This window comes from Carassius carassius, chromosome 49 (assembly GCF_963082965.1).
Source record: "Carassius carassius chromosome 49, fCarCar2.1, whole genome shotgun sequence".
Classification (NCBI taxonomy): Eukaryota; Metazoa; Chordata; class Actinopteri; order Cypriniformes; family Cyprinidae; genus Carassius; species Carassius carassius.
Window position 1 is genome coordinate 11,318,611 of NC_081803.1, and position 144,179 is coordinate 11,462,789.

At 37.7% G+C, this 144,179-nt stretch overlaps 5 protein-coding genes and 1 long non-coding RNA gene across 12 annotated transcripts in view; 3 read left to right on the forward strand and 3 right to left on the reverse strand.

Moving 5' to 3' along the window:
* The window catches only part of LOC132132691 (protein cornichon homolog 2), a 5,547-nt gene extending 3,516 nt beyond the window's left edge, over nucleotides 1-2,031 (reverse strand). Inside the window, exon 1 of the mRNA XM_059545171.1 lies at nucleotides 1,728-2,031. Within this exon, the coding sequence (XP_059401154.1) occupies nucleotides 1,728-1,808 (81 nt within the window). The 5' untranslated portion in view covers nucleotides 1,809-2,031. The remainder of the gene's footprint in view (nucleotides 1-1,727) is intronic.
* Nucleotides 2,032-2,038: 7 nt separating this feature from the next.
* Nucleotides 2,039-3,908, reverse strand: LOC132132692 (uncharacterized). The gene is made up of 3 exons (XR_009429062.1): nucleotides 3,398-3,908; nucleotides 3,083-3,247; nucleotides 2,039-2,352 (listed from the first exon to the last, which is right to left on the reverse strand). It is a non-coding gene; the product is annotated as an uncharacterized LOC132132692 (long non-coding RNA).
* A 2,648-nt stretch (nucleotides 3,909-6,556) lies between these two features.
* On the forward strand, nucleotides 6,557-10,652 carry LOC132132202 (WD repeat-containing protein 74-like). Its single transcript, XM_059544516.1, has 10 exons — nucleotides 6,557-6,771; nucleotides 6,933-7,039; nucleotides 7,128-7,252; nucleotides 7,357-7,420; nucleotides 8,258-8,401; nucleotides 8,517-8,618; nucleotides 9,357-9,513; nucleotides 9,733-9,875; nucleotides 10,062-10,115; nucleotides 10,266-10,652. Exons 1-10 carry the CDS (start codon nucleotides 6,711-6,713, stop codon nucleotides 10,446-10,448), a joined length of 1,140 nt encoding a protein of 379 aa, XP_059400499.1. The 5' UTR covers nucleotides 6,557-6,710; the 3' UTR covers nucleotides 10,449-10,652.
* Nucleotides 10,653-17,935: 7,283 nt separating this feature from the next.
* Nucleotides 17,936-32,872, forward strand: LOC132132989 (EH domain-containing protein 1-like). The gene is made up of 5 exons (XM_059545641.1): nucleotides 17,936-18,720; nucleotides 22,015-22,112; nucleotides 30,260-30,672; nucleotides 31,244-31,408; nucleotides 31,628-32,872. Exons 1-5 carry the CDS (start codon nucleotides 18,320-18,322, stop codon nucleotides 32,147-32,149), a joined length of 1,599 nt encoding a protein of 532 aa, XP_059401624.1. The 5' UTR covers nucleotides 17,936-18,319; the 3' UTR covers nucleotides 32,150-32,872.
* Nucleotides 32,873-33,628: 756 nt separating this feature from the next.
* LOC132132100 (coxsackievirus and adenovirus receptor homolog) lies at nucleotides 33,629-79,883 on the forward strand. The gene is made up of 7 exons (XM_059544355.1): nucleotides 33,629-33,861; nucleotides 63,130-63,299; nucleotides 69,473-69,677; nucleotides 74,776-74,931; nucleotides 75,052-75,174; nucleotides 75,360-75,498; nucleotides 78,445-79,883. Exons 1-7 carry the CDS (start codon nucleotides 33,699-33,701, stop codon nucleotides 78,716-78,718), a joined length of 1,230 nt encoding a protein of 409 aa, XP_059400338.1. The 5' UTR covers nucleotides 33,629-33,698; the 3' UTR covers nucleotides 78,719-79,883.
* Nucleotides 79,884-94,331: 14,448 nt separating this feature from the next.
* The window catches only part of LOC132132789 (autism susceptibility gene 2 protein homolog), a 361,078-nt gene continuing 311,230 nt past the window's right edge, over nucleotides 94,332-144,179 (reverse strand). For 4 of the 7 annotated variants that reach the window (XM_059545316.1, XM_059545318.1, XM_059545315.1 and 1 more), the window contains 14 exons: nucleotides 137,272-137,320; nucleotides 106,977-107,514; nucleotides 105,922-106,196; nucleotides 105,477-105,709; nucleotides 103,896-103,940; nucleotides 102,912-103,007; nucleotides 102,365-102,436; nucleotides 102,016-102,045; nucleotides 101,574-101,645; nucleotides 101,222-101,363; nucleotides 100,518-100,598; nucleotides 97,899-97,982; nucleotides 96,289-96,544; nucleotides 94,332-96,096 (listed from right to left, as the gene is read on the reverse strand). In XM_059545316.1, coding sequence (XP_059401299.1) covers nucleotides 94,887-96,096; nucleotides 96,289-96,544; nucleotides 97,899-97,982; nucleotides 100,518-100,598; nucleotides 101,222-101,363; nucleotides 101,574-101,645; nucleotides 102,016-102,045; nucleotides 102,365-102,436; nucleotides 102,912-103,007; nucleotides 103,896-103,940; nucleotides 105,477-105,709; nucleotides 105,922-106,196; nucleotides 106,977-107,514; nucleotides 137,272-137,320 — 3,183 coding nt within the window. In that variant the 3' untranslated portion in view covers nucleotides 94,332-94,886. The remainder of the gene's footprint in view (nucleotides 96,097-96,288; nucleotides 96,545-97,898; nucleotides 97,983-100,517; nucleotides 100,599-101,221; nucleotides 101,364-101,573; nucleotides 101,646-102,015; nucleotides 102,046-102,364; nucleotides 102,437-102,911; nucleotides 103,008-103,895; nucleotides 103,941-105,476; nucleotides 105,710-105,921; nucleotides 106,197-106,976; nucleotides 107,515-137,271; nucleotides 137,321-144,179) is intronic. The other 3 variants (XM_059545319.1, XM_059545317.1, XM_059545320.1) reach the window with 3 other exon arrangements.

Here is a 144,179-nt window from a genome sequence, read left to right on the forward strand (position 1 = left end):
AGAGGAAAGGGGGATGGAGTGTCAGAACCAAATTACATATTGATAAGCATTCTCAATAACATGGTTTCTCGCCGGCATGCTCTCATACGCAGACTCTCAGCCTCCCCCACATTCTGTCTCCATACTCTCTCCATCTCTTACATACATTCACACACACACACACACACACACACACACACACACACACACACACACTCACACACTCACACCAAATGACTCATGTTTAGAATCTCTCCCACTCCTGTCATTAGTCAATGCTCAGTCATTTCAAGTCTGTTTCTTAATGGCCTTTTAAACGTCTTACAAGTAATGTCTGCGGTCTAATGCCGATCTGAAAATATCCCTGACTTCTTGTTTGGCATTGTTTGTGTTTTAGGGGTTGAAACCTCTGCTCTCTAGTGTTTTAGTGTTTCAGACAGATTTTAACAGTTCTGGGCCATTGTGCTGGTATGCTGTTGCCTTTTGCGAGAATACAGCCTCTAATATGAAGAATACAGATGATGTTGAAGTCTCTGGCGGCGACTGTGCAAATTTCATTTGTGATTCTACAGACAGTGGGCTGGTACAGAACAACCACTAGAGTTCAAATGAGATGTTGACCTCTTCCTCTTCAGCGCTCTCTCTCTCTCTGTGTTTGTGTGCCTTTGTGAATCTCACTAAAATATATCTAAGACACATTACACCTCAAAATGAAAAGACGAAAAATAAGAAATTATAAATATATTTATAATTATAAAATAATATATTTATTTAAATTATAATTTTTTTAATTAAGATGAATTCATATTTTTGAACCCACAACCCTAGAGAGTGTAAGCAGTTAGGAGAGTAGATGGATGTATACTATTTTGAAATATACATTATTTTTTAATTATATATACTATATTAATATTATGGTAACAATTTTCATGACATTTTCCCCTAATATTTTCCTGGCCGTAAAGCATCTAGACATTGTAGTTTTTTATTCCTATTATTTTCAATGGTGATTCTCATTATATTCTCATTAATTAAATTAAATTAAATTTTATTTAAATTAAAAATTAAATTTTTTTTTGTTTTTTTTACTCAGTTACTGTAATAGAACTTTTTGTAAAATTAAAACTTCCAAAGTTAAATGCAGTACAACAAATACAACCATGATGTATGAATAAATTTTTGAAACACACATTTATTTATATATTATATATAAATTCTTATATATATTTATACAGTTTGGCTAATTAATGTGCTTAATTGCTAAATTAACATAAATATGTGATTTAAAATGAATGTGCTTAATATCTCAAATAATAGTCCTAAAAATATCCAAAATATTTTTTTCCCCAGGTGTAATCATTCTTAAGGTTTTTTGGGATTTACATTTACATTATTAACTGTATATATGTGTGTTTGTGTGCACATAAACACAGGTATGCTCCCATCTCCTTCCTCCGTTTTTTTTCTTCTGTATCTATTTACTTGTTCTTTAAATCATCAATCTATTAATAACTGCCGTGATTTGTATTCACCTCAAAGGATAAGGCCTCTTGTTAGGGCAGGGGAGACAGCTTGGACAGACACACACCAGTCTCTGCGCTCAAAAAACTGGCACGAACACACACACGCAGTCAGACACTAGGCAATGACATGGATGGCAACTGAAATGGAAGTGCGACAGTGTTACAGGTAACAGGAATTCATACAAATTCACATTCACGCAGTAAGGTCTAAAACCACAGACGTACCTGCCAGATGACGAAGAAGATGAGGGCAGCACACAATACGAGTGTTAACATGTAGCAAAAGGCCGCAAAGGTGAAGGCCATGGCTGTGCCAGCCAGCCTGACGGTGATCTGGGTCGAGAGAGGGCGAAGGGGAAATTTCCCCTGCTCTCTCTCTCTGTCTCTCTTTACACTCTCACCCTTTTCAATGAAGTTACAAAGCTCTTCCCTCTTCTTCTGTCTCTCCTCTTAAAGCTTGCGGTCCAGCTTAGGATGAAGTCGGGATAGAATAAGAGAGGAATCCTCTTGGTCTGGAGCTGCAGATATGAGCTGGAGCGTCTTGTAACGTGTGGCTGGACAGTTTGTTTGTGTGTAATTCTTCCTCTCTGTCCACCTAAGATAACAGCTAGAGCTGTTTCCTCTTTTCAGCCTCTCTGCCGTCTCCTCTGTTTCTTCACTTTCTCTCCTTCTCCTTCTCTGTCTTTCTCTCTGATTGGCAGAAGGGGGTTTGTATGTATGTGGAGAATCGTCCCCTCCCCCGTCTCTAAGATTAGTGCTGCACACTGGGTCCACACACCTTATTTACAGTAGAACACCTTAAGAAATATCTTGTGGGCACATGGGAGGATGAATGTCCTCGGTATACATTCTGAAAAACAGACATTGATTCGAGTTACACTCTTAAAACTAAAGCTTCCAAAAGAGAGTTTTTGCAGTCATGCCATTGCAGAACCATTTTTGGTTTCCCTATCAGTGAACAGTTCTTAAATTAGACACATGTTAACTGCCATAGTGTTGTCATTTTATACAATACCTGGACACATATGTCGACAGGTCTTGATCCATATTCTCTCTTAGAATAATTGATCAGTTTCAAGTGCTGATAATTTGACACTATGGATAATAACATGAACCCACTGAACATTAAAAATGACTCCTTTAGACCAGAGCTAAAGCCACACTCATGTGGCTTCAAAATGAGTCATTGAGACTGTAAGAAATTATTTTTACAAAAAAAAAAAAAAGATTTGTTTGAGTAGCTTGTTTAATATGAATTTTACAATTATATATTGAACTTATTATACAGAGTAATCTATTGCAGACATGTGCATTTCCAGCACTATTGCATTTATTTACAATTTTACTGATTTAGGACATAAGATTTGGCTGATGCAACAAACCAAAAAATTAAATTTAAATTAAAATATCATAATTTTTGCATTTGCAGCTGTGTATGAATCCATAACAAAACTGGAATGGTGTTCAATTCTTCTAAACAATGTAAACATGAATGAACAGAGACATTCAAAATGACAGTGCAGAATGGATGAATAAGTTAGCTGTGCTACATGACAGAATGAAAGAACAAGACTATTTACCTGTGTTTTCTGAAGCAGCGGCGCAAGTCTGTCTTTGTCTGTCCTCTCTCCCCTCATTTTTCCTCCAATTAATCTGGGTCGACACCATGTCAGAAATCTCTGGTCTGCTTTGCTCTGGGTGTCAGTGTTGGTCCCATCTCAGTCTCTCATTGGCTGCTGGGTGCTCTGCAACCAGGTATAAAACAGCAGAGAGAAGCAAAATTTGCATGAATGTGCTGGCCATATTTTTCTGTTTTATCTCATGCTTTTGATCCTGCGCAGATTTCTGAAGTCTGATACTTAATTAACCTAATGTTCTTCTTTTTTCCCCCTTACCCATTTATCCTCCGCGTTCTCTCGCTCTCGTTCCTTCTCTGCCTCTCTCAGTTTTTTACGAATTGAAGCATTCTCTGCTGGTATTTGGTCTCAAAAGCAGAACCAATGGAAAAGCCCTTCTCTCACATCCACATCTCTTTGATTAGAATTAAAATGTGATGTTATTACCTCTGATCGCGGTGCTCAACTACATTCAACAGTCTTCCCTCCCTCCATCCCTCTATTTTCTGCCATACTCTCTCATTCCCTGGAGAGATATGAGGGGGCAGAGGAAGCTTTTCTTCTTTGGCTTCCCTTGTTTGTCTCTCACTCTCTCTCTCTCTCTCTCTCCCTCCCTCTCTTTTTTATTTTCTTACTATCTCTCTCTCATACAATGTTATCTTCTTGATGAAAGTGCGTCTCTGTCACTGCAGGAGGGATGAAGTAAGGTTTGATTCTATCTTTTTCTTTTTAGTCAAATCTGCAGTCACGTCTTCAAAGATCATGAGTAGAGAAGAGTCTAAGAGAGTTATTTTTTCATTCACAATCTGTTTTTTTTTTCCCACAGGGTTCTAAAAATTCCATGATTTTATTATAAATAATACTAATATTAATAATAGATAAAAACCTATTAGTGTACAAATATCTTAAGTGAGGCAAAAAAAATAGTATTTAGAGTTTAACATAAATGCTCATTCACATTTCAAAACATAAAAAATTATAAACATTATGTTCCATTATATAATTTTTTATAATTATTATATTGTATTCATAATCAAAGTATGCTTAATTAGAAGCAACTAACCTAATTCTTTTTCCAGTTTTTCCATAACTGTAGAAAACCTGCATACAAAAAATTTTCTATAGTAATATCTCACACCTTTGAATGTGTCTGGGTTCTCTGCCACCTCATTTAGATAGTGTCAAATCCATTTCCAATGAATACTCCCTGGGGAATTTCTCAAATCAGTTTTCAAATCATCCCCACAATGTCTTCATCTTTGTTTATAGTGTTCTTTAAAGCTTGCGAAATACTGAAACTTGATTGACATGCTCCCCAGGGAGAAGAGACTGAATCATTCCGACATTAAGGCTTTATAAAAGATTTGCTTTTATAGCTTACATTACTGCAGCAACATAGGCAGCATTCTCTGTTTTTCAGGAAGACATACAAATATCCTCAAGTCAAGTAAAGTCAAGTTGAGCTTTATTGTCATTCTGCTACATGTGTGGACATACATGGAACAAAATGTCTTGCCTCACACGACTTTGTAAAAAAAAGCACATACAGTACAACACCTTTGACAGACATGTCCATGTTATGTGGGTGCTCTTCTAATGGAGTCCAAGAGTACCATCTGGTGGATTCTCCTATACTCTGAAAGCCTCCTCTCTTCACTGTCCTTCATAAAATGCTATTTAGGGGAACCCCAACTGATTTTAGTTACTTAAAGGTACAATTTGTAAGATATTTTTAGTAAAATATCCAAAAACCACTAGGCTAGTGTTATATATTTTGTCCAGCTGATTACTAACAATATCTCTAATGTTTTCAACTACTTGTAAATCATGAGAAAATTCCCATTCTAAACAGTGACACGGGGCAGTGCAGTTGCCTGTCAATGACGTTTGTTACCCATTGTTACAGCCTTTACTGACGTAAAAAACAACATGACAACAGTGTCGTGGACAAATGCGGACGTAGCTTCACGACAAACTTCAACTAGAAAGAGATGCCGATCTCGCTTGTGTTTTACTTGACAGGTGAGTTGATTCGTATCTTTACAGAAAACGTATGCTATTATAACGATCAACAAGATTAGTATTATGGGGCATACACGCCAAACGTGGGGCATCGTGTCTCTAGACCCGCGCAAGGACGCCTCTGATCCATAGTCAGATCGCGTCTTTGCATTGACTTTGTATGTAATCTACTCGAGCAAATCGTTAGACTCGCGTTAAATCCATGATTTATCTTTCCGTCTGATTGATGGCCGTCAGCGGTTGGGTAGAAGACAACACATCCCATCATTCCACGCTCCTTCTTAGCGTCATCAAACCACGCGATTGTTATTCTTTTGGTAGTGCACCCTCTAATGGCAGGTCCTAAAACCTGTACCTTTAAGTGTTGATATGTTTATTTAGATTAATATATATTTATATATAATCAATCTGTGATTAATTATAATCTATTACAAATAAATAAAGGGGTGTCTGCGGAAACTTTCTGAAATTAATTCTTATTTTTGCAGTTCCATTTGTAGCTGTGGTTCTTAACCAGGGGGCCAGGACCCACTAGGGGACCCCAAAACACTTCCAAGGAGATGACTAAACATTATTCAAATAAACCAAAACAAGGTTTAAAATCATTCTTATTTTAATTTGTTCCCTTAACAACTGACATTTTTATTTAAGAACCAGGGTTCACGTGATTTCGGATGACTTTTAAAAGAGTGATTTCTAGATGTAGAAAAGTCATGTACATGTAAATAATAATAATAATAATAATAATATTTTATTAAGAATATACATATAATAGTTATTGGGTAGAAATTGCTATTGTAGAAAAATAACGTCATTACACAATTTTTTCCTTTAGCTCAATTGGTAGAGCATTCCGTTATCAAGTGCAAGGTTGGGGGTTCGATTCCCCGGGAACACATGACAGGTAAAAATTGATAGCCTGAAGGCACTGTAAGGTAAAAATTGATAGCCTGAAGGCACTGTAAGTCACTTTGGATAAAAGTGTCTGCTAAATGCATACATACATACATTTACATTTCTAAATGCATACAAAGTAGAAATGTCATGTAAATTTATTGGTAATAAAAAGTTTTCAAACAATATAAAAATAATGATTTTATTTTAATTGTTTTAATATATAGTCACACTTATCTGTAAATTAGCTACTATGTCTTTATAGCAGAAATATCTGAAATAAAGGGAGACTTCACAAAAAAGGAAAAAAAGAAAAGGGAAAACGAAGAAAAAGCTACTTCATGTTGTTATAAAACCTGTCTGGCTTACTTTCTTCCAAGGAAGACATCGGTAACATTCTTTGCCTAGAAAGTCCCTTTCCTTGCTTATATCTAATATCTTTTCTTTTCTTTTCTTTTTAAAGAAAATTATAGGATAAACAACTGTAGTACATGTAATCGCATGACAACATGCTGAATCTCGCACTGGTGTTTAGCGTCAGTAAACCGAGTTAGTGGGGAACGGAACCAAATGTCCTTATGTTGCGCGTTACACCCGGACGTAGTTGTGTGCGACAGTAACGTGGAGATCTGTTTTTATTAAGTCAGTAAATCCACTATCTCTCGGTTTCTTTCAAATGGCTGCTAAAAGCCAAATATGCTCAATATGGCTCGGATCTGAAACTGGAATATTAAAAGGTAAATGGATTTCCTGTCTCTTTGTCGACATATTGTACACTTTTTATGATTGGATAGCTAGCCATGTATGGTACACGTGAGTTGGCACCACATATCTGCCTTTTAATTTTCTTGAGGTTCACTGAGCTAATCATTTGTTGTTATCCACATTTCATCTCAAGGGGTAAGTTTAACCAAAAAGCAGGCGTTTAACTTTTGTGAGATGAGCTGCTTGAGTCGAGATCAGGAGGTGTGTGTGATGGCGTGGGGAGACCCTCACGAGTCAGAGGTGAGGAAGAGAGAGATCTGGAGGAACAGACTTCATCAGCATGATCTGGTGACTGACAGACACTGTCTATGTGTGTGTATCTTTGCAGGTGTTAGTGGGCAGTTTGAATGGCACTGTGAAGACTTTCAGCACAGACAAGGGAATCTTCACAGCGAGCAGAGAGTGTGGAGATCCTTCACAGGGCAGATTCACAGGACTGGCTGTCACTGACAGGTGGTTATTCTCCTCTCTGCAGGGGTTGATGAAGTACTGGAAGTTTTGTTGGTTTGCTTTGATGTACTGTAGGAATGAATTACTTTCTTAACCTTCTTTTACAGTTCTATGATTACATGTGTGGAGTCAGGACTGCTGAAGGTGTGGAAGGAAGGAAGTACAGAAACCGTAAGGCAGTGTGATTTCAGTTTCCTAAAGTGTGTTGTGCTATATTTAGATATTTTTATTTTTTTTATACATGCACTTGTATGGTCTTATATTATTAAAAGAAATGCTACTTGAAATATTTGTGCTTTTAAAAATGTATCTGTCACACTGCAGGTCTATTTACTAAATCTAAAATGTAAAAAATCCAGAAAAAAATGAAAACAACATTAATCTATCTGCATCTAGAAATGAATCCCTGCAGATTCAGCATCAAAAAGTTAAAAAATTAACTAAAACAACTTTAGTATTGCGTAATCTGTATATATAGATATTTATATTCATGACTTGATTCATTTGCTTGTTACTGTGATAAAGCAGATAGAGTAGACATTAGGTTCCCTGTCAGTACAGTACATGAAAAGGGATTTTGTCCCCATAATATAAACCCACAAACAGCTCAATATCACATAAAAGCCAAATAATATAACATTTAAACTGTCATTTATCACTTTATTGTAATTCATATATATATATATATATATATATATATATATATATATATATATATATATATATATATATATATAATTTTTTTTTATTTTATTTTTTACCTATTGTAGGTTAGAAGAGGTGTCTCACTGTTTAAAAGATAAGGGAGGAGATGTTTTATTGTGCTCGCATAAACACATAAAGTGACCCAACATTGATTATTTTACTTGTTTATTATATAGCTAGTAGCATAGTAGCACTGCTTCTACTATTTTAATTGTAGATTAGGATCTTTATGATATATTTTTTTGTCTCTTAAGATAAATGTGTACTTAAATCTCAACCAACCTTATCTGTCTTTGTTCTTAGGTTGAGGTAAATGTTGGAAATGGAGTATGCAGAATGCAACAGAACCAATCACAGCGCCATCATGTGGCTACAGGGGGTAAAGAGAACCTGCTGAAAGTCTGGGATCTAGAGAGACCAGATAAGCCAATATTCACAGCCAAAAATGTAAGGCATAAGGAAAAAGGGGGAAAAAAATACCTTACCCTTTCAACCCCGGTAGTTTATTATTTCTGTGTTTCAAGCTTCTTCTTTTTTCTTTCTTTCTTCTTTGATCTATCAGGTCGCTCATGACTGGTTGGATATGCGAGTGCCCGTGTGGGTGAGAGACATTGGCTTCATCCCAGATTCAGATAAAATAGTCACATGCACTGGACACCATCAGGTTTGTCTTTACTCTGGCTTTTTCCGTTTGTGCTTGTCTACAGTAATTTAGCACATTATCTATACTGGACACATTTATTCTATCTGCAATAAAATTATTTACTTTACAAATATCATATATCTGAATTTTTTGTTTACAGTGAGCTCCTGAGTTTATGGACAGTATCATTCAAAAGTTTGTTGACAGTAAGATTTTTATTTTTTTTGCATTTTCTTGAAAGTCTCAAGACTGCATTTATTTGAAGAAAAAAAATAGTTTAAACAGTAATATTGTGAAATATTTCAATTTAAAATAACATCTTGCATACATTTTAAAATACAATGTATTTCTTTGTAAGAATTCTTATTATTAATTTTGAAAGCAGTTGTGCTGCTTAATGTTTTTGTGGAAACAATAATTTTTTTTCAGGATTTTTTGATGAATAGAAAGTTCAAAGGAACATCATTTATTTGAAACTGTCTTTGCTGTCACTTTTTTTTAAGGTAGTAATTTCTTAAAAAAATCTTACTCCAAACTTTTGAAAGGTAGTGTATTTAACTGAATTCTGCATGTACTGGCTTAGATTTAATAGTAACGAAAGATTCTGAAATATTGTGAGCTAATCAGCTTTTTCAGCTTGTCCCTAACCCTTTGCTATTGTATTTATTCACGTCTTTCCTTTGTGTTTTAAGGTAAACACCTGTGATCAAACATGACTCAAAATATATTGCCCTCTCTGTTCTGCTCCTCCTCTGTCAGGTGCGTGTGTATGACCCCTCGACGCCTCAGAGAAGGCCAGTGTTGGAGGCTCAGTTCGGAGAGTACCCGCTGACAGCACTCTCTCTTCCTGCCAGCCAGGGCACAGTGGTCGTGGGCAACACTCACGGGGAGCTTGCCATCCTTGACCTCCGGAAAGGTAAGCAGTAGGTGGAAGCTCCATTTATTTTATTCTCTTAGGCAGGCTTGGATCTGAACTGAAGCTCCATCGCTTAGGGTTTTTTGTCCAGGATCTGTGTGTGTTCCAAGTATAAAGGATGTATTTGGCCAGCCGTTCTCCATATATGCGCTGTAATATTATTGAACTCCTGAGAGTTTTGTTTTGTCTGACCCTATTTTCTTCTCTCTCTGCCTGCAGGGCTTGTGTGTGGGTGTCTTAAGGGTCTGGCAGGGGCAGTGCGGGGGCTGCAGTGCCATCCTTCCCTCCCATTGGTGGCCTCTTGTGGTTTAGATCGTTTTCTGAGAGTACACAGCCTGGAGGACCGGTCCTTACAGCACAAGGTATGAATGCACAAGAAATCAGGTTTCTTTCTCTATTCTCCCTGCACTTCATCTATTTTATTCTCTCTGCAGATTTATGCATAGCACCCCTCCTCTTATATTTCCAGCTGATTGCATGTACCATATAATCAGAAGTGCCTCCCACTTACTGTCGTGTTTGTATAAATGCACATTTTCTCTGTGCAGGTATATCTGAAGTCACGACTCAATTGCGTGCTGCTGTCTAGCAGAGAACTGGAGGTAAGCAGTGGTTCAGTGTCAGAAAGAGCATAATTTTAATGATTCGCTTTTATGTAACTGCCTATCAACGGTAACGACAATGGAAGTTGCTTTCTCGCTGAAGACTTTATACTGCATCCTAATGACTATTTATGTGCCTTTCTCTTATAGTCATCAAATGCTGATGTTAGTGGAGATGTAGAAGAGGTGAAAGCAGAGGAAGATGAGGTTTGGGATACCATGGAAACAGTGATGGAGAAGGCAAAAAAGAGGGCCGCCCAGAAAGACGAAGCAACTGTTACTGGAGTAGATGGAAAAAAGAAAAGAAAACTAGTAAAAAAAAAAGTGATGTAAAGTGATTTCTAATGGACATTTTTATAATTTTATACACAGTTTATCATGTCATCAGCAGTGGCCAAGAAGAAACTTAAACCTGAGAGACTGTATAATATGGATATATATTAATAGGTGCAGATCATTATTTTGTCCCATAAAGTGAATTTACAAATGAGATGATCTAAAATGTGATATTGAAATTACATTTTAAATGTGTAAAAAAAACTCTGCTTGAACAAGTGAACAAGTTTCGTTGTGAAAACGATCACTGTATTAAACAGAATTTAATGAAGAGTCTGCATATCGTTTTCTGGCAATCAACTGACTCGACTAAACATTCACTAAACTGTCACATATTATTACTGTGCACTTCAGAAAATATTTCCTACAGAAATCTAAAAAAAAAAGTTTGTCCTGTTATATGTTAAAAGCTCTACAATACTACTTACTACTAGTTAAAATTCTATTTATAGTATCCTTTTCATAATTAATTAATTTTTATTTTACTGAGACAAGAATAGAAACTTGAATCTGTGCTACTCTGGTCCTTGACTTGACCGTGAATGACTTGTGCTTGTGTGGGTGTGTGAATTACACATTGCGTTATGCACACTTAAACACACCCTATTCTAGCATCTGATAAGATAAGGTACATCTTGGTTAGCACAGAATCTGTCGACTTTGTAAATGAGAATGTTAATAGCTGTACATCTAAAAAAACGTAACATTTGCCAGCACAGTTCTGTTATAACTACTGTAAAAATTCTGTCCAAGCTTCTTGTAGGGTAAAATTTATTTATTAATCTGATTATAGACAGTGATGAAGGGAGGGATGAAATGTGGTTTCCATATGTATTTTTGTGGTGTTTAGAGTATCTAATAAGTGACACCTTCAACATGATGGATACTTTACCACGGAAACATTTTAAAGGAGCTGAAGAGCAAAGGGCATAAAATATAGAGGGAGTGATGAAGTATGACAACATGAACTGAACTCTGAGACCTATCAGGGTGGAGGGACAGTATTCCTGACTGCTGACTTGCGATTAAAGAACCAAAAGTGTGGCTTTATATGCAGGACAACAGTCTCAACATTTCCTGTATAGTTCCTGTAAATTTTTGAAAACCATAAAACATTGCATGCTTGTGGTTTGACCCTGTGTGTTATTACAAGGTCGTAACCACTGGAAATATTTAATTTCCTCTTGATTTCCTCCTACAAAGTGAGGGAAATAGCTGCAGATAACCCCAGAAACACATCCATTACATTACATATCCTCAAATGTATTTATCGTACAGGCCTCTAATTATTTAAGCATTTTCCAACAGTTTGGGTAAAATGTTAGATTGTGTGTCTGGATTTTTTTTTTTTTTTTAACTTGAAGTCCGATCCCAAAACTCTTATCATAAAGAAATGCAAGCAGATTTTGACCCTTTACACCAAGACTTCCACCTGCCTGAGGTACTAAATTATGTGCTTAGATGGAGTATTTTGTCATGGTACATTAATTGACACACCATTCTGTGTTTGACAATCAGAATTCCTTCACATAGTGTGCACTTCTGTGCTCTTTAACCTAACAAAGCCAATAATTAACCCTCTCTCATGAGCATTTTATTATCCTGTTATAAAGCCTTCTTGTTTTTCATTCTTTGATCAATGTTTAGAGTCCATAGTCTATTTTATCTATTCTAATCATGAAGCATTACCTCATGCTGTGCCATTACCAGTAATTAAGACATTGACCTACATCAAATCTGATTTATGCCACAGCTATATGATTCCAAAATCAAGACTTTAAAGTAGTTTTCGTGATATTCAACAAGCAATTTTCTGATTCTTTACATAGTAAATAATAAATCTAAGTTAAACCATTGTGTCCCCCAGTGGTTCATTGTATTTAGATTAATCTAAACTGACAAGACTTAAGAATTGAATGCTTATTTGGCTCACAACATTTGCATGATCACATTTAATGAAATGTGATACTTTGAAAAAAAATTATAAATGTACCTAAGAGCATACTTGAGATAGTCTGTGTGTAAGCCCATAGGAGTCCAGGATGTTGGATGTGAGGGGCAGGGCCAAAAAGATGTTAAATATTGACGGGGAGTGTAATTATTAACTAAGCTTCAACTCCAAATCACTTTTAAACTGGCCTCTCTCGGCCTGACATAGCAGTGCTGACGAACCTCCCCTCTCAACTGCTCGCTCTCTCGTCAGGCTGTCACTAACTTTGCTTTTTGCAGTGCCTTTTTAAATTTATATAGTCATATTTTGCTTTGCTTCTGTTAATTCTTTAATCTCAATATTTAGAAAAAGGTTTCTTTAGTTTGCATACATTCTCTCGCTCTCTCTCTCTCTTTTTTTTTTTTTTTTTGATACATCTAGCTCCAAAAAAACCTGGACTCCCACAAGGAAGAACCGTTAATGTAAGTAACTCTTAAAGTACTGGGTTCATATGTGAAGAACAATGAGTGTGTAGTTTTTAAGAAAAATCATGGAGGTTCACATCTTTGCCTCGCCTCTCCGCAGTTACGCTGATTCATGCAGGTGTTTGCAACGTTAACATCTGCCTGTTTGTTGTGAAAGGCTAGATTAATATTTTAATGTAAATATACCTGCATTGTCTGAGAAAGTCAAGCTAATGCTTTTAAAAAGGATAAGAAAAGAATGCAAAAGGCTTGTGCTGACATTTGAAAAATTGCTTTCCAAGAACAGGATCTTGCAAATGAATTACAAGGGGCGTAGAGTTTGTTTAAGAAGGATATTCAAACTTTTGTTAATGAAATGAAGTTAATTGCAGAAAACTATAGTTCAAATGCAAATAAATGGCAGTCTTAGGCTGACTCAATCAGTGTTTATACAACAATCGCAGACTACTATGTCATGTCAAATTTTTAGCAATTGTTTTCTTTCTACAAAGTAGATTTGATAAAATACATGTGAGTGTTATTCCGATATCAAGTTCAGCAATTGGGATTTCTCATAAAAATGAACTACATACATGAGTTCACGCCATTGATTTTCTCTCACCCTAAAAAATGCTACGGCGCAGGGATGAGAAAGATAATGGTGGATTTAAAAGATGATAACAGGAGCAGATAACACAGACTGACTCATGTGCTATGTGCCCCATTTTAATTGCTTTATTATGCTGTTTTGCCAAAGGTAGCAAGGAGCAGGTTTACGGCGAGGGAAAGTCTAAAATATGATATAAACTAAGAAAAGAAGAGAGAAAGAACATGATAGAGCATGTGGGATGAGTAACTCTTGACTAAATGGAAGTGATATCTACAAAATTATAACTTAGGGACATAAAGGCACAGAAATTATTGAGTGACATCCTTTTTTCTATCAGTCCATACACAAATTCTACCGTGCACCCTCATGTTGACTGCCGTCATAAAATTGCTGTTATCAAGATCAGTCTTAGCACTTTGGACGTGCTGTAGGCCAATAATGGAGTCTATGGCATGTCATAAAGATGAGAAAGAAACAAGAGGTCAAAGTCATGAATCAACAGAGAAACTCTCACATGTCCTTAATGGCAGTCAGTAGGCATTGTCTGAATCCTGATTTAACCCTCTAACTTGGTTTTCTATGCTTTTATTACAGGTGGCACCACTTCCTCCTCCCCCTTTTTTTGGCATCTACTTAAATTTGAAGAACTACACTGTATAATGAGAATGGGACATGTAACATCGGCGATGGAATATGTGCACTTCCTTCCGCTGTCCAAAGGGAGCGCTTTCCAAAGATTTGGTGCTGACTGGGTGTAACAGCAACTCCATGTGGAAGGTTTCCTATGTCTTCCAGTGGAGCTGCTGTTGCGTGCAGATAGTCACCTTTATCTCTTTTGGTTCTGCGTTAAAATACAGTCCTAATGAATGATCTGCAATTATTAATTACGTGGCTGTACATTTATTTGCATGTTGTTAGAAAGCATGTTTAAACATGTTTAAGTGTCCGGGACACAGGGTGATGACCTATGAATTGACAGCCAGTGTTTGCAGTCCAGCTGCCTGTCAGTTCTGTAGGCCACTGTCCTGTTTATCCTACTAAACACACACTGATTTGCACAGAGAATGCAGGGCGTTGTATAAATGTTGGACTAGAATTTTTTTGGGAACATTTAAGTCAAGGCTATAATACGTACAACATGATTTATTTGATATTATGTTTATTTGTTTTATTTTCACTGCATTTAATTTAATTTGAACATTAAATTATTTCAAAATCAAGTTCTTATTTTTGTATATTTTATTTCAAGTTTAAAGTTATGTTAACAAAGACACACACAAAAAAAGTAACTAAAATAGAATAAAAAAATACACAATTACACAAAAAGAAATGAAAGGAGACAAAACAGGGCTGCCTCGATTAACAGATATTTACAACATAATTTGAAATTATAAACATAAATGACAATATTCACAATTTTCATATAAATCAGATAATTCACTACAGGAGGAAAAGAAAACAGAACTATCAAAAGAATAGAAGGGAAGGTTTACAGAATGTTTCATAGTAAAAATTTCCAAGAGTCTCAAGAAGGGTCACCTTGTGGCTTCAATTCTTTTTTTGTGAGCAGAGCTCACCAAAACGTAACTGTTTAATTTGGATAATACAGAGCATCTTGTTTAACCATCTTTGAAAACAAGGGGCTCATGGAGATTTCAAACTGAGGAGTATAACTTTTTTGGCAGCGATTAAAATCAAGTTCTTCTTTAATATTAAATGAATGAGAAATATATATTTGTGTTGTGCCTCTGCTCTTGCCCTTTTCATAATTTATCAAGTTTATTTATTTTTTGTCACATTCTTTGCATACATTTCACATATACATTATTAACACCATTTTTCAAGATTAACGTTGCAATGACTTAAGACCCATTCACACCAAGAATGGTAACGATAATGATAACTATATTAGTGTCCACACTAACATTTGATAAAGTTCTGTTTTTATAGGACACCTGCACACCTGCTGCTTCAAATGCTGAATGATTGTCAAAAATTTGTTCTGAAAGCTATTCCAACAATATTGTTCCCTCTGTTAGTCACAGTTTCAATGAGCCACTGAAAAGAAAGTATGATCACTGACAATATGCCACTTCAACCACAAACAATATGATTTCTTGTAAATGTCAGGCTGCTTTTACTTCAGTTTCGTTTTGCACAGAGTTTTCCCCCTGAAATGTCGGTGGAGTCATGGACAGGAATATTTCTAAGTCAGAAAGCTTACAGCTTACCAACATGTAGAGACAGCTCAATGCAAATGCAGATTAAAAAATAAATAAAAATATTGTGTTAAAAAATTAATCAATTGCACATTTTTCTGAAATTAGTCACGATTAATCACATTTTTATACAATCTTCAAATTAATGTAGAAACAACATAAAGACATAATATTTACTATATTTAATATTTGTTTAATTATTTTTTTTTATGACTGAACTAAAAAAATCTATTAAATTATATATATACGTATATATATATATATATATATATATATATATATATAGTGTTTGTCTGCATCCCTTTCTGACTCTCTAAGAACACAGTTAAAGCATTGGGAACTTTCTGCAAACCACAGAGAATTCTGAAAGACTTTCATTTTCACTATCTGATTAGATTAGGTTATATTAGTTTCAACTTTATTGTCATTGCACAGGTAAGGTAAAGGGCAATGAAATGCAGTTAGCATCTAACCAGAAGTGCAATAAGCAGTAAGTACAGAATATACAATATCTACAATATGTTACAAATGTACAATAAATATACAAATAAGGCAGTATTATGGACATAATTTACAGATTTTAAATACTATCAGCATGATGTACAGATAGGTGTACTATGAACATACTGTACAGATGGATTATGTAAAAGTGTATGTACACTATAGGCAGAAACTATGAATAAACATCATTTACACTAGTGCAATGGACAGTACATAGTGCATAGAGAATATTTCAGTGTGCAAATGGATTACTCAGTGTTTCTGGATGAACAGAAAGTAGTGCAAGTAATAACAAGTTTACTGCTTTTTTGCTTGTTTGTAAATAAATAAATAAATCAGATGTAGTGATGAGGAGGGATGAGGAGTCTGTGTGTGTGGTGTGTGTGTATGAGGTGGGGGGTGTTGGTGGGTATCAGAGGGGAGAGTTCAGTGAGGAGACAGCTGTAGGGAAATGAGCTGTTCCTGAATCTGCTGGTCCTTGTCTGGAGGCTCCTGAAGCGCCTCCCGGAGGGCAGGACGTTAAACAGTCTTTGGTCAGGATGAGAGGAGTCCTTAAGAATGCTCAACATAGACAGCATTTCCTCTGGATGGCCTCAATAGCAGGAAGTGGTGTCCCTGTGATGCCTTGGGCAGTTTTCACCACCCTCTGCAGTGCCTTGCGGTCAGCCACTGAGCAGTTCCCATACCAGTCTGTAATGCAACTGGTCAGGATGCTCTCGATCGCAAAACGGTAAAAGTTCACCAGGATGGCTGAAGACAGCTGGTTCTTCTTCAGTGTCCTGAGGAAGAAGAGGCGATGGTGAGCCTTCTTGACCAGGCTGGAGGTGTTTGTGGTCCAGGACAGGTCCTCTGAGTCCTACTGTGATATAAAATATAAAGAGACCTCTTGTGTTCTTTCTTGGGTGATTTACTTTTGTTGATTGCAAGTCCCAAACTACGGATTTCTAAATAATTCATATTTTTCTTTTCATATCTAAAGTTTCAGATTAAAAGAACATTATAGAGTCTTCATTGAGCGTAGTGGGTGATGAGTGTCATTTCCTATGACCCCCTTATGACAGTGTCAAACACGGCACAGACTCAGACCAGCAACTGCCACTCTCCTGAAAGTCCAAGACAAATATAGCAGTCTGCCAGTTACATGCTCAATAGAAACCCTCCAACCCCATCCCCCAAAACAGGAATACTGTACTTACTGTACTGTAAGTTTGTCATGTGAAATTCATGCTATACTGGAATGAAGAGTTGGCAATGATTTAACTAAAGGGTTATATAATATAATATAATATAATATAATATAATATAATATAATATAATATAATATAATATAATATAATATAATATAATAAAGTCATATATGTGGTATGGAATTAGGTAAATGTCTATGCACTAGTATGCAGTAATTTATGGCCTCTGGTTCATTCCTCCATCCATTCATTCATTCATGCATTCATTCATTCTAGTTGTTTGAATGCCAGTATTTTGTCAATTCAACATTAAAGAATATGTTGCAAGTTATAAAGCAGCACACATATTAATAGTTATTATTTATTTGTTAATTCTTTGCTGGAAAAAATGTTTCTTTGTTAGAAAGAAAAAAAAACGAAAAAAAAAAAAAAAGTTTCGCTACTATATATATCCAGACCCTTCTGTTGAATAATGAACGTCAGCTGTGCTTCACACACAAAACAATTTGGGGAGGGTGGCGCCTTTTATTTTGGAAGTTACCTAGGAGTTCCGGTCTACACAGTAATGTATTAAAAATGTAGTGGGGCGCGAGCTCGTACTGTCACGCGCAGAGTGCTCGCTTCGGGCTGTGGGAGTCTAGAGAGCAACTGTGTGTTGGCTCTCCAGCGGATAGAAAAGACAACAGTCTTCTGCAGGGGCTCAAATAACTTCAGTCTGATTTATAAAAAGGGGCAAAGTCAGAAGAAATTAAACGAGAAAATAAAAAGACAGCAGTTAGTTGAACAGCTGACGGGACCCTCCACGCTGGCAGTCCGCTGTAAATTAACGTTACTTGAAACCGGACCGTTGATTCATCCGAACCGCTGGATTACACTGCCTAAAACCAGCAAACTTTTAGACCACCCTTAAAGTGTTTTTTCTTTGAGTCAGAAGGTTATTTAACATATTTTTGCAAGATGTTCAGCTGGGCGAACAAAGACGGAAAGAAAAAGGATCCCGAACTGTTTCAGACGGTTTCTGACGGGCTGAAGCGACTCTATCGGAACAAATTATTTCCACTGGAAGACACGTACCGCTTCCACGACTTCCACTCTCCGGCTCTGGAGGATGCCGATTTCGACAACAAGCCCATGGTACTTTTAGTGGGCCAGTACTCCACAGGGAAAACCACTTTTATTAGGCATCTCATGGAGCAGGATTTCCCCGGGATGCGCATAGGCCCCGAGCCGACCACCGATTCATTCATAGCGGTGATGCACGGGGACCAGGAGGGTCTCATTCCTGGCAATGCTTTAGTGGTTGACCCCAAGAAACCCTTCAGAAAACTCAATGCCTTTGGAAACGCCTTTCTGAACAGGTGAGGTCTTCATTCATTTCTAATGAAAAATTTTCTCCCTTCGTTTTAAAAATAAACAAAACAATGTTTCATTAATGATCTTTCTTTGTAGTTCTTATCTCAGGCTTTCTTGTTGAGGGTCTCAGTTGTTACCGTGTTGTTTTCCGGATCTGTCAAGAAGTTGTCAAGTTTTGTGTTCATATGAGCACAGGATTAGTTTTATAATAATGGAAACGTCTAAAACTAGTCATTAGACCGGGTGAATATGGTGTTCATGTGTACTGAAAATTTAATTTCTTGGACTTTTTAGCCTTAGTTCTGCATGCAGGAGTTACCAGTGAGTAAAAAGGGTGCAAGGGTGGAGCTTTGACAGTACTAAAACTGAATTCCTAACAAGTTCACCCCCAGTTTTTATGATAGACGTTTTGATTAAGTATATTACATACATTTTTGGAAGACTACAGCAAATCACATGTTCTCTGACCTGCAATCATGTATGTGTGTAAGTTTTTGAAGACTATTATTTGCTTTATTATAATCCTCACAAACCTTCATTAGCATTCTAAATATAGTTGTTGTCACACCCAAAAAACAGCCTGAATCAGAATCTGAGATCTAAGGTTTGAACCTTTACTGCATATCAGCAAAACATTTGTTCATTTTATTCCAAATATTGAAGATATTAATGCCATATTTTGTGTGCATTAAACTTGCTCATTAGTCTTTGGTTCCCCCTTCTAAAAGGAATGTCAGCTGACATTGGTTTTGACAGCTGCTGAGGCCTTTAGGGGTCTTTTTAACAATCTCTTGGGGAATGTCATGAAGAGAGATGAGCTGGCTTTTACAGTGGTGTAACAGTTCAGCTCACACTTGTTTTTTCAACATGACACGTATGTCCACTGTGGTACATTTCAGGCTGATTTAGTTTGAGCAGATGTGGGTGTGTCTTCCAAGCACTAGTGCAACACTTTTTCTTATTTTTCTGTAAAGCCCTTGAAGTCCTCATATCTACAACAAGCACAGTGTTAACTAAAACCTCATGCTGGTCAATGCTTGAACAAGAGGGATCATATGCACAAATCATATTTATGCCCCAACAAGTCTGGACTGGAAGAATGAAGCGTTTATTCTGCAAAAATTTCCTTTTAAAGAAAATCTGGGAATGCTTTTAGGTTGACTAGTCACTCATGAATGGAAGGAGAGTAGTTAAAGATTTAATTCCTTCTCCCTCCTTAAACTCACCTTGACGGTGGGTGTCATCTTAAGGTCAAATCAGGGTTTCTTGAGAAGCGCCGTGTTTTCTCATTGCAGCGTGAAGTGATCTGAGACATTTCTGTAGGTGCTGCCCTACTCCTTAAACACAGGGTTTTAGAGTTTTGGCAGTCCAAGTTTGTCTGTGTGACTTTTTGTATAGGTCAGCAAGAGGTTAAAATAATGGCTGACTATGCTAAGTTACTGGACAGATAATCTAAGGAACTGACTCAGCAATTTTAGAACATTCACTCTCAAAAGTGTCCCCATTTTGCAAATCTCTGACCCCAGCTTCCTTTATATTATGCTGTTTATTGCTTATTAAGCATGATTTTTCCCTCCCAGTGTTTTCACTCTGACCTTGTGGGAAAGGTTCAAAGTTACATTGAAGGTCAATAGCGAGGTATCAAGTAGGGTGTGTGAGTACACCTTGTGACCAATGTAGAATTTTAGTAGGCTAGATATTAACCCTGTTACAGGAGTTAAATATTACATGGGTGCCCTGCCTTTGTGCAATCGTCCCCATTCTCCCTGTTACTCCTGACTGTGTAACTTGAGTATGCACTTTCTCCAATGCAGCTGCTTTCATCATTTTCCATAGGCTCTGGCCTGTAGTTAACTGTATTGCTGATTGTAGATTCTCACCACTGTAGTATTTGTCAGTAACCGTTTTCCGGAGAGAAAAATTCTAATGTATGCACATATGTAAGCCTTAAATGGTGTTTTAACCTCTACTAGGCTGAAGATCAGTTTACGGTTATTGCTGTGGTTGTGGTGTTATGCAACGAACCATACTCCGTTACTGCTGACTATCTTGCTAAACCTGTTTCTTCTGACATGTATCCATTTGGATCTATGTGCTTGTCAGCTTGGTATCTGAATTTTCTGTACACAAAAGAGTCACTGAATTAAAAATGGCGTTAACATGATGTACTTAAATTAAATTAAATTAAATTTATGCATTTAGCAGACGCTTTTATCCAAAGCGACTTACAGTGCATTCAGGCTATCAATTTTTACATATCATGTGTTCCCGGGCAATCGATCCCCCAAGCTTGCGCTTGATAGCGCAGTGCTCTACCAATTGAGCTACAGGAACACACTTTACTTGGGACATAAAGTCCTGGAAGGATCTGGAATTTCAAATATTTATTGAATAAACGACATACAGGGAAAATGAGGTTGAGCAATTACTTTTCCTGAATATATATATGTATATATATGTAATATGTAGTCCAGCTTTACCTGAATAGAAGTGGACAGAGTTTTACCCTAAAAAATGAGAAATCAGACTTTTAAAAGGTGGTGTATAAATTTGAATTGCGCAGGAAGTTTACCTTTTGTAGGATATTTGCAGAACATCTGAAGCCTGAATTCAAAAGGTGAAGTGGTTGAAAATAGTATTAACTTTAGACATCAGTCAAGCTTTAAATGTTCTTTTATGGTTCAGTTTTTGAAAATAAAATTTGATTTGTTCATTTGGATTTCTGGATACATGCAAGAAGCTTGTATCTGTTTTGGCCCTGAATACTAGGCTTTACACTTAAAAACATCAGCCAAAATGAAACAAACTGTCTTTGTCAACTGACAGCAGGTTTAATAATGATGGGAATGCAAGGAGAAAGAAAATGTGGGATACCATTGGCAGTAGTAAATGTAGCAGCATGGAAGGAATAAATGATGGCACACTTTCTGGAAAAATTAAAGGGAGGGAGTAAGTAAAATACGCAAGAGGGAACACAATGGTAGGGGGTTTGAGGCTGAGGATTGTTTTTGTATGACTAAAATGTGCTGGTAATTTAAAGACATGAAAATGAAAGCATACGGGTTTGCACATAAACAAAGAACACACGGAAAGATAAGCTGCAAGCATTTGGTAATGGAAAAGCTGAGGTAAGAGCTGGAATGATAAGATTTGGCAAGTGAGAAGGGAATTCTTTCCAATCAATCATGTTGCAACTTGCAATAAAAACATTACTGCAAGATCACTAGGCCTAGTGGTGAAATGACTAATTGTTTCAAATGTTTGTAATTTTTTTTAAATGTGTGATCCTCTTTTCATAGGTTTATATGTGCTCAGATGCCAAATCCAGTGTTGGACAGCATCAGCATCATAGACACTCCTGGTATCCTGTCTGGAGAGAAACAGCGGATCAGTAGAGGTCAGTGTTTTTTTATTTTTATTTTTTTTTATTAATTTCCTCTTTCTATAATTGCCATCTGTACTTCTTTTACTATCCCCTGACTTTCCTTACCGGAGTTCCCACAACTATTAAGCTCCATTTACATAGACAGCTTTGAGTGTAGTACCTGTCCCAGTCAAAGGAAAAGAGGTTAATTCAGTTAGCTTTTGCATTATAGGGAGTCTTAAGAGGGAAGTATTTTTAGTTCTCTTGTTTACATTAGAGCAAAACAAAACCCATGCTCCTTCCATACTAGCCATTTTTCCTGTAGGAAGGAAGGGAAGTTGAAAACCTAATTAACCTATAGTAACTTTGTGGACTGTCCATTCCCATCAAATACTATAATTTGGCCAGAATGATGGATTATCTGAGCACTCACTGGAAACAAAGATGACTCAAAAATGTCCAAAATGGTCAGTTAATCCTACAGGCAGTGTATTTAATGGTTAATCGAACACTACAAGAGATAAAGGTTCAGGATTTTTTTTTTTTTTTTTTGCTTCCCTAGAAGTATACTTGACTAGTCTGGACCTGTTACATGCCCAGAAATTACAATGGAGCATGTTGGTATGTTGTTTATTCAAGAAAACTCTAAGAGAGCATTGTGTATGGAGGTAACCGGTGTCCCGCTATGGACTTTTCCTGTGCTTGTCTATCTGCCATGGCGTGTGTGTGCGTGCGGGCCTGTCCTTGCCTTTCCCTGAAGACCATGTTAATGCGATCAGAGGGTGAGTGGCATCTACAGATAACAGTCTGACAAAGAGGGGGGACAGCTCAGGCCAGGAAACAGACCGAACAGAGAGGGTGCGGTAATGATGGCTGTGAGAATGCTTCCATGTTCAAAGGTTCAATTGTGTGTTATTGAGCATGTTTTGTCAGTGTATGTGAGTGAGTAGACGTATGTCGGCAAACTTTATCTTTCTTGGATTGGCTGAAACCACCGTAACATCATGTAGCATCTTAATTATGCTTTAAAAAAAAAAAAAAAAAATCCTAAAAATCATATTTTAGTGTGAAACTATTGTTGTTTCATGTTTCATACCATCCTATTCTTTGAGGACGTTGGTGTAATTTATAAATACCATGTACAAGATTATGATAATCATTAAATACCACAATATGCATCACCGTAATATGGCACCAACATACTGTATAGTTTTTTGTATGAGGGAGTGATCTGGTAAAAGTATACATATAGGAGATCTGCCTGTGAACTCCATGAGGGAGTGCAGACGTGAGTATATGACACTAACCAGGTGTTCTAGAGCACTGTTGCATTCCATACTGCACAGCTTTATCTCAAATGGTCATTATATAGGTTTGCTTTCAAATGGACCGCACCCTATGGTCTCTGATAAGCAATTCTTCCCCCCCAGAGCTTGGCAGTGCCTCGGGCCGGTGTAAAAACATCATTAGTGTATGGTGAAAGTATTACAAGGCTGATACATGACCATGTAAGATTGTGTGAGGTAGGGCTGGGCGATATATATATAAAAAAAAATCTCCATAGTAAATTTTTACGATTTTCGATATATATCTCGATATGGAAAAAAAAACCCACGATTTTCTTTTGCCCATTTTTTTTTTATATATATATATATATATAGATTAAACGGCTAATTTTACTTGATTTAACACGTTCCTTTTTTGTTCGGCGTGTTCTTTTGGGAAAGTATGCTTGAATTTGAAATATTCGATATTCCCAATATTTTTGAGTTTTACATCGTCATCAAAATTATTCCGATATTATCGCTAATATTCAATATATCGCCCAGCCCTAGTTTGAGGTCATAGTATCCAAGATGCAACCCATGTACTGTACAGTGAACTTTCCTCAGTGATCTGCAGTTTTACACACGTGTGTGTGAGAGTCATAATGACTTGGACTCATTAAAAAGAGCAACAGAGGAAACAGTCTTCCATCAGTGGCCGTGCTTTACTATCTTCTTGCTGCCCTTTGTACTCTTCACTTTAGTCATAAAGATTGATAATGTTGAAAGAGATGGTTTAAGGCGAGGTGGCTGAGAGAATTCAGAATTAAGACTCAGCAAAGGGTCTCCTGATAGTCACCACAAAGATTCTATTGTATTAGATGCACATAAAATGTTTGTCTTAAAAATGTAAAGTCTCCTGTGAAACACTTTATCAAATAAAATTATTTATCATCAATGACTCTCAGTGTCATTTACCCACTAGTTGATTTAATCTGTTCATCCCACTCTCTGAAACTAATTTTGAAAACAAAATATGCTTTTACTAGGAATGCACACAATAGTATGGGAAAATTATCGGAATCAGCTGATAAAGGCATAAAATATAAAAATCATTTTTTTTAGGAAAATGGAAATGGAAATAATGGATTTCAGTGGGAACCAATAGGCTGAAGGTCAAAATTGCAGTTCCAGTGCAGCTTCAAAGTGCACTACACAATCCCAGACAAGGAATAAGGGTCTTATCTAGTCATTTTCTAAAAAAAACTAAAACAAATAAGGAATAGTCCGGACTGCTGAGTGAATCATTGGTACAACCCTCCCTTCTATTCAAGAACTGTACTCATCCAGAGTGAGCAAAAGTGGCTGGCAAAATCACTCTGGACCCCTCACATCCAGCACATTCTCTCTTTAAACTGTTGCCATCTGGTCAACGCTACAGAGCTCTGAGCACCAGAACGACCAGACACAGGTCACAGGAACGGTTTCTTCCCCCAGACAATCCATCTAATGAACACTTGATAATAACTGTGGAACACACAACACTACTTATACACACATGCACTTATTTATCTAACACACACATACTTAGTCTACACTTCAAATTAGCACATAATATACCTGTACATACAATTGTCAATTTGTAAATCTTTATTCCTTACCTACTTATTTGTATTTTTTAATTCTCTTATTATGTGTAATATAATATTTGATATTATTCACTGACTTCAAATGATCTTTTTTTTTCTTTTTTTTTTTCAAATGCACCAGAGATTGTTAGTGCAAAAGTACATCAGTTTTAGTACAAATTTTAAATTTTTTTTAAATAAAGTTATGATTGAACTATAGAAATATTCAAACAAGGATTAGTCATGCATAACATCATTCTGTGTGTATTTCATAATCATAATTAAAAGCATAATTTTTCCATTGTTTGTTTGGGTTATTTCCCATTGTAACAATTGCTTCTTCATCCATAATGGCTTTTCAAAAAGCTTGTGGTACGTATGGAAAGTTTGTTTCTTCACAAGATGCATTTATTTAAAGATTCCGCCTCTATTGTGTTCAAAGCTTCCCCTTTAACAGTGTTACAGTAATTGATTGCTGTTGGAGGGAAATGTGAGCCCTGCTACTGTCATTATCTAAACATGGAAAATGTGAGTATTTGACTCTCATGTCAAGTACATAGGAAGAAAAAACATTGAAATGGCAAGAAAACACACACATACAATCATTCACACAACCGGTTCATGGATTGTAGTGTGGCGTGTAACCAGGGGCAATTGGATGGCGTGTGTATAAAACCCCAACAGGAACAAGTTTAGAAGGAAATCTGGGCCGGTCTGAGAATGATGGGAATGATTGGTTATGTAACTGATTTGAACAACATGGGTTTTAAACTGGGAATGACAGTTTTGCTTGCTATTTTAATTCCGTTCTTTTCTCTCTCTGTATTTGATCTTCTACACTTTGTACTCTTTCTTATGTTATCTCCTCCTACTTCATTCTTCACAGCAATGTGGTTTCCATATTGTGGTTCTGGACTGTTGCTCTGACTTTAGAACAGATCAGTGAATCACAGAGGACTGCTTCCAAGTCAAATACTGTAAAATAAAATATCGTGTGTGTGTGTGTGTGCGCGTGTTTTTGTGACATATCAGGACACAACTTTGTATAATGACATGGGTATGACACAGGTATTACAAGGAGAAGGTGACTTATAAGGACATAACCCACGTCCCCATTTTTCAAAATGCTTATAAACCACACAGAATGATTTTTTTTTTGAGAAAGTAAAAATGCACAACGTTTCCTGTGATGGTTAGGTGTAGGGTTGTTGTAGGGCCATAGAATATACATTTTCTGCAGTATAAAAACCATTACGCCTATGGGATGTCTCCACTTTTCACAAAAACAAACACGTGTGTGTGTGTGTGTATGTTTTTAACTTGCAGTATTTCAGGTTCTGTCATGGTCCCTCTAAACATGTCCTGCTCATTCGTAAAATTGTGAGGTCAGTAAATAATCTTCTAAAGTCTGCTGACTTCACATCCATTCTACTTCCTCCTGACCTCAGTTAGGCTTTACAAGCAGTTAACAATAAGGCTCTTCATACCTGTATGTGCTTTAAATCAGGTTGCTTGATACTGGTCTATTCCCAAACCACTTTTGTGTTTCTTTTTTTCATGCTTATATTACATTTTCTTTTCTTTTTATCAGTTTCATTTGATTGAAAGATAGCTTTCTTATTCTTGTAACTGATAACAATTATGACCATCAAAATGAACAATAATCTTTCAAAAAATTTTTTTAATCTAAATTCACAAATTCCTTTGTGTATGCACAATGTTGTTCTGTGTCCTTTTCTTAAACTGGGAGGTGTTCCACAGGGCTCTATTCTAGTACCTCTCCGGTTTACTGTACACTGTGTCTGCATTAATTCTTCAAAGCTGAGTAGCCTTGGCTGGGTGTTGAATTTCCTCACGGATGGTATCCCATAATGCTTTACTGTATAGACTTAGGTTACTTATTATAGCACTCTCTTTTTCCTTCTTAAATCACATCTGTTGTGACTGATGAACCTTGTGTCAGTGGGCTAGATTAGGTCGCTGTGTAGTTTTCAGGGCATGCATTATGTCTTTTGTCACAATTACATGCTATAATCTTCTATGTAAAGCAAAGGTTATTTTTATGAAGAATTCCTAAATTATCTTTGTAATGACTTAATTTCAGTGTGATATATAAACTGATCTCTTGAGTATATGCTATTGTTTATGTAGATCATTATAGCGGATTTCAGATTTCTACATCCTTCCTCTCCTTGGGCTTTCCAGTAATTTGTGGAGGTGCCACATTTACATGTGCTGGTGTTGGAAAAGGATTATTTTCTTCCAAGCACAAATGAATGCATACAACTCAGGCCTCCTCCCATATTCTTCATATTCATGCTGTTGGTATAAAATTATAGCAAGTTACTATGAAAAGTATGTTTAATTTAGTTTTCAAATGTGTAAAAAAAGTAAAGAATGGCATGTGACATGGAGATCAGTGGGTTTAAAGACTTTGTCAAATTCAGGTAATCATATCTATGCTGGATCAAGATTGAGGAAGAAAAAAAAAAAACTAAGATCAGTTATCACAAAGACGGTTGTTGGGTTAATAGTTAACTGAAATTATGGCACCAGCAGTGCAGTGGTCCTAAGTCTGGAGTCTGTACTGTCAAATTTATTGTGTAATGTATTGCAAAGACACTTTTGAGGGGTATTTAAATGTTGTTGTTGTTGTTGTTAAATGTTAAGATGAAACTACAAGAAATGTCCATGTCAGAGGCTCAGAGCTAGAAGGAAATTTTAGTTTATAGTAACTAATCTGGTGTGAAACAGCTGTACAGTTGATGTCTGCTAAGCAACTTTCACAACTGTTTCACAAACAGCTGCTGCTTATTAATGAATGTTATGAGCAAACCTTTTTGCAGAGATGCTACAGAACAGGGACTCTCATTAGTAAACACTTAACCTCATTGGCATTATTTTATAAGTTGATTTTAGGGTCTCGAGGTACAGATTCCACTGTTAACCTTTACTGAAACCTTGTTAAATGATCTATGGATGCTTCAATATTTCATAATGTGTTTGTGTAATGTGTGAGGAATTGTGGGTCAATATCTAGATTTGATTTTAGCAGGATGGCAGCAATACTAAAGATTAACCTTTGTTATAAATGAGAGCTCTCCATATTGAGACAGGTTTTTTTTTTTTTTTTTTGTGACATTTGGTCCAACCTTTAAACCAGAATGAACCCAAATATATATATCTATGGCAGTTGGTACAATCTTTGTGTTGGCTGTAAACTTTAAGTCCCAGCCTTGTTTTAACCATACATAATATGAACACAACCGACATGTTTGTAGATAGCTGGTGTGATTTCTGTTTTTCAAACAGTTATCTGAACAGTTTCTTACATGGACGGTTAGTCATTTAGTCTGTCTTCATTCATTCATTCATCTGTGATTTGTTGTCTGTTCATTAATTTGCTTTAGTTTGCTTGTTCATGAATTGAATAAATGAATGATGCAACTTTGTAACCGTATGTGCATCATCAAAGGAGGAATTAAATTAGTTTTGATAAAATTGTCCTGATATTAGCAATGTTGTGATTTAATATTCTTTTATTAATTGCAGCATTTGTGTGCCGACTTGCACAGATTTTAGTGCTGGAAAAAATACAATTACTGTGGCATGCTTAGGCAAACAAGGATATCCCATAGTTTACACAAGGATATGTTTTTTGGAAAGTATTTGAAGGAAAACAAGCATAGAATTGGAAAAGCCATATCCCATTTGTATGAGCTACCTCCACTCTCACAGTCTTTACCAACCATATTTATACCTGTGTGTGTGTGTGTGTATTTATATATGATATAAACACACACACACACACACACACACACACACACAATTATTATTTCTGTCTGCTCGGAGTATAGTTAAGACAACTTTATCACTTAGAAACTCCTAGAGAAAATAGATCCAGTTGTGAAGAATACTGATTTATATGCATAAATAAGCTTTAAAATAAACATTCTTTTGTTTTTATGCCCACACAGCAAATTCATAACTGCTGGGGAAAAGAAAAGTGCATTTTTAGGAAGATACACCAAATAAGTTCAGGTCTTGTAATAATAAGTACAGTGTATTTGCTTTTCTTTCATTTTGTTAAATAATTTTTTTTCCTGTTAAATTATTTAAAGGCAGATTAAATATTATATTATGGATTATATCATCATGTATTATAATTCAGTTGGCCTGCTTCATCAGTATTGCCATCAGTGTTGTGATGGATAACAGTCAATAAAGGACAGCACTGAATCTGTGAAGTCATGCCCATGTTGGATTCAGATCCAGATTTCACATCCTGCTGACGTTGACACAACTGTTGTGAGCTGGGATTCAGCCTTTCCTGCCTTCCACACACGCTCTACACAATCCAAACATAAATTGGTCACTTCTGTCTAGGTAAGCAAGAGAGTTGGGCCGGAAATCCTGTCTTTATAATATGTATTATTGCAAATAGAGAAATCTCTGAAGATGAAACCTTTGCCCTCAAGATCTCATAAGCAGTTTTTTGGCAAGTGAGCTGTATTTGTGGAGTCTAGCAATATAATGCCCTTGTTGTAAAATGTGCATGCAGCTTGTGCGTTTGGCGGCTTGAAGACGTCAAAATACCTAAGAGAAAATACAGCATTTTTGGAGTACACACACTTTCCATTACCACATGAATTTCCTATTCCAGCATCTTAAAATGTATTTTTGACACATCGTCATCTCCTTAACTACTGTCAAAACATTCGATGCAGATTTCCATTGTTCCCTGTGATCCTTTTAACCATTATGCAAGAAAATATCCAAACATGGGGAGAGGAAGGAGTGTCTGTGGGACAAATTATTCTCTTTCCTGTTTGTCAGCGTGAGTAGATATGATGTCAGTTTAGCTGCTGTGATCTAAACGGTACCTCACGGGAAATCTTTTTTTCTGTTTTTTTTTTTTTTTCTCATGTGAAAGGCCAGCTGCGCTCCCCTCATGAGCCAGTTGCCTTGTCATGCAAGAGGACTGAAGAGAAGGAGATAGGTTCTGTTACGTGAAGGGTTTCCTTTGACAGGAAAACCAAATTTTATGTTGTATTGTGTGAGTTTATTTGTTTGTGTCAAGTTGGTGTGAAGTGTTGTGGGCCAAATCAGGGAGTTCTAAGGTTACATATCTGTTGACTGATGTACTGCCCTAGAAAGAGAACTGTTGGGATGGGCTTTATCAGAGAGGCTCACATACACAAACAAGTTCCTTTTGCTGTAAATAAACTGAAAACCATTTGATAAGTGCATTAATGTGGAAAAAACCCCCCATTTATCTCTGTTTCAGGTTATGACTTTGCTGCTGTGCTCGAGTGGTTTGCTGAACGCGTGGACCGCATCATTCTTCTCTTTGACGCACACAAGTTGGACATCTCGGATGAGTTCTCCGAGGTGATCCGAGCTCTGAAAAACCATGAGGACAAGATGCGGGTGGTGCTCAACAAAGCCGATCAGATCGGTACCCAACAGCTCATGAGGGTTTATGGTGCCCTCATGTGGTCACTTGGTAAAATTGTCAATACCCCAGAGGTCATCAGAGTCTACATTGGCTCTTTCTGGGCTCAGCCTCTCCTGGTTCCAGATAACAGGAAACTGTTTGAGGCAGAGGAACAAGACCTTTTCCGTGACATCCAGGGACTTCCACGAAATGCAGCGCTGCGCAAGCTGAATGACCTTATCAAACGAGCCCGTCTAGCCAAAGTAAGAAAGGAAACCTTTTTATACTTAGTTTAACAGTAATGATGTAGGTAGGGGGTGTTGTCTGGACACATACTTAACATTTTTGATTCGATAAGTAATCTGGTGTATGCTGCCCTCATGTGATCTATAAAATTGTATTTATAAAATTGTAATCACCCCAGACATTATCCAAGTTTATTGACTCTCCTTCCAGCTCAGCCTCTTCCTTTTTAAATTAAAATTTTATAGATTTATATAGATTTTTTTTTTTAGGTTTTTACAATTTAAAATCTTTTTTTTTTTTTTTTTTTTTTAGATCTTTTTAACCTTTTTAAAATGTAATTTATTCCTGTGATGACAAAAGTCTTCATTGTCACATGATCCTTTAGAAATCATTCTTATATGCTGATTTGCTCAAGAAAAAATTCTTATTATTATGAATGTTACCATTGTTTTTTCTGCGTAATAACTTATTATCATTCAAGTCCCTGCAATTGTACAGATTGCTAAATTGCTCATATACAGTATCCATATGGTGCAGATTTATTTTAAATAATATATGTTATGACAAAGCAGTTTTCTCTAACTCTAGGTTCATGCCTACATCATCAGTGCTTTGAAGAAAGAAATGCCAAATGTTTTTGGGAAAGAGAATAAGAAAAAGGAGCTCATTGCTAACCTGGGTGACATTTATACAAGGATTGAAAAAGAACATCAGATCTCCCCTGGTGATTTCCCTAAACTCAGTAAAATGCAGGTATGGAAATAGTCCCATCTCTCCCAGAAAATGATTTTAATATATAATTATTGTATAATACCATAATAGAATATAATCTTAAAGTTTAAGAGTGGTAAATATTTTATAGCAACATAGCCCCTCATTTTATGTGGTGATTTTAGTTTGATTTAAGTTATTAAATAAATAAAGTTTGTTTAAAAAAATATTATTATAACTTTTTTTTGTCCTCATTATTAGGAAATCCTCGCTGGTCAAGATTTCACTAAGTTTCAGGGACTGAAGCCCAAGCTCCTGGAAACAGTGGAGGATATGCTGGCCAATGATATTGCCAAACTCATGACCCTTGTTCGGCAGGAGGAGGCTGCCATGCCCAGCCAGGCTGTCCACGGTGGTGCTTTTGAAGGCACCATGAATGGACCCTTTGGGCATGGCTATGGAGAGGGTGCTAGTGAAGGCATTGATGAGCTGGAGTGGATCGTGGCGAAAGACAAGCCAACTTACGATGAGATCTTCTACACCTTGTCACCTGTCAATGGGAAGGTCTCTGGTGCCATGGCCAAGAAGGAGATGGTCAAATCCAAGCTGCCCAACAATGTTCTAGGAAAGATCTGGAAGCTTGCTGACGTAGATAAGGATGGGTACCTGGACGACGAAGAGTTCGCCCTTGCTAACCACCTCATCAAGGTCAAACTGGAAGGTCATGAGTTACCTACTGATCTTCCTGATCACCTTGTGCCTCCTTCTAAACGAGGACAGTAAACAATTTGGGAAAATAAATATGATCATCGAGCCATTCTTTGTAGAGGTTATGGATATGGGAGAATGGGGGGGGGGGGGGGGGGTCTGGAAGTATAAAAATATATAAACAGAATTTATGATATAATTAAACAATATACATTAGCTGTGGGAATAGAGCCAAGTAATATTAAATGTATCCATCACTACAGTTTGTCAATCTCACTAATATTATTTTCTTTGTTCCTCTTAGACCAGTATTTAGCAACCTAATCAAAACAAAAAATATTAATAAATTAGACCGCATCCTGTTATCGTATTTTTCAAATGCTTGATGTAGCCAAATTCTGAATAAGCAAGTATGATGGCATGCTTGCAGGGAGATTAATTCATTATGATCAAACTATAGGCTGTATTAGAAAGAGGTATTTAATTGTTCCATATCTTGCACTGATGCTGCTTCATACTTAAAGTCATGCAACGAAAAATGGTTCTGCTCGATTTTTAAACTACATCAGCTTTGCCGATGGATCCATTTTATCTGGATTCTGGGCACGCCAGAGCTTTGAAACTCTGTTAAATTATGTTGTAGTTCACGATCTGTCCAATTTTGGTTTTACCATTTGGACTTGTCAATTTGATCTTCCATCTTTTTTTATCACTATAAACGCAAAACAGTGCTGCATTCTTGTATTGTTTGTTCACTGATGTTGTGTTGTCAACTGTGATGGTTCAGAAGTTTATGAATTATAACTTCAAAAGGAAGTGTCTATGACAAGATATTCAACAGACAGAGACTCCAGTTGTATGATAGGAGTCAGTTGGTTTCTGTATGTTCTTGAGTGCCTCTCTTTGCTACAGTGTCAAAAGCTTCTCTATAAATACTGTTCATATGTATTTTTTTTTTGGTCTAGTTTGCAATAAATAAATAAAAAATACCGCTAGCTGCATTTCCCTCATTTTTCTATGTGGAGTATTTTAGTAAGAGTTATTAATAGCTATTGATTACTTTTTAAAATGAATAATAATAATCATAAAATCATTTTAAATGGAAATGAATCCTAAAACTATGTGGAAATGTCTGTCCTGAGTACGTGTGCGCACTATGTCTTATGTCATATCCTCATGTGGTTATGCTGAGTGTGTGCATGATGCCTGATTTCTGCCCTTATTAAAAGCTAAGCAGGGGATTTGCCAGATCTGGGCTTATGAAGGTGGAAAAGCATCAAAATAATTACTCCAAAGTCAATTAAAAAAGGTGCATTTGAGATTCTCAAATGACTGTTTAAAGATGAATGCTAGAATAAATGGTGTTAAGGACTCTCTAGCTTTAGCGTGGAAAAATCAGAGGTCAAGATTAGATTTTGCTTTAAAGTGATCATTGCTTCTAAATTATTATATAAGCGTCGATGGGAGGTCAAACTCAAAGAAACTCTGCCGCCTTTGGAGCATGTGTACGCAAGAGGGCGTGAAAACCCCTCAAAAGTTCACCGGCTGATACCTCCGGAAATCACGTGTGCAGATTCCAGCCACAATCCACCTGCGCGAGCGAGCTAACGTTAGTGGACTTCTGATGCTACGGGAGACTGGCGAAAGAAGAGTGACCGTTAAACATTACAAGTCGGGGGAAAAAGTTGTTTTTATGCCCACACGTGTAACTAGATTGTGGCTAAAAAGCAGATCAATGGATTTCAGTACGTTCTGCCTGTGTTTAATCAATGTTATTCTCCTCGCAGGTAAGTTTGAATTTGCCTTTTTTTCCTCTGGAGGGCTGCGGGCTAAGTTACGTTTGCTCGCGCGCTACCTTCCCTCAGAAGTTTATTTTAGTTTTTAATTACTTTTGTTTGTTTGTTTGTTTTGTTTTCATTCACTTTAGATTTGTGTTATATTAGAATTTCATTATATTGCCATTTCATAGTTTCAATTGTACACCAAATTGGCGAGAGTAGAGTACGTTAACGTTACGTTAGTTTTGGTCAGTAAAAACGGTCACTAATTTCAAAATGTAAGTTAACGTTACGTTAGATTATAAAATCTTACTACGGCGATATTTATAAGAAACAACTAAATTATATTACCAGTTGATAGAACAAAAAAAGTTAATAAATACCTTAATTGTAAATAGATTAATTTACTTTTAATTTATTTAGGATTATTTATAAAATAACGACATATAACGTAATATATATCAAGCGGAGTAGGAACACACTAAGTTTCATTTAACATTACACAATAAATATGATTCTAGTGTAACGGTACTTTATACACGACTCAAATAACGTTGCTTGTGTTATAACGTACACGTTTGGAGAGTTAAATTTGTATTTTTATTTTAATCCGTGTCTTTGCTAACAGTCCGCGAAGCGCAGTTTGAATAGCGGTTTATTTTCATGATGTTTGTAAAGTCTTGTTTTATGCTGCTGTTGAACCAGATGTGTTGTTTGAACATGTTTAAAGGTCACATTATTAATTTTCTAGAATACGTTTCTTGAATATTGTTGTTAGTTGGCAGTGCACAAAAGCTTAACCGTCTTAAAGCCATCAAGAGGGGCTTCTTACATGCTGCCATCTGGCAATGCAACACCACTTGCACCCCCCTTCTCATGAAGACTCCTCTAGATGTCTGAAACTGAGGTTGCTGCTTATAAAGTCTACATATAAGACCTGATATTGACTGATCCCTTGGTTGAGAAGACAAACAAAAGCACACTAGGTTTAGCAGTCTTACTAGTTATCATTGATTTTCTATGAGAGGCACATGATGTTTAGTAGTTTGGCACTTCTGGTTGTTGACCAACACTGTTGGTTCGGGAGAGGAAGGGAATGAGGATAATGATAACGCAAGAAACTGTTAACACAGACACCACCTATTCCCCCTGTTTATTTTTTATTTTTGAGTAAGAACTGATACTGTTTGTGCAGTTTTGGTCGAAGGTTACTGGTGTTGTTTAGAGATTCAGATTACGTAGCATACAGACCAGCACAAGGAAAAAATAGAAGTGAGAAAGTGGCATGGATAGGTCAATGACTTTCCGTGCCACTGGTTACTGATTAACTGGAGTTTAACGATAACACGCTGTGTACACACACACTGCTTTTGTTTTTAATACAAATATAGAATGTTTTTAAGATTGGTTGTGGTGTTTAATCTGAGCTATAAAACATAATGCATTTTCCCATTTCCATGGAAGATATTCAGGTATGTGACATTTATTCCTCCATGGTGTTAACCTGTCAGACTCATTGCCATCACAACAGAATGTCAAGTTTGACATTTGTGTGCTCCATGTCCTTCTCCGTAGACAGGGATATTGTTTTTGGTGCCAGCAATAAGTATATTTCTCATCCATGGTGTCATTCTGTCACAACACCGATTATTTATAAAGGGAAATGGGGGATGTGAAGACGTGTAATATTACAGATGTCATTTGTTATAGTATATCATTTGATATCATATTCTATCTATGGCTTATAAGTAATTTTAGTAACTGCCTGGAACCTTATTAGTGTCCAAAAACTTGAATAGTTCTCTGTATCCACCTTATTTTACCTGTAAGAGTAGGTATATAATTATACATAATTCAAATGTACAGTATTTTTCTTCTGTGATGATGGATTAAAATATTGATGATTCATCCTGCACAGGATTTTTGTCCAATGAGACGTTGTCTAGAATGAGAATGTCCCTCCCCTAATACCAAATCACGGTTAGTGGCTGTTCTGTCCTGTAGTCCCTAGTGTCCATTAAAGTGTCCATTATTTCCAATAATACCGTCCACAGGCTCTGACAGGCTTGTCCCTTCACTTAGACATTAGCCAGATGCCGTCAGACACCCCTGGTCAGTCAGCACTTTTATTTTGCTCCTGTGCTTGTGTATGTGCGCAAGCTCACTCATTCATGTCTGGCCCATGTTGTTATATGCACTCAACTCAATGTTATCTGGCTCTCCATTCTAAATTTTGACTCCCACTTGTCTTCAAAAGCCATTGAGAACCCTACAGGACCTTCCCATTCACAAGCGACCAAGTGTAGTGTCTTGTTTTAACCCCGTTTAAGGTCAGTGTACTGCTCTGAAAATCTCTTTAACCTTGAGTAGACCTGTGCTGTAGTTATCTGAGAAACCAAACTACTCTGGAGACCCTGCCTGGAGACCGTTGCTAGGAGCCCTGTAGCACACATGAATCCTTGGAATGTGATTGTAGTAGAGAATCACTACTTGTGTTTTTTTCTAAATTCATATTTAAATTTATAATTTTTTATATAATTTTTTCAATTACTGAATGTCACATTTTTTGGAAATAGTGCTCTGAGATCTCAGAAAGCAGGGTAGATGTTTCTGTAAGGCAGGTTTAAGCAGAGCATTGTTCATTTTACACATGGTTTATTAATAAATGAACATTTACAGTTAATAAATTAAACTGTTTCTTACCATCCACTGAGATATCTCACTTCTAATTTTTTAATTATTGTTTTTCAGTGGATTTGACCGAAATAAGACAAATAAACTCACACATTTATACGGGAATTTCTATTTTCTTTTAACTGTACTATTTTATTATTGTGCTTGCTAATGTGCTTGTTACTATAATTAATTATTCAAAAAAATAGTATTATACTATGATAATTATTTTCCTATTAATATAAAAAGGTACTCTTTTTATAATACTATTGTATTTACTGCTCTCAATAAATAATTTCTTCCTAATTAGTATTCTTTTAGATTGAACGGAAACTGTTTGATGTGTTTAGTGAGAGTGGGCACCCACAGAGAGGAAACGATGTTGAGCAGGTATGGCTTGAAGGCATGCCATGAGGCAGTGAGATATTTATTTGAGATACCCTGAGATTCGTCTTTGTAATCTAAGGGGAGACAAGCTGCTGAGTTATGGCCTCAGGCCACCCTCTCTACTCTGCTCTTCAGCTGAGCTGTCTAATCCAACCAGCAGAGCCTCTCAAAATGAAACTCTGATATTGACTGCAGCCTCACCTGCGACTCAAAGCCCTGCGTTTTGTAGTGTGTTTCTCCTTCTCTCAACACAACATTCCCCCTGGTGCTGTCCTTCTGAATAAGACACTGAGCTTCAGAGTAAAATCACACTCAAAGCACCCGTGTTGGCGTGTGGACGCTGTATGGCCTCCATCTAACAGAAAGGACACGCTACCCATATGAATATTCAGGCCTCTGCTTCATAAATATTTTAGGATGCAAGACTTGTATCTGAGACGCCAGGCGACACCTACTCCTGTTGCGTTTCAACACTCTGATCCCATGTGCCAAGCCCTTGCTCACTCTCTCTTACCTGATTTCATTGCCTTCTTTTTCAACTTGGAGAGTAAGTGGGCCATTACAGCGGGCCGATCACTTTCCATTACACCTGGTGGTAATGATAAATAACCAAAATTGTAAGTTTTTTTTTTGGGTCACTAGTTTCATTTGTAGTCTTGTTATGCATGCATGGATCATCACGTACACATACTGACACGAACGAGACTGTAGGAGAGAGATTCAAACAGAAAGGAGATGCGGGAGCAGAGGTTAAATTCACGGATGAGCGTATGATTTTGAGAATGGAGGGAAGAAAGGGTGATAATTGTAAGTATATTATGCGAGACGAAGAGACGCGTGAAACAAGGAATCAAAAGGGATAATGGAAGAGAATGGAATCGTATTTCAGAGGGATTTGGCAAGGTTGAGGGTCAAGTATGTAATGGATGGCATTTATTTTTTATTTTTTTAGGGATGTGTGAATCACTGTTAAGCTCAGATCATAGGGAGGCAGTCGTGGCCTGGAATTTACACTTCTCTCTTTCCACTGTTCTAATAAAGCTTCCATAAACACAAGGTCACGAAACCTCTCCTTCTGCGTCTCTCCATCCATCACTTGGGATGGGTACCGAAACCTGGTATTAAAGTGGCCCTGGGGCTAAATTATGAAAGACCGTAGTATCAGTAAGATCTGACGGTATCGGTTCTGCTTTTGGTACTGGAGGGGAAAAAATGTATGTACTATGTATTTTTGCTTAATAATGTTATCGTGCACATTTTATCTTACCAAACATTTCTAATGTGTGATCATATTAAGACGTTTGTCTGTGAGATCTCTCATGCACGCCGCGGAGGCTGTCTGTCAGTCACACACACACACAACAAGAACGAGCGCGGCGCACACACGCATAAGTGGCCGTTCACATATGGCGTTTTTTGCGCGCTCAAGTTCGTTATTTCAAATGTAGGCGCGCGGTATGCGCGCTCATAGTGGAAGCGACGTGGTCACGACGCGCACGCGGTGCGACGAGCTCGTTTTTTCCAGGCGCGTCCGCACCGCATCGAGTTAAAAACATCTCAACTTTTCAGAATGCTGCAAGCGCACAGCAGGTCATGTAACTTCCTCACCTTTTCCATAACAACGTTGAAAGTTGAAAGCTCTGCCAAGATGAAGGAACAGCTGATAGCTGTATGTGGATTTTTCAATTAATTTAGTAGCAGAGCTACTGCAAGCAGTTTTTAGTGCTGCAAATCCATTTATCCATTGCTGAAATTTCCGCGTCTTCATGGAGAGAGCAGGTCATGGTTGCTTAGCAACGCAAGTGCCCGAAGGCTTTGGGGAAAAAAAATCAGAAATCGGTGTGCCTAGAGTTTTCCACGCGTTTTTAGACGCGATATGTGAACGGCCCCTTACAGTACGAAAACTCCTGCTTAATACAAAGAGTGACGATGGCGGAGACAGCAAAACGTTCCAAAGTGTGGTTATACTTCACTAGAGTTGATGCAGACAACGTTGGTTGTCATAAGTGCAACAAGATTTTTGCATGTAAGGGCGGAAACACAAGCAATCTGTCAAAGCATCTTTCAAAAGTGCATTATGTACAGACAGAGAAATGCAAAGTTTTCGACTGCCTAACACAAGACAAAGTAACACAACACAAAGTACCGATAAGAATACCGTTAAAGTACCGGACCGTTAAGCAGTATCGTTAAGAGTAGTAATACAGTTAAAACCTTAACGATACCCATCCCTATCCATTACACATCAGCTCCTCCTTGTTTTTGCAGCAGTGATAAGGAGGACCTGTGGTGCATCCATCATTGTATACCTCGACTCATCCCTCAGTAATATCCCACAGTATATCCCATAATGAGTCTTAATACAGACACAGAACTAATAAACTCCCATCTGTGATTCAGACAGAAATGTCTCATCTCAATTAGACCTTTTGATACTATGATTGATGAAATCTTGTGGTACGTTCCAATCTCCTAATATCGCACTGTGAAGTGGACTTCAAAGGATATACAGCAAAAAGTGAGATTGTTCACCCCCCCCCCCCCCCCAAAAAAAAATTGTATGTTGACCACAAAATTAGAGATTTTTGAATAATATTTAAATCGTTTTCATCCATTCACTGAAAGGTAGTCAGCAAAACAACATAGGACCTAACTGACAGTATGGAGAAAAAAAGAAAAGAAAAAAAACATTTTTTGTGCATCTTGTAACACCATATGGATGAGTAAATGAGGACAGAGTCTTAATTTTTGACTGTAAACAGCAGAAAGTGTTTATTTTTTAATGATGTCCCTATTGGTATAAAATAGAACAATATTTTGCATTAATAACATAGCTGACATATTGGAACAGAGAAATTAGTTTGATCCATCTGTAATGATGTTGACCAATAATGAGTACTCCAAAATTTAGATAAATTTATGATACTTTGTTACTTTTCTTCAACTAGGATGCATTAATTTCATCTTAAGTAAATTTTCTTTACTATTTCAAATAAATGCTGTTCTTTTGAACTTTCTATTAAAATAATGCCTAAAAAAACTTTTTGAATAGTAATTTAAACTCAATGGGTCACCTGACATAATTTAATCTAAGCCAAGCAATGGTAGAATTACTAGTAATGTGTACCAGTTATCTGACTCCACTGTGTCCTGTCATAAACACACTGATGACATCTGTCAGAATTGCTGGGAATTTAAATCCTGTACTTCCTGTTTAGGTACTGCTAGACTGGGTTAACATGATCCTTGCCGTCTTCCGAGGACACAGTTTGTGTGCGGTGCACTTAGCTGTTGTATTTTATCTGAGATAATCAGCATGTTTCAGTATTTATTCACTTGAAAAAGTAGACCGTCATGCAGCAGTTTATCTTAATCCAAAAACACAGTTGTTCTTTAATCTAAATTGGTAGGAGAAAACATATTCTCTGAAAGTATGCAGCTATTAATGCATGGTGTATAGGCTTATGTGTTTGTGTTTTGTGTGGGAGAGAGTGGTCAGGCTCCAGTGTGAGATTATTTTTGCCTTAAAGACAGAGTGTGTAGGTGTGTGTGTATGCCTGCAAGCTTGACATTGGAATGTCTGTGTGGTGTATGCAGTCTTGGTGCAGTCACAGAGTGTTTGTCAGTGTGTGTGTGTGAGAGAGACTTCACTATGCAGGAATCATGTCTACTGGGATTTACTGTAGCAGGTCTTATACTCAGAAACGTCATATGTGCCAGTACTGTTGTCTCTTTCTGTCTCTCTCTCTCACGCACTCATGTTAACTGGAAAAATAAAGTTTGTTATCAGTCTCCTTAAGAATCAGCTGGAGCAGAAAATCAAATATTGGCACTTTACTTGTACTACTCAGATTAGCCCATTAAAACGACCTCATCTCTGGTCCAGGATTAGCCGAGCTGAAAGCCATTTAAACATTGCCAAATTCAGAGATGGTTTTAAAGCTTCCAGATAGATGCAAGAAATCCATTCCAGCTCTCTACGATTAGATTATACTCTAAATTGAGGAAATTTATTCATGTATAGTACAAGATCTTTGTCACTCAGTTTTATGTTGTCAAAGAGATTTAGTTCCTCCAGAAATAAGGAAAGCAAGAAGTAAAGCAGCTGTGTAGGAACCAAATTTAGGCACTTTATCTCATTGAGAAACATTATGCATTATCGACTGCCAGCGCACGAGAGAAAAAGCAAATTTGAACAGACTGGAAATGTAAAAAAATGGAATATCCTTGTCTCATTTGACACACACACGCACACTTCCTCTGGCATTAGCATTCAAGTCAACCCCTCTTTAACGTTAAGGCAAATTGTAATCTGTTCCTACATATGTAAATGACCCTTGTGTGCAGGAAAGTGATTTGTTTTCCCTAGATAATCATTAGTATGCACAATTAATTTTTTTGTGTGCCATTTTCTCGGCATGAGGGAGGATTCTTGTTGCAATCTTAACATTTAGCCTGTGGTGCAATGTATTTTGTAATTCAAATAACTTTTTGGACTTTGGTAGTTCTGATAATCAACCGTCTAGTGCTCATCTTTACCCAAACAAATTGTTTCATTACAGCCTTAATGTTAATCTTCTACGTTCTACTTCTGGGGCTATGATTAGACACAGTGAGTGTGCATGAATATGAAATGAGTTTATATGCTTTAAAAGGAAGTCTACAGTCTGTTTCAGTGCAATATACCTGCTGTGTATAACCAATAGCTTGCGTTTTGTGCATGTACTGCATGACCTTGTCATTGCATTGGGTTTTGGATTTAGGTATTAAAATCTTCAGGGTTGTGATGATCTAATCACCAGTATCTTGAGCAGTCTCACATTAGCCCCTTTCACACTGCCATTCCAGAAAATACACGGGTAATGTGTCCCGGCAGTTGTTCCCTGATCGCTATATTTTGCCCCTTTCACACTGCCAGTGATTACCCGGATATCTGCATGCGTTCACACACAACCCGTAAAGGTCCCGTAAAGACACGTGACACCAGGATGTGACGTGTGATGTACAAGTCGAAAATGCTAGGCACGTTAACTTTCACTTAAGCTGGTGAACGATCTCAGCTTCAGCGCGGAAAGTGTGGAACTAACTGATCTCTGCTTCGTTACAGTTTGCACATATATTTTTGTCGCGAATGCTGATCTGCCTTCAAAACACCTGGTAAAAGATTCACGCGATAAGGTGCGTCATCACTACGACACAGCCTTCACGGCATTTGTTCTGTGGTTTTTTTCACACAGCGCTCATTCCGGAACTGAACCCGGCAATGCTACTAGGTCCCCGACCCGGGACCAATCCTGGTGTTTGCGTTCACACAGAAGGCGACCCGGGAATGTTGTAAACGGATGTTACAGGTGTAAACGGGATCTAAAACATTGAGCTTGTCCACTTTCAAGAACTTGCATGTGGTCGAACTACCACAGAAAACTGTCTACTTGCCACCCACTGACCTGACATGTGATCGTTATGGGATGTTTTTTGAGAGAAACCACTAAAACAATTTATTCAAACTTCTTTGTGTTGTGGAAAAACACAGGTTAAAGTGGGCTCTAATGCCATTTCATGCATTCTAAATTATGTCCCTTTTAAGATTCAATCCGTGTAACCATTCTTATCGTTTTCTTTCGCTTTCTTTCTTGCTTGATCGTAAGTAGAGTATTGCCTTCATTAAGCTGTATTCATGTGCTGCACTCTGCACTCCCACAAAAGTGATGTAGAGTGTGACAAATTAAGAGGGGGGTCTAGATAAAAAGGGAGAAACCTTAAAAATGCATGCTATAAAATAAGGTTTAAGGTGTAATGTGCCTCAGATGACCACTTGGGTTCGGATGACTTGACAGTGGCAGCACATTTGAATACCATCTTTCTTTGTTTCTTCTTCTTTCTTTTTTGTTCTTTTCTTTAATTTTGTTCAACAAAAATCTTTTTCTTTGCTTTTTTTTTACTTGAATTGTAAGAACTAACTGTAACTAAGACGTTTTGTACAATAGGTCTGGGTATTGAGTTCTATACTTTTTAGTAGAGATCGACCGATATGGGTTTTTCTATAGCCGATGCCGATGTTTAGAGGTCAGGGTCAGCCGATGGCCGATATGTGCTGCCGATTTTTAGAGCCGATATCTTGAAGTTTTCCCCTTCATTTGCATGTTAAAATGTCACACTAATAATAAGTGGATGCACAACATTTCTAAACTTATCATCATTTATTGAGCACTGACTTGAACCATCTCTCGAATCTTAATTTTGTACACTGCACGGTATTAAAATAAAAAATTTATTAAATATATAAAACGGGTTTTATATATATATATATATATATATATATATATATATATATATATATATATATATATATATATATATATATATATATATATATATATATATATATATATATATATATATATATATATGTATGTATATGTGTCAATCATTTACATAAATGTTTTAGAGCATTTATCAAGTAGAATTTTTCAAGTTTGTTTGAATATAAATGTAAACTTAAATATACATTTAAATAAATACAATTTTAGAAATAAAAATCAATTAAACTGAAAAATATAAATTAAATATATAAAAAATAAATAACAGTAGTGCTGCAAACACACTAGCAACCAGCAACATTTGTGTTTGGTATAAATGACACAGAACATCTAAAGTGCATTCTAATTTCAAACTTACATCGCAGTCTGTTCATTATTAAAATAAAGTACAGTCAACCAAACATTTAAAAGGTTACACTGGTCTGTTTAATTAGACCATAGTATACCGAATCAAAACATTTGGATATGTGCAGAACGAGACGTGAGCAGTAACCTCCAAATACATCTAGTCAAACCCGCGCTCGCTCGTCCTCGTATGGGATCGGATCATTTTTCGGATCACCCAAAAAAAAAAGGCCAAGACAAATAAGCATACATTTTGTCTTTTTTTTATTAACATTAAATTATTAAATTAAAATATATGAAATCAACTTAAAGTGCACATGGCATAATATCATCTTTTTAACATTTTCGTCACATAGCTCTCCGTCCCCCTGGACGTCCACCCGTCTGTCGTGAGCGCAACAGAGGATGCTCGGGATAGTTCATCCACAACTTTTTTCTTCTCCTGTTCATAAAGATCTGGCACAATCTTTTCGCTGAAGTGGGTGCGCAACGGGATGTCGTAACGTGGCTCTACGCACCGTCACGGTTTTACACTCTAACCTCTTTCCTTCATCATTATATCTGACAGGGAAGCCAAAATGCGCGGGCCGTTCAAGCTCCTCCGTTCCTCCGCTCGCCATGACCACTGAGTGTGGACTGAACATGCGCAATTTTCTTTTTTTCATAAATCAATCAGCGGGTCACGTGTGTGCCGAACCGAAAATATTGATCCGAACGGATCACGGATCAATGATGATCCGTTGCACCACTACTATAGTGTCATTTAAAAACATTGCAGTTGCGTTTTAAAATACAACAACGAGCACCACGAAACCATTTAAAGATGTGCATTCAGCGGTCTCCTTGACGAGAAACAATCAACAAAGTAAAATGATCTCCAACGTATGGTGCGCTCTCTTCATTTTTTCAAATGATCATAATCACATCTATTAATTTTACAGTACTGCTACTAGCATTTTATTCATACTAAAACACCTTTAATTCCGGTGAGAAAGCTTTTTTTTTCCAAGTGGCTTTTGCACATAATAATACCGCTGCAGACGCATTTTGCAGCATTAAGGTTATTAATTGATCGTTAATTTAAACAACGATCGATCATGGAAATTATCGAATCTTGACATCCCTAAATACAAATGAGTTGGATGGAAACCTGGTTATTGTCTGCATCAAACCATGCTTCCGAACAAATGCGGTCTCTCAGAGCACGCTATTGCCTGTGAGCGGGGCGGAGTAACGGAGCCCTCAATAACGCTGCAGTGTTTGTAAGAGCCGACAACTTCTCCAACCCATTTACAGAGTGAGATTCTCTGACTTTATCTCCCAGGACTGTTGTTGAATCTTCCAAAAGTTTTGGCTCGGGGTCCTTCACATGCGCAGCAGCACTTTCCACTGCAACAATAACACGGGGCTGCCCGCCGACGTGCCTGACTTTAAATCGGCGCTACTAAACACGGATATCGGCTGATGCCGATATATAAAAAAATGACAAATATCGGCCCGATATATCGGTCGACCTCTACTTTTTAGGCACTGACCAAATTGCCTCTACAATTAAGTATCGGAAAATGTCTAGTCGTTCAGTATCAAATTTCGATCCCTAAGGGGTTAATCTCGTCATGTCAGTAAGCCAATAAGCATGCAGCATGCCTAAATCAAGTACTAGTGATTGGCTCTGTTGAGATATCAAAGAAAAATGCTAGTTCATCCCGGTTACGCCCAGAGATGTGGCTCACACGTGAGGCATTTGCAGTTTATTGCATCTTTTTTCACTCCAAAAAATCCCCAAAAGAGCTAAACAAAACAGCATGAAATGTGCACATTAAACGCTCTCTCTCCATTGCATTATCAACATACAGCGAACTACACAAAACAGTTTTTACAGCTAACAGTAAATAAAAATATACAGATCTCATGCCTTTTCGGGGGGTACTTTATATACTAACAAACTTTAAATCTTAAGAACTTTGTGCTTTCATTATCCATATAACTGTAGACTCATCAGAATAAGGGTCTTGCCTTAGTAAAGGTGTTTTTGAACTTTGCTGATTTCAATTCAAAATACAATCTTTTTTGATTCCAAAATTTAAAATAAGCTATGAACAAATAATATGACTGAATATGTTTTTAGCACAATTTTAAGAATAAAGATCAATTAAGAAATGTTTTGGACACATTCTGGAAAATAATTGATAACTTTAGAAGTTAGAACATAAGAAGAAAATGGCAACTATGCAAATATTGATGCATTTATTTGTGCTTGACAATAAGTAAGGGCTGTATATGCAACAACATTTTGCTCAAAGCCAGTGTACATTAAAAAGAGCTTTAATTAAGGAGACATCGAGATGCAGAGGAAAAAAACATCTGTAATTGACTGCAAAGCACATCGTTTCCCTGGAGACTGCCTCTTGATATAATAAGCTGTTTTTTTTTTTGGTACTTGGCAAACAGTAACAATTGAAGTGTAGTTTGTTCTGTTGTGAAAAATATTTTACCCCTGCAGTGGTAGTTATGAAGTTTAACCTAGTTTTTATTTCCTTTATGCTGAAATCTGCTTCTCAGGTTTTCCTGTTTTAAGCCTTTTGCATATACGGTAAAGTCTGTGTGATGCCAGTATAAAGCTGCTGTGTATGATTTCTGCTACTGTAGATGTTCCTCTGAAAAAATGCTTTATGGCAGCCAGCTGTTAAGTGTCTTAATGGATTATTGTTTTCTTCATGGCCACATCACAAGGCCATCATTTCTCAGTGTTGTTCTCTCATCCCTTTTTCATTCCGTGTTCTATTATCAGAAAGGAACAGTTTTTTGATGTTTTTTTTTTGCTATCTCAGTACTTTTATAGCCCTCTCTTTTTCTCTCTCTTCCCCTCCTTTTTCATTTTGTATAAAGTAATGCATTTAGGCAGCGCTAGGTGTTCTGTAATCCTCAGATTTACTGTTCTTCTCTGGTGTACTCATCTGACACAAATACAAACACATTTTTGAGATGTCCTTTGTTCATCCACACAGACACATGTTCCCCCTTTTTAAAATCAGAACTTTGACATTTCACTTATTTCGTTATAGTGTTTACAATGATTTGACATTTACCTTAGCATAAGAGGAGATACTCTAGAGCCTCTTGGCACATTGGAAATCTTAAGATGAACTGTATGTTGGTTTAGGAGGGTAAAGGTAATATTTCTTCTTGTGCATCCTGAATAAACAAAGTTTCCCTCAGAATGTTAGTTTGTCACCTGTGCATATTCTAGCCTTACACATCTGTCTCAGTTTCTTTACTGGTGAGAATATGAATTCCATCAGCATTGTAGAAATCCACCCAAGCTGAAGCCTCCAAGTTTCCAGGCCTGCAAAATAAAATAACTGCTTTTTAGGGCTCTTGGCTACAGTTGTTGAATATTTCAGATGAAATGTCAGGTTTGATTTCTGTGAAATTGAATTAATCAGATATGTTGCACCGTTGTGTTCTGAAATGTAATTTTTGAAAAGCCATGCTGTCATTCTGCTTGACTTTTTTTTTCAATATGTTTTGCAGGACGATTTAAATTAAGATTAATAATGGGTCTGTTTCTGTCACACGTTCTACCTATTGTGTTTTAAAAAGATTCCATGTTGATTGAGATTTGAGTATTAAAAACGTTTTTCATCATTTGATGTATTTTAGGTTTTTATTTTAGCCTTGGTCAAATAAGAAGTTGGTATATGACCACTTAGGCATTTTGGCTCCGAATACAAACTCTTTCTGATTCTTTGATTAAGGTTCCTGCTGAGAGTGAAAGCCTGTTAGCTGAGATCAGACACTTTCATTGGGATTACTGCCTGTCTGACCCTGACTGATCTTTAAGCTGAGAGACAGCTGTCTGTCTGTTTGACCACTTTTGATTTAACCTCTTTAGATGCAAGGCGGAGAAGCTTCTAGTGTGTTTGTTTCATTGTGTGTGAGTGCAAATGGGCGTGTATGTTGTGTGGGCTTAATGGCTTTCAAAGCACTTTGGTACTTGAGGTAGAGAAGCAAGTTGCTTTTCCAAGTATATTTCTACATTCTGTGACTTTTTTTAGATTAATGTATGTTCAGAAATGGTCATCTGCAGGTTTGATTTCCTAGTTTTCTAAAGAGTGTACACCTATTTGTAGAATTTTTAGTGTATAAAATTTGCCTGTGAAAAAGGTCATCTGTGTGTTTTCTGGTCTGGTGAATGTGGCTTTGTTAAATAAGCATGTCTAGGTGTGAGCTAGTACTGATGTCTTTCCAGAATCTTTCCAGAAGGCTTCCATCAATACACTGTCCTCTTTTATTGTCCTCCAAACATCAAGAAAATCAAATGCAGTGTTTTATGTAATGACAAAATAGATTTATTTTTCTTTTACAAAGCATTAAAACAATATGGATCACAATGAGTATGTTAGATCTGAAGGTTGTTAATGTATTTGGAAATTGTTTACCCACAAAAGCTGAGAGGCATTCTTAAAGAAGTAATTTTATAAGTGCAGACATTTAGTGACTGCCTGGAATGGCACTGCTTTTAATTGATACAATTAAAGGAAGTTTGATGGAGGATGGCAAGCTCTTAACAAACAACTGGAAAATGGTAAAAGAAAAACAGGCACACATAAATCGCTGCATTTGCAGTAGCTGGAATTTTCCCCTGTAATACTTACTCTTTGATTGGGTAAGAGAAACCTTTTAATTCAAAGCAAAGGCAAAGTGAACTTCATGCACTGTGATCCATTTGCAACTTCATTGGTCCATTGCCTGTTGGATGTTGAGAGAAACACACATTGCATTATGAATGTGTCTATGGTTCCACACAATGTGTTGCCCTACAGCAGGCTTGTATTATGCATATTCAGTGCTTTTTAAAGCAGACCTTGCTTGCTGCTATATCACATTCATACACTCATACACATAGGGGCACTGTAAGTGCAGTCTTACACTATTTATCTCTATACAGTCCAGATGCTCCACTCCTCTAATTCTCTTGACATTGGGTGATTTTTATAATTGAAACAACCCAAAGAGTGTCCATCTTTTTTTTTTATCACCAGGTGAACAATTCTGTAAACAATTGTGTGGATTGATCATTAAATATTTTATTTGCTGTGTGGAAATGGCATCGTGTTTAATGCTTGACATTCAGAGCCTCTATCATCTTCTTTCTGAGCCTGAGGGAGCAAAGCAAACTGAGGTGCTCAACACATCTGCTGGTTAGTTTTTATGCTGGTGTGTAATGCTTGAGATTGCTGTCATCATATTGAGACTGTGTTCACTACTGGGATGAAGTCTATACAGATTGTCCTGTGTGTAGTCAACATGGTGTGTGTTATCAGGAGGGCTGGGAGTGATCTGATAGTGCTCTCACCTAGTGACTAAAGTCCTATCTTTACTGTCCTGTTGTCTCTTTCATAAAGAACACCAGGAACAGCTGAAGCCTCTGTTTTGTAAGAATTTGGTATTCATAGAAACTTGGTATGAATTCTAGAATTTTGAGATCTGTCAGATTCAGTGTAGTGCTGTGCTGGTACTGGCATTGTGCCCTTACATATAATGTCACAAATCTATTGTCAAGTGCTATTGATTTACATAGGCACACAGTTTGTCAAATTCACAGTTTGCCAAGCTCTCAGTGGAACCATTATTAGAAATACAATATTTTGTAGATGAAAATAAAACACTGTTGCAGCCTGGGGGTGTCTGAAAAACACCCACATTTTTAATCTTAAACTAAACTCTTTGTCCATGGAATAATTGCTTTCACATTTTCCCACCATCTGTAAAGCAAATCTTTCCCTACTAATTCTTGTTAAATGTTTTGGGCGAGTGTGTGAACTAGATGCCTTGGTCCTGAGGACTACCGGCTGGTTCTACAGGAGAAACTATGTAATGTACTGCACATAAGACAGACTCATCTGTCTCAGTCTGACCTACCTCATGACCCTACCACATGCGGTCTGAACTAGGAATGAGCTATGATATACAGGTGTTGGTCATATAATTAGAATATCATCAAAAAGTTTATTTCACTAATTCCATTCAAAAAGTGAAACTTGTATATTATATGCATTCATTACACACCGACTGATATATTTCAAATGTTTATTTCTTTTAATTTTGATTATTGATTATTATAACTGACAACTAAGGGAAATCCCAAATTCAGTATCTCAGAAAGTTTGAATATTACTTAAGACCAATAAAAAGAAAGGATTTTTAGAAATCTTGGCCAACTAAAAAGTATAAAAATGAGAAGTATGAGCATGTACAGCACTCAATACTTAGTTGGGGCTCCTTTTGCCTGAATTACTGCAGCAATGCGGTGTGGCATGGAGTCGATCAGTCTGTGGCACTGCTCAGGTGTTATGAGAGCACCCAAGACCATCACTGACTGAGGAAACTTTACACTGGATCTTTCATCAGAGAACATAACATTGGACTACCCAGCAGCAGTCCAGTCCTTTTTGAAGCGAGACGCTTCTGACTAGAGGTCGACCGATATATCGCTCGGCCGATATATTGGGCTGATATTTGTCATTTTTTTTAAATATATATATCGGCATCGGCCAATATCCGTGTTTAGTAGTGCCGATTTAAAGTCAGGCACGACGGCGGGCAGTCCCGTGTTATTGTTGCAGTGGAAAGTGCTGCTGCGCATGTGAAGGACCCCAAGCCAAAACTTTTGAAAGCTTCAACAACAGTCCTTGGGAGATAAAGATAGTCAGAGAATCTCACTCTGTAAATGGGTTGGAGAAGTTGTCAGCTCTTACAAACACTGCAGCTTGATTGAGGGCTCCATTACTCTGCCCCGCTCACAGACAATAGCGTGCTCGGAGAGACCGCTGTTCTGGAGCTGCCCAGAACCGTGAATCACATTTGTTCGGAAGCATGGTTTGATGCAGACAATAGCCAGGTTTCCATCCAACTCATTTGTATTTAGGGATGTCAATATTCGATCATTTCCATGATCGATCGACGTTTAAATTAACGATCAATTAATAACCTTAATGCTGCATAATGCCGCTACAGCGGTATTATTATTATTATTATTATCATGTGCAAAGCCACTTGGAAAAAAAGCTTTCTTACCCGAATTAAAGGGTTTTAGTCTGAATAAAATGCTAGTAGCAGGACTGTAAAATGAATAGATGTGATTATGATCATTTGATAAATTGAAGAGAGTGCGCCACACATTTTAGATCATGTTACTTTGTTGACTGACTTGTTCCCGTCAAGGAGACTGCTGAATGCGCCTCTTTAAATGGTTTCGTGGTGCTCGTTGTTGTATTTTAAAACGCAATTGCAATGTTTTCAAATGACACTATAGTATTAAAAATAAAATGATCCCAAATGTAACTGTGGCACTTGTGGCTGTGCTGCGCAGTCAGTGAACCGCTTTGTAACATCAAAGATTTTATGCAAGTATTATGACCAGTACTTTTTTTTGTTTGATCCTGTTCTGCAAAATATTCGATTTAGAATTGTGTTCCGCTAGGCCTATTTGTTTTAAAAAATCTTGCATTTACAGAGCATTAGATCGAGACGCATGAGTGCATGCATGCGTGCGTGCATTCGAGGACGAGGGAGCGTGGGTTTGACTAGATGTATTTGGAGGTTATTGCTCAGGTCTCGTTCTGCGCATATCCAAATGTTTCCACATTCGCAATGTATCTGAATGTTAAACTATAATATTTTTTTATGTAAACTAGACGGAAAAGATCATCCTCTTCAAGTGAGCAAAAACGTCCTTGGCATAACAGGAGAGAGGACCGGTATACTACGGTCTATTTAAACTGACCAGTGTAACCTTTTATATGTTTGGTTGACTGTACTTTATTTTAAAAATGAACAGCCTGTGATGTAAGTTTGAAATTAGAATGCACTTTAGAGGTTCTGTGTCATTTATACTAGGGGTGTGAACGGATAGTCGAACATTCGAATATTTGTTCTGCTGTAATTATTCGATAAATAAAAATGATATTCGAATTTCGCTATATTTTTGCTTTCTGTAAAAAAAAACTTTTGGATGATATTCTAATGATATGACCAGCACCTGTATACTCCTATTCATAAGTTTGTAGTTGTTTTGTTTTTTTTCCCCACCCGAAGACAGAAGTCTCTTTTGCTCACCAGCGCATTTATTTGATCAGAAATACTATAAAAACAGTAATATTGTGAAAAATGTAACAAATTTTTCCTGATTTTTCAGCAGCCATTATCCCGTTCTTCAGAGTCACATGATTCTTCAGAAAGCCTGTGCTGATTTGCTGTTTAAGAAACCTCTCTTATTATCATTATCAGTGTTGAAAACTGCTGTGCTGCTTAATACTTTTGTGGAAGCTTTAATCGATTTTGTATTTAGTTTTTTATTATAGAAAGTGATAAATTGAAATGAAAAGCATTGAAATAAAAATCCTAGTAGTAACTGTCACTGTTTTTTTTTTTTTTTTTTTTTTTTTTTTAGAAATTAAAATCTTAAGGATCCCAAACTTATAAACAGTAGTGTATAAGATGTAGGTTAGAATTCTGAATAAAGGTGATGTTGAATTAAATTTAGTCTCTTAAAAAGGTTTAATGTTTTTCATGCTGATCACATTGCAGCCGACTGACCCGTATGGTGTGACCTGAGAGGTTAGAGCGATACCCCTCCCATACATTAGGGAGGATTTTAGTAAAAGATTAAACAATACTTGTATTTCTATGAGCGTGCCTGCTGGCTTATCTGCAATTTGTTAATATTATAGTCCAGTTGTCTGAATTTCAGGCTATTAGCAAGCTGTGTATATGCATACCTGCAGTGTTGGGAAGGTTACTTTGGAAATGTAATAGGTTACAGATTACAAGTTACCCTGTTTAAAATGTAATAGTAGTGTAACGTTTTCAATTACTTTATTAAAGTAATGTAACTAATTACTTTTGAGTACTTTTTGATTACTTTTCTAAATTTGTGAAAATTAAAGAATAATAAATAAAAGCATACACATCAACATAAATACAGTTATCTAATAAGCATGTGACGTATTCTGTGTAATAAACTCCTGAAACATTGGTGTTTTTTTTAAACTGCGGTCTCTTTGTATATGATGATAGTTTTCTCAAAATAAGTAAAATGCACATGAAGTGACACAGAGCAGTTCTAGAAATTATGTTTATGTGCTTGTGTACTCCTATATTGAGGCGGCAGAGGTTGAAAACGCTGCGAGCTTCAGTAGGCCTATGTGTAGTAAATGAAACTGCATGTCTTTGCCATTAATTTACAGGAGGGACGGACTAGGAAACAAATTCAGACTGGACAATTCAAACTCATACAAACAAATTCATGGACAAAACTATTTTTTTATCTATTTTAAATCTTTAATTTGGGGACATGCAAAATAATCAAAAGTTCTCTCCTGAACTGCACCTTCACTTCCACTCTTCTCTTCAGTCTCTTTATTTATCTCTCTCCTGACTTTAATACTCAAGATTGAACAAAACTATACTTTACAATACAATACTCTACAATACTACAATATCTTTATAGAAAAATCCTAATACTGTACACGAGTCATGTTTTTCCCTTACAAAAATTAACCATGCTTTTATTAGCCTGTATAAAAGTAAAATAACCTTGTTTAATTTTTTTTTTGCAAATGGATTTGTATTTATTTTTAAATAAATACATTTGTAAAATAATTTTACATTTTCGTTTATCACAGTTAAACAATATTAACCATTTTCTCTGGATTTATAGTTAAATATTAAAATGTTAATTTTCGTAAGGGTTGTGTTGTTGTCTGTCGTAGCTCCCCCTAAACCTATAAAAAAAAATCGGAATTTTTTTCAGCTAAATTACTACTGTAACATTACAAAAGATAATAATTATGTCCTTTATATAGTATTTTGAGTGATGACTGATGAGCAACGTGCTGCTGCTTGATTAAATAAATAAAAAAACAAAGACAAAAAAGCATCTTTACAGATGAAACTGACCTGAAACCCTGAACAGTAGTTCTGCTTCTCTGCTCCAGCTGTGCGCTTCCACAGTCCACTCTTTTCTCTCTCTCTCTCTCGCATTGATTACTCTGAGTCTGATCCAAACCATTTGGCGGAGGCGCGGAGAGCGCGCGAGTCATGACTAACAATTCATGATTTATTAGAGATCAAATGGCGGATTCGCAAATGATCGCTTTAGTACATTCGGCAGGCAATTATACAATAATGATATTAAATAGTGGGGCAAAATCGGCTGCCAGGACACCGGGAATTGTCCCGGTTCTCCCGGTGTCCAGTCCGTGCCTGATTTCCACAGACACGCAGAATGTGCAAGTCATATATTGCATTTTTGGGGCTTAATATTCACAGACACTAGTCCATGTCATGTTTTGATTCAAGTGTACTGACCTACTTTTGATTTAGTCATCCAAAATATGGCATATTCCGTCCGCGTTAGGCATTCCGTTTTTATGACTGGATTCTACGAACCAGACTGTGTTTCCGCATCCCGGAAATTATTAGGGCGGTATGTCTTAGAATAGTCAGTGAAATTTGGGAAATAAATCAGTTAAATCTGAATGTGGATGTGTGTAAATATTCAAATGTAATCCCCTTTGTAATCGTTAAAAATTTCATAAGTAACTAATTTAATTACTCATTTTTTCGTAGTAACTGTAACTAATTACAGTTACAATAATTTTGTAATTAAATTACGTAACGCCGTTACATGTAACTAGTTACTCCCCAACACTGCATACCTGTATATTTGAAGCTGCCAATTAGTTATCCAGTAATTGTGGTGTCTGTGTTTAATGTGCATGCTTGGCTGATTTCATTGAACAGTTCAAATTTAACCTAGTATTTTGTCAAATTAATTTAAGTGCACCTACAGATGGATGTTAATTTAATAGATTTGTTTCTGAGTAGTTGCAAATGAGAGATAATGAGTGTTGGGATATGCCTCTAACTTTTCTAGGAAACAAAACTTTCTAGGATTTCTGGGAATGGTGACAAGGTAACTACACAAGGGATTTGTGAGCTTGCGTTGTCAGAATAAATTGGTGTGACATCTTGCTTTGAAACAGCACTCTGTTTTTCCATCTCTTATATACTCTTGTGGAATTCTTGCTATGTTTAAAATTTGACCGGTGTTCTATACATTAAGCTGTAGAGAAATCGGCTGCAATGACGGTTTTAGGCCAGCCCTCTCTTTCATAAGCAGCCTTTGCTAATAACTCTGAGAAAAGAGGCCTCATTATTGTCAAACGAGTTGGGGGCTTTAATCCTTAATTGAGCACTGCAGTTCAGGAGAGAATGTTCTAGAATGATATTCACGCTCTGTCAGTCTGAGCCCTCTGCTCTCTTGGCCCTTCCAAAATCATTAAAGACCTACGTGAGAACTTCAGGCCGTTGTGTGTACATGTGAGTGTGGGATTATGTGTGTCAGATTTACATTTGATTCGTGTTGTAGCTCTCAATTAAACAGTTAATTTAATGTGTGCTCAAGATTTTATGTGTAGTGTGTCAGCCTCTCTCTGTTCTGCTTTGTGAACATCATCTGAGTTACTTGTCAAAGACTGTTAGTAGTCTGGTTTTGTCAAATTAGAAGTAGACAAAAATTAGATGTAATCACTTTTCAACTACCTTTAGAGTAATCTAGAAGAGCAAATTTATCCTTTTACATCTTCATTTAGTATTTTTCCCTCCCGTCTCATTTATACTGCAAGCTTTATACCAGTAGGGCTGTCTCGGTTAAGAAATTTCCCCTGGGGTTATTATGGGTGGCTCAATAGTGCGATATGCGTTTTTTTTATCCTGATTTTGCTGCATACAAAGCTCTATCGTTGAGTTATGTAGCATATATTGTTGCTTTTTTTAACTGACAGAGACGTTTTAAAACATTTATTTATTGTTAAATGCCAAACAGCAACAAGAACATGCGGTTTCCAATATTTTTTTTTTTTTTTTTAAGAAATGAAGTTCTAACATGTATTACATGTATGTGCGAGCGACTTTGGACAGCAGCGGAAATCTAGACTGATTATCGCGTCACCACTGGCCCACCAGGACAGTGGATTCGCGCTGGAGTTGATGCACTCCTCAAGCAGATAGCGTGTGAGCTCGTTATCTGCTCACGCTCTCTTGGGTATGGGCACTGACGCGGAGGTTGTCCGTGACTTCAGCATGTATGCCTGTTACTTTCACGGCTGTATTTTACAGATTTCGCAAAGGCTTCAGCTACTCCTAACTGTCGGCCGGTCTCAGCTGTTCTTTTTGATGTTGCTGCGCGATCTGATGCTTGAGGGGGCAGCTGCGCTGGATGACAGGGGACACTCGAAAACGCTTAACATGGCTTAATGTACTAAGACAGTGATATTAACAGACCAAACTCACTAAAAATCATACTAATAAAGTATACTATCTATAAAAAATCAGATGAGCCCTGAATATGAATGCAACTCGTTTAATAACAAGTTAAGCCTTTTCCTCCCATAGAAAACCGTTATAAGAAAACGCTTAATGTGGCTTAATGTACTAAGACAGTGATTTTTAAAAACCAAACTCACTAAACATTATACTAATAAAGTAGTATACAATGTACAAAAAACAAAACAAAAAAAACCAGATGATCCCTGAATATGAATGCAAGTCGTTTAATAACACGTTAAGCCTTATGATGGTTTTCTATGAGAGGAAAAGGCTTAACGTGTTATTAAACGCGCTGAATTCATATTCAGGGATCATCTGATTTTTTGTAGATAATATACTTTATTAATATGATGTTTAGTGAGTTTGGTCTGTTAATATCACTGTATTGGTACATTAAACCACATTAAGCGTTTTTCCCGTTAAGCGTTTTAGAATGTCCTGATGACCTCAAATTAGATGTATTGCAGTGTCACAGGAACCTTTTTTGCAGCACATTTTGCATATCGGCTCATCTATATTCGCTGGCTCGTCCTTTTCATTGGGTTGAAAGCCAAAATGTTCCCAAACTGGCAACGTGACATAAGGTTTTGGGACGAGATCGAGCGCCTCCCATCGTTTCAGCCGGCCTATTCAAAACTAACGAAGCACCATAAAGCTACAACGGCTCACGAGAAAATTACAGTCGTGACCATATTGTATCATTAATATAATTTATTTAACATTGAATGCACAGTGACAAATTGAAAGAAAAACAATAAGGCCACAGCCTCATAAAAAAAAAAAAAAAAAAAAAAAAAAAAAAAAAAAAACCTGAACACTGCGGTTGCCGCGGTTTCTGCGGTTGCTATCTTTCCTCTGCGGTTTGCTTGTCAATAGCGCGGTATTACAATTTTGCGGTTATCGCGACAGCCCTATATACCAGGATTCACAGTTTTCTTCCTGAAACTTCAGTGTTTACTTTTGTATTACAGTTTTACAATTTAATCACGCTCCAAATTTGCTGCTTGTCTTAAACAAGACCAAAGCACAGCAGAAAATGATACAGAGATGGAGCAGTGTTCATTTTTTTTTGTTTTTAAGCTGATTTATTTAGTTGTTGTGGAAATAGTTTTGATGTAAATGCAGATGGAAGAGGTCAGTGAACTAGTGGATTTAGTTCAGATTGGGTGTGTCGTTTGATCGCTCAGGTTGTGTATTAGAAACGAAAGGAGTTTATTTGACACTGATTGAAAGAGAGAGACAGACTGTGTGGAAATATACATGTGTCTAGATTAGTGTAGGTCCCAGTAGACAGGAGATATTTATGGTATCAGCAGTCTGTCCCTTCACCCAGGGTCTGTCTCCTTGACCAGCCTCTCAGCAAGCACTGACCAGGCACATGACTTGTCTTGTGTTTACATGAATTATAAAGGGTTTGCTCCTGCTAGTACACTTGCTTGGTTTCTGCTTGTGTTTGAGACCATGATCATATCTTAAAAGAACAGTTAATCTAAAAATCATTATTTATTCCCTCATGTGTCATTCCAGACATGCATGACTTGCTTGCTTGTGCATATCCTTCAGAAATTTGCAGGAATTGATGCAAAATTAACTAGTTGCCACAGTATTTGTGACCGCTTTTGGTTTTGTTTCTGCAAAAAAAAGGGGGGGTTATTAGCCAGACCCTGCCCCCCCCAATTTTTTGACAATTAATAATTTAAGAATAATTCAAAGCATTTAAAAGACAGAATGGAAGTCATTATGGGCTGCAAAAATCAGTCCCACTAAGATTACGTGGCACTTTCTGTAGCTTACTAATTTGTCTTTATCTTTAACTAACTATATTAGCCATATACAAATGGGATTCCAACTATGGGAAAGTGGTGGGGGAGGGATATGTGTGGGTGACCTGAGGGTGGGCAAGGAAAAATGTAAATTGTTCTGCATTCATCACTACGTCTGTCTCAGGGTTAGAGAGCAGAAGAGAGGAGAGAGGAAAGGTCACTTGTCTGAAGGACAGAGAAAGGAGAAGAGGATGGAGTTGATGATGAGCAGATGCTAACAGATATGAAAGTAATGGCCCATTGGCTCAGTCACCTTATAAGATGATAAATAAACTGCCTCTCATTCCTTCAGAATGTTAGAGAAAGTGTTAGAGGGGCCCTGATTTAAAAAAAAATGTTGTGCTTAAACAACTCTCTCATAATTTTTGTTAGTTTACTGTAAAAGTCAAAAGTTTGACTCAATCCAGATGATAGCTGTAGGAAGGTGTTTTTTATTTTATTTAATTTTTTAAGAAAAGGGTATTAATTCTAACAAATTACTTCAGAGAAAGTGTGATGCTATGAAGAGGATTTAATTTATTTATTTTTAACTAGCTGTCATCTGCAGTTTTTAAATGAGAAATATCAGCCTTTTTTAATCCTTCCACCCATTCTGGAAAATATGGCACATATGCCATGATTCTCTATAAAGCCGTCACAGTTTTTTTTTTTTTTTACTGTCACAACCCCAAAATAACTCCTACTTTACTGCTGCATCTGAAATGAGAGTTTATGTGAGTGAGAGCGCGAGTGCAATTTAACAGTGTACTCCAGCTTCCTCGAATGACAACCTAATTATAATTCAAGCTCTGCTGTACTGCATGCACAACAGCTTCACATGCTGATAGGAAGAACAATCTTATTAGCTTTTTAAATGCATGAACTGTTTTTGTTTTTTTGGTTTGTCTGTACACCAGAGGGATTGACTCTGTGGAAAGATCCTTCCAAATCTTCCTCCTGTTGCATGTTATATATACGGGAGTGAGCTTTCCTTTTTCCTTTCCTGTGTGTGGCTCTGATATCCCTGTATTGACTTGGGAAATGGAAATGTGACGCATGATTTTAACACTTTTATAATTGATAAATGTCCTTCACTTACCATCAATCCTATTGACACATTCACTGTGCCTTCTTAAACATTGACATGCCTGCACACATAGTTTGTTTTTATTAGGCCAGTACAGTATTTGATATTGCAATGTTTTTTTCTGCAATACAAATGAAACAATACAAAAGATTCACAAGAGGATTTGAATATCTGTATTTGGAATTAATAATTCTTGGATGATATATATATATATATATATATAATATTATTATTATTATTATTATTATTTTTATTTTTATTTTTTATTATTATTATTTTTTTTATAATCACTCTATTTCTGTCCACAACAAGACATTACTCTCCTCTCACTCAGCCTCCCCCACTTTTTTGTTTTGTTGTATCGCTCACTCCTTATCTGCATTACCTTCCCCCTTTTCGTTCATCCCCTCCCTGGCATTCTCAGAAGCATGTGTTGCCAGGAGACAGGATTCTTTACCTATTGTGAGCACACAAAGGGGGTCTACAGTCAGCAGGGCTTGGGCTCACGGGACCAACGTGAGAGGGAGAGTTAGGAGGGGAATGAGAGCGGGAGATAAATGGGGGACTCAGAGAAGAGTGTGTTGTGGTGGTCTTGTGGCCTCATTCTAGTAGTTCAGATTGCTTTCTTTTTAACATCATATGTTTTATTGTGTCATGCTCAACTGGTGGAGGTCAAGACCAGCAAGGCAGAGATGGATATTCCTAGAAGTTAGATTCCTAGAAGCTCTAGTGTTGGGCAGCACCTGCTCATGTGACTAGAAGTGTATTTTGAACTTCAAATTGAATTGTTCCACTGTTGAGGTTTCATGAGATTCCAACAACATGTCTGTTGTTTGTGGAGTAGTATTACATATGTTTTTGCCAAGGCAGCAGATCCTAAGTCTTTTCTTGATTAATATCTCCTCTTGTTTCCTTGATCTTCAGATATTTTAATGCAGACTTGTAGTGTGTATTTTACCATTTTATGTGACTACGTAAGCTCCGCAGGTTAGCATGTCTTGAATTAAGAAATGGGAGCAGTTTTTCCTGCTTTGGATTGGTCTCCGATACATGTTTAAATGTCAGCGTTATTCTAATTTAAAATTTTTTTCAATATTTATTTAGGGGTATATTGATAGGCTGCTATGACATGACCGTCAAAATGGTGACCAATCATGTGGTAATAAAAAATGAATTGTGGCATGTGTATTTTAGTCAGATATGAGTATACTGATCTTGGTAAACCTTCAACTTGCATTTTAAGTGTTTTGGTTTCACTCACTCTTTTACCCAGTTGAGATGCAAGTTGAGATGTTTAGCTGCACACTGCAAAATTAAAAGAAACATTTGTGAAATGCCACTGCAGATGCTCTACTGTATTTTAAAAAGACCATTACTTGGTCATTGTTGGTGTCTTATTTAGTATGTGTGATCTTTGTTTCACGAGTGCATCTGTACATCTGTTGGCCTTGCTGAACATATTGAACATGCAATGGAAATCATATTTTTGTGTACAGCCATGCTTAGTTTATATTCAATTCGGGTCTCTTGTTCTGTATTCATGCATGGCCAGTATTGATTACTGATGTCCAAAAGATATGCAAGCTGTTACTTACTATTTCATTTGCATGATTATAGTTGAGAGAGAAAGGGTGGGGCAGTAAATGGTGACACTGATTTGTAGCAAAGCCGGTTTGACTGGTTTATAATTTTTTGGTAAGAAAGACATATGTTCTTTAGTCATATCATAGTAAAAAAAAATAATGATAAAAAAAAAAAATTGTAGAAGAGTTGTGCTCTAGCATGGTAGTGGGGCACAGCACTACATGTTTTAGAACCAGATTTATGGCTGTAGATGTAGAGAATAGACCTAGGTGATTGAATGAAGTCATGTCCTCGACGTTGCCCTGATCTCTGCTAGAGAGCTGGCTATATTAATTAAAATGAAATGAAATGCAGCCTTCAGCCAGGGTCACCAAAGGACCCATTAGTTTAAAGAATTACTTTGATCACGGGTAAATGAGCATATATTACTGTTAATGGGGGGATTTTGAATGGCCCATGCCAGCAATATTCATTTGTTGACTGGAGCGCCGCCTTTCATTTTAATCAGTATTCCTTGTGCGATACACATTCTTAATATTTTTTGACCCCACAAATTAAATCACCGGTGATACCCAAGGTAAATTCACACACTGCCATAAGAATGACATTTAAACAATTCTCTTTTATATAATGTAATGCAACACACCCTGCAGCTTCATTCAACGGTTTGTGTTGTGTGTAAAGCTGACCTACAACCAGTCCCTTGATTGTGATGAAAGATCAGAACCTCATGGGACTGAACTCTGATTAGTAGCCAGAGGCCTCTACAATATTCTGATCTCTACGGTAATGGCACTCCACCTGTTTCTAATGGTTAAAAAAAAAAAAGTCTTGTTCTGAAGTTTCAGCTGTGCATTACTATGAATGTCTATGAGCTGAGTCAACTCAATGAAACTGGTTTAGAAACATCTTACATGTACTCAATACTTGGTTACAATAGGGCTGGGCGATATACAAAAAAAATTGATATCTCGATATTGTCAATTTTTACGATATTCGATATATATCTCGATATGTTTGCATTTGCATTTAAATCATGAAAAATAAAACATGATTTTCTTTTGCCCATTAAAAAAAACAAAAAAACATTTAGATTAAACAGCTAATTTAAGCAGTTAAAAAAATCTAGACCAAGAGATCACTTACCGCTTTTTATTAAACGAATACATGTAGGCCTATATGTAACTGAAGCAGTGCAAATTAAGTAACAGTTACAGAAAGTGCATTCTGTCAACTTTTTAGTGCATGCAATTAACAATTTAAACTATGCAACTGGGATAAGTATTTTATTGTAATTTTTTTAACAAGTTTTTAAGCTAAGAACACAAGTCTGTCAACTGTCTGTGGTTTTAAGAGAAGATCTGTGGCATGAAACTGTTCCTACTGACACTAAAAACCCTCTTAGATGGGGAGCTAGTTGTTGAAGCACATAGCTATTTCTTATATATAAATATATATAAATGAATACCAAAGACTTTTGCATTTTCCCTGTCTATATTATGGAAACTGGTAAACATATCAGTGAAATTCCCCAATAGTAAATCCAAATGGCCTTAGCCTATGTTTCTCTATTCAAACATCAGCGGTCGAGTAAGTGCATTTATTTTGCGATCACAAATGCAAACAATACAGTTGAGATCTCACGACAGAACACAGACCGGCTGAACGACGCTTTCATTAGATCACTCAATTCCAGCTTGTTATTGTTTTCAGATTATCGTCGGCGGCTCTTCCGCAATGAGGAGTGAGCACGTGCGCATGGTTGCCAGATTGCTTTAAATAAGCAAACACCGGGGAGAAAATGTATCCTTGTAACAGTGGAGCTCTGATTCGGAGATTTAAACTCTTGTTATCTGGCAACCGCTATCATTACAGCTCTCGTAGTAGAGGGGCGTAGAGCAGTCAGCAGTTACAGGTTCCTTTTTGGACATTCGGCGCGTTATTTTGGGAAAGTATGCTTGAATTTGAAATATTCGATATTCCCGATATATTCAAATTGTACATCGTCGTCAAAATTATTCCGATATATTCGCTAATATTCGATATATCGCCCAGCCCTAGGTTACAATGACTTTAAACTTTTATTATGCGTGCATGTATCCAGTGTAAAAATCCAGTGCTGAAGATAGACAGGCATACATCCATATCACTTGCATATTGCTCGTCGTTCCTGACCAGTAAGGAAATAGATTTTACCATGTATCATCAATAAATAGGAGCTTAAAAACTGTGTCTCTGCCTGTCTGGATTCTGTTAGAAAATGATAGCATATGATGATGATGGATGCTTTTTTTTTTAGCTTTATCTTATATCTATACTTATTCTTGATCTCTGCTGTACAGAGCCCCACTGCTGTGTGCGCAGTTAGTCGTCATTTACTAAATTAAATGCATTCCAAGAATAGATGATATTGGATGTATTTATCTTCAGCTCTACTGAGGCTATGCACCATGCATATCTTCTCAGACCACAGAATTCGGTCATTCTCTCAAGGATGCTGCATTTCACAGGCTTTGAGTTATAACCCCTGTATAGATATCAGATCCAAACCGTGCAGTGATGTGAAAACAACATCCTTCCATGCATTTACAAAAGAAGCTGATTGCACAAAATATTAGTTTTGTAATTAATATGTGGCATGTTCATTACTGTTTGAAAGCATTATCTTTTCTGTTCCTTTCAGGCTCAGCCTGTGGACTACAGATCACCTCCACTGGCCCCACATCCATTGAGAAAGCCAGTGGAGAGACCGTGAAGCTGGACTGTCAGTTCACTCTTTCTGCTGAGGATTCTGGGCCTCTGGACATTGAGTGGAGCCTGCAGCCCTCTGACAACCAGAAAGAAGAGAAAGTGGTGAGTAAATAAAGTGTATTGTGTATCAATGAGATAAGGTTAGTGTCTATGTGAAAGAAATTTGATGTCTGCATTATTCACAAGCCTCTGGGAGGTTTAGTTTGACTTTGTCCCTGTGTTTTGTTGCCTCTCTTCCTGTCACAAGTTCTTGTTATCAGCCAAAACAAGCTCTCAGAACTAGTTTGACTGCCTCTATTGTGCAAAGCAGAAGAGTGACATTTTTACTACACAGTCGTCAACATCCACACTCATACACCGTGTGCTAGCCTAAAGGCTACACTACATACATAAGGCTAAATACACTACACGATTTTTGCCCCAATTTTCAGTCTGGAGAAGTTGATGTTAGCTGCCAAAAGTCAGAGCCAGTTTTCAGATTTGAGTTGACAAATTGAATAGAACATCGCTTGGTGTATGGTGGTCACAGACTCTGTGGTCCACAGATTTTTTTTTAAGCTTCAGCCTTTGATTCCATCCAATCGGAGGAGATCAAATGTTTAATATGTTTAGCTGATTTTGGAACGCTCATTGTTTTCATTTGTTAGGTGCACATTTCTGTGTGAGAAATGTCTGTCTGTCTTTGAGTTTGGGTCACTTGAAACATGCATTTGTGAAAAATGCAATATTTGCCAATCATTTTCACAAACTTTTTATTAGAAGTGCTTCTAAAGTAGCGGTAGTCAACTAAAGAGAAGCTTTAATAGTTCCTAATTGTTTTTGTTATTTTCTATTCATATTAATATATAATCACAAAAATTTTGTTTTGCTAAATTTTGCTAAATGGGTCACAATTTTAATCAGAAAACCACACTTTGAATCCCAAACAATAAAACAACAATACTTAGTCGGCATACTAATTAAGATCCATTTATATATCAAGTATTTGCAGTTTTGGTGGGGTGATCGCCCTTGAAGGCTGACCTTTGGTTATACGTTTTACCTGGTTTGATCTGCAGCGAGCAGGTGCTGGTTTGTGAGTGCCATATTGCTGTTGTTTTAGTGCACTGTAAATTTGCTCCCTGGATGGATATGTGTGTGGGTCTACATAAAGGATCATATAATCACTATGGTTTTACTCACATTGCTGTGCATTTGAGTTTTATTGGTTTTGGAAGCTGTTAACTGATGTTATGTATTGATGTTGTGTGTGTTTAAGTGTTTACACTTCTCTATGAATTGTGGTCTGCAGAGGCACCCCCTGCATCCATACAATTGCCATCTCTGTAATATAAACCATAATTAATCCATCTCTCATTTCCTTACAAAAGACTTATTTTAGCCCTAGCACTGGACTTGCAGGTAGAGTAAGCGGCCAGATATGTGTGTGCTTGTCTGCTGCAGCCCCTGCAGAGATTACCTCGTACGCTTTCTCTCCAGAGAATTATGCATTAAGCTGGGGACAGAATTGGGTCGGAAGGCCTCAGTAGTCGATCTCAATGGTATACTTGCACCTTTCTTGCTATCTCACTCTCTCGCACACATACTCTCTCTCTACTCCATCTTTTTTTTTTCTTCTCAAAGCTCCTTCATTTCTTCTGTCGTTCTACACCTAATTTTTCATTCTATTTTTATCGTTCTCCCTTTCTTCTCTCATTTCTGTTCCCCTCAGTTGCCCAGTTTGGTGTATGCTGGGTCGTCCTCATGGGCATAGACCTGCACTCTCCCCCCTATGTTCTGCCAGGCTTTGCCCCAGGACTTGAAATTTGTCTTTGACCCATTTCATTGTTTTTAATGGTTTATAAGAAGTTGAAGGTTGTATGTACATGGACTACTTGTATTTTGGGAGAAATTTCTAACGGTCATCGTTCCCCAGTTCTTTGCAATGTTTTACTCTTGCTTTGGCAAATTATTACAGTATCTACTAGGGCTGGGTATTGACACAAATTTCACGGATCTATTCTATTTTGATTTACAATAGGGCTGCATGATATATAATTTCAGCATCGATATCAGGATGTGCACATCTGCGAAAATCACATCGCAGGATATGCAATGTTTAGAATACTGTTCATTATATTTATACTGATAGTTTTCTTTGCTAACACACAGACGTTGTGTCTATACCGAAAAAAACAGATGTACAGAGATACCCATATTTTTGTAATGTGTATATTTGTTCTTATTTTTTAATAAAAGAGGAAATAATGACAAAGATTTTAATCTTTGTCCACTTTGGCCTAAATGTTTGCCTTTCTTTTTTTATTTTATATTTTGTTACCAAGGCCTTGTTTTTAAAATAGGGAAAGTAGTTTGGCTGTACTGATCAGAATGGTTAAACCAACAAGAATAGTGAGAGAATCGTTATTTTCCAGAAAAAAGAATTGCATATTTGCCATGCCTACATTGACTTAAAGTGACAGTAAATACATTCTATAATGGTACATTTTATAATTTTATATTAAATAAATGTTATATTTATCAAAAATATTAAGCACTGCAACTGTTTTCAACATGAAAAAAAAACAATAATTATTTCCTTGGCACCCATTTAACATTATTAGAAAACTGTTATATTAAGTTGTAATGTTTTATAAAGTTGTAATAATATTTCACAGTATCTCTTTTTTTTGTTTGTTTTTTTGCATTTATTTGATCAAAAATACAGAAAAAACAGCAATATTGTGAAACATTATTACAACTCAAAACAACAGTTTTCTATTTGAATATACTTAAAAAAAAAAAATCTATTCCTGTGATGCAAAGCTGAATTTTTAGCATCATTACTCCAGCCTTCAGTGTCACATGTAACATCCAGTCTATCACATGATCATCCAGAAACCACCCCAACATTCAGATCCATCATGAGTGTTGGAAACAGTTCTGCTGTCCAATATCTTTGATGAATAAAAGGTTAAAAAGAACTGCATTTATAAAAAAAAAAAAAAAATCTAATAATATATATTCTAATAATATATTTTCTTTACCATCACTTTTTATCAATTTAACACATCCTTGCTGAATAAAAGTTGATTTTATTTAAAAAGAAAAAAAAAATACTGACCCCAAACTACTGACCAGTAGTGTATATTGTTTTTACAAAATATTTATATTTTTAAAACATAGCCTTTTTTTTTTTTTTTTACTTTATTCATCAAAGTATCCTAAAAAAGTATCACATGTTCTGAAAAAATATTAAGCAGCAGAACTGTTTCCAACTTTGACAATGAATCATCATATTAGAAAGATTTCCAAAGGACCATGCGATAATGACCCTAAAAATTCAGCTCTGCACCACAGGAACAAATGATAATCTTAAGTATAATAAATTTAAAAACAACTATTCTAAATTGTAATAATACATCACAACACCACATCTTTTCTCTGCATCTTTTTTAATTTTTTATTTATAGTTTTAATTTTTTACAAAACCCAAAGACAAAAAAAGAAAACAACGAAATAAAACAGCAAAAACAAAACAAAAAAACCCCTCTCTCCACAAGGCAAGATATTAAATAATCATAAAGATAAACAGTAATAAACATAAATTTACATCTAGTCTGTGGTCATGTCAAGTTGGGTCAGGATGTTCAGAAAAGGAGTCCAAATCAGTTCAAAGTAATCTAGTTTTCCTCGGATAGAATGTAGAATTTTTTCTGGTCTGCACTGATTGGCCTAAATGAAGCTTTATTGAAAAGCTACCAAATGAGTCAATATATGATAGAGGAGTTCTAAACAGAGCAAACTGACTTATCAGTGTTTGGTCTATCTTGGGCACTTTCCTTCTTTTTCATCTCTCACTTTTGATCAGGTTTCCTTTTTAGTTTCCTCAGGTTTTTTTTTAGTACAAGAACTGAAACAATGAATCAATCTTGAATGCAGAACCCAATTTCCAATGATTGTATTCATTGTGAAAGGTCTTTGGGACACAGTGAAGCGTGAAATGATTCTCTTGTTTGTGGGACACTGTTGATGAATTACATACAAAACTGCATTGGCCATTAGTGCTAGCATTATATTCAAGAATGGATGGGAATTTGGGGTGACACTCACTGTATGCACTCTGGCTCCATAATCTCTTAAGCGGCAACTGCAATTGCACAATAGCCCTGCTGTGATTGAGAGTGACAATAGGAAACGCAAAACAAAAGGATTATTTAGAAAATAGAAATCAACATGCAGTGATTTTTATAATTGCATTTTTACATATAGAAAATTAGATAAGATTGTGTTGCAGTATCCCAGTTGCTGTTTTTTTTTTGCCTAGATTTGGAAAATTTGTGTTGTCATATCTGTATTTGTGAGTCAGAGAATAGCTGTCTAGTTAATTTGAACAGTTTAAATCAACATTAAATGCCATTTGTTACTAAATTTGAGTAATGTGAAAAATTATGAAATGATATACACTGCTATTTAAAAGTTTGAGTTCATATAAAAATGTACTGGTAATTTTCTGCTAGGAAATTATCCACTAATTTTAAAGACAGATGCATTGACCATAATTTATTTTGCGGTGAAGCTGAATTTTCAACATAATTTCTCCAGTCTTTAGTGTCAAATTATCCTTCAGATATCATTTTAAAATGCTGATTTGAGACATTTCTTATTAACGATGTTTAAAAAAGTTCTGCTGCTTAATGTTTTTGTTGAAACTGTGATGTTTTATTTTCTGAATTTGTTTGAAATGGAAAAATTTTGTAAGAAGACAAATGAATTTTCTTTTGATCAATTAAATACAAAAGCATTAAATTCTTTAAAATGCATTTGGACTAAAGTGTTTTCGGAGTAATTTACAATATAAAAGGTTGAGGACTTTATTTTATCCATCTGGAATTGTGAAAAAATGTGTTTGCTAAAGTAATGCCTAAATAACCTTTTAACGAACGAGTGTCTATGTGTTAACATTTAAAATTGTTTCAGGAAAACGGCAAGTCACTACTTTTGTAAATACAGATCAAGCTAATTTTCTTTGGGCCAGGAATGTGCATTTAAGGAAGTTAAATACAGTACTTTATAGTAGTATATGGTTACCTGTGTAAAAGCTCTGGTAGTTGGCATGTACTGATTCCCAGTAGCAGATACTATGGGTCAGGGCAGCATGGTTGAGCAGTGAGGGTAGACACTGATGTAAACAGGCAGGCCTACAGAAATTGCCTGGGCTGTAAAGCAGACTGATCTCACAGGTGAGTCAGTGCTGCTTTGCATTTCAAACAAGCCTGATGTGGCCCTGGAGGAAGTGCACTTACCTACAGGCATACACACATACACAGGTGTAAACAAGACTCACAAGACAAGACTCATGTACACTTTGATTTTAACAAGTCACACTGTGTCCTTGAAGACTTGACTTCTAGATGGCAGTGAAACTGCACACTGACCCTAGAGTGAAGACTTACTATTGTTAAAGTCATGATGAAAAGAAAATAGCAACACATTAATTTCTTCTGTGTTGTGTTGTGTCATACATCTGAGTGTAACAGATTATTGAGAAAGATGTACAAATTTAGGGTGGGGACTTGGTTCTATCCATCAGTTTTCTTGGATTTCACTTTTGTATCTTTTGTTCTCTGCCTTGAGCAGACTTTTTGACTTTCTAAATTGAAGTATGTTATAGTGCCTGTATGTTGCTTTAGGCAGTTGTCCCTATCCCTTTATTTATTTATTTATTTTTCCAAGATGCCACGGGAGGCCGTCGGCTCTCCATCATCATAGAAAAATGATGCGGTGGTGATGGGGTCTGTTGAATGGATCCCATATTTTCCCTCCATGGGTGACAAGACTCTGTGCATGTCTTTTTATCTGTGTTTGTACTAAGCACGTATGTTTTTTTTTTTTAGCAAAAACAGACCTGTACTGTCCCTTACGATGTAGCATTGTGAGAGAGAAGCATATATTGATGGTACTCATTTAAAATATAACTTCTGGTGACCGGTGTTAAATTAGCCTAACAAGAATAGTTTGTTCAGGTTGTACATAGAAAGGGCAAATGATTTACTCGTGCTGAAAGAGATTTTTAAGATAAGAGGGAGCACTGTGTTTGTCTTTGTCAACTAACTTTCATAAGAAGAAAAATTAGGCTTTTGTCTGAATGTGATCATTAGTTTGACCATTCACTGATGCATATACACTGCACTTTTTCCCACTCACAGTTGTTAAGCTAAAATATTGAGTAACATTTTACCAATACATGAGTTACACTTACTGAAACATGATTCTCTTTTGTCATCTTCCCACAGTTGATTGTGTACTCAGGTGACCGAGCCTTTGAACACTATTACGAACCTCTTAAAGGAAGAGTTCACTTCAACTCCCCTGACCCTAAAAACGGTGATGCCTCCATGAACATCATGGGTCTGAAAGCCACAGACACGGGGACCTATCAGTGCAAGGTGAAGAAGGTTCCTGGCATCGGCAGCAGGAAGTTCCTCCTTACCATCATGGGTGAGTTTAAAATATTTAGCTAAAGTGGCATTTACAAGCTAATAAGTCATCTCGACAACCAATCTCTAACCCTGCTTATACAAAAATGTTTGCCTCATTTGGTGTTATTTTGAGAAACACTCTCTATTTTTTATTATATTTTCTTCTGGAAGGTGAGTTATATTACTTAATTATATAGGAAAAGTCCTGAGTGACGATGTATTGATCTGCACCATAAATACGCTATAAAGTTTGATTTCACAGGCCCTCTGACATGCCTTTCAAGGTATGCATGAATCGCTGTCAACAGCAAGTGCTGCATTGTGTGTGAAATATCACCTGTTTCTTGTTGTGATGACTAGTGCCAACACAGAAACACCCTAGGCAAACAAGGCCATCAGAAGCAACTCCACAAATATTGTGATGACAGTGATACTTCCTGAAACTCAATAACGAAACAACAGAGAGGTATATTTGCATTGCAGATGCATGATTTAAAAATAGAAATGAATCGGGAAAAAGAAGAAAAAAGGAACAGGGAAAAAGTTTTTAATAGAGGTGAAATCCCAGTATTAAATTGACAATCCAGCAAGTGATCTGTGTGGTGTGCTTATATTTTTCAGTGTAGCCAGAAAGATTATTTATTTATTATGAATAGGATTGTCAAAATTATAGGTCAATTAATACAAAAAAGTTACATGAAAACAATAAATTACATTTAAAAAATAAATAAAAATAGAAAGGTTATTTTAAATTGTATATATTGTTTTAACAATATTTATTGTTTTTACTGTATTTTTGATCAAATAAATGCAGTCTTCGTGAGTATAAGACCCCAATCTTTTAAACATGTATTTTATATATTATTTTATATTATTTAACTTATTAGTAAATAATGTGTTTAGTTATATTTAGTTTTTACTATGGTATCCAGAATCGAAAGATGAAGTAAAAAAGTGAAGTGGTTGACTGACATCAGTGTCAATTCTTGAACCAGTGATTGGTTAGGCAAAAGCCTTTATTGGACTTAAAGTCCACTAATTTATTAAAGTGAAGGACTGTTTGGCAAGAGCTGACCCGGTGATTGGAGGTGGGCCACAGTAAGACAGATGGAAGGACACAGATTGGTTGTGCTCCCAGCAGTTGATGAATGCAGCTGTTCTGTTCACCTGTTCCCTTCATAGTCCACCCTCATCCTATCGCTGATGACCGCGGGGACTCTGTACCTGCATTCAGAGCAGATGCTCCCTGGCTGTGTGCGTGTGTTCCTTACTAAACGCGTCTCCATCAGAGATAGCAGTCCAAGGGCATTCACTTAAAGGGGCTGTATATGTGGTACATTGTCACCTCAGAGAGACACGGCCCTGCTCTAGGGATGCAAAAACAGAGTAACACAACACTTTAAGTAGGCGCAAGCAACTTTCAGCTCTTTATCTTCATATTTGTTCTCCACCAGGCAACTTTATAGGTTTAGGCATGTAGTTTAAAGGGTTTGCAGACATCTGCTCTAAAATTTGGTATTTATATACTATTATAGTATTAGAGTATTTGTTAATATTTTGAATTAACTTTTATTATATAATATATATATATATATATATATATATTACAGACCAAAAGTTTGGAAACATTACTATTATTAATGTTTTTGAAAGAAGTTTCTTCTGCTCATCAAGCCTGCATTTATTTGATCAAAAATACAGAAAAAAACAGTAATATTGTGAAATATTATTACTACTTAAAATAATAGTTTTCTATTTGAATATACTTTACATAATTTATTCCTGTGATGCAAAGCTGAATTTTCAGCAACATTACTCCAGCCTTCAGTGTCACATGTAACATCCAGTCTATCACATGATCATTTAGAAATCATTCTAATATTCTGATTTATTTAGTCTAATATATTTGATGAATAAAAGGTTAAAAAGAACTGCATTTATTCAAAAAAAAAAAAAAAATTCTAATATATATTCTAATAATATATTTTCTTTATCACTTTTTATCAATTTAACACATTCTTGCTGAATAAAAGTATTGATTTTATTTAAAAAAAAAGAAAGAAAAAAAAAAATTACTGACCCCAAATTACTAACCAGTAGTGTATATTGTTATTACAAAAAAAATTATATTTTTAAAAACATAGCTTCTTTTTTTTTTTTTTTTTTTTTACTTTTTATTCATCAAAGTATCCTAAAAAAGTATCACATGTTCTGAAAAAATATTAAGCAGCAGAACTGTTTCCAACTTTGATAATGAATCATCATATTAGAATGATTTCTAAAGGATCATGTGATAATGATCCTAAAAATTCAACTTTGCATCACAGAAATAAATGATAATTTAAAGTATAATAAATTTAAAAACAATTATTTTAAATTGTAATAATATATCACAATATTTCATTTTTTTCTGTATTTTTGATCAAATAAATGCAGGCTTGATGAGCAGAAGAAACTTCTTTCAAAAACATTAAAAATAGTAATGTTTCCAAACTTTTGTACTGTATATAAACGCAACCGTTTACTTTCACTTAAGAAATAACTGACAGTTTTTTCGAGCATTATTTCCAAGGTGGATATTTTGACATATTTTGTATGTATTTGTCGGCACAAGAGCAAAAATAAACAAATTCGATGTTCAAGTGTTTTGAGACGCCTTTCTCTCCGTGAGCCCTGAACACCAGAACACCGCGAGTACTGAATTGGGCTCTTTCACATCTTTTTGTTTGTTCAAACTGTGATTTGTATTTGTTCGTTTAGGTGCAGGAGGGACTTCGAGGAGAACTCAGAAGAGAGCTCGGTTCAGTGTCGCTGTCTGTGATACGCGGCTCTCAATCTCTCTCGTGCGCACCGAACACAGCGCGCGAGTAACCAGCTACTCTGTTCAGCTTTTCCGCGTCTTGTTTTTGGATGCTTTAATGTTTAAATCGACAAGCGGTAAGGCTTAAAAACACGTGAAAAAGATAAGCTTTCGTGACGATGCGCAGCAGTGGCCGATCAACTGTCCTGAGCATCTTTTTAGGCTGGCCTCAGCCAGTTGGTTATATGAAATATCAAGGTGAAGGTCATCATAGCTTGCTTAAAGTAGACCCAGCTCCCAACCCAACTTTGAGAATAGATTAACAGCGATATTTTTTTTTATCGCCCGATAAGAGTCTCACGTTAATGCAGCACGTTAACGCATATATATATATATATATATAAAAACATTTTTTTTTTTCAATAATTTCTAGTGCAAAAAATAATTAAATGGTTGTTTTACAAAATTGCAAGTTCGTTTTAAGTCTGGCGTGTTTTGTTGGTAGTTGAGCAAAGATGCCAATGTGCGAACCGTTGTCCCATTAATTTGTACAGTAAATTGGTTTTCATTGGAATGTTTTACAATTTTAAATTAAACGTGTCTCATCAGAACTTATTTCCCAGATTGAATGAACAGAGAAGCTCTTTACAACATTTTGTTGATGCCGTCAATATTTACAAATTACATGATTCTTCAAGATTGTTAATTTGGGGTGAACTATCTAGCATTCAAGGTGGAAAAAGTAAATTCATCTTTTCTCAGACAGCAGAAAATAAGTGCTTGAACTTTTTCTTTTCACGCCTTTATGCCTCTGGAGTTGCATCAGGCAGTTTGACTTTTTCATTCTTGTTTTTCTTCTCGCCTTTGTTATGACCAGTCAAGTGTGATCTCCTCAGAATACCGACATGCTTGCCGTGGTCACTGCTCAGCTGTAAAACAACTTCAACTTATATAAAGTAATGTCAAATAGTAAAAAAAGTGTCTTTCTCAAAATAACATATAGGGATTTTAGTGCAGATGTGTGCGTTGGTTTAATCACGTGCATTAGTCTGTCTACATCTTTATTTCTCCCGCCCACCTGTCCATCACCACGCATTTAATTTCTCTGTTAGAGGAAGCTGCAGGGCTCTGACCCCTCATCCTATTAAATTGCTGTTCAGTCCTGCCTGCTGTTAATCCTCAGGTCTCTAAGCCTCTGTTCCAGCAGCCCCAGAGATCTGTTTTTAAAGCTTCAATTATCAAACGGGGATGTCGATAGAGACTTGAATGCCAACACCCTGCCCAATGTTGGGAGGAATCACAGAGAGCGACCATTGACATTCCTGTGTCTGTTTTGCCCCCTGTCTCTTTATTTGTGTGGACTCTGTCTCCCTTTAGTTCTTTATTTTCAGCATCCCCATGTGGGGCTCTGTATCTGTCTCCTCCTCTTGGTTTTAATTTGGAGTTTTGTTTGCCTTTGAATTCTCATGTCATCTCCTGCCAAGCAAGGAAGGGGTCTGTTTGTGCAGGCTTTGGTTTCTACACTGAGCTCCCTATCTTCTCCACCCTTCCCCCACCCAATCTTTAACGCATCTTTCCACATCTCCCTCCCGCCTTATATGCATAGATTTCACCCACTTCCCCTGCTGTTTTTAATGCATATATCTTTATAAAAAACATGCCTTCTCTCTTACAAATATCCAGCCACTTTCCCACCCTCTTTTGTTCGCTCTTTTATCTCAAAAAATGTTGACATCTGTGCTCTGATTTTAATTAAACTGATTGACAGCACCTGTAATAGCAGCAGCAGTAACCATTACCATGATCATGGCTTCCTATGCTGTGATTAGTTATAATGCAGCAGCGAGAATGAATATGGGTGGAGTGTGAAAGAAGGGCCTCGAGGAAGCCATGATACACCATATGTGAGATGGGATATTTGAGCTTTTAGTGGGTCAGAAAGGGAAATTATGATATTTTCTACTTGAGATATTTGCCTAAACTTATGGTCTCATGCATAAAACATTGCTATACTAATAGCTCATTCATACTGCATAGTCCTTTATACATAAGTTAGTATATACTTTGTACATATGTTTGCATGATATCTTGTAACTATAAATGATTATTCAATATCAACTTTTGATATACTTGTGCTTCATAATAATAATAATAATAATAATAATAATAATAATAATAAAATCTTTCATGGACAGTTTCACCATGCGATTGGAGCGATTTATAGTGCTGCCTGATAAGTCCGCAAATTGTCATGTGGAATAGCTCCAACCAAACTGCTGGTCCTTTTAGTCTCATCTTCCTGTTTCCTTTCCCACAGTGCGCCCCTCTAAACCCAGATGTTATGCAGAGGGTCAGACTTATGCGGGGAAAGATATGGTGTTGAGGTGTAGCTCTGTGGAGGGCACACAACCACTGCAGTACATTTGGGAAAGAACCACAGGCAATAAACTACTGCCGCCCCTGGCAGTCCCGGGTAAGTTCCTTAGACTCCTGTACCTTGAAAGATTTTTTTTATTTTTTATTTTTTTGATAAGCTATCATAGCTGTCAGATGCCTCAGTTAAAATGAAGAATCTGTCTGCTGCTGTGCACAGATCCAGTCGGGGGCACCATGAGTCTGAGAAACGCAACCGAGGCAGCTTCAGGGACGTACAAATGTATTGCTAAAAACCGTGTTGGAACAGAAGAGTGTTTGGTGGAGGTCAATATCACACAACGTGAGTCTTCATAAGCCTGCCTGATTCCTCTTTAAATATTAAAATAGCAAAGTCTGAGTTTCAGTCTGCATCCAAGGTGGTGTATCCCTCATTATCTTATTACAGTGATGTGGTGAAAGGGCTTATGGGTAATGTCTTTGACTCTAAACTTGTTCATCTCAAAGTCTCTCTCTGTCCCTTTGCAGCTCCTAACAATGCCGGCACCATCGCAGCTGTAGTAATCTGCATTTTACTGTTTCTCATTCTCCTCGCACTCCTCCTCTTCTGCTTCTGCCGTGCCCGCAACAAGAAGAAGTACGAGAAGGAGATTGCCTATGAGATCAGGTACTACACTCACACTAATACTTTTAGGCATGTGTATATGAACCTTTTCCAACAAGACCCTAATTAATTGTATAAATGAGAAGTTCTTTAGAAAAACACCTGTTAGTGTAATTCACCCTGACACACACTAAATTATTAGAACACTTGCTTCTCCCAACTGACATACTGTCTGGAGACAACGGTCTTCAGCCTAATAACGAAAGGAACAAGAATGAAGGAGAGAGGGAGCTCTTGACCCAGATCCCATTTGGTACATCACTGTCCCTTTGTCTGTGTGATTCAGTCAGTTTCTTCATCCAATCACATGCCTCCTGTATGCTCACTGATGACAAAACAAAGCTGATGGCCAGTGAAACTGACTAGTGATGCTGTCACTCTTCCCCCTTTTCCCTTCAAATGAAAGGCTGGTGTAATCAGTTCTGTGTGTTTGTTTTTTCAGTTGATTCCTGCTCTGTCAGTGTCTCCCCCCTCTGTCCCTCTCTCGCTTCCCCGACCTATTGAAATGGCATTCCTCTCTGTGAAGGGGGTCAGGCCCTGTATTAGGCCCCCCTTGGACCCCAGAGCTGGACACTCTGTCTGGGAGTCATGCGCTGCCTCACATAGGCCATGACAAAAGAGGATTATCCAAATAAGCCAGCTTCTCTTAGAGGAGACCCCGCTGTCTCGCTCTTGTTTGCTGTGTTCTGTGTTATAATGGATTATTGCTGCTGAATGCATGTTAATTTGGAGGATGGGTGATGACCAGGGCCAATGGGCTACACTGGAAATCCATAGTCTTATTCAGCCAATCTGAGACCTGAGTTGCAAAGCACCAAAACAGACCAAATAAATCTTGACTCAGCTGCAATTCTAGCCTTATTGAGCCCATTCCTGCCTGTCAGAGTTTTATTGTGGTGAAGAGTGAGATGATTTTTTTTATTTATTTATTTTATTATTATTATTTTTTTATTGACCTGTCATTATACAGTCTGAAGTTTGAATCGACTTCATGAACCATGCTTTCAAACGTTTTTCAGTGATATTTAGCTTGTTTTTTGGTTTGGAAATGGCCTAGTTATGTTGCTTTATTTACTTGCTTGGCAGTCTTTTTTTTTTTTTTTTTAAATATTTAAGTTTGTTTTTTGGGGTTAGTATTTTTTAGGGGTGTCCCCGATTTTCATAGTCGAACCGGAATTTTGGAATCTTGCTGATATTTCCCTGATAGTCAAAGCATATGTTTGGGGGCGGGGCAAAATACATTACCAAGAGTCAAGTCAGACATTCGACTAACATAATTACTAATGTTAACACAGAGGGAAAATGTGTAATGAACACCTTGCAGATATAAACGGGGTAAATAATGTTTTATGTTTTGATTAACAGATAGCTAAGACTTAACGTCGGCGAAACCATAACAATTAACTTTATAATGAGAGCACTATTGTAAAAATAAAAAAATAATAAAAATAAAAATAATGTTAGCCTAAAACGTTAGCAGTTAATGTTCTGCATTTCTGCTTTGAGCTGCGTGAACTGAAGATGACCAGTAGCCTAGAGTGACTCATTTGATAGCAAGTTTTTAATCAATGGGATTCAACTCATAATTTCATGTAGAACACGCTTCGTTATTTATACAACATAACGTTAAAATTAAGACTTAAAGGCTATTTGCAAAAAGGGCCCGAATGTACATGAATGTATCTGCGGGGCTCTGAATGCGAACTCCTTTTGTGGACGCGTTCTTCACGAAACAGTGTGCAGAAACACGGCAGCTAAACTCTAAAAATCCACAGCGTTTTGGTATAATGGTCTTCTCATAATAGTATGTATATAACAAGTCCCAGTCATAGTTATTAATATTCTGCATTGTAGTTTGCAGCGCTGTGCGCTGAAGAGATATCACGTAATACTACAATGAAGTGCTAGACTCAAAACCAAATGCATCTTGTATCAGGTAAATAATATTTCCACGACCCTGTCTTGACCTGGTCACACTTGTAAAAGAGGTTTTAACCTCAATGTGACTTTCCTGTTTAAAAAAAAGGTTAAGATATATACAGTGGCTGAAATGTTTTGAAATCACTTGTACCCTACCTGTTCGAAAAAATCCAGTCTCTGCCTGTGTCAGTTTGAGTCTTGGTAAAGTTTGAAATCCCTGCCGCCAAGATGCTCCTCTGTCGGTCATGGATTATGGAAAGTGAAACATAAATCTATATGGGTGGTTGGATTTATTCACGCACTTTGAAATATTAATTTGAAGCTTCTTTCTTTTCAGATTCTTACAGCTTTATCATAATAGACTGTATATTAACTTATTGGGATAAAACCAGTAGTTCTATGTGAAATCAGACATTTGAGCTCCCCCATATAGTCAAAAGGGCATAATCAATAACACCCCATGAATATTCGACTGTTAGATTGGTAGTCGAATTAGGCTCCTCGAATCAAAGCATCGATTCGATGACTATTCAGGTTTTTTTTTTTAACACTTTTATTCAGCAAGGATGCATTAAATTAATAAAAAATTTATTTTGATACTGTTCTTTAAACTCTTCATCCAAAAAAAGAATATTTTTTTCATTTTTAAAATAATGAAATGCAACCTTGGTGAACATAAGCGATTTTTAAAAAAAATAAAATAAACTTTTGAACAGTAGTGTATTAAAAAAAACTTCATAAATCAAAGTAATTTGGAGCACCAACAAAGTTATGTGATGTGTTTACAGTTTTCTTTTTTGGTTGTTTCTGCATGTTAGTTAATGTAATAGAATATATTATATAACCTATGTAGATATGATGTAATTTGAACTTTTTAGGTACATTAAAGACATTAAAATGTCAAAAATCTTTCAACCTTTCTTTAATAAATGTAATTTTTAATAAATGCAGAAGTAAATCTTATGGACTCCCCTCATAGGTTTTGATTGAACACTTTTTTTTCTTCTTCTTTTCCCCTTCCTCCTACAGAGAGGATGTCCCTCCTCCAAAGAGTCGTGTTTCTACCGCACGCAGTTTCACCAGCGTGGGCAGCCAGCGCTCCTCTCTGGGCTCCATGTCTCCTTCTAACCTGCACGAGTACACCAAGACCCAGTATGACAAGATACCCTCTGATGAGTACGAGAAGCCCCCTAGTCAAGCCCCTATTCCCACACCCAGCAGAATGGCCGGCCCCAACCTGAGCCGCATGGGGGCCATCGCTGTCATGGTCCCTGCCCAGAACAGGGATGGTTCCATTGTGTAAAGCTGAACTGGGATCATTCTCCACACATTTTGACTGTCACTATTTTATTCATTGTTCTAGTGGGATTTGTGAAGGAGCAAATAAAGGTCTCTGCAGAGATCGCAGTGAGTTGAACTCAGCTTGTACCATCTCTGATAATACAATTTGACTTACAAACCTTCAACAGATGTTAACAAAAACTTTATTCAATGGGATGTGGAAAGGTGACTTATTCGCCTGCTATTGTTTTGTTTTTTTTTAAATAGAGGGCCCTATAGAATATAAGACACTTGAATTGTTTTCCTATTAAGTGTTCTCCAGAGATTAAATTAAACCCATTGAACTAATTGAATTGCATGTAGTACTACCTATAGCTCTTGGTTTTAGATGAGAACCCTCAAGCTATTTGTGATTCTTTTTGCTGATTTTATCAATTTGCATCATTTTAACATTTTTAGGCACCTTTAAACCACTTATCTATGACAGTTATTATCTCTTTATGCTACAAAAGCCTGGAAACATTTACTCAAAGGTCTGTGGAAAATATGTGGGTTGGTTTTGGTTTCTGGATGATATTGTTTTTAAAAAAGATAAGAGTTTGTTTAGATTTAAAATGTACATGTGATGTGTATATATGAACATGAGATTGTTTTATCTGAAAATGAACTAATACTGGAACTCGTAACCTGCTTTGAATTTATTATTTTTTTGGACCATTTGGCAGTTGTAAACCCCCATCAATACGTGTCGGAGTGATTCGTGTTCAAGTCTCTGATTTGTTGTCTGCTTATAGATTTTTAAAAGTCTTTTGAATGTTTATGAATATTGTATTGATTAGGATTAGTCTTAACACTCTCAAGTCACCATATCAACCACCGTGAGTGTCATCATTCTTGAGGAAATAGTGTTTCTTGTCATTTGGGTTACTGTGTGTCATCCCGCAGGGTCACCCTAATGTTCACACTGTGCCTTTTTTAACTTTGGGTGTAATGAGTTGGTGTCGCTGGTGGGTCCATGTCAGCAGTAAATAACACATGAATGATTACAAAACAATCATAATTTGCATAATACATTTTGATTGATATGCTGCGTGTCTGTTGTACACAAATAGCAGCCTTTTCATGATCTGCTTGTCTTTTGACCAGGGTTCCAATTGAATGTGTAAATATATTTACTGTAATGTTGGGTGTGATTGATTGCATTTGTCTTTACGGCTGTTGGCACTCAAGCTATGAATATGATCAAGGACAAGAGGATGATCAGGCTAATCATACACAGTCTGGCTAAGGTATTATTAACATTTATTATACATATGTTGTCATTACCCAAAAGCACGTGCACTTGTAATTTCCCTGGCTTTTATTTATTAAGCTTGTAAGGTGCAGTTACAGGATCAGTTTATCTTGTTTAAACATGGAGGCTTATGCCAGTGTAAACAAGGAAAGCTGATCTTTGATCAGCAAACCTAAACTGCTGTGTGATTCGACTTTCTTGAACAAAATCATCTGTTTTCTTTTTGGAAGCTGATCTTTGATCAGCAAACCTTAACTGCTGTGTGATTCGACTTTCTTGAACCAAATCATCTGTTTTCTTTTTGGCTGGAGCCCAGTTGGTATTTCATTACAGTAGAGGTTAGGCCGGTTCTCTGTACAGTGCCATTTAAAGAGATGGATAAAAAAGTTTTCTTTAAAAAAACTGTGTACTAATATTACATTAACTTTTTTCTTCCTGTATTTTTGGTTTGCACATCATGTATAAACCTCATTTTATTTTTGTTTGCTTTTTGTGATGTATTTTTGAATAAAAATGAAACAATTGTTCTATACACTTTCACTGAGATATTCACTCATTCCCTCCTCTTCCCTCCCCTCCTCTGCTCTCCGCTGGCTACAGTCAGTACTGTCACTTTTCAGAGTGATTAATTTTAATCTCCCATTGGTTTCCACCTCTAACTCTAGGTGAGGCCATTCTCTCACCGTCTAATGACCACAATTAATCAATGACGCGCAAAAGCACCGGCGGCTTTGCTGACCAAAAACAACGGATCCTGAAGCGATGGTGGTTTGTGTGCGAGTGAAACACTCGTATGGATTTATGGATTTGTGCCCTTGAGGGTGCTTCATAAAACATGCTCCCAAAAGCAGTCAGCCGAGTCATTGCAAATGAAAAAAAAAAAATTACTTGCTTCCCTTAGATTAGACTAGGGTCAAATAATGGGCATTTAAATGACTTGTGTGTGTTTAAAAGAAACAGCTAGTAATACATTTATGGTTGCAAAAAATTATTTGCAGTGCATAACTGAGTGTAACTCTTAAAGGTCTCGTTCTTCGTGATCCCATGTTTTAAACTTTAGTTAGTGTGTAATGTTGTTAGAGTATACATAATATCTGTAAAATTATAAAGCTCAAAGTTCAATGCCAAGCGAGACATTTTATTTAACAGAATTCGCCTACAACGAACGACCAGTTTGGACTACATCCCTCTAGTTCCTGCAGTAATGACGTCACTAAAACAGTTTTTTGACTAACCTCCGCCCACAGGAATACACAAAAAGGGGGCGTGGTCTTGTTGCGCTCTCACGGAGAAGAAGAAAAAGCTGCGTTTGAAGAGTGTGTTTGTCGCCATGTCGTTGAAACGCTGTTATTTTCATCTCTGAGTCCAATCATCTTTGTTTGGCGTTCCCAGGGACGCTTTACGTAGAGATCAATGGTTACAATTTATGTTTAACTCGGTTCCCGAAAATTATATTCCACATGTAAAACTATGTGCAGCACATTTTGCTGAGGACAGCGATCTTCCTCAGTCTCAATCAGTTTAATGTCGGATTCGCACAAAGATTATTCTTGAAAGATGGAGCAGTTCCCTCTTTGTCTGGAGAAGGCGTTGTTTATGGACCACAACCAGTAAGTGTATTTTATTATTTAAGTTTGTGCATTTAACAGTTTCTGTAACTTATTACACAAATGGCAACGCTGTTTAGCTTTGTTAACTAGATGTAAGGGCTGTGCAAAAAGTCGAACGCGATTTTCATGCGCATCTCGTCAGTAAAGGCGTTCTGTGATTAGAAGTATCTCCAGCACGTGCGTTCAGATCAGGGTTGCCAGGTTTTCAAAACAAATCCTGCCCACTCAAAACTCGTTTCCATGAGGGCCGCGTGCGCTAATCTGCTGTCGAATCGAGAAGGGTCTGGCTGCAGACTTGAAGAGTTGTGACGTTCGCGAACGAACCGATTCTTTTGAACGGCTCATAAACATGAACGATGGGAGCCGAGTCGCGGATGGAGGGGAGCCGTTCTTTCTGTCGTTCTTTTTTCCTATGCGTGTTTCACACAGATGCACACAAATGAGCTCCTCCGCGAGACAGAACAGTTATAGGGGGAGGGGCGCACCCAGCGCAGGCCAACCCTTTATAGCGTTATGTTATTAGTTGTGCATGTTCATTGCAGCCCACTTTGTTATTGTTCATTGACTTGAAGGGACTGATGTCCTATTTGCAAAGTTTACAGTAGTAATAGTATGTAGTATGTAGACATTTCCATTTTATTTATTCAAATTTTATCTACTTTAAATATATTTTGTTTTCTATCAAAATGTTCTTGTGTGATAACAATGTTCTTGTGTAAAAGTGTTTGTAGTAAAAGCTGTTTTGCACAGAAATTCATTGCAGCCGGCTTTGTTTTTGATGTTTATTTGAGTAGGTATTGTATGAATAACATAAGTCAACGTAGCTTTACACACACACACACACTTTGTACTAAAGGTAAATCCAAAATAGTGATGTCACTGTCTAAGCAGAGGGATTTGTGCAACCCTATGGAATATAGTCCACACATGACAAACGAGGTAATAATCAATATTTCAGAATAATTCAAACTCAGATATTGGTGTGTGATATCTGAGTTTTAATTATTTGACTACAAATCTCACCTCATTTTTCCTCCCAGTAATTATTTCCAGGATAAACTGAGATGCCCCCAAGCTGGCTTCTTAAAACTGACTAAATATTTAAAAAGAGCCAAAAGAGCCGTTCTTTTGAACGGCTCTTTGAAAGGAACGGATCGCGAAGATCCGGATCCCCTCAAAGAGCCATAAATCCCATCACTACAGACTTGCACTTGCACTCTCAGACTTGCATTCTCAGACTTGCACTCTCAGACTTGCACTCTCAGACTTGCATTCTCAGACTTGCACTCTCAGACTTGCACTCTCAGACTTGCATTCTCAGATTTGCTTTCTCAGACTTGCATTCTCAGACTTGCACTCTCAGACACTTGTGCTTCCGCTAGCCACGTCACTTGCAGTCTTTATTTTCTATTTTGTTGAATTTTTTTTATTACTTTTTGTTTGAATCTCTCAACATTTTACAACAGTAGCCAGGTGGCGAAGACAAGAAAAAGCCCTAACCTCTTGTTGTTGACTCAACGTATATACAGACCAGAACATATGAACGTGCATTATGAAATGCATTAAGTGATTTTAAAAGGATCAGCTCCGTACAGACAAGCAGACGAGTACAGAACGCAGTGCGTTAAATTGTACATTAAACGTTTTCCTCCTATAGAAAATCATTATAAATAAAACACATAATGTAGGTTAATGGACAAAGACAGTGATATAAACGAGTTGTAGACAGTTTATTCTACATTAATTATATTAATGAACTGTATATTTAATTTGATAATATTTTAAACCATGTTAAGAGTTTTTTTCTTTTTGAAATGAGCAGAGGCACAAATGAGATTTGAGAACTTATGGTGAAGATGAAGATTTTAAACGTGCAGTATGGAATTTTTGGCCACCAGGGGTCACTCAATCAAAATAATAACATAAGACGTACTTTGATGACGTCGGGAAAGAGCGTAGGCTCATGGGAGTTGTTGTTCATTGGAACACGCGCTCTGTCGCTCCCCACATTCCACTCATTTTAACTGAGGCCGGCGACACACTGGATGCGTGGCGCAAGCGTCTCAGCTGCGTGGCGTGTCAGTTTTCGGCTCCCATGTTAATAGGTTAGAGCTTGCAGACTGCCTGTGTGAGCTGCGCGTCTCAGGCAAATACAAATAGAAATAGAACTACAAATAGAACCGACGCCTATTTTTCACGCGACGCGCAAGCGTGTTGGAAGCGTTTCCAGGCAAAATATAATAGGAAAATGTTTATATGTAATTTTGTACACAAATACATATTAATTCATGACATTTTGATGTTTGAAAGTCTATAGGTTGACATAAATTCAGATATAAATGTAAATTAAAAAATAAATAAATAATTATCGATTTTCAAATATTGCACCTGTCAAACATAGTCTATTTTGCCGTCAATACTGTTGACGGTGTCCTTTATCAGTAGGCTTTATATTTATGTTCAACATGAAGTATAGATATTGTTGTCATGAAGACAAGAGCCTGGTCTGTCAGCGGTCTCCCTTCACCTACAGTAGCAGCAGCCTAGTATTTTGACAATCACGTCTTTTCGAACGGAGAGATATATGAATTATCAGACCCCTATCAAATCAATATTCCATCTAGCTAGTAGTAATATATGTAAAAAAAAAACTCGGTTGCCTTTCGTTAATAATTATAATTACGTTTATACTATGATATCGAACAAGATAGTGAACTGCATTTGAAGCTACTTTATCCAGCTAGATATAGAACACATGTAGATTTACATTATACTCTACATGAGAGCTAGTCCGTCTGCGTTTTACACAATACATCATCGTTTCACAAAATATACGGATAGATATAGTTAGCTGAATGGATGCATACCTGTTTATTAGAATGCAAGCATCTCTCTGTAGTTTCAGCTTGTCACGAAGCTCTCTCTATCTTGGAAATGCAACTCCAATATTTACCCGTGTCTCGTTTCTTCTTCGTCCCAAAACCTTCTCAGGTCATTTATTTCACCCATACGTTTGCGCTTCACAGAACGTGCAGGCAAAGCATAATCATGATCCATAACTAAGTTATTGATTGAGGTATAAATACGAATATAAACAATATAAATATAAAATATAATAGTCTCGATCAAGGCTAGCTACTACTTTTTCTTCTTCTACTTTTTTCTTCTTTTTCTTTTCTTCTTTCTTCTTCGTCTCGTCTTTGCTTCTGTTCACCTTTGTATTTGGCGGCTCCGCCAGGTTCCGCAGGAAGTTAGATAAACTAGAGAGGTCAAAGTTTATATGATGCCATAGACGGGCGACAAAACGGAAATAAAGAAACGTGCCGTGTCTTCTAATTAAACTATAATTTTCTCTGGATTTGAAAGTTTGTGGGAACTTTCGGGATAACGTAAGTACACAACTAAAAAATATATATAACATAGATATAGTGATTTCTGCTATTTCTAAAGCAGAAAAATTACATATTGTGCCTTTAAGCAAATGCTGCTTAAAAAAAATCACATTTATCATATTGCTTTGGAACATTTTTGTTCAAGTTGTATGGACCACTTAACTTTTTCCCCTTCATTTTTAAGCTTAAGACACCCAATAAACTCTTTAGGAAAATATTCAAACAAAATTTGTTCTTTTGTTGGAAGAAAGTAATATGCATCTGTTATATTTAAAAATGATGACAGAATTTTCTGTTGCAGACTGTTGCAGTTTTATTAAAATATACATTTTATGCATTTTATCCAGTGCAAAATTGCGGAGGCTTTATTTTTAGGACAATACAGTTATTATGTATTATGTATGAGAATGAATAACCACAGCCATTTCTCACAGATGCTGTTCAAACATTATGGCACTGTGAACCCTTTGTGTATGTAATTTAATGTTTTAATATTTTTGTTTGGTTTTTACTCTCACACAATGAAGGACTTCCATCCACCTTTAACTAATATCCATTTAATTTCTCCGGCGGCAGTCAATAACATAACTTTAATGGTGGACAGTAACATAATTAGTTGTGATGATGCTGATGTCGTAATAACTAAAAGATCATGTCTTGCAGCCCTATTTATTGATAGATGAGAATTCGTAACCAATCACAAACCCCAGCAAGCCAAAACTTATTTAGTACAGAGCAAGTGATTAACAGATGGATGTCAGTATATATTCTTTTTATCAAGGCAATTCTGGATGGAATATTTGCGCTGTGAATATGTAGTTATTTCAGAAATGCCAAGCAGCGTTTAACAGAGTCAGTGATGTGTGCTGTTAGGTATTTTTTTTAATGCCCATCTCTGCTTTTGTGAGTGGGATTTGACTCTGCACACGGCATTAATCCCACTCAATGGAAAACATTACTCTTATAGACCTCCTGTCCTTGGGCAGAAAACTGCAGACAGTGAGACGAGGACATGGAAACGTCCCATCTCAAATACTCTTATTTTTCCTGCTGAAGGTATTAATTGCTTGCATATCATGAGAGGAGCAGGCTGGAGGGAAGGTGTTGATTGTTGATTGGTTGCATGCTGCATGTTTCCATGGTTACGTTATCTGGTTGTACACAGAGAGTAGAAGCATGGGAGAGGGAAGAATTTATCTCCCAAACGTAATGCTCTGAGCCCTAACAACAGAAGCCTCTCAAAGCAGTGGTGGTCTTATTCTCTTCTTATTCTGGGTGATTTGCTTCACCCATATCATTTTCCCTAGACTTCCAGGAGAAGCAGAACTCTTAATAAATAATTATTTAAAGAAATATCAATTCCAAAGGTTAGAATTGATCATCTGGTCCTGTGGGAAAATGTCAGAATATTGTTGATTTTAAAAGACTTGTCCTTGTTCTTTATAACTAGCACTAAGAGGCCGTGCAGCACAGTCTGGAATGCATTTGGGAACCAGATAACATGCATGCCTTCCGGGGGGTTGTTTGCTTATTCTCCATCTTCACACGAAGGAATGTGGAGCCTGTTGGGCAACCTGTACATATGGTTTTAATCAGATGTGAACACCGCATTCACAGCATCTACTTTGCAGTCAGCTCAAGTCATTTTCTCGAACTATTAACTAATAATAACAGATTGAGATCAATTCTGTAATGTTCTGAGACATTTCTAGAGCTCTTTAGTCTGAACTTCAGGCTGTACCAGAGGGTTAGAAGACTATTTAAATACAGACACACAGGCTCTCGCTGGAAAACCTGTAATAGTTCCACCTGCTTACGTTCTTGAACTCTGACATTATTAAATGTAGATAGTTAAGAAATAAAATGAGCTATTGTAGCCAGCTTAAAAACCTGGTATACACAATGTACTATTATTGATTTTTTTATAAAGTAAAGCTAAGAAAAAGTTTTATATTGTTAGTAATAATGTTTCAAAATGAACACTTGTTTTGAAAAATCATGTTAATATATCAAATACAGGTTTTTGAGGAACATTTATTTGTACATCTCTCACTCATCATTGAATTACATTACCTTATTTGTTTTGACCACTTATTATTATTATTATTATTTAAGTCTAACTACACTGGATTCTTGTGTATTTAAACGCAAAACACGTTCAGTGTGAATGACCCTAACTGTAGGGTGTAGGGATGTGGCAATACGAGAATCGGTCCAGAACGGTTCACAGGGTTTTATTCACTCCCCAGGTGCCAATATTTATTCTCAGCCCTGGGTTCATAGCTTTGGATGCAATGTATTTTGCCGTGTGTCTGAAGCTCCGCAGGATTCCGTCACAGGCAATCAGCACATAGACGTGTAGCGCTGGGGCTTCAACGAGCAGGTGATGTGTTTTGTGGCTGTTAAGAGGGTCGATGCGATGTGTTCGTTTTCCTCTCTTGTGGCCATGTTGGGGTCATCTCCATTACTGCCTTCGTGTCTGCAGTGTATCTGGAATATATGTGTGGTATGAAGTCTCTCAGAGGAGAGCAGAGGTCAGGACCACCGTATTAGCTGTGTAGAGCAATTTCTCAATATCTTGTTTTTTCCCCTCTCCATCTCTCTTTATGTCTCTATCGTTCTCCATTTTCCCTCTGGATATATTTCACACCGGAGGCTAAATCCAGTTAGGCAATCAGTGTCTCTCTGTCTGTTTCTCTAACAGAAACACACATCCCCACACATCATGCCCTGCGTAAGTGAGGCTCCAGGGCTCAAAGTGTGTGTGATGGGTGATAACTGCAATCTGATCGGGCTCGTTTGGCGCTGATAGACCAGTCAGGGGTCAGACACTTCACGAGAAAAGCTGATCATTTGTAGAGCGGATCAGTTGATGCTGGTGTGAGGGTCTTTAGAACTTGACATTATCAAATACCACCGATAGCGTGCTGAAAATATCTGAATAATTGATGTCAAATATTGACTGTTAACTCACAGAAAATAGCAGGAAATTTGACCTGATGATTTGATGAAGGTTCAGGTTGTAAAATCCAATTTTAGTATTATTTTTTCAGTATACTGTCATAGTATTTGATAATATTGCCAAGGCAACATTTTTGACTTCCATTTCTTTGATGTCCAAGTTTTCCATTTTATTTTATTTCAGCTTTATTTCAATCAGGGAAAGTTATGTAATTTTAAATGTATAGTATATATTTTTGGCCTAATGGTTACACCACATGACATTTTTAGAGTAATTCAATTTTTTCTGAACACTTGTTCAATCTAAGCTAGATAAAAATAAATAAATAAATAAAAGATTACAATTTTTTTTAATATTCATGAGTACAAGCACTTTTAAATGTATTATTCCAGTTAAGTTTGACACATACAGCTATTTCAAGCAATTACACCACTGACTGATATAAAAATGGATCAGAAATGGATTTTGTGTAATCTTGACATCACACACTGGTTTTGGTGTGTTATGATAAGATGAGTTTCACTCTGATGAGCTAAACATGCATTAATATTAATGCAGTTCGACGGCGGAGGTCACGCTCTCTTCGATAACAGAATCCACTGCATGAGATTAAAACAGATAAAATGTGGTATTTCAGTGCATGTCATAAATATATTGCACTACGAACATTTGATTTGAATCTGGCTTGTTTGGAGCCAAAGCAGTTTTTGTCTTATCAGTGCTTTATATAGCACAGAGGAATCTCTGGCTTATTTCAGTCTGTTCACAGCAGTCAAGGACATCAGGCTGTCACACTTTGAGAAGCTCTCTCCCATGATAGTTAACTCCAGAATGTTTTTCTATAGGTGATAAATTACATTAATAATTTGAATAGAAATGTTCTTTTAAAAGGGGTTCCCATTTTTAAGATTATATTTCATAATTTCTCTTTAATTTATCCATACACAAATATAGGATTCACTGGAATATTGAACAATGCATAGTATGTGTAACCAGAAAAAGACAAGGATTTGAAGCTGTTTTGGATGTATGTTGTTAATGTTATTGTCATTGTATCTAATCCCCTTGATGGTAATTCAGGCAGACTGAGGAGATTTTTAGCATCTTAACATGGAGGGAAGGAGAAAGACAAGCAAAGTACAGCATGCTGGAGAGGATGGTTGAGATTTGCAGTGCAGCCGGAGGAAATGATGTTATTCACTGCTTGATTGATGGTTCTTTCATGTGTCACTCAGAGCCTAAAATGCAGTTTTATTTGCTGCTGTATCTCGTGGAATAAACTGCTAACCCACTAAACGACTGAAATGCATGCAAATTGGATGATATGCAGTTCATAATGGAACACGGATGTAGCATGTGATCACAGGGTTTGGCCTATAATTTGATCACTTCATATGTGTTTCACAGAATTTGATGTCACAATAGTTCATCCTCTCATTGTCTCTCTTGCTCTCGCTTGTCTGAAACCTTTTCTGCCTTTTGAACTTCAAGGGTTTTTCCTGTTTGACAGAATTCATTGTTTCCATGTCATAAACCAGACGGACCGGTTTATTAGCCTCCTCACATGACCGCTTGAGCACGATCCGGGTCATGTAAGAGCTCTGCAGCACGCCCTCCCTCCCTCCGCTTGCACCTGTTCCTCTTCCATCTACCTGCTCCTGCTGGATATGTTGCTAGAGCTCTCCAGTGACACCTGCTGATTTAATGAAGGAGTTTTGCTTCCATCTAGTGGTGGCCGGTTCACTCTGTCCTAGCCAGGGTGAATAGTGTCATGTCTGCTGGAAATGTTTGTTTACCAGAATTTGTCCGTTTTCAGGCAATAACATTATTTGGCTTTCTGGTGGCCCTCTAGCTAACTTATTTATAATTTTTAATTCCTTCTGATTTTTTTTCAATCAGATGTGATGACTAATGAAAATGATGCATGGTGCAGTGCTGGGCTCATTTGTTTTTGGGAACAGAATCTCATGCACATTGGATTGTTTGGTGCAGATCCATCTCTGGGTAACTATTTTTAATAGTTTTAGTAGTTCGTAGTAAAACACCAGGCAATTTAAAGCTCCACAATGTACCATTTGGCCCTCTAGTGGTCAAAAAACTGCATGCATCTTGCAGAGGAAAATTTTGTTTGTGCCTCAACCTTGTTCCTCTGCATGGTTGATTGTGGTTCGCCCAACAGAGATCAACACACTGAAATATGAAAATGATGCCATCTGAGCAGGTGCTATATCTTCAGATTTGTTTTTATTTTTAATATATGAATGTCAATTATAAAACAATAGTTAACCCAAAACACGATTGCTAGTCTAAGGTTAAATGATATAATTTATTATGAACTTTACTGTTAGTGTAAAGTTCATTAAAATATCTTAGCTGCTTAGAAAAAAGCGATCTGTCTCACTCCCTTGATCATTAATTATGATTATTATAACTATCACTCATTTTTAAAGGTTTATCAAATATATATATATATATATATATATATATATATATATATATATATACACACACACACAAACACACACTATATATTATTATTAAAGGTTTATTAAATTGTATTTTGGTAAAGACAAGACTCAGTTTTAAAGATTAATTCTTTTTGCACTCAATATTTTAATTTTGTTAGTTAAAGTTACATAGTGTAGCTTTAAAATGTATCAGCATGTGTGCTGATGAGTTACAGATACTTTTGTTTTTGTTCCATGTTTCAGATTGAGAATTTATTCTCAAAAACTGTTACTCGATTGATTTTATAAAAATATGCTTTAATAAAGGTTTCTGACATTTTCATGTTTTATGTACACAATAGGGATATGCTGTTATCAAATTTTCATGTTGCGATTAATTGCTAATGCTTTTATCACGCAGGTATATGGTATTATCACAGTATTGAAATTTATTGGCCATAATACAGTTTAATAGATTTAATAACTTTTAATTTATAACAAAAATAACTGAATATTTAGATTCAATAAGGCAATACAGAAAAATATATAGTTAAACGTCTTACATAGATTAAAGTGCAAAAGAACTATAAAGACCAACAGTTACTTTACAATAAGATCACATTAGTTAACCTTAGTTAATGTATTAAAGTTCACAATGAGCAAGACATACATTTGTTACCGAAGTTATTAATCTTTGTTAAAAAATAGTGTTAATCCATGTTAGCTCATTAAATAACACAGCTGCAACTTTAGATTTTAACAACGTGTTAACGTGGCTAAAGTCATACTCGAAGTAAACACAAATCGAATTAAGACATGTGGAGGATTCCTGTTTTAGTCGCATTATCTAAGTGCAGTATAGACATGTACACATCTTAAAGTGCCCCTATTATGGATTTTTGAAAATTACCTTTCATGCAGTGTGTAACACAGCTCTAAGTGAAGAAAAACATCTTGCAAAGTTTTAAGTCTAAAATTGAACTGTGTATAAAGTTATTGTCTTTCAAAGGAAAGAGTCGACTCCAAGTCATGAAAAAGAGTCGTTTTTTTAAACAAAATCTTCAACTCTTTCAAGTTGACGTCAACATGAAACATGGCACATTTATGCCCAACCAGACATGGGGGTGAGTAAATTATCAGGACATTTTTATTTTGCAAGTGGAGTAATTCTTTTAAAAACTGTTGCTGTCATGTACTCTGTACTGTAGCATGCAAAATACGTTTATTTTAAATACTCTCCTCTAAGCTTACGATTAAACTTCATATTTGAAATCACCAAAGAAATCTGACAACTGTGTCATAACCGTTGTATCTCTTGCTCAAATAGCGTTATAAAAAGCTTATTTCTCCTGAGCAAGTTTTTCTATAGGAACCGGGACCTCTGACGGCAGCTGCAGTGACGTGCCGACTTTACCGATTAGATAGCGGCCATATTGAGGGTTGCATTTTTCCCCATTCAAAACTATACGAGTGACATGTCTTGGGTATTCTGTAGTCTTTGGTTGTGTTTGCTCAGCGCAGCATGTAGGTTTCTGTCTAACCGGCTAACAGCAGTATCTGTTCGCTCGCAATTCTCAAATTGGGTGTTTTCACCACCGAGCTGTGGACTGAGTAATGGTGATGGACATTCTGTTACTGACGTTCGCTGCACGCAGTAGACCAATCACAACAGACTGGGTCATCAGACCAGTAACCACAGTTTAGGCGGGGTTTGGTTGAGCGAACCTTGCATGCATGTCAACCTGTTGTTGGGGACTCCCAAAACCAAAATATAGGTCACATGTGACAGGATACACACACGGCAGTGTGTACAGACTTCAAGCAAGAAGGCTCATTTTTAACTTGAAAATTTTAGCTTTCATAAAATTACAAATGGAACACCCAAAACTGTATAGTACCGAAGATGATCTGTATGCTTATACGTGAAATTCTGGTGGGAACGTCGGATGGCATGACATGAGAACGTAATTGTGTGTGCCATTAATCTATGTACTGTAAAAAGGGGAACATGAAAGGAATATTCTAAAAGCAACACAATGTAAACACCTTAATCATAATACTGACTTATTCAGAATAAGGTAAATAATTAATTACTGATGTCCATGTAAACGTACTGTATACTCTATCTCAGGTCTTTCCTTTTAAGTTTGCATGAGTCGAAAGTTGGAATGGAATATTAACTCTTTCCCTGCCAGTCACCGCCAGCGATTTTGATGAATTTCACTCAAATTTGATGGACTCCAGTATATTTTTCTGTATGAATATTTGGATATGCAATACACTAGAATAAAGACCATAGCATCTACTTAAAAAAAAAAAATCTGTTTTATTCTAGCTTAAAGCATTCTTTTTTTTAATCAACACTTCAATAAAGGCAAGTTTCATAAAAATGCTTAATTTTGAGCAAAAAGCTGAGAAAATTACATTTTTGTCAAAAACTACATCTGGATAATACTCGTACGATTATCAAAGCATAAATCCAGTAAATTGCTTCCATCAACACCTCCAAAGCTTGCACAAACATATACCGCTGCTAATGATCGCAACATTTTTATTATGCATCTGTTTACCTAAGAGATCGCTAGTTTTTCCATCCTGTTCACGTGTTTTTCAGAAGATGTGTAATAGCGCCCCCGAGTGTATAACAGTGAAATCATGAAAAGCTGTAAAAACTCGTCAGTGGCGGGGAAAGAGTTAAACAGAAGGTGGGGTTTTATTTTAGTGTACTTCCTCTCTCACTCATAGCAAACTATGATTCGAGTGGTTAAAAATATTCTGCCCATGCTATCAGACTGCATCACACTGACATAATCGGAGAATGAACTTCATTCCAAAGTGGAAGTACATTTTCAGATTTTGATTAAGTAATACAAAGACAATTTTAATTAAATTAAATTGCACGGATTAGTTTTACCACAAGACTAGCAATGTGTGCAAACAAAGTGCATAGCATCAATTCTGATTTCATGTGAACTTTAAAGTCACTCTTTGAGATTTTTTTTTTAACCATTTAATCATTCTCCAGGCAAATTACCACTAATCCTAAACACAAGCAATAATACTACTGCTTGATCTACATGCTGCTAACAGACTTGGCTAATGGGGATTTTTTTTTCTGATGGGAAGTACTGACAAAAACTTTAGGACATGATTAGTTCACATTTTTTAATAACATGGCACAATTTACATAGCACAAGTTTAACTGAGGAGCATGCTGTCGCCTCACCCTTTTTTGTACATGATCTAGAAAGGACTTCATTTTTTACGTACATGATAAACAGCAAAAAAGTTTCTTACAATCTCTTTGCAATACATATTGACTACCCACTACTGCTTCAGTGGACATTTTAATGATTGATAAAAAAAGAGAGTAAATTAAATGAAAAAAATAAAATAACACTGCACAACATCTGATTTTCACAGAGTTTAAAAGCGCACAACTATCCCTCCAATGGACTACTAAAATAGATCTCTGCTCAATAAAAACAAACAGTTCATAGCTTACAACTTACGTTATCATTGTGTAGATACACAATGTGTAGATAACACTTTAATACACAGTTAGACCAATACAGAATTGTCCTGCTTTCGTTTCTCGTGACATGATGGGATGTGTTGTAATTTTGCAATCTTTTTCAAATTGCCAGACTTTTCATTTAGAGGTAATTAATTCAGAGAATTTTGTTTTGTTAGGTTCTTGGAACACTGGTGTATTTGTAAGGATTGTCAACACAGATCTTTATAGCTTGAATAACAAAAGCATGTTTCTGGATTAAAAGTTAGGGAACATGTTTGTCAGATGTGCGAGTAAAACCCTTTGCAGAAAATCCCCATTTAGGAACAATCACAATCTGAGTAATGTGTAAGCATGTACTGTTGAGAATGAGAGGGTTCAGTAGAGACTACCAGTAGCACAACCAGTAGAGGTTGTACTATAGAGGAGAGAAGAAGTGATACAGAGAGAAAACCCACGCATGAGTTGCATAGTTGAAAGAAGGGATGTGGTCTCTTGGACAATTTGATCTTTCCAAACTATTAATATGCAGCATTAAACTAAAACCAGAGACTGTGCACTCGCTTTCCTTTTGATCACTGCCCACTATGTACAGAATTTCAAAGTAAAGCTTTCATAACACCCATTTGCATATTTGTACCTTATTTTTTTTTTCCTCAAGGAGAGAAACACACCGACTTTACACATATCTACATGTTCTGCCTTTTTGCAGTGTATTGAGGTACCTGTACATTCCAAGACCATTTTTCCATGTTGGAGATCTAGCGCTTGTCCAATTGCTCAAGATCAGTGGACTGTACATTTGAGAATAAACAGCAATGAACAGGATAAAAGAGCATGAAAAATCTCAGTCTTTTGTACAAAAGCAAAACGCAAAAAAACAAAAACAATCAGTAATGCACAATCTATATACAGATATGATACAGCCTCAAGTGCTTGCTTTTGAGATCCATTTCAGTCCATCACGGGTCTCACCGTGCCTCTATATCTTTGTGTGTGTGTGAAGGGGGTCTGTCTCTAATGTCAGTGCCGTGTGGGGTAGTCCGTCTGGGAGACGTGGAACGCGCTCCTAGGGTTGGGATAAGAGGGGGTGGGGCACTGAGTGATGCGGTGGGAGGGGTTTTGTTGAGGATTCCGTTCTGGGCAGCTATGGCAGAGGAGGGGCTAACACGGGGGTAGTGCATGCTGGGAAGTCCAGGGGCCATGAGACCCGGGTGAGGGAGGTGTCCGTCTAAAGCAGGGTGATGCATCGGGTGCAGACGCCCCTGCTCGTAGTCTTCTCGGAGCAAGTGCAGACGTTCCCGCTCCTCTATGTGCACCCGCTCTTGTTCCCGTCGCTGTTCCAAGGTCAGTCCGTGAGGGAGGTCTCGGTTAAAGTCATGTGGCTCACGGTCCCGATACAAGCGCTCCGCTTCATAAAGGCGCGGCGCTGTTAACCGGTGCAGGGGGTCATTCCGCAGTAGCAAATCTCGAGCTAACGGATCCCTCCGGTGGATATCGAGTCCCCGGTAAGGGTCCCTCATGGGATCCCAATGAAAGGCGGGATAGGGGATCCTCTCTACCCCTGGGATGGGACTGATACCCATGAAGGGGGCCACCATACGAGTCCTCTCCAGACTACTGATACTGTTTATGGGATGCATACTGGGCATGCCCATGGGTACAGGCATTGAAGATGGAGGGTGGAGAGCAGCAGAAGTTGGTGCTTGTGGTGTGGATCTCTGCTCCGGGGATCTCCCCGTGGGACCATCCTGCTCCTCTTTCCTCTCTTCTTTCACCTTCACTTCACTGTTTTTCTTCTCATAGGTGATATCGCCCTTTTTCTCCAGAACATCTCGAGTCAGCCCGCCGTTCACCCGATCTATAGTGCCTGACCGCGTGTAGGGTGACGCTGTAACCCGATTTGCCAGCTTGTCTTCAGAAACCCGGCCGTCGTGAATGTTGGGAGTGTCTTTGTCACTGTGGTGATTCTCCTTCATCTTGTGCTCATCTGTGTTGGAGTCTTTCAAGTCTGAGTGCTCTCGCGCTCTCTCACGATCTTTGGGCTTTTCTTTATCCCGAGATTCACTAGAGGGGATGTGGTTCCGGGAGGGCTCAGATGATCGGGTGTGACTCATCAGAGTGAGGGGGTTGACAGGAATCGGGGATGGGTGATTCTGGAGTCTCTTTTCTGCAGTTTCCCTAGAGGTGAAACAGATCATTACTATGAGGCAAATTATTTTTTTGCCAGAATAAACCCAGAGAGGGTTTATTTTGCAATGACCAGCCAACAGTACAGTAATAAAACATGCTACCAATACTTATATATATATATATATCACTGACAAATGATAAAATGTGAGTGGTTAGTATCATCCATACAGCTCTACACACCGCTCTTTATCATCTTTGTTGACTGATGAATCCCTCTTGTCCAGGTCACGTTCTCTCTCTCTGTCCCTTTCTCGTTCTCGTTCTCTCTCATGGGAGCTGACCGACACGCTGCGTTCAGTGTCTCCAGGTTTGAGCCAGGGAGGTGGGGTGGGGAAGGATGGCGGAGTGCGGTGGAGTCTGTTCCATGGCTCGTGGGGTCCACTGAAGTGCTGTTGTGCGCTGGGTACATCTTTGTGGCCAAATACAGAGTTGGATGCTGGAAGACGTAAAAAAACTACATGGTGAGATTTTATTTATCTTGATCTTTTCTATTTCATGCATGAGTAGGCTTACTCTTTGATGTCAGACTATTAAATATGTGTTGTAATGACTTTTCAACTATAAGCCTGATAATTAAAATATATGAATGTACTGCATTTCTAAATAATAAAGTGTTGACTGAAGGTGAATTTTCTAATACAAAATCTAGGGTTGGGTGATAATTCGATGAAGCTAATTATCATGATATCATTTTCCTCGATAAAACGATATGAAGAGTTCAATAAATGTTCGATATAATGTTTATGCACCAAAAGCGGAACGAAACAGCGCAACTCTTGTGAATCGCGACACACGTTTATCCGCTCGGATCAAAGTTCAAACTGCTGCACGGCACGAGCTCACTACAGCAGATGCTTTTCCTTGGTCATGCAAGCATTAAGGAGCACTGTGAGATCCAGTGTCAAGTGCTTGTATTCAGCGATGAGTGAATGAACTAGTGAAACTAGTTTAAAGCCGAGCAGGAGAAACACTGTGCAACAAGACAGTCAGTCATCATTTACCATGGATTTACTGTAGTAACACTCACTGCACCATAATATTGTGACAGAAATTTGGAATATTCACCCTGAATTTCATTAAAAAGTAATGGTATATAATTGTAGTATGTGTTTGTAATTAAGCTATAGCATGTTTGCATTTTTTAAATGTTATTAGACTACTGTTTGTCAGACAAACAGACTACCTAAAAACCAAATAGCTATATTTTACCATGGTACTGAGGAGCTATATGTGTGGTTTTAACTGTTTATCATGAATCAACTGTGTTTAAATATATGCTACTATGGGAGACCAATGCTTAATTAATAAATAAATTAATAAAAACTTGATCAGAATAAATTTAACCCACATGATTTAACCATATAAGACTGAGGTTGCTGCAATTTCTTTTTACAGATGTTACTGATCTTGACAATGAACAAAAATGTGCCTCTGCATCCTAACTCAAGCTATTATCAAATGAGCATTTCTAAGAGACAAAAAGCAATATTATTGTTAATATAATCAGGCAACCCAATCCTGTTTTTCTTGATTTGAAACTATTTTACTCATTAGAACATGCAGAAACTAAGAAATTTATTTTTCTATTTAGATATTTATTTTGTTAGGAAAATGAATGGTCTGATTTCTACAACGTTCACTTCGGGGTCAAAAATCTGGCTTTAAAAAAATAAAGATTTGACATTTATTCTGATAACTATCGATATCGACGGATCTAAAGAAAAATTATCATGATTTTTTTTGCCCATATCGTCCAGCCCTAACATAACAATTGACTAACTGGCACTCACCGAGTGCTGGGTTTCCCAGTCCACCAAAGGCTGCAGTGCTTAATGAGGCCAGACCTCCAAATGAAGACGGTCTGTTGAAGGGCTCTGTCAGTCAAAACGGGAACAAAGGATCAGTCAATTAAATGATTGTGTGAATCACCAATGAATTACAGCTTTCTTCATCGCAGAATGGTATGATTTAAAATACCCCACCCCCCACTGAATCCTTAGTTAAAAAATTAACAGATATATAAACGTTTTAGCAATATATATACTAACTAGGGATGCCACAATTTTAAATATAATATTGAACCGTTGATTTCCATGAATTTTATTTATTTTTAGTTTTGACTTGGCCAGTCTCTGACATTGTGCATTGTGATCATTTCCCAAAATGTAATTTGTTTGGAAAATTAAGAGGTCTGTAAATGACTGTTAAAACAGGGCAGAGACGCTGAAGATGGATGCAATGATGAGAAAACTGTAACAGGCAGAGCAAGCTCACTGTGTGTAAAATATTGGAAGAAAATCCTAAATATTGAATTGGAGGTTCACATAAATGTATTTCTGAGGGGAACTTACTGTCTTCATAAAGGTTAGGAGGTATTTTCTTTTTATCTTACCTCCATAAAATGCATTTTAAAGTAGTGCCTCAGCTGCTTTGTAGCAGTAACCAAGGAAACGCTGTTGCATAAGTGCCACCTACTGTTGGAGAGTAAATTTGCATTCTCATTCAGTCTGCTGTTTTTGTTTCGTTCAGTTGTTATTTAGCATAGTTTCACAAAGCTGAAGTCAGACCAATCTGTTTTTGCTTCAAATTTTGAAACTATTTAATCTAATTTAAATAAAAAAAAAAAACTGCTCGTGCTACGTGTTTAGCATCTCTGTTTGGATTGTGATTAAAATGCAATGGTTGCTTATTTTTACAGATAGCTTGTAACAGATCAAATAAGAATCTTGTTCATGTACTCTTATTTTCATTCTTTCTTGTCTCTTGCTTAAAAAAATGAAATCAATAAAAAAAAGGCGAAAAAATAAAAATTTGGAATTGGTAGTGCAATTCTACGTCTAAGTCTATTTATTTTATTATACAGGATTATTATATAGGTTTGTCTGAAAGTAGAATTTTATAAAATAAAGAACGAATATTGCAATAAAAAAAGTTTTTCTCAACCTCTTACTGTCTCCTAAGCCTAGAAAGAAAGAAAAAACCCTGATGTGCCATGCCATCAGAACTGAACTGAACCGAACCAAAAACCTTGGTTAAAGAAACGGAGACGTGTATTGAACTGTTGGCTAATTGTATTGTTGCATCCCTAATATCCACTGACTTTTAAAGAAGTGTTCAGTAACCCTTAATCCAGGGATGTCCAATCCTTCTCCCGGAGGGCCGATATCCAGTAGAGTTTAGCTCCAATCCTAATTAATAGGGGTGCTCCGATTGATCGGCAGTCTGTATAAAGGCTGATCTCAAAAAAACGATCTCAAGCTGATGACGTGCCTGCCATCAGAGGTTTGGCATGACATGCAGCGGCACCGTCTCAGTCTGTCCGGCACAGGTGAAAAACTGTAATGCTGAAGGTGAGGTACAGTTCAGATTTATTCATTAAATAACTTTTAAAGTACCTAATTTGAAAACTTTCTATGAGACATAATTTCACAAATAGCATGATTGAATCACTGCGTGTGCTCTCTTTCAAATCAAATCTGCACTATAAGTGAGCTGCATGCACGATGAACTATTAACACAGGAACTGTCACTTGCACAATCGAGGCAGTGTCGCATCATCACTAAAGTTTATAAATTGCATTTATTTCAAATTCTTGCCAGTGTTTAAGCCATTCAGTTTCTTACCCGCTCTCCATGAGTCCGTGAAAAAGCATTTTAAGTAACAGTGTTTGGATTTGAAATCAAAATAATGAATAAATGTTGTGTTTGTAGTAAACCGCAATGGATGAGTTGCAGACTCCTGTATGAAAAGCACAGTGAGCACCTGCTGCTTCTGCATCACTTACATACCACACATGGACTGCATGCACACTGCAAATGCTAACCCTAACCCATACAGCTCAAAAAATCAGGCTTGGACTGTGTGCAAGCTATTGTGCAACAATGATTGTAAAAACGAAAATGCAGTGCATTATCAAACATTTAGGAGACATAAATATATATTTTTGGAAAATGCCAAAAAAATGCTCCCCCTCCACCTCTCAAATAAAAAATATCCCCTCTCACAAGAGTCACCTTAGAGGGAAATTAATTTTCAAAAATGATTTTCAGGGCCTGAATAAATGTCTAAAATTCCCGAATACTCTTACTAAATAATTCCACATAATAAAAAGAAGTCTTTCAAAATATTGGAATCAGTGACTGTATCGGCAAATACTGCTTTCTGTGATCGGCCTCAAAAATCCTGATCAGAACACCCCTACTAATTAAACACACCTAAACCAGCTAATCAAGGTCTGCAGGATTACTATAGACTTCCAGGCAAGAATATTGGGGCAAATTGGAGCTAAATTCTGCAGGACATTGGCCTTCCACCCTGCCTTAGAATACACACACTTCAGTCAAGAATTAGCAGTTGACACCTAATGGAGGAGTGTGAATGTGCATCTGTAAGTGTCTTGTCAACTTACCGAAGTGGGGTGCTGGGGTAAGAAAGTTGCTAGGATGATGTGGAGGGTGTCCGAAAGGTGCACCTGAGGGATGTGTGGACCCTGAAACCAAGACCGATCATGATTACATTTCTTCCAATCTTATTAAAGCAAGTCTAAGGGTCTAGCTCAAAGGTTCCCAATTCCAGTCCTGGCGCCTCCCCGCTCTGCGCATTTTGTATGCATCTCTTATCTACATGCTCAGCTGAGGGGTGGGCTCCATTTGACTATATGGGAGTGGACTTCAAAGGGTTTTCTGCCTTCTTTAGGGATATTCCAATTCAAAGCAGGTGTGTTTGGTGGGGGGGTGGTTTGGGGTTGGCGTGTTAATGTTTTGGGAACTCCTGGTCTAACTGCAAAAACTGCCTAGACAGTACATAATACAGTACAAACAACATGATTACATTAAAATGTTTCTATCAACAAAGCAGCTTACTTACAGCATAGATTGCTAATTATAAAGGAAGCATTTAAGTTTTGTTACTTCACTCGCTTGCAGGATAGTTGGTGTGTAATGAGTATCAAGAAATGGGGACCAAAATTATTAAAGTAATACAATCTATTATGAAACAGAAAATCACTAATATTAGTGCTGACTAACCCAAAGACAATGGAAGAACTGCTTTTGATCTGAGTAGTGACGGCGATCTCGCTCAACTCTGCTAAGATTTGGGACATCTACTCACCTGCTGCAGAGAAAAGCGATGCAGGTCGTGCCAAGTCATGAGGGTGATGGATAGCTCCAAAAAAGGTAGGACCTGGGGGTCGACTTAGGAACTCCGGTTTGAGGCCAAAGTCCAACTTGTGTGGGTCAACCTGCATCTGCTGCTGGAGAAGACCAGGCACAAGAGAGAATAAATGTGATACCCCTCTAAAAGTACCTCAGAAATTAAAAAAGGCAGTATTCTATTATGAAGATCAGAGTTAACAAAGAGGAGAAAAAAAGAAAGCCACAAAGAGTATTTTTTCCATATATAATGCTGATCCTGATTGGAGGGTGCAGTAAAATTAAAATCTGATAATGTACGCAAATCTCACCTTTACTTTCTGTTGGTGGTGGTAAATTTGCCAGGCTATATGGACATGCATAGCACACCACTTTCCTGGTTTCTGTAGAGACAGACAAGATATGAAAATATTATTTATAATTTAATGTAATATCGTTGAACATTTTAATAAAAATTTAACTTGGAAAGTTAATATGAAGTTTCTTTGCATTTCCCCATGTTTTAGGCACAGTTGCAAATTAATTCAGGAAAATGTCATTACAAAGTGTTTTCATTGATAAAGGATTCTTATAGTGTCTTGTATAGACTCTGAGATGAGACCGTCGAGTCCCAGTGCACAGCTAATTAAAAAGACTGTGGAGCGGAAGGCAGGTGCTTGGTGGAAGGTGGGATTAAACTGTAATGAGCTTTTACTCTATTTCCTGCTGAGTCCTGTGGGGAAACGTACTGAATAACTGATAAAGCAGTCTTACCCTGAGAACCGGCCGGAACGGATCTGTCAACTGGAGAGGAGAGGGGAAAAGAGAGCAAGAGTGAGAGAGATTAGGGACACTAAGCTGTCACTCAGGACTTTTAATTAGCATCCGATCATCACTTCATCACTGACCAAATTAAAATGTTAAAATTTCCCTTTCTAATGAAGCATTTTGTGGAATAATTAGGCCAGAATTCAGAGTATTCCACTTCCTATTACTGCCTGCATACCAATGTGGACACCAGTATAACGTGACTGACAAATGTAACACTTAGTTTGCCCATAGTGTCATTCAATACTAGTTTAAAAATACCACAGGTTTGTTCAAGCATGTTTGTGGTCCGTACCCGAGGGTCTTTCTGAAGGAGTGTGTGTGGGACGGCTCCAGGCCTGGCTGCCACATCTAGAGGGTTTGAGGTCTGTAGTACACAAAGACAGAACATAAGTATTTATTCAGCCTATCACATGATAGCTAAACCATTCAGTATCATCTCTCACTTACTCGGAATTACCGGTAGCTAACTGGGGTACATCACCAGACTACATCCCGAGAAAACATCTGAAATGTATTCTATAGTGTTCCTGTAGCTCAATTGGTAGAGCATTGTTCCCCGGGGGTTTGATTCCCCATTGGGGACAGAACAAATTGATAGCCTGAGTGCACTGTAAGTCGCTTTGGATAAAAGCGTTTGCTAAATGCATAAATGTAATTTTAATTTATTCTCTATTTATACTGTACCTATACATAAAATGAAAGAAGAAAAAGACTCTGAGATCTGTTTATATTTAGCTAGATCTGTTCCATGTGTGCAGGAGTACATTTGGAACAGCAAAGGAGGTTAGTTTTGGGCGTAGTCTTGACATTCCAACATATAGCATTTGGTATTGTGATACCTTGGGCTGGAACGCTCCCTGCAGAGATCCGAAGGGCCCCGTTGGCGGGATGACGGGCGGAATGCCAGACACCGCTGGGGGGTAAGAGTGGAACAGCTGAGAAAAGAAAAAGGATACAAGACAGTGTCATTCGGCGAGGTTCTTATTTGATCGTGTCAACTGTTTACAGTTCTACAGTGAGACCGGAGCATGCAGGTCCTTGTACAAACTACAAAACATCAGCTGCTGACATTTAAATGACATTCTTCATAACATGCTGCATAATATGAAAATAATTCACAACAGTTTATGCTCAGTTTTTCTCTGAAAGAATGAGACTACAAATCATCTATTCTGCTGCATATAATGATACAAGCATCATCTGACCTGCGGTTGTTGTGACATTCAACAAAGATAAACGGTGAGATTAATTTACAATATGGGTCACCCTCTAAACCAACTCTGATAGCAATGACTGTTATTATTACAACGCACTGCATAATACATGTAATTACTGCAGTGTGTGTTCATGGGTGGGTGTCACAAATGAATAATTTGCTAAATGGACTTCATAATTGAAGGGCAGAGATCAAATAAATTAAAGTTGCATTAACCAGTTGGACAGGCAGATAGAATGAAATATTTTATCTCTTAACAAGATCCCCACATTCACCAGTGAGACATTTCAATTAAAAAAGTATTTTGCAGCCAATTTACTTAATAAAATAACGTTTTAATAATAATAAATAAATTGCGCTTAATACCTTTATGTAGTAATGGTTTTTATAAAAATAATAAGGCACTTAAGGCCAATTGTAGATATAATTACAGCTGGATCCTAAAAAAGCTGTGACCAGCATGGCCCCTATTGCTTAAAACACCCACAATGCCAAACATGATGAAATTATATTATGGGAGCAAAAACAAAAAATGACAACACTCACTACACTAAGGACGAAAAAAAAAGCCACCACAGCAAATGCCAAAAACAAGACAGGGACTCACGCTGTGTCTGTAGAAGGGGTCAACTTTAGTGGGGTATTTGTCGAACTGTGGAGGAAAGGAGAAACAGTGCTTAGTACACACAGGAGTTCTTCAGGCCTACAAACAACTTACTCAGGACAGTTATCTTGTGGAGTCTCCACATGTGCTCTACATTAAAGTGTTTGGTTGGCAGTAAAATTGGTCCCTGTACTGATTAATGAATGTTAACACAGAAAATAACCCTGCAGTATTTCTGCTGGCCCCATCCAGGCTGTCTTTTTGCGATTTACAGTGAATTATGACAAGGAATTTCTCTTGTTACTGTGTATTACTCAGCAATTCTGTGAGTGGCCAAATAGAAGCCATTCGGCTGTCTAAAAATAGTATTTTAAACAGCTCATTTAACAGGGTTTGAGTGGTCTAATCTGGATCCAGACAGAATGTTTCCCACTCGCGAGTAAACAATGCGGCTTTCAAACTAGTTTTCAAACTGTGCTGCACATTAGCTAACAGAGCGCCATTCTCAGAGGTCTTTGAATTTGGAATGGTTTAAAAGCATCTTTTAAGCCTCTGTGGGCAGTGTGGTTACTGTTGAGCTGTGTGTGGGAGCGTCTGTATGAAACCTCAACTCTCTAATCAGCTCTGCTGCCTGCCAACCAAAAGCCCTCAGTCAAAACTCCATCAGACCAAAATGATGTCATTAAACTGGGAATGAATAAACTAGTATTAAGTTCTCAATGCTTGGCTGGAACAAAAACTTATCCCCAGTAGCTCTGACTGCCAACTCTAAAATCAGGGCAGAGAACTGAAGAGTGGAGAAGCATGCCAGAGAAAAACAGCAATTTTTCAACAAAGAAAAGCCACATTGTGGCAAGAAAGAAACACATGGTTACAATTGAGAGAGCGAGCTACTGCCCTGACTTTCAATGTTTCTGAATCAGCATACTGTACTGCACACGTTAATAATTCAGCAGTCGTTGCAATACACACACACACACGCACAAATTTAGAAGTTACCTACAGTGTTCCCACAGTTTTTGACCATGGATTTTTTCCAGTTATCTCTGGTGACTCACTAGGGCCTTTTACAAATCATGTTGATGGATTTGATTTTTACAGACTCCCAAATAAATCATAATTTATGGCCTGTATAATTCATTAAATAGACACATTATAGAAATGTCAATGACCATGGGAACCCTGTATCTTATATGCATGCATTTTATTTTAATGTGTATACATCTAATTTATACATACAGTCATCCATCTAACCACTTAAGCATCTCCACCTTATTTTGCAATGCAGAAATAAGCTATGTGCGAGACTTCCGATCCATTAGCTTCTATAGGTAAGTAACTTGAAGAATAATAAAAGCAGTAAACGGTAAAACTTTGCACTATAAACCAGTGTATTTATTATAATAATGAATTAAAACAATATTATCACAAAAAACAGTTTGCTGTATCAAGCAGCATAACAGACTGTTTCTTGTAAAGGTAAATACAGTAGCTAGAAGCAAATGACACCAGAAGCCTCCATCACCACAATGTTTATTATTATATGTATTTTTTTTTTAAGAGGTATGTTCCACTTATCCTCACATTTCTGCCTGGGGTACGCACCATGGGTGGTGCAGGCGTGGGCATGATGGCGTGGGGGAAAGGGGTGAAGGTGTGCTGGTGTGTGTGTTGGTGTGTGTGCTGGTGCTGATGCTGGTGCTGGTGCTGGTGGAACTCAGTCCGCAGGTATGGAGGGGGACCCAGTGATGCCCCGCGATCAGCACTCTGAGATGCCAGGAAACGAGTGTTTAATTCCTGCCGGAGAAGGTCTTGTTCTGGGAGAAGGAAAAGGAAGTGAGATGGAAATAAGAAATTTTAAAAACTTATTTGAATAGGTACTTTACAAGAGCCCCTTTTCAGTAGTGTTTATCTAAATGCATAGAGAACCATATTGGTATTGGTGATAATTGCTTGATTCAACAGCTTGCAATAATGTCTGATCTTATTTATGTTATGCATTAAAGCATGCTGGATGAGAGATTGGTACCTGAGTAGGCACTCCCAGCTTGGTGTCCAGGGACCGGCAGAGTGTTTGAGGTGAGAGGAGGAGGTGGAGGTAGAGCAGCAGGCGATGCAAACATATTGGTGTGATGAGGATGAGTGGAGGGCGGCAGGGAGGTGGGGAAGGTGTGTGGAGCCGTGGGGTTTGCCGACAGGGGCAGGGGGAAGGAGGCTTCTGCCCCAGTGGGGGCAGGTTGGTGAAGGTGCAGATGAGGGGCTGGAGAGGGGCCCGGGAGCTTCCCTGGAGTGCTGCTTCGACTGCTGCTTTGAAGAAAGATAGAAAAAATGATTGTAAAAACATGCCTGTATAAAAGGAAACTTATTTTCCTACCTATAATCATAAAACTCCTTTGTTCACTAAATTGCTTTAAGAGTGAAAGTGCCTTCTATGAATTTAATAAAAGGATCCAGTTTCAGAAACCTGGAAAGTGTGGATACAGTGCTGAAGAATGTGTTATTCCTGGAGGGATTTCCCAGCCGCATGCTTAAGTATCTATCAGAGTCATACGCAATATAACAAAGAGCTGATTTACAGGCTAAGTAATCATTTAAGTGCTAATTATATTTATATTAAAAGCTGCACACATACAGAATAACACAAAGCATAATTATTATCAGCAGTCCAATGGCAAGATACTGCGCAGGGTGGACTACACAACAAATTTAAAGGACGGTGGAGAAGCATGAAAAGAGGGAGGGGAAGATCTGCTTCTCTGTGGGATACTGGGGTATTTGTGTTGAACAGAGGATATGTTATCTACAAGCCGCCGCCAGCTACAAGGCAGCAGCAGCATCGACGTGGGAGGGGAACGAATCAAACCGTCTAATCTCTCAGCTGGGGTTCTCTCTGCGGTGCTGTCAGGCGCACTCACACTCACACACAACAGTTTACTGGAGGATTGATACATTTTAATACAGAAAACACACTGTTATGCTACAGTATTTAAGAGCTGGGGCTCAGAACAGCTGCTCAGTCAGTGTGTATAACACATCTGGAGGTTTTATATTTAACTCCATTACACCCATTTGCTACCCACTCACCTCAGGCCGTTGAGGCTAAGGCTGCTGCTGTAGGCCGAGATTGGGCGCGGATGGCAACGAGAGGCCGGTCTGTGCTGCACAGGTTGGGTGGGGTTCTGCTGGGCTGGTAGCACTGGTGATGGGGGGTGATGATAGATGCCTGGAGTTCGAGGTGGCCTTGGGTGAGGTGGAGGCTCAGATGGGTGATGAGGCTGGGCTGGGGGTGCCTGAGAGGGCTCTTGGCCCTGGGTTTGAGGCAGGGTGGTAGGGGGCGACAGCGGACTAAGAGGATGGTCTGGACAAGGGTGCTGGGTTTGGACTGGGCTTGGGGTTAAGGGTATCCCCCGGTTAGAGGGGGGTGGCTGGATGTGAAGAGGGATGGTGAGGGGAGGTTTGGGATGGGAAGTGGACACCAGTGAGGGGGTGGCCGAGGAGAGTTCACGGGACGACTCCTGGCTCTTCTCTTGACTGCGCTCTAGGCCTGACACCTTGGGAATGCCCAGGCCTTGCAGCTCCTGGCAGGCATTGGTGGAGAGCTTGTCAATGCTAAAATCTGGAACTAAAGAGATGGAAAAATTGTATTTTTTAATTAATGTTTCAGAAAGCAGACATACATATTATGGAGATACAGGTCTTTCAATTGACTTAAACTCTGGCAACAAATTTAAACTCAGGAAACAGCAAGACAGAAAATAAAGCCTTGTGCCACGGAAAACAGATTACTTTATTTCTCAAAGGCAGGTCTTTATTGCTGCTTCAGTGTTTTTAAAATAGCAAAATTAATTCGCAATTCTGTTCTGCCAGGTCAAACGTGTCTTACTGATAACCAGATTCTGAGACCTAACATACAATCATCAAGAAATTAGAGCCTAATAAGCCAACCTTAAAGGAACACTCCGACTTTTTGGGACTTTAGCTTATTCACAGTATCCCCCAGAGTTAGATAAGTCCATACATACCTTTTTTATTTCTGTGCGTTCTGTAAGTGTTATTTGACGCACCCACCGCTAGCCTAGCTTAGCACAAAGACTGGATGTAAATGGATACTGGTAGCATAGTAATCCCAATAAGTGACAAAATAATGCAAACATTTTCCTATTTACATGTTGTGATCTGTATAGTCACAGCGTGTACAAATAACAAGGCTATATGAAACAGAGAGCATTTTTAATCGTATAAATACTGGGAACTATATTCTCACTAGGCGTAGGAGCACAGCTAACGTTACTTGGGCGGAGTGGCTACTTGGGCGGAGTGATTAGCGCAGCACACGAGACCGTAAACAAAACAAACGTGACTAACTAGCTAGACGTGACTCGTGATCATGGCTGACTTTGAGGAATTGTCAGACTCAGAGGAATTTTACTGTGTATCAAACCAAGATCCAGAACCATATAGTTTTGAGCAAGAATACACAGACGAGGAGTTACAAACTTTGGAAGCTGTAAGACGAAGGGAGAATCAGAACGAACACGGACTGGTGGTGTAAATGTGGAACATGCCAACCTATGCCGACAGAAACCGAGAGCCTTTGTTGTAATGAATGGGACCGGGTATTGCCATCAATGTCAAGGCTTGATGACAATCAAAATATTTGCGTCACTACCACGAAAGATTTCTCTGCCCTAATACACCCGGCAGTTGTCTTTTTTTTCCATTGTGACAAGATCAACTGGAAGAAACGTCCCATGCCGAGTGAGCTGTCCACCAAGTAAGTGATTTTGTTATAATGATCATTCATAGTTCAATGAAATTGTAGTATAGCCATTGCATACAGTGTGTCACAATAATAACAATAAAGGGGATACACTGATACACGGAGCCCCTATTCACGTAATAGTGTCACTACTAAGGTTATATTACATTAGCATGGCACTACAGTATGGCTAATGTTAGTCATCTCAAAACATAACGGAACACTTAAGTACCCAAGTAGCCACTCCACCCAAGTAACGTTAGCTGTGCTCCTACGCCTAGTGAGAATATAGTTCCCAGTATTTATACGATTAAAAATAGTCTCTGTCTCATATAGCCTTGTTATTTGTACACGCTGTGACTATACAGATCACAACATGTAAATAGGAAAATGTTTGCATTATTTTGTCACTTATTGGGATTACTATGCTACCAGTATCCATTTACATCCAGTCTTTGTGCTAAGCTAGGCTAGCGGTGGGTGCGTCAAATAACACTTACAGAACGCACAGAAATGAAAAAGGTATGTATGAACTTATCTAACTCTGGGGGATACTGTGAATAAGCTAAAGTCCCAAAAAGTCGGAGTGTTCCTTTAAGTTCTTGTTCTTGTGAATGCCTTAATGTGTTTTTTGTTTTTGTTTTTATTAGGAAAAGATCATAAACTGTCCAAAGGAAAACCTGACTGGCACACCCAAAAGTGGATGTTAGTGTTTTTTATTGTACAAATAAATTCACTCCATGATTGAGAAAGAAAGAGACTATTGACCAAGATTCACTGTATTCTCTGGGACCAAAGGCTCACGGGGGATCACAATGGATACATAACTCCTTTCACTGTCTGCCTCAGTGGGAACCACACTCATCTGTCTTTTCCATCTCTTCACACCCAGCCAGGCCTACCTATCGCCTGCAGCAAGGCATGCTAATTGAGCCTGAATCCCATGGGCTTTGGGGACCCTGCTGAAATAGAACCAACATAGTTGAACCAACATTGTTGATCTTTCCCTCATGGGCCTAGGGACCTAACAATGCAGTAGGCCATGGGGCCTAGTTTAGAGCATAAGGTCCGGGGGTCAAATGCACCAGCTGGATATAAACCTGGTTAGAAGACTAGGCTGGACATAAAATGTGCTTTAAGTAGTGTGTAAAATTAAAACCTGTTGCACCATCTAGGCGTGCTACATCTGAGACTAAATCTTATGCTTAGGCGGGTGTTAAGTGAAGTCACGATTTGCTTGGACATTATTCGTTTTTAAGATTCATGTCTATGAATTAATTATTACTGCAGATGTAAACTGTAATGTTTATGTAAATATTACACATGATCTGGGATCATTAAAATAAACTGTACCATTTGTCATCTTGCTTGAAGGGACAGTATAAATGCTTGGAAATATTTCACGTCTCTAAGTCCATTCATTATTTGCAGCATACCTGCCATTCAATAATCACAATAAGTTTTATGCTTTGTTAATTTTAATCAGAAATAAAGCTTTTAAATTCTATAAATTTTTATCACAAAATAAACAGTAAATAAATAAATAAATAAAATAGTGGCTTTGACACTAATGTGGCGTTCGCTGTTGCACCTCAGTTCAAGGGGCACATAAACTGATTTGTTCCTCTTTGCTACTAGTTATAGGAAAAATAAACATGAATTAACACCAGAAAAGTGTTGAAAGAAGGGGTGGGCAAAAATATTATATCAGGATTTTTTTCCATGAAAATCACAATTCACGACTTTATCATGATTCTTTGTCATGTGTGGTTTACTATTTTGCAAGTTGTTGGAGCAGTACTGCCAAACTAATTTCCCTATTTTAAAGGGGTCATGAATTGAGAAATCAACTATTACTTGAGCTTTTGATATATAAAAGGTCATTGTTCTAAAAGAATATCCTGTAAGTTTCAGAGCTTACAGGAGCTTTCAGAGCCTCCACAGAAGAATATCAATGCCTAATTCTGTAGCCCCACCCACTGATTCGCGCATGACATAGTAGGGAAATGATATAAGTGGCACTAAACCAGATTGAGCAACAAACAATAAACATGCCGTTGAAGATCGCAAAATATTGTGCAGTGCTTGGTTGTGGAAGAACACAGTCGCTGCTAACCTTCCTTCGGATTCGGATATTAGGAATCTGTTTTCAGCTCACATGAGTAAAACATTGAGCGTTTGTAAACAAGATATGTCGACGCCTGATTTGCAGAGAGACAGATTAAAAAGCAATGCTCTACCGTTTTAAATTGGATCCAACAGGAATGGCACACTTATGTGAGTAAAAAATAATTGTACTATGTGTTACTATAGATTTGTTAGAGATCGCTTGATATGTCCTGATTATGTGTTATGTGTCTAACCAAAGACACATAACTATGAAATTAGTTTGGAGGTAGTTTACTATACAAAACTACTATCCAATCATAACAGTGGGCGTTTACTTCCAAGTCTTCAATGTGGCACGCCCAAGTCTATGTCTTTTTATGTCTACCTGGTGCAGTTGAGAGGTAATGTGTGTGATGCAGTCATTAAGGGTCAGTCTGACCTGTAGCACTCTACCAGATGAAGAACAATAATCTGGGAGTACAAGACCCCCCTGGGGAATGTTTTTGTGCCAAACATCTGCCATGTGACATGAGGGAAGGCAATACACACGTATGCACAAACACTCATATGTATGTGAAAGAACAATCTAAATGCGCACAGACAAGACCGATGATGTATGCCCTATGTATGCGTATGCCGTAGGCTGAAAAAATATACCCACTGAAGTGAGAGACATAGGCTACCTCATTTGACCCATGAAAGCTCACAATTTTTACAAACAAGGGTAGTTCAGCCTCCCAGCTCAGAAACAAGCCAGAGGATGAAATAAGTCACCCTTTATCCTGTCTGAATAACTGGATTTATGGCAGAGAGAGCTAACAACACTCAACAAAAAGCCTTTCACACTTGTTTGTGTCAAAATGAGGGCTTTTATAAGTGAGTTCCCTTCAGATTATATAGCTCCAGTAGGCTGTCAACAACTGACATGACATGTAAGGACAAATGTGGTCTCTTTACTAGACACACAAACGCATTGGTGCTCATCTCCCGTGCTCTCTATACTGCTCTGTGGCCTTCCTGTAGAGACTCTTTATAAAAAATATCCAATGCTCTTCTAAAAGCCTGTACCACAGAGAGCTCTGCTGCTCCTCCCTGGAGCAACTCTCTCAATGTACTAACATGCCTAAAAAAACAAGACGGAGAGTGAAAACACCGCTTATTCTTCCCGTAATGAAGACTCCAGGGCCGGCCAGGGAGTGGAGGAGAAGTGTGTTTCTCCTCCCTGGGGAGTTAATTTGTCAAGTCTCCTTGATCCCTGGAAACAAATAAATGCAGCTTTCTCTCGCCTCACCAAAAAAGAGTGAAGAGAGGTGATTTTTATTCCAAATGGCAGCTGTGGAGGAGGATGTTTATTAAGATGGTAGAACTTTGCAAAGTTCTCATCTGATCACACAATGTTTATGTATGTGTGTTTGTTTTTGAGCAGGATTATGATCTACAAGGCTCCTGGAGCAGTCTGCTTGGGTGAAGTCTCGACGGACAGCAAAACACAGCTCATTATCCTGAGGTGAGTCCACTCTGAAAGAACACACCATATTCATCTGCTAAAAACCACAGACAGAGTCCAGAGCTCTCATAAACAGAATAGAACAGATATTATGCACATTTTTCCAGATAAAATCTTATTTAGACACCAAATCTGCATATTATCACTGCTATGGCTTCTAAGGCTTCTGATTTCATTATTCTAAAGCTAGATGAAAGTGACAGCAATAAATAAAATAGAGGGAACAAATATATATTAGACAAATTAAGATGTATCAAGTCAAATCCTGTCTAGAAAGGAGCTAAACATGTCGTTTCGAGGTGAGGCAACAATGTTGACTTAAGTCAAACATATTAATCCTGTTCAATAATATGGCAATTAAGTAAACACACAAATTTTTTATGTCAATTAAAGAAAAAGTGGACAAAAGGTGTCCAAACCAGTTTAAATTTCTTATCCCTCTGCTTTTACACTGTATTACACCTAATCGATAACAGCTACTTACAGATTGTGTTCACAGTATCTAAACTGTACCATGGTTCCCCTTTCATATGGATTGGTGCTAAGTAGAGATGCACCGATCGATTGGCCAGGGATCGGAATAGGCCGATTTTCCTCATCAATCAGACCAATCAGTCTCACTTCTTTTTCCGATTTTGAGCCGATCCGTTTTGTTACCACTGGCACAGGCAATAATGCCAGCCGCACATTGTCTCTCTCAACCCCTTCTCTCTCAAAAACATCTCATTCGCTCCTGTTAAATGGTGCTTGTATTTCGCATTATTTTAGTCATTCATGCAGGTTTCACACTTAGACCTAAAGCGCGTGAACCACTACTGGTCTATATTAGTGGACCGCACAAGCCGTGCTCAGTCCCAAACAGCTTGTGAGCCACAAATACCAAAATGAGTGGCTAACTGCGCTAATACGTTCAAATACATTCAAAATTATGCCAAAATGCCCATCTTAGCGAGTATCCGGTTAAACACACTCAGTTTTGGAACGTTAAATAGTTGAGAAAGAGAAAGTATGTTGTGTAACAGTATATTGGGTCCGTGGATAAACTCTTAAAGGGACCGCAGTCCAATATTCCTGCTGCTGTCTGTCATGTTAATCAAAGAACAAAAAACAAAGAAAACCACTTTCTGCTCTCAATGAATACATTTTATAACTTTAATGGTAAGCATTAATTTGTATATAATTTTTACAATGAAGACTACAGAAATGACCTTTGATAAAAAATACATTTGGGATGTACAAAATGTACAAAAAGTACATTTGATTACTTTAATTTCTGTAGTATTTCTTACCTAAATAAAAACTTACTTAACCGGAAAAACTCTCTTTATGCTATTGCATTTATTTGTGCTTTTGTTTGGAATTTTTTTATTTGTTCTTATTTTATTAGGGCTGTGACGGTGGCTGATTTTTACCACCGCGGTAGTCATGGACCAACAACCGCCGGTGGCGCGGTGTTTGAAAAAAAAAAAAAAAAAAAAAAAAAAAAATTTTATATATATATATATATATATATATATATATATATATATATATATATATATATATATATATATATATATATATATTAGTGTCAAAATTTGCTCATTAACCAAGGCGATAATTTTTTTCCAGTTTAACGTATTCAAATTATTTTACGTAGGGGCGGGGATGGCCACCCACTCACAACTGCTGCTTCTGTCACTTTTTCTCATGACAAGAAGTGAATTTATTCAGTCGCAGACTCGCAGAATGACTGAACAGGAAACGTTTCAGACACGCGCTCCACTTCACTTTATTATCAGGTGCAAGTTAAGCGAGCACGGACGGTCCTGTGCTCAAAGGCGGTGCGTGCTTCCTTTGTGCGTATCCTTTCATATCAAACTGCGAAATAAACTATATTCAAGCAGTGTCGTGGTCAGTTAATTCATGGAATTACCAAAAAATGTGATTAAAGCTGACTTAAACTGTGCATGCATGTAATATATTTTATATATATTATATACAGGATATATTTATATGTATGCACGTCTAGAAATCAGCCCAGCACTGTCTCACTCATCTAACACATCCTATTTCACACGTCAGTTCGTGTTTATTTGAGCACTTCTGTCAGTGAACGCCGCCTGCGAAACACTAAAATAAATATCAAAGAAATAATGTTTATTTAGGCTACAAGAAAGTAGCCTAAATAAGAAAGTTAAATACACCCTGTCTAACGGACGCGAGCAATGCAGCGCAACAAAATACTCATTATAATCAGTGATGCTACACTGGATGTAGCACAACATGACATGATAAATCCCCGTCCGGTCTGTGATGTAGGCTACTGACACAGAGTTCAAATGTCCTGTATAGATACTAGACAGACTAAACCTGTCGCAACGCGGTTGTGTTGCGTCCGGTTAACTTTTCTGCCACCAAGCAAGCTCAGTAACTCCTCATCTGTCCGCGCTCTCTTTGAAATAGGAATCGTTGCCATATTTCTTGTTACCATCTTTTATTTATCGCGGTCTCGTTTGTATTTGGCCAGTTTGGAGAAAGCCTCACCAAACCTTACCAGCCAGCGTTTGCGATCACGAGAACTTGTGCAAACGCTGATGGGTGACATGAATGCAGATGACTCCAGATCGGTGATGTGGTATTTGCTTTCCCAACAAGATCCATCGCCCAACACTAAATTAATTTGCTGAATGTATAAACTGTATTTTCCCGCGCTCAAATCTGCCAATCTAAAGGAAACGTTGTGTTTGAGGTAATTTGTTAATTACCATAGACTTAGAATTTGCAACTATTACAGTTATTACACTTATATGGACGGTTTCATCGGGCGCACGCGCCTGGACCTAAGTTAACTTCCGGTCTGTGTTTTGTATCTCGGTCTGGCTGGGTGCATTCTACAAACGCAGTTAAAGTCAAGGTGATGAGTAGACTGAAGTTGGGGTCAGGTGGTTGTGCTGCGGGATGTGTTTCCCATACATTTATTTATTTTTGGAGACTCACCACCATTTTAAAACGGATCGATTTTCAAAAAGGCTTTGTTGAATAAACATGAGAAACGTTATGTACTGCACGTTTAATAATAATAATTCCTTACATTTATATGTTTAAATATCAAAACGAGGCACAGGTGTTTTTATATCGCTGTATTTCTGAAGGAAGACTTGCATGTTATATGCCTGATAAAGCAGCGTGTGATTGTACCAGCTCTGCTTTGTTTATTGCTGTTACTGGGGAAACCTCTATTTCTCGCGCTTTATGTCTATGCTTTAAAACATCTCCTGCTGGCAAAGAATGAATTTGCATTTTCATTAAGTCCGCCTGATCCATGCAGCAAACATATTTTGTTTGTTATCAAAAAATATCTACTCTAGAGGGACTTGGCTGTTGTTATTGATTCTATTTGGAAGTCTACCGGAACTTAAGTTAGGTCCACAAAAGCGCGCATGCGCAGTAACGTTTGTTTATGTTGTTGCTGTTGAAACCGTCTATACAAAACTTTGTATTATGTTTGTGACGTCACGTGCACTACCGCCGGTGGCAGTAGACAACCGCGGTAGCAACCGACCACAGCGGTGACGCGGTTGTCATGGCAACCGTCACAGCCCTATATTTTATTATTGACTTTTTTTTTTTTTTTTATGAAACGTTGAAAACGTTGAACGTTTTTTTATTTTTATGGAACGTTGAAAAAAAGAAGCTTTTTTGTATGCTGTCAATTAAATTTCTTAGGAAAAAAATTCGGAATCTGCAAAAATCGGTATCCGCAGATCAACAAAAAATCGGAAATTGGAATCGGCCAAGAAGATTGCAATCTGTGCATCTCTAGCGCTAAGTTCTAAAGTCATCTTTCAACTATCCAAAAGAATGACTGTACCAGAGAGCAAGCTGATCAACCTCTTGTCTGTTTGTAGACTCCTCACCGTCCCGGATGAAGCTGATGAAGAGGATGTCATTATGCAATAAGAAGCTGCTGAACTCAACAGCTGAATAACTTATACTACAGCAACGGTGCACCTGTGCTAGGTGTTCAGAACAGGTGTTTGGAAAAAAGCAAAGCTGCTAATAAGACCATTTAAAAGAACATCACTTGTTGTAATCAACGGTAAAAGTGATTTGAGAGCACGGCTGCTGGTGATGTAATAAAAAGAAAGCGCCAACTCGCACAGAAACACACTTTAACATATTTTCAGCAGAAGAAAATCTGATATACTATGGCTTTAAATATGAACTGAGAGTAGGGAGAGAGAATGCTTACACCCGTGATCGAGGTATTGACAGACTAATCCCAGCTGACAGTGGACACATCTGTGGTGTACACATGCAAGATCATACACAAACAAAGGCAAGCTGTCATATTATCCCTATACCAATTACATACACAATTTAGAGAACCGCTGATATTTGCACAACTAGGCCTGGGTAAGAGAAAGAGAAAAAATAATGTCAAACACAGAACAAAAATACAGAAAAATGTGTTAATTTGTCAAAATTAGATTTTGGCCCTTGTGTCTGTCTCACCTTCTTATGATGTTGATTGTGGTTAACAGTATAACAGCAACTACATCTCCCAAATATTGCAGAGGCGATATTTATTTACACTTTAGTGGAAGGAGATCACTCCTGATCCCTAATCGAGCCAAACTCACAGCCATAATCAATCACTTTAATGACAGAGGCCAATCCACCTCTTAACCTTTGGGCTGAAATAAAACACTCAGACAGGCTGCTGACCCAGGAGTCTTCATTACGCATTCAATATCAGAGTGAGCTAATGCTACAAATGCCATCCTAACAGCATTAAACTGGGTTGTCAATGGTTATTTTGTCCGAAAAACCTTTTTAAATCAGCAACCGGCATAGCCAGACAATGGTCGTATAGTGACAGGTACATGCCCGAGTAATGGACCAATCAGAGCATGTTAATAAATTGGAGAGTCTCGTATTTATCATGTAAGATTATGAATATTTCATCATGTCAGCGATAATTTAAAAGAGGAAATCAACTGACAAGAGACAAACAAACTAAACCCAACATGCCATTCTGAGCATACATTTTTGAGGAGACTGTGCAAACACTGCAGCAGATGTCTGGGTGTTTATATTGGCCGCCCATTTAGTGTCACATTTCACTCTTTTCTCAACACCTTGTGCTGTGTTTGTTTCTTTTATGGATGTGTGTAAATCTGTGTGATTGTTCAGTTCAGTGAATGTGTGAGGGTTCATATCCCACAGGCTACGGTGGTAAATGCTGCTGCCGCTGTTTAAAGCTGGTCAATCTGCTGTAATTACTGTAATTAACACAGAGATGTTTTTCTAAGCACTTGTGACAGACCCACTGCTCCCCGGGGGCCCTCAGAACACACACACACACACACAACTACTACCCATCCCACCCTCACAAACACATTACTGTCAGCTCATTCTCACACATACCTCATTCATTCTGTCACATGTCGCTTTTCACTCTCTCTGCTCCAAGCTGTTAAGCCTATGCTGTTGTTCCCACATTTGCTTTCTGTCTCTTTTGAACACTTGCTTTTTAGCATCCCTGTGAATGTTTGTGAGATATCACATCTCAATGTATCAGATTTGAATCTAGTCAGTCTGAACATGCCTATGATGCCCAAAAGTCTAGGCAATCATGTCAACAGGATTTGAAACACATCCTCTGTGTCTTTCTCAAATTTTCTCTCTGATCATGAGGCAAATGGCAGATCTACATTTCAGAGTGTTAAGGAGTCTATGTTTGTGTATGCGTGTAAGAGAGAGACTGGGTAAGCTCTGGCAGAATGATAGATTTCTTCCATGGTGAGGACAGTGTTGATCCCTCTGAGAACAAAACTGTATATATCCCTGAGAACTGAGATCATGTGCACACCAGAGAATGCTCTGACAGCAACTATGAATGTGTTACACACAAGCACGCACACACTAGGGATGTTCATTTTAACCGGTTAACCGACCATTGGAGCATTGTTAAAATAGGCTATGCTACACGTATAATTTTTTTGTGTTTTTATAGAGAGAAAGCCTAAGTCGCATTTTATTATTTCATTCGGAAATAGGCCTAATGCCGACGCAAAATGTTTATGCTATTTTAGTTCCCCTCACTCCACAACAAATCATTTCAATTAACAGTAGCCTATTTAAAAAAAGAAAAAGAATAAAAATGTCCTATAAGAAGTTATAGCAACATCAAATGTTTCCATATTCACAATTTATTTATATGTCAAATTATTATTTATTATAGCCTACATCACTTGCATTCCAATATCCACATAAAACAAAATGTTTTGCATAAAATCATGGTGGTTTGGTGATAGCACTTAACAGCACAGATTTTATTACAAATTTAAACTGAGCAGTGTTTTATTTTTCATATGTATGACTGAGGAATCTGACTGGGAATTGTTAGATTTTTTATAATCCAATCTATTCCTGATGGATATTTTGTTGTTTAATAGGCTATCCTGTGTCACTTAGATATACATCACATTATGGAAGTAAAATGGGTTGCAAATGGCAGTTTACATTCACTCCAAAGTAATATGTAATTTCCACAATGTTTTCCAGTCCTTTTTTTCCCCATTTTAAAATTTGTAGAAAGACTCATTTTCAGAGTAGAACCAATTATACACAGGTACATAAGAGAATACGTCTGTCCATTATAAACTCTTTAATTTAAATCAACCATTTACTCTGACAAGTCTAAGACAACAAGCATAGTCTATAAATGAGAGTTTACAAAATTATAGCTGTAATTTTTTAATGAAGGGAAATTGTTACATCTGACTTTGAAATGGAGATGATTCAGCTGTTCAAAAAGCAGCTGCAGTGATAGTGAATACTGATGTAAACATGCCTGAACATAGACAAAACACCAGCAGCAGTGAGCCTCTGAGAAGACTTAGGGTAAGTGTACCCATTAAGCCCATGTACCCTTTAAGCCCACCATCAACTCTGAAGTCAAATAAAAAAAAGACAAAATCATATTTTTTGCCGCTCATTATTTTAACCAATCCAGTCATTTGTTACTTCTCTGACATTTTTTATTGCATACCAATCACATTTGTCAATGTTGAGTTAGCCCCTACCATGTGCAAGTTCTCTCAGGTTACCTCACACAAAGTCACCCCAAAACTTTGGTGTTTTGGCACTCTTCAGAAATCAAGACATTTCTTCAATTTTCAGCCATTTCTTCGGTAAGTACATTGATATTGTGTCAAATAAGAGATAAATGTATTGTTTTTTGTGTATGAACAAATAGTACTTTATCATTTTATATCATTTTCCTTTAAATGGAAAGATGAGTTTTATTAGCTTGTGTTCAAAGCTAATCTCTAGGTCAAATCATTAGCCTTACAGAAAGATAGACTGCCAAAGAATTAAGCATGTGAACTACAAACATTAAATGTCTTGTGACTTTTAAACTATAGCCAACACAAGCTAACCTTAAATGTAAAAAACTTAATATTTCTCAATGTGAGCTCAATAAAAATAACTCTTATGCTTAGTCCACATTATATTTAAGCTCCATACATGTCTTTTTAAACAAATCTTAGATTTTTAAAGGAAAACAATGTCTTTTTTCACCATTACTGACAGTGGTACCATTTAAGCTCACCTTATGTGTTTCAATGAGGAATTCCTCAAATTACAAACTTTGATCAATTTTCTGTGTGAAAGTGTTAGGCTAAATGATAACATTTCTTTGTCTGCTTTTATCTTCCATACTACCTTAATTTACAACTATATTTTGATAAAAATTAAACACTGTGTAGCCCCCTTATATAGGCCTAATAGATGTCTGCTAATGTGTATCATTTGTTTTCAGTGAGAAAATGCCAAAAAGGAAAAACTACAGCACCTGTTCAAAAATCGTAGAGGCATGTCGCCTTTACCATGAGGGCACAGTTAAAAACTTGTCTTTGCTAGCAAAACAGTTTGGAGTGAACAGAATATTTTAAATACAGTCACTGAAAAAATTATATTGTTGTTTTACTTCTTTAAAATCAATAAACTTTTAAATCATTCATGATGTGGGCTTATTTGGAACACATGCGGGCTTAAATGGTGCCAAAGTACCAATTAAGCCCATGCCAGACTTCTGACTTTATTCCTAAATTATCTTAATTTTATATTCTAAAATGTAAATTGACTAATTAATACAATTTCAAATGAGAGATTAATCTTTCATTTTAACAAATTATTTTTCTTATAAACTATGTCAATATCTATGAAAAAAACCTAAACTTAGATTTTGGTGGGCTTAATGGGTACACTTACCTTACACACACAGAGGACAAAAAGAGACAAAGAGGTGATGAGGGAGTCAAAGTGCTGTCTATCAACACTACACCTTCCTGTTTTAGCTGCATGTCTTCTGTCAGTGAGCACAACATTTATATTTTAATATCTAGACCAAGGATAGGAAATGCCCGGTTTTGCCAGACACAAAATAATTTCCATTTCAAATATTTGTCAAACTATTCATCCTTTAAAATAATAAGGAAGTTCACACTATCTTTGACCTTGAAGGTGCATCTAAAGGCGGTCACACATCGGATGAGAAGCTATATATATATACATACATACATACATACATAGTACTTGATTACACCTTGCAGTGCAACCTGGACACATTGTCAGTGATTCTCCCGGGATCATAGGGTGTTTCGGGTCTCATATCAGACACCCTCACCCAGGCGACCCAGCCGGGGGTGATCAGGCCCCGACTTGTGTCCAGGTAGCGCCCTACGCCAAGCGTCCCCCCTCCTTAACCAGAGCCACCGTGCCTTCTCAGCAGCTGCCAGGATGTTCTTGATGGCTCTTTGCCTATGCAGTCCGCAAATCCCTAAGAGTCTCAGGACCCGATGTAGAGACTGGCCTGCGAAGCCCCTACAGCCCACTTCGACAGGCTCACATCGAAGGCTCAGCATACTTGGCCCTCTTTCTTTCCTGGGCTTCCTACATCCTATCTTCCCAGGGGACCGTAAGTTCAAGTAACACAACCTGTTAACTCGCTGGGGACATCAAGACCATGTCTGGTCGGAGTGATGTGACTGCAATGGTGTCTGGGAACCTCAATTGCCTCCCCAGATCCACAAGGAGGTGCCAGTCTCTTGCTGTTGCGAGCAAGTCCCCTTGGGTCCTTCTAGGGGGCTGCGGCTTCTCGCCTGCTCGAACAAAGGCAATTACAGACTTGGTTGGAAGATGCTGTATGCTGATGTTAATGACAGTGCAGATGGCGTCTGCTACTGCCTTCAGGATCTGGTCATGGTGCCAACGATACCGTCCATCTCCTAAGGCTTTTGAGCAGTAGCTGAGGATATGCTCTTATGATCCTCTTTTCTGGCAGAGTTGGCAAGCAGGTGAACAGGTTGGCAGGACTAGGGAGGACATCATACACTGACTGGACCAAGAACTTAAAATGGTGTGGTTCCGCCTTCCAGAGTTCTGCCCAAGTGATCTTGCGGCCAACTGTTTTCTCCCACCTTGTCCAGGCCCCCTGCTTGGACATGCCCACCACTCTGCTGAAGCGAGCTTCCTCCACCTCGGCTCGTACCTCCTCCTGGATAAGCTTCCGCTTCTCATTCCCTCAGGCCTTGATGTAGCACGGCTTGGGATTGCTACCAAGCCCGGCCCGCCCAGTAGCCACCGTACCCACCAGGGTGCTATGCCGCAGCCTTGCCTCTGCCCGTTCCACTGCCTCCTGGGCATATATGTATGTTAATAATGACCTCTATCAGTAACTGGTTTAAAGTGTGTATTTGTGTGCATATTCATAAGTGAGTGGCTGCAGTCTCTACAATATTAATCCTTGACACCAGCTGAATTCTGTTTCAGTTTTTAATCCATTCAAACAGGGCAGAAATTGCACTCAATGCCTCTCTATCTCTGAATGTGTGACACAGGGGACATAATGCTGCCCTTCACCGAGATTTCTGGAAACATAAGCCCTCCAACAGCCCACCAGAACTGGCACTTACCAACTCATACAGCCTGTGTGTGTATAAAGCTCTCTCATTACCCAAGGCTCATGTTTCAGTAAGTTGAGGATTATAGACACACATGCTGTTTGTGTGTGTATGTAAAGGGGTGTTAGGACTGAGCCACCTGGAAATTCAGTCTTCCTAGGGCATGGCTGTAAACCAATCCTTTGGCTCAACTTGTTGCCAAAGAAAGAGTCTCTTCCTTTTCCTTCATTCCAATGTCTCCCTCCCATCCTGCTATAATTTAACAAGTACATTATTTAAAATCAAACTAAATTGGTCATTCTCGTGTTGACCAGAGGAAACCGGGGCTGAAGTGTGTGACGCAAGACTGGTGAAGCATTCTGCGTGTGTGTCCTTCATTCGTTTATTTGAAGTGCTAAGGGAAGCCAAAACAGCCAGCTGCCCCGGGAGTCTCTCAACACACTCTTCAGTACGACAGAGGTTGGGAGAGTCACTGGGAAACCCAGGACCCTCTCAGACCCTGCAAGAACTTAGGTTGGGTTACTGTCAGAACAAAGCCGGCTCTATGCAGGGCAGCACTCTCAGAGGAGGCCGTGGTTCAGACAAGACACATTGATACACACATACTTGTTAAGGGATGTAAGAATCATATATCATGTCTGAGGTGGAAGGAAAGTAGAGTGTTACGTGTGTGTGAGAGTCTCTCGAGTGCATGTTGGTAGGTACTAGTGGTCAGAGTTCAGTGCATTTGCGTGTGTTTTTGTTGTACCTAATCTAAACAGCAGCCCTCAGCAGGCCGGGTTGTTTGCTTGTCTAGTGTCCCCTAAGCCCAAGCACTGAGGCCCAGACTGAAATGCCTGGTTTAGGATGTCACTGTTTGAATAAAACTTGACAGACGGGATAAAGAGCATCTTCGCAGAGCAATGTAATCTGGAACAGATGGTGAAAATCCTGCGAATGGAACAGCTCTTCATAGAGCTTATGAAACCGTGGTCCGGATGTGAAATCTCCCATAAATGGAACCAATGGTGATAAAATGTGACATTTCACACTTCATTAGTGCTTATTTATATGAAAGCACACACTGGATTTTCCCTTCAGCAAATAATTTTCTGGAGCAACCACAACCTGGCAGGAATTGAGCAAGGCCTCCAGGCAACCAGATTTTGCTCTATTCTGTAGGCCTACTGCATATTGCCACACATTTTGGAAATGGTGAAAAATACTAAAGCTTGACCTTCAACCTAAGTGACCTCTGACACTGAGGCCAGAGGTGTCAACTTATCAAAGTTTAAAATGGTCAGGAGAGTGTGTTGCAGTATTTGTGAACCTTCTCTGAGGTTGAAATATACAGGTGCTTCTCAATAAATTAGAATGTCGTGAAAAAGTTAATTTCAGTATTTCAACTAAAATTGTGAAACTCTGGTATTAAATAAATTCAATGCACATATATTGAAGTAGTCTTTGGTTCTTTTAATTGTGATGATTTGGCTCACATTTAACCCAAACCCACCAATTCACTATCTCAACAAATTAGAATATGGTAACATGCCAATCAACTAATCAATTCAAAACACCTGCAAAGGTTTCCTGAACCTTTAAAATAGTCTCTCAGTTTGGTTCACTACACAATCATGGGGAAGACTGCTGATCTGACAGATGTCCAGAAGACAATCATTGACACCCTTCACAAGGAGCCACAAACATTCATTGCCAAAGAAGCTGGCTGTTCACAGAGTGCTGTATCCAAGCATGTTAACGGAAATTTGAGTGGAAGGAAAAAGTGTGAAAAAAAAGATGCACAACCAACCGAGAGAACCGCAGCCTTATGAGGATTGACAAGCAAAGTTGATTCAAGAATTTGAGTGAACTCCACAAGGAATGGACTGAGGCTGGAGTTAAGGCATCAAGGGCCACCACTCACTGACATGTCAAGGAATTTGGATACAGTTGTCGTATTACTCTTGTTAAGCCACTCCTGAGGCATCTTACATGGGCTAAGGAGAAGAAGAACTGGACTGTTGCCCAGTGGTCCAAAGGCCTCTTTTCAGATGAAAGCAAGTTTTGTATTTCATTTGGAAACCAAGGTCATAGAGTCTGGAGGAAGGGTGGACAAGCTCATAGTCCAAGTTGCTTGAAGGCCAGTGTTAAGTTTCCACAGTCTGTGATGATTTGGGGTGCAATATCATCTGCTGGTGTTGGTCCATTGTGTTTTTTGGAAACCAAAGTCACTGCACCCATTTACCAAGAACTTTTGGAGCACTTCATACTTCCTTCTGCTGACCAGCTTTTTGTAGATGCTGATTTCATTTTCCAGTAGGATTTGGCACCTGCCCACACTGCCAAAAGCACCAAAAGTTGGTTGAATGAGCATGGTGTTGATGTGCTTGACTGGCCAGCAAACTCACCAGACCTGAACCCCAGAGAGAATCTATGGGTTATTGTCAAGAGAAAATGAGAAACAAGAGACGAAACAATGCAGATGAGCTGAAGGCCACTGTCAAAGAAACTTGGGCTTCCACACCACCTCAGCAGTGCCACAAACTGATCACCTCCATGCCACGCCGAATTGAGGCAGTAATTAAAGCAAAAGGAGCCCCTACCAAGTATTGAGTACAATTTACTAAAAAAAATTTTTTTTATTGGTCTTATGAAGTATTCTAATTTGTTGAGATTGTGATTTGGTGTTTTTTTGTTAAATGTGACCCAAAATCATCACAATGAAAAGAACCAAACACTTAATCTACTTCAGTCTGTGTGCTTTGAATTTATTGAATACACGAGTTTCACAATTTAAGTTGTATTACTGAAATAAATGAACCTTTTCACAATATTCATTCATTCATTGAGAAGCACCTGTACTTAAGCACACACAGTTGGTTGAGATCTCTACACACTAATCCCTCTGTTACCACAGCGACCTCAAACTGCCATAAATGCATAATTGGACAAAAAAAAAAAAAGCTGGATGGAAAGAAAGAGATGGGAGAAGAAATTAAATAAATGCTCATCTTTTCTAAACAGAGGAAACAGGAGCTACAAGGTGATGTCATCACATCTGTAAGGCAGGGTTTCAACCACAGGGAACCTTTTCACTTCTGCTTTCAGTTTCTGTCAATCATTCATGTCAGTCAACCATGGTTAAAACTACCAGATATTTTACATACACATACTTTTCAGATTAAGAACAGACAAAAGAAACATACAGGTCAATTTCAAATTGCCAATGCAGGGTAGAGCTGAAGATCTTCGGTCGGGTTCGGGGCTTAATTTATATCATCTTATGCGGGCTCGGGTCGGGCTCGGGCTTGCGCTCCGGTCATGTGATGTGTTTCGGTTAGTGCGAGAAAGATGCGAAAATGGAGAAAGACGCGAAAATGGATGCTGAGTAGGTGTAACGGAGGCTTTTACGTTTTGGTTGCACCAGCAACTAAAGCAAAGTCTGAGGTGTGGAAAAGTTTTGATCATGTTTATAATGAGAATAATGAGTGAATAATGACGCACCATCAGTGAGCGCAGGAACGCGCTGAAGACATCTACAGTGGATTCATTCATTTTCCTCCACAAAAACATGTAGGCTTAGCCTAATCTCTGTGACTAAAGGTTTTTCAAATGATAACTATTTATTCGTTGAGTCTTAAATGCATAATGTGGACAGAGTATTTACGCTAATGTTGGCATTATTCTTTTATTAAATGTCAGCTGCTAGTGGCGAAGCAAATCCGGCGGAGCCTTCATCTTAATTTCGTTATTGCCAAATAACCATCTTAATTAAAAATTGATCTTAAGTTTATTTGTTAAAAAAAACTTGTTTTTATTGGTGCGTTGGTCTATTTATAGGCTAAATGAGCCTATGCCTCTTGTTAAGATTTCACAGAGGACTTATTGTATTTCTTTATTACAACTTCCAAGTGGTGTAGTCTACGTTAGTTATGAATAAATTATGTTAAAACATGTATAAATGACTCATTATTGACAAAAGGCAAAAGAGTTGTGTGCGTGCGCACATTAATATAATGTTGGGCTGTAAACGGGTTTGGGCTTTTAAAAAGCTGTCAATCAAAATGTACTTGTCGGGCTCGGGTCCTGTCGGGCCTTACTTTTAAGGCCGATTACAGCTCTAATGCAGGGAACTACACTAACCTTTTCCACTGGTGGCACTTGCGCGACTAACTTTTTCAGTTACTGGCACAAAACATGATTTGGTCGCACAAATTTTTTATAGTAAGCCGCTCTGAATAATAATGAAACTGTATTGCATACAGATGTGCTTTTTATTTTACTTGCCATGTTTTAAACCACATGCCTTCTTGTTTTATTTCTTACAGTACACACAGTGGCATTGCTCCGTCTTGGTACCTTAACCCAGGACAGTAGATGGGTTAGAGGGGCCCTGGTGCAGGTTGTACAGTGGGCCCTGTTTAAAATGGTTTAATATTTACAGTATGTTCGTTCTATTGATTTATTTGTGCTATTTACACAATGTATATATATATATATATATATATATATATATATATATATATATATTTTTTTTTTTTTTTTTTTTTTTTAGTTTGTAGGTGTCCAGAGACTAATTTAAAATAGCACTGCATAGTCTTCACTGTAAAATAAAATACACAGTCAAACCAAAATGTATTCAGACACCTTCAACATTTCTCACACTATCACAGTTTATTTGCTATAGTTTAGAAATTGGTAATAAAATATGACGAACTCAGGGTTAAACTGTGTCAGAACAAATTAATCTTGATATCATATAACTTTGATAGAAAGATATGTAATGGAATCAACCAAAACTTCAGACAACTGTCAGTATGACAATATTTACACAAATATCCATACTTTGTTGAACAGTTACCAAGCAAGCAATGCTTCATTTTGTTCAGTCTGTGGTGTGAAAAGGTTGCATTAGCAATTAAAAGAAAGAAACACTTAAGCAAAACATGGTCAGGTCCCTAATTTATTTTTGTTTTAATTTTTTTTTTATCAATCTCACTGGTAAGTCTATAGTATGAAGAATTTTTGGGTATAATATTTCACAGTTCGCTGTATTTTGCTATACTCACTTACATTAATGAACTAGTGTCCTGCACCCACCAGTAAAACAATACAATCAATTATATCTGATTATATTTAATTAATTTTATATCTAATTATATTTTTTCAATTATATCTTTTTGGTTTGATTGTGGATAAATTCTTGTTAAAACTACAAAGTAATTCAGTCAAGAGCAGTGAGTGATTTACTTTCATTTTCATACATTAAAGACACTGACAGCAGAGCTAGTAAATTAGGCGCGGTCACTTTAAGAGACAATGCATCCATTATAAGGATACACATCCGATTTCTTTCCAACTCTTTACTTTCACTTAAGACATAACCACAGACTTTTTCGAACACATTTTCCAAGACAGGTATTTTGATATATTTAGTATGTATTTGTCGGTAAAAAAGCAAGAAGACTTTGAGACACGTCTCTGTGTGAGTCCTGAACACCAGAACACCACGGTGCTGAATTGAGCTCTTTCGCATTCTTTTCTGTTTGTTTAAACTGCGATTTGTATTTGTTCATTCAGGTGCAGGAGACGCGAATGTCCTGAAGGAGGGATCGGTTCGGTGTTGCTTTCCGTGAGACGCGGCTCTCGTGCGCACCGAATAGAGTGCGCGAGTAACCAGATACTCAGTTAAGCTTTCCCGCATCGCGAGGGCTGAAGCCAAATTGCTGTGTTGAATGCTCAGAGCATGTAATAAACGTATTTTTAAAATACACATTTCTGTTTTAATAAATGCTCATAGTAAATCATAGCATATTGCCTAAAACATAAGGTAGGTACAAAAATAGTCAGTGATACATTTGCGACCTCAAAAAAATTAGGGTTGCAATGTCATTTCAAAAGGTCGCATACTGTATGCCCTGCATACATTGTGAAATTTGTTCTGAACAGCTTGTAAATGCACACAAACACACGTTCAAAAATTTGACGTCAGATCACCAGTACTGCATTTATTTGATCAAAGATACAGTAATAACAGCAATACTGCAAAGAATCTATTTATAACAAGTTTTCCATGCGAATATATTTTGAAAGACATTTTATTCCTTATTCCCTTTATTCCAGTGATCGCAAAACTGAATCAATAAATATTTCTTATTATTGTTAACGTTGAAAACACTTGTGTTGCTTAATGTTTGTGTTAATTTCTATAAAAGAAACTTTTATCTTTCTGAACTTAAACTTTTAAATGGTAATATATAATAAAAAAAAGATCTCAGAGTGGCTTTTATGTTAACATACTCTATCATTAAACAGCATTACAACACTTTGAGGTCTTTTTGAGACTGTCTCTTACACTGTATGCTCTTCAACATGGCTAAACTCACCATGGCATCTGAGCTATTTTAACAAAGTCTCTTGTCTCCCTGGCCTCTCTTTCTTCCACTCTCTCTGCACCCTTCACTAGTCACCAAGATGGATAAATTTACTTTAGTCCTTCAACCTCTGGGGTTTGGGAACAACCTCGTAATAACCTCTTTGAGAGAGAGGGACAGATGGAGAGAGTGTTTGAGTGCAGTTTGGGGCTGTGTAATGACTACAGACAAGAAAGACAGAGATAATGGATTGCGTTAAACGAATGTCTGACTTCCAATTCCTGACCAGTTCCATGGCATCTCCACCTCTTATCCCAGTACCTTTAATGTGCGGCTCTAGTTAAGGCCATCCTTAAAAATATTTTGGTTTGCAGTAACAGTAATTTTTCTTTAAAAAAAAGGGTCGGTAGGTCGGTCTATTTTATTTTTTTCAAGTTTCAATGTAAAAAAAAAAAGTAAATTTTTGTGATGGTGATGACGTCGTATGAATTTAAACAAATTAGCATATCGTGACGTCACTGACTGGGTCTTCAACCCGCACCTTCGGGCAGCATCATTGCAAACCTCATTTTGATGCAGGCTATATAGACCACAAACAAATTTAAATCTTTGTCAAAAACATGTTTATTGCATGAATTTCAGGTGAGAACAAATAAAATTAGGTACTGTTTTACTTGCATCCACCGCTACGTATCAATGCAACCTACAAATGAGAGACCGTTTACTTTGCTTTCTTGGGTTGTCACTTTTGTGAAAAAAATCCTGTTTGATTTGAGTGACAAGTGTTCATTGAATCAATTGTAAAATCGATTTTGCATGTCTAAAGTTTTATACGGCAAATAACACCAAATATAGGTAAATCTACGGACAACAGGCAGGACAAATGTAAAGACCAATATTTCTGATGATTTATTGGCGTGAAGTTACGTGCACAATGACAAATGAGTGCAACATTTTCGAAAAACAATAAGCAGAGTGGACTGCCATAATGCAAAACATTTACTGCAGGCTTCAACATGGCTGTGTTTATGATTAGAAATGTCAACAACAACAAAAAAAATCACATTTTTTCGAATTCGAATTTTAGGTGTGCATTAAGGAAGCTGCCTTATGAGCCCCGGTATGTGTTCCATTCCATCTCGCCGCGCGCACAGCTGTGTCTACACAACTTTCAAAGGCGGACGAGCTTGACACGCAGTAGCTGCTGTCTCATCTTTCACCTCGTGTACGCGCACCATCCGAAGTATACTTGATCTTTATCAGTGGCGCACGAGATGCGATGATGATGTATGCGGCATTGCATTATAAGGTTATGTTAGCCTATCCAGTTGAAGCCACTTAAAAAAAAAAAAAAGAGAACATCAATGTGGAGAAGATCTTGTTTACATCAAAACTGAAACCAAGCCGTTCACACAGAACGCATATTTCACGCATTTTCTAGAGGGACACCGTTGGACTCGCGTCTCGCGCATGTTTAGAAAGACATGTAAAATTTATGTATTTAATTTAATTTTCTAAAAATCTTGAGACTTTATGTTGGGTTTTTGTTCCCCATACCACTGCATCTCATGTTTTTAAATGAAAAAATGTATCCTGTGTGACTGGTTTTCCACCCTTTTTATTTAACAATGCATACATGAAACTGTTTTGTTTATAGTTCTTTAAGCAACTTAATTAATAATAATTGGTTCATAAACATTATTTTAAATATTATGTTTTTTTCACAGTCATGTATTCTAATGCTTTGAATAAACATGCAGTACTATTTTGCTCGATGCGCTATTTTGAGGCCTTAGAAGAGAAGCAAAAAGCTTTTCTTCACCCTAACTGAAATTATGCATTTAAAATTTGAATACAATTCGAATTTTGATCATATTTAAGTAAAAAATTTGAATTTAGTTTTCCAGCTATTTTGACAGCCCTAGGCGATTCAAGCCCGAAACTGTATGAGACTGAATACCGGCACAATTCACATTTCTGTTGTAAAAAGAGAAACATTGTGCAGAAGTATTATTTGCTGTTATGCGTGTTTGTCCGAAGCTGCAGTTGCTGTGTGACGCCTGTTCAAAAAAAAACAAAAACAAAAACCTGGATGCGCTCCGAGAGAAGGTCTTTAAAACCATTTTCCTATTTTCGTTTTCGAAACTTGTGTTGGTTGATTCGTGCAATAGATTTTCAAACATAAAATGACAGTCGACACGGTCACGGTTTTAGACTAGACGGGAGAAGGGATGGGCACAGTTTTTCCAGAACTTCGTGCCAAGTTAAAGCGGTGTCGAGCTGTTTTAATGCATTTTTTTAGATGTATTATGGTGCCCGAACCCGTATGACTTTGAACAGTGACCGCAAACATTTGGTTTACTGCAGCCACAGCCATCATTACCAAGCGCGAACCGATGAATCTGACAGTGAGTGAGAGTATGAGACGAAGCGAACGCACAGGCCATAGTGTGACATCTGTGTAAACATAGATGACGTCACAGGTTTTTTTTAATTAAAGAAGATAGCCTTCATTTGTATGTAGGCCTAGGCAATTTATATATTTACAATACTTACTTAAATATAATTAATAGTATTTTATTGCTTTTGTATTAGTTGTTTGAAGAATAAAAAAAAATTGGTCGTCTTAACGCAAATTTACAATCGGCAAGTCGGCCGGACTAAAAGCAAAAAAAAAATAAAAAATTGAGTCAGTCCTAAATTGACAGGGTCAGTCGGGTTACGGCAAACAAGAATATTTTTAAGGATGGCCTAAAGCTGTGTTTTAAAACACAATCTTGTTCCCCGTGGCAGGAAAACCACTTATAGAAAGCTTACTGGAAAAGCAATAATCATATGGTTATACAAAAAAACTTAATCATATGTGAGGACACAAACATACACACACGAACACGCATGCATCACTCGGCAGACTGTGAGAGTGGGTGGCGCTACTGTTTGCTGGCCTTGGGGAGTAAATCAGGATGTTGCCCATGGTGTGTTAACCGCTGTGGGTTTGTGTGTCAGGGGATGAGACATCACTACAGACTACAAACACAATGCGCTGTGAACTGCAGCCAAACTCTCACCACACACACTCACACAGAGCCAAAAATGACAGCCTGTCACTACAAACTGTAAAGACATTACCACAGAGATATGCCAGGTAAAGATGCTTATAGTTCAGTATGAGGAATGCTAGCTGAGCTGACTGAGAACAAATAATCAATTACCTTACCTGTCCCAAAACAGACAGACAGGCTTTGTTCATTGATCCTCAATGAGCTTTGACCTCATCAATCAATTATTCCAATCGGTTACTCAACATAAAACAAGAAAACATAAATAAACAACCTGAGAGATTGCATATATTATTGACTAAGGGGAAGTCGTGGCCTAGTGGTTAGGGAGTTTGACTCCTTACCCTAAGGTTGTGGGTTTGAGTCTCAGGCCGGCAATACCATGACCCTTGAGCAAGGCACCGAACCCCCAACTGCTCCCCGGGCGCCGCAGCATAAATGGCTGCCCACTGCTCCGGGTGTGTGTTCAAGGTGTGTGCACTTTGGATGGGTTAAATGCAGAGCACGAATTCTGAGTATGGGTCACCATACTTGGCTGTATGTCACTTCACGTCATGTCACTGACCAAAGATGAAATTTTAAAGTAATAAGCCATGATGATGGCTTTTACTAGACTAGCAGTGCAAACGGATTTGTCGATTATCATGCTTAGGTTTGTTACACTGTGAAAAGACGCACATAGCGTAATTTCATGCTGTTGCCAAGCAACGAAATGACCCAAGATCATTAAATCACTTTCCAAATTAATAAAAAAATGAATCATACCCTGTTTATTGCCCTGTTTGCAAATGGCTTCAAATGTGCCTCATCCAATTAGATTTTAGAGCTACAAACATCTGTTTTATCCACCTTATTTTCACTGTAAGAGAAGACAAGGCTTGTTGACATATGCAAGGCTTCCTGTGTCGCTACCAATTATTTTCAATGACTAAAACAATCCATTATGATGCTTGATGTTGCAAACTGGTGTTTGCAATCAAGTTATTTTTATTTATCGTAAACAAACACTGGTTTGTAGTGCAAATAGTTTTACAGTGTACTGCACTTTTAGTTATTTACATAGTTATATGTACAAAATAAGGTGTATCCTATAGTATGCGTGAAATGCAAAAAACTAAAAAAAATGATTAAGAAGCCTTTCAAGACAGTAACAAGCACACAGAATCTTGTATGCAAACATTCATGCGAACACACACATACACTCCTGAAGCTTCAGACATTTGTGTGACTACAGCACTCAGCGAGTGCTCCGCTATCTCAAGAGCTCTTTAAATCCATCCATCCAGCTCTTAACAACTCTCATCTGCCTCAAACTTCATCTTTCTGCCTCTCCTATTCTTCTCTTCATCCTCTCTCCTCTTCTTTTTCAATCTCTTGACAATGTCATCGTCAGTGAAATTATACCTTCCACACAGGGCCTCACCCGAGTCCTGCTCTTCTGATGAGCGCTCTGCTGCTAGCATGTTTACGTGTGCTGTCAATTGAGTCTGAGCTGTACATATTGTATTCATTCATTCAATATCATGCAAGACAGTTGATCAGCTTCTATGATTTTTATATATAAGCAACCAAGCTATGTACTAAACATACATAAATATTTCATTAGGCATTAGCGTTCACCACAGCAGACACTGTGTGACTGGCAGCAGTAGCTAGATTTTATTCAATGCATGACCAGACATAAATAAAACACAGCACTCACAAAACGGCTACCTTATGTCTTGTGAATGATGCTAGAAACTTAAACAAATTCTATTACTGGGAATTACTGCCAAACAAATAAAAAACAATCTGTTTAGTGGTCCAGCTGCTCCTAAGTGGGACATTGACAGCATACTGAGAGAGAGACAGAGAGAGAGAATGAGGTATCTGGAGTCGAGTCTGTAGTAACAGCTTTGTCTTATCATCCAAGTCCAAAAGTGGCCAACACAATGTCGGACTCAATTTATACTCGGCAACAAACAAGATATCAGACATTTAAAGTGTAAAAGCATTTAATTCATGAATACAATAAAAGTTCTCAAGAACTTTTGCACTGGACAGCACTTCAAGCATATCTCAAAGAAAATTTCTGAAGATATTTTTGTCAAGATAACTTATTAGCACAGATATCTCAAGTTCATAACAACACCAAACTGGAAGCCCATTGAAGCCAAATATTTGTAATTTTTTGTCATTTTCTCAAGACCCTGAGATAATGACAGAAAAATAACTGAATGTTGTGTGTTTGCAAACAGTTTGTGGTCTCACCTTGAACATGTTGAAGGGAACAACATAATTACAAAACACATCTTATTAACAAACAAATACAAAGATAGTGCTACAGAGTCTCAGAATCACAGATAAAACAGATATCTCACTAGTTGAGTCGTCACAGTTCCTGTTGTTCTCACACTTACTTGCTCTGAAATCGAGCAAAAGGCTTCTTAGACGCACAAGATGCAGGAGATGAATACACTAATTGAAGCAGGCTGGTTGGCAGCCACCTGCAGGCTGTGTGAGAGACAGTAATTAAGTCGAACATTTAATGATTCTGCTTAATAGGAGTGAGAGGCAGCACAACGAGGAGAGAAAAAAAAGAAAACAAGCAACAATTACACAAAACATCAGGAGGGAGACAAAGAGAGAAGAAAATAGAAGAGAAGAGGAGAGGGTCTTAAGGCCTTTCCACACTGAGCGTGAAAAAGCTAAACGAATATCGGACACAATGACATGCTGGGATAAAACAACAGATTTCTATGGATGCTTCCACAGACCATGAACATTCAGGCACAGAAAAATGCAAATGTTTTTTTTTTTCGAACCAGTCCGACAAATCTTTTCAGTTTTGCAAAGAGAAAACACAGGCCATCCAAAAACATTTTAGCTAGATTCACGTGATCAGAGCAGCTGCTGTTGCACAAAAAGGCAAGAGTGATGGCACTGATTCGAAAACCAGTGTAGACAAACATCGAAGAAGAGTATCCCGGATAAGAGAGAGTACAGACACACATTTAAATGGAAATGGAAAGCTCTACTTGTTTGACCATAATCAAGTTTAGATTTTACCATCCATAGAACAAGATTAAATATCTTAGAGGCCTGTGACCTAGAGGTTAGCACATTTTTGAGTCTTGAATAGACTGACTATGACTAATTTCTTGATCTTTTTTCCTATAAAAACTAAAAATTAAATAAAAGTTTAGTCTTTAAATCAGACCAGGTCACTTTTATTTATATAGTGCTTTATACAATAGAATTTGAATCAAAGCAGCTTTACAGTGTCAAACAGAAAAATAGGTCGTCATAATGCAGGAGGACAATAACAAGCAGTCCATTTTTCAGTTATGGTCAGTTCATTGATGATTCAGTGATATCATCATCCAGTTCAGATCTCTTCCAATAGTGTCTGTGTAATCAAGTCAACAATACTGCCAGAAATGAAGCATCCCCAAGTAAGTAAATCAAAGGCGACAATTACAAGGAACCAAAAATCCATCAGTGACAGAAATGGAGAGGGACAGTTATCTTTGTCTTTTTAACCTTTAAAATTTGCCACAAATTATGAGACAAAACTGACAGTGACATCTGTTTATCCCTTCTTCTCTTCCATCTCCACAGCTCAAAACAACCTACAGCCCAATAAATGATTTAAGATCTGTTTTCTTCTGCTCTTTTGGAGTTTGATCTATATTTTCCCCTCAGAGGTGCCTCTTCCATCTCATCACGCTGTTGAATGTGAGGCATTTTTTGAGTGTCAACCACCTGAGTGTGAAAAACATGTGAGCCTCTCGTTCTAGGCTCCAGGCAAATATTGACATCTTTTCTGTTGCCCATCTCTCAGCTCTCCAGTTCTACGTTCTCTTTCTTCTTTTGTTCATAAGGGTTAAGAGTCTGAGCGACTGGTAATCCTCTGTAACGGAGAGCAGTGTCCTGTATACACCTGCTGTCTTTCATCTTCCTAAAACCCTCCAATAAACATACCACAGCGCCTAAGTTCATTTGCACCTGTGTTTTGGAGGACGATACTCTTTTCTCCATCTCTTCTGCCAGTGGAAAGATTAGCATATGGCAAACCAAGAAGGGGACAAGGGGAATGTGAAGGAGAGAGGGAAAAGACAGAGAGAGAAGACACACATTTAAATGGAAATAGAGTCTAAAGGGAGATGAAGTGGCCTGGCAGTCAGTGAGAAGAGAAAGCATATTTGTGTACTGTTTCCCAAGTGCCAGCTTTTCTGAAGCAGAGGAGGCGGGCATGTGTTAGTTTAAGGCGCACAAAGGGAGTTTTAATCCTTTCTGAGGGGTCGTAATGGCCACGGTGAGGCGTCTCCAGGAGGGAAAGCCTTTCCAAAAAAGCGCTACCATTCAGAGCCCCTCTGAACCTAACAAATCAAACCTCTAAAGGCATTCAAAGAGCAGAATGTGGGAAATGTGTTTGGGGTCCCGAGGGAGTGAAGCAAGGGGGAAAAGGAGGAACAAGGGGCTTGTCGGCATCAATCAGTCCCTCTCTCTCACCTCCTCCCTGTGGTCAGATGTCTTTCCAGCCTCCTTCACCCCTCCCCACCCATCATGCTCTCAATCCTGGTAACGCACCATTACAGAAGAATGTGGATTCACAAGGCTGGGCTCCATTATGTTGGCCTGCCCAGGGTTTGTAAAATGGGGGAGCTCAAATTGCAAAGGCTTTAAGAGCAAATTAGCGGTGTGCTGATGGGCTCCTGCTGTCTAAAGACACTGAGGTTTTAAAAGCAACTCAACTGACTCCCCGGATCCTTTGACTCACACGTTCTTACTGCAGACTCCACATGAACCAACTTCCTATGTGTATGGTGGGACGTTTACATGCACACAAAGAACAGACGGTGAGGGCATCGCAGCTCCTCACTGTACAAACACAAAGCGTGCTTTTAAAATAGACATGACAAACAATATCACACACGCAGAGTATCAAACCAGCAGGGCAGAATAGCTTCTTCCACTACCGTCTGTGCCGCAGATTCACCACCTTTATTTAGCATTTCACAACTAATCAATTTCCATAACAGAAGCCAGACGCCGCTGCACATGGGACCCAGTGTGTGGCGTTTACACATGCTGCGCGCCTGAAATGGATTTTCTCATTCATCACTCAGCAGCACATTGGGATCTGTTTAACAGAGTGGCTCAGATGGATTTCTCCCAGCCCATACACTGTAAGTAAGCAAGGATACAACACACTGTGCCTGTCAATGGAATCGTAGTCAGCCTTGAGGAAATGCATTATTTCCCATGCCACCCCGGAAAGCAAAACACATTAGACGTAATCTGAATGCAATATTGGTAAATAAGGTTGTCTAAAATAATATGACAGATTCTAGTTTATGACTTGAAGCATCGAAGATTGCATGCTTCACAGTTATGTATATATATATATATATATATAATACCTGCAATATATAACAGTATTTATATAGACTGGGATTATCCTCACACATGGCCATAATGATATTCATTTTTAGATCATAAAACTATGATTACACCTTTAAAATATAATTTTACAGAAAACAAAAACCATAACAATTTAGAGAACAGTAAAATCTGTCAACCACTACACAACTGTGATTTACACAAGCAATAAGCACATAAGCAGAATGGAATGAAAAAAGTCCACCACATACCTTTAACTGCAGCTGTGCTGAATAATTTCTCTGAGCCGGCATCGGAGCCCTGAGAGAGAGCGAGAAAGACAGAGTCAGTACATCTGCTTCAGATCTAAGCAGGTGGGCTTCATCATCAAAGGTAGCGCAGCATTAATGAGCGCAAAAATTCAGTCCCTTTCCAAGGCGGCCACTGGATGGCACTGTGGCTCCATGAGCAAAACGACGCGCCGCACTTGAGACCGGGTTGAACGCATTAACATTGCTGTTATTGTGCAAACATCCAGCGTTGCAATTTACACAGCATTTAGGTAATGAAAGCTCATTTAAGTGACAATGTGGTGTCAAAGGGACAATTCAATTGACTTAACAGCAACAAAGATAGAACCATTACAGCCCATCCATTAGCGTCTAACCTGACTCTCCTCTCATTCCTGAGGAAAATAATACACGAGTTTTGTGCACTTTAACAATTTTACAACGATTACCCAATATAAACACAAACAGAACAGCGTTTGAGTGGATGTAAATTTGCAATCGGGCATTTATACGTCTTTCTGTGGATACCTTACTAAGAATATATTCTCCGAAAAACAGCTCATTGGAAAGCAATTATTCTGACAGGTTTGGCAACACTATATCCATATCCTGCTCGAGGCAAAAACGACACTGACAAGTCTAAAATAGCATATATATATAAAACGTTAAGGCCATTTTCACAGCTGAAAGCTGAATAATAATTATAATAATAATGTGATATGCGTTCATTAACACGTCAAGAGAAATAGTTTCCACACGACAACGCGTTCGCGTGACTGCTTTATTTAAACCACAAGCGAAAAACATCTGGCAACATTCACTGCAGAGTTCAACTACAATTATCCACATCCAACGACAAGAAAACAGCGCTCCAAATCCTCCAGCCATCGAGTAATCCACTGAAACTGCTTTAAAACGTCGAATGACATTGAGGTCATCGAGATATGAACAAAAAAAAAATCCATTTTTGAAAGATATGAAGGTGAGGTGTACCTTCTGATGTGGTGAGGTTGGCACGGAGGAAAATAAGCCAAGAAATCACTTTAAGGTTTCGAAATAAATACGCCGTTTCACATTCTGCTTGTCAAACAATGTAATCCACAAACAGGCGGCGAATTCCTCTCGTTCCCTCAGAGTGAATGACAGCCATGCAAAAATAAGAAGCCTTTCCCAGGGAAGAAGAGGGAGAAGAAAAACATCCAGAGCCCAAAGCGAGAGAGGCTCTCAGACAAAGGCAGCCATGTGCCTGGTACCCAAGAGCGCAGGGATGTGGAGAAATCCTTCAGTTCGTCTTCTTCGCGCAAATTGGCCGTTTGAAATCCTCGCCAACCGTCGCAGACTTCTGCGCTTTTGTGTAAGAGGCGCGCTCAGTGACAAACCATCCGCGCGTTCCTGTCTCCCGTGCGCTCGTGCAGAGCAAGAAAATCCAACAAAGCTTACAATATTTCCCTCCTATAGACAGAATGGGTGGAGTAAAGCCGCAGTAAAACCCCGACGCCGCTTCCTTTCCTCGAAATCGTCGCTGGTTCAAGCTCGGTTCCTCTCGTTCCTCGCGCGAGTGCTGCCTGTACCCCCACAAACTCTCTCAATCACCTACGGCGCGACCGGGTCCTCCCACTTCCTGATTCTAACCTAACTTCATTCAGCTTCTACCCCCTGCTTGTTTCTGCCTCACACACACGGAGCGTGCTTCCTCCGCTCAGCTTCACCGGGCAGACGGTGCGTGAGCGCGTGCACGATGCTCAATGAGCGCTACTGGCGGAGGAGTCCTGAAAGAATGCAAACAGGAGACAGAGCGACCAGGAGGAAGAGAGCGAGCGAGCGAGAGAGAGAGAGGGAGACAGAGAGAGAAAAGGAGGGAACTGGGATAGTATGATATTCTTTCACTCTCTTGCTGCTAATAAATTTAGGTTGCAGCTACTGTGAAGGGGATGGAGACAGAGGCTCTCTTTATGAGCAGCACACACCTCTCTGGTTCTGACCTTCACAGTATTCCTTCACTGGGGTTAGAATCACCCAGGCTGACCCAGAACAGCACAGTTTGCTCTGCTGAATAATTATTGTCAATAGTGTAGTGATGTATGAAAACCACTCATGCCGAAGTCACTTTCACACAACGTTGTTCAACGCATGAAAAACTGAACTCGATGCAAAATCTCTGTGGGGAAATCGAGGAGCCTTTGGGTGAACTGCTTTTGGAAATACTGCAAAAAGTTTGCCAAGCAATGGTAAATGTGACTTCATCTTTAAAAAAAAATTACAAGCAGATGAGAGCTGTGCTGTGTATTGTTGGGACTAACATGGTGATATTTAACACCAGGAAAACAAATTTAAGACTAAACTGCTCAACCACATCTGCAGCGATTATACACGAAGACTGGCCTTAATTGTGTTTCTAAACCATGGTGTAATATTAACCTCCTTCCTCCAGGGTTTGAGGAAACACTTGAAGATCTAATTCCACTAACCTCAGTCCATGGACACTCAAACCCAAACAATCCACCAATCTTAAAATAAAGCCGGACATTCCTGGAAAATCTCCTTAATCTGACTGATTTGAGGTCCCTTGGTTTAGCAAACCAGTATTAACCCTTTGCATCTCGGATCAATGGATTAACAAGGGACTTGCATTCTAGTGACCTCTGACCTTGACTGCCCCCAAAAGAGTAAGAGAATGAGTTAGCTTATCGCTGAATGTTTACCTTTCCTTCGCTAAATCTTTCAACCCTTCTCCTTTGAGCCGGGGGAAAAAAGGAGCCGCACGCACCATCAACATGAGACCACACTCAACCTCTAAGATCTGCCTCAAACAAACACCGGCCATGAGTTTATTTTTCTATCTGTGAATTAAAACCGTTTTCCTGCAAGTTCAACACATGTAATCTATAATGAGTATTTTATTATTTTCATATATTACAACTGAACTTTGAATCTCAGAATTGCAAAATAAAAAAGAAAGAAAAATATTTAGAATATTATTTAAAATGATTTTTTATTAAAATAGAGTATCTCAGAAATTCAATTTAATGAAAATAAAATATAAAAATGATAATTTAAAATTGCATCTACATACAATATAGAAAACTACTTGTATTAAAAATATTATAATTCTATTTTTAAGTAAAATATTATTATACTACTATAACGTTATTATGCTACTTATTTAGAGTTTACATAAAAGTGTAGAGCTGAAACAACTAATCGATTTAATCGATTAAAATCGATTATTAAAATAGTTGTCAACTAATTTAGTCATCGATTAGTTGCTAAACAACTTTTATTTCCCGTAAGCGGCTCATTTTTGTGCAAATTTTAAATCTGCGGTGACCAAAGTGTGGCAGTAATGAGCCACCGGAGGTTTTAGTCAGCCAGTACAGCAGGAGAAGTAGCGAATAGCCAATAGCTGGCCTCGTTTTATGTCACGTGCTTCCCGAACTGCGTCTGCAGCATTCAGCGAGATGGTGGAGACAGACGGCAGTGGAGGAAGCTTGAGAAAGAAAAAGAAAGAAAAAGAAAAAAGCGGAAGATAAAACTAATCGAACGAAGTCATCCAAAGTGTGGGAGAACTTTGAGCCTTCAAAAAAGAGGAGTAACCTGTAAACTCTGCACTACTGAACTGTTTAACTGTTTAAGACTTTTATTTGCGCAGATTCTCCAGTACGATGTTGTTGTTTGCAAATGTTTAGTTGTAAAAGCTAATAACATTGCTTTTTAACAGTTAACATTAAAAGATTTACAAACATGTTCTGTGATCAGTTTGTCTTTACCAGTTCATAATTCAGTCGTGCAGCCCAATTATGACTGAATGAGAGAGGTAAATGTTTAAATGTATTTGAAATGCCCTTTTTTCCCCTAAGTATTCACTGGTCTTTTTCACACAGCAGGTTTTTTGTGTTTTTTTTTTCTGGATTTAAAATGTGAGTTCCATTCAGGTTTCATGCCACTGGCACTTTATTCGAAGGATTGTTTACAATTTCACAGCATAAGCTATAAAGCTGTTTCCCAGGTATAAGTTGTGTGTTTACAGGAAAAAAATAATAAAATGAAATGTACTGCAAAATTATTCAGTTTTATTCTTATTCTTCGTGAAAATATCTTCTGAAAGATTCCTTAAGCTTTGTTCGGGATGTTAAACTACTTTAGGAGCCCTGAGGACTGCCATGGTGAAAACATTATTTGAAATCTCCTTGTGAAATTTGCTAGAGTATGGGTCAGTGTTTTGATTGCAGAAGAGTTTGACAAAGGATTACTAACACATAATAAAACAAAACTCCAGGTATATTTTTGATGAGGATATGACAATGCAAAATGGTTAAAATCTCTAAAAAGTCTATGTTGAATGATAAAGACCCTTTGTTAATAATTTAATTGGAAAAAATGGGCAAAACTAAAATATAAGTACATAAAGATTAATCGATTAATCGTAAAAATAATCGACAGATTAATCGATTATCAAAATAATCTTTAGTTGCAGCCCTATAAAAGTGTTTTTTTCTTCACATTTATTCAGCTTCATATAGATGAAATGATCATAAAAATAAATGAAATCCAGTAAACCATCTTGGTAAGAGAACCCTGAGATAGCAGACAGGCTCTTAACACAAAACAGAGAAGTTGTTGCCACTCAAGGGAGAGGAGGGTGTGGACTTTTAAAATACATTAAAATTATTATTATTGCATACTAATATTTGTGTTTATTAGAAGTTTATTAGGCCTATGAGACTCTAAGTGTAGGTTGTGGCAGACAGGTTAAGCACTGCTTAGAGAGCCCCCCGCTATGGGTCCCAGATCAGGTGTTCAGTAGGACCACTATCAAACACCCTTTGAGAGTTTCAAGGAAACAACATTGTTAATTAACCATAAGTAATAGACACTTATATGAGCAATGCGTTCTAATGACCCTTTTAATCGCAATTACAACAGTCTGCATTCAAAATAACATGACAAAATCGTAAAAGAAAAAAAATTAATTAAAGTTTAAAACAGATCGATTTGTGATATAATTTTTTTTTAATTTGTTCACATTTACTATATAATATATTATGCCACATAGTATATTTGAATTTGGATGTACTGTAGGATAACCGTGGCAAAACTGGTTTGGCTATAAAAAAAGGTCCCTTTTTCATCTATATTTGATTAAATAGATATGATTACATTATGATTACATATATGGAGCATATCAGGGTTTGGATGAGGTGCACCAAAGCAGACTTCATTCCCGAAATCAGAGCTCGCTCTCCTAAATGTCTATCATCAGATTTGAGCGAAACCTCAAGCCTGTGATTACCGCTCTCTGCTCCGCAATCAACGTCCAGATCTCTCAGCGCAGATTATTTTTAATTCAAATGAAAAGCTGACAGACTACAGAAAGCAGGCAGAGAAAGAGAGAGAGAGATAAAAAAAGAAATGGAAGGAAATGCAGCAAGAGAACATGTCATAGAGCTGCCAAGAAACTAATTTAAAGTGGCAGTGGGGTGTGGAAAAGCACTTGGTGAAGCTTGCCAGAGAAGTGGAATAGGAGATCAAACATTAATATCCAGAGTTATGCTATGTGTGCCAGTAATTGCTGTTTGTGCCTGTAAAATTCCACCTATAGACCATAAGCCTGTTCTGCTGTTGTTTTGTCATATTTTATTCCTTTTTCTGGCCTTGATCCTCTGCTTCAAAGTTACCAGAGCCGCATTTGCCTTTCTCCTTTATTCCTCCCTCCCATTCACTTCTCTGCTTTCTTTCCCATTCAAAACGCATGGTTTAATTTCACAGGAACTCTGCTAGATTGCAATCAAAGGAGATCTGCGCTGTGTTACAGTCTCTCTATGGCTATTACAGAAGCAATCTCTCATTCTAATTCTCCCTCACTCTCTTTTAAAATATTGCTGTGCACAACTGTAACCTGAGGGGACTGGATATAATGTGTTAAATAGGGTAGCTCTGACTGGCCCTTGTCTGTAATCTCCTCTCTTGTATTCTCTCTGTGCTCTTTTCAGCTGGGGCCTTTGAGAGACACTCAAAAGAAAGGTCCAGTTCTAGTGACACTTAAAACTTCACCAGTCAGGAGGGAACATTGACCAGCTCATCTGGGAGGCCTTTGGGAAGGTATTAGTGGTGTGTGTGGGAGAGAGTTTTCACAAGACAAAAGAGCTGCGAACATAGATGCAAAGATGGAGCGATCTTGTTTCCTCGGCTCTTTTCCACAAACAGATCCTGTCTGCAATCTGCTATGTGCAGGTCTTTGCACAGCACTGTTCACAAGAGGAAATAATGGGAATATGTATGTATATGTGTTGTACTGGAACAGCAACAACTTTTGTTGCCTCTGGAGAGACGTAACCACTCAATTGAATTAATAAAAAAAAAAACAGTTTTGTTTGCACGTTGGAGCCGAGGCCTTGCAGTTACCACACATGCTAAGTAAGCTGTAGCCACTATAGACATTAAAAGGGACCTATTATGCAAAATTCACTTTCACATGTTGCTTGGACATAAATGTGCGTTGGCAGTGTGTGTACACAACCACCCTATAATGATAAAAATACACCCGCTCTTTTTTTAATTCCCATAAGTAAAAAACAAGTGTCTCCCAACTACCTATTTTCAGCATTGCTGCTAATGTGATGTCACATTAGCCACAGACTTTGTCCAAGAAAGTTGACAGACACTGCCGTTTACACAGAACAGACCTTAGCAGGTTCACAGCGAGTTGAACACAGTCTGCCATTGCTGCACTGACGAGAATGTCTCCCAAGCACTTTAGGTGTTCTGTAGCTGGATGTATGAATCCACATAGCTCTCTCCATTTACTCCTGAAATCTGAGCCGCTGAAGATGAGGTGGATCAATTTTGTTCTTGAAGAAGATGCTCCCTCAACTCTACCGAATTTCGTTTAT

Excerpts from the sequence above, each read along its gene's own strand:
- LOC132132202 (XM_059544516.1), top strand. The coding sequence starts at position 6,711 with ATGGCTGCTAAAAGCCAAATATGCTCAATATGGCTCGGATCTGAAACT. Across the intron at positions 7,040-7,127 it reads GAGACCCTCACGAGTCAGAG|GTGTTAGTGGGCAGTTTGAA; the intron begins GTGAGGAAGAGA and ends GTATCTTTGCAG. Across the intron at positions 9,514-9,732 it reads CATCCTTGACCTCCGGAAAG|GGCTTGTGTGTGGGTGTCTT; the intron begins GTAAGCAGTAGG and ends CTCTGCCTGCAG.
- LOC132132100 (XM_059544355.1), top strand. The coding sequence starts at position 33,699 with ATGCTACGGGAGACTGGCGAAAGAAGAGTGACCGTTAAACATTACAAG. Across the intron at positions 69,678-74,775 it reads GTTCCTCCTTACCATCATGG|TGCGCCCCTCTAAACCCAGA; the intron begins GTGAGTTTAAAA and ends CCTTTCCCACAG. Across the intron at positions 74,932-75,051 it reads GCCGCCCCTGGCAGTCCCGG|ATCCAGTCGGGGGCACCATG; the intron begins GTAAGTTCCTTA and ends TGCTGTGCACAG.
- LOC132132989 (XM_059545641.1), top strand. The coding sequence starts at position 18,320 with ATGTTCAGCTGGGCGAACAAAGACGGAAAGAAAAAGGATCCCGAACTG. Across the intron at positions 18,721-22,014 it reads GGAAACGCCTTTCTGAACAG|GTTTATATGTGCTCAGATGC; the intron begins GTGAGGTCTTCA and ends CTCTTTTCATAG. Across the intron at positions 30,673-31,243 it reads AACGAGCCCGTCTAGCCAAA|GTTCATGCCTACATCATCAG; the intron begins GTAAGAAAGGAA and ends CTCTAACTCTAG.